At 37.0% G+C, this 144,179-nt stretch overlaps 4 protein-coding genes across 11 annotated transcripts in view; all 4 read right to left on the reverse strand.

Moving 5' to 3' along the window:
• LOC309391852 (cilia- and flagella-associated protein 298-like) overlaps positions 1-2,499 on the reverse strand; it is an 11,889-nt gene extending 9,390 nt beyond the window's left edge. For both annotated transcript variants that reach the window (XM_081952651.1, XM_081952650.1), the window contains exon 1: positions 2,349-2,499. The gene's annotated coding sequence lies outside the window, so the exon portion shown is untranslated. The remainder of the gene's footprint in view (positions 1-2,348) is intronic.
• Positions 2,500-10,109: 7,610 nt separating this feature from the next.
• On the reverse strand, positions 10,110-68,159 carry SYNJ1 (synaptojanin 1). 6 transcript variants are annotated; one of them, XM_081951284.1, is made up of 31 exons: positions 68,003-68,159; positions 65,304-65,449; positions 60,898-60,984; positions 59,294-59,561; positions 58,313-58,538; positions 57,366-57,449; positions 56,596-56,657; positions 56,055-56,151; positions 55,286-55,455; positions 54,971-55,052; positions 53,422-53,574; positions 49,661-49,826; positions 48,830-48,853; positions 47,457-47,648; positions 47,265-47,349; positions 43,336-43,476; positions 41,535-41,727; positions 39,102-39,260; positions 35,003-35,159; positions 34,472-34,589; positions 34,152-34,367; positions 32,345-32,423; positions 31,174-31,336; positions 28,764-28,976; positions 25,586-25,714; positions 22,909-22,953; positions 20,685-20,755; positions 17,307-17,424; positions 15,870-16,078; positions 14,610-14,630; positions 12,728-12,856 (listed from the first exon to the last, which is right to left on the reverse strand). In XM_081951284.1, exons 2-30 carry the CDS (start codon positions 65,425-65,427, stop codon positions 14,613-14,615), a joined length of 3,849 nt encoding a protein of 1,282 aa, XP_081807410.1. In that variant the 5' UTR covers positions 65,428-65,449; positions 68,003-68,159; the 3' UTR covers positions 12,728-12,856; positions 14,610-14,612. The 6 variants fall into 6 exon arrangements, with proteins under 6 accessions (XP_081807408.1, XP_081807407.1, XP_081807405.1 ...); XM_081951282.1 differs by lacking the exon at positions 14,610-14,630 and having other exon boundaries at positions 10,110-12,856; positions 49,661-49,817; XM_081951281.1 differs by lacking the exon at positions 14,610-14,630 and having other exon boundaries at positions 10,110-12,856; positions 25,586-25,711.
• Positions 68,160-71,669: 3,510 nt separating this feature from the next.
• On the reverse strand, positions 71,670-103,591 carry PAXBP1 (PAX3 and PAX7 binding protein 1). Its single transcript, XM_081950387.1, has 18 exons — positions 102,738-103,591; positions 97,906-98,031; positions 94,718-94,894; positions 93,595-93,816; positions 91,916-92,019; positions 90,558-90,775; positions 89,000-89,189; positions 84,092-84,215; positions 82,963-83,062; positions 82,098-82,213; positions 80,964-81,163; positions 80,329-80,473; positions 80,110-80,231; positions 78,064-78,140; positions 77,886-77,952; positions 76,848-76,994; positions 74,841-74,995; positions 71,670-72,674 (listed from the first exon to the last, which is right to left on the reverse strand). Exons 1-18 carry the CDS (start codon positions 103,231-103,233, stop codon positions 72,557-72,559), a joined length of 2,904 nt encoding a protein of 967 aa, XP_081806513.1. The 5' UTR covers positions 103,234-103,591; the 3' UTR covers positions 71,670-72,556.
• A 454-nt stretch (positions 103,592-104,045) lies between these two features.
• EPCIP (exosomal polycystin 1 interacting protein) lies at positions 104,046-112,525 on the reverse strand. 2 transcript variants are annotated; one of them, XM_081952843.1, is made up of 2 exons: positions 112,401-112,525; positions 104,046-107,929 (listed from the first exon to the last, which is right to left on the reverse strand). In XM_081952843.1, exon 2 carries the CDS (start codon positions 107,329-107,331, stop codon positions 106,687-106,689), a length of 645 nt encoding a protein of 214 aa, XP_081808969.1. In that variant the 5' UTR covers positions 107,332-107,929; positions 112,401-112,525; the 3' UTR covers positions 104,046-106,686. The 2 variants fall into 2 exon arrangements, 1 of the variants encoding a protein (XP_081808969.1); XR_014175360.1 differs by lacking the exon at positions 104,046-107,929 and adding an exon at positions 108,312-108,433 and having other exon boundaries at positions 112,401-112,520.
• Positions 112,526-144,179: the final 31,654 nt, after the last annotated feature.

Raw genomic sequence — 144,179 nt, forward strand, 5'->3', positions numbered from 1 at the left:
CACTGATGCCATATTCCCTGAGAAAGGCAACCCCACATTCCTGCCATATCTCCCTTTCCCATCACCACCAAGATGTCATTTCCTGTCCACAGCACGATCCCCGCCTCCCAGAATACAGCATTGATAGTCCTGAACCTTGCAACAGCTTTTGATATTGGTGCAATGTTTGGGATCAAAGTTAGAAGGTGTAGCACAACAATCCTTCTTGGCATTGTCTTTGAACAGTGATGGCGAACCTATGGCACGCGTGCCGCAAGTGGCATGCGGAGCCATTTGTCAGGGCACGCGAGGCGCTGCCCTGGCCAGCTGAATTCACCTTTTTAAAAGCTTTTTTTCGCCTTCCCCAGGCTCCAGAGGCTTTATAGGAGCCTGGGGAGGGCAAAAAGAGCCTCCCCCCCCGGAGGCCCTCCGCAGGCTTCAGGGACCGTCCAGAGGCTTCCCTGAAGCCTTCGGAACGCTTAAAACCACCCTCCGAGCAAACCGGAAGTGACTTCCGGGTTGCTCGGAGGGTCGTTTTAAGCGTTCCGAAGGCTTCAGGGACCGTCCGGAGGCTTCCCTGATGCCTTCGGAGCACTTAAAACGACCCTCCAAGCAAATCGGAAGTCACTTCCGGTTTGCTCGGAGGGTGGTTTTAAGCGTTCCGAAGGCTTCAGGGAAGCCTCCGGACGGTCCCTGAAGTCTCCGGAGGGCCTCCGGGGGGTGGGGGAGGCTCTTTCCACCCTCCCTAGGCTCCTATAAAGCCTCTGGAGCCTGGGGAGGGCGAAAAAAGCATGTAAAATGGGGGGGGGGGTCACGCATTGTGCGCGCATGCGCACTGGGGGGGTCGCACGTTGCATTATGGGTGCGGCACGCCTGCACACGGCCCCCTGCACTCCCCCCACTTGTGGCACGCGAGCCAAAAATGGTTCGCCATCGCTGTCTTAGAAGGTTAACTATTTTCCATTCCATGGCAAGTTCTATGTGTGGTACTATAAAGTTCCGCATTATTTCCCACAGTTGCCAAGATCTACATAAAAGTACAGAATAAATTGTCTAGAACTTGAATCAAGACATATCAATTTACAGATTATAATCAATAAAGAATATTTGTAGCACAGGGTTAAAATGTGGGGTCCTTGGTGCTCTCTGAGTTTGGTTATTTTCTTGCAGAGGTTTGATTATCCAAACTAGGTAACATTATCAGTACTGATAATGTTACCTAGTTTGGGTAATGAAACCTCTAAGAAAACAATCCAGTTCAGAGAGCAACAAGGACCCCTCAAATCAATTCTCCCTCTAATTACCATTGCCTGATCTCAGACAGGCCATTGAACACTTTGTAATTGAACATAATTTTGATTGAGTTCAGAATCAACAGGGGCTATTACAGTTAAAGTGATGAACCTCAGGTTAGATCAAGTGATAATAGCAAAAGTTCTTTCTAAATAAGTGCAGTTGCTGAAATAGGTAAAAATTGAACTTGCTTTCAGTTTTCGGTACTGATACTGAGGACTGTATATGATGCTACTTTTAAAGACAGTTTAGAAATTCAAGAGGTGTAGAATGTGGACATAAAGTACTTTCACCATTAGCCCATAGCTCATGGGATTTGGTGCATTTTAAGCCATTTTAAAAATATTGATTTTAAGTTTTAAAGTTTTAAGCAGTTTAGGATTGACAAATCAACTTTATAATGCAATAAAGAGCTTATTTTTATTCCCAAAAAACTTCACTTGAAGAAAGCTCATAAAATGTAATTATCTTTGATGACCTCATACTGAGATTTTTATAAACCTGACATTTGTGATCTACAAGTCATCACGAGACATCTACAGCCTAAAACTATATTAAACAAACAATACCAAAAAAATAATTATATAACTAGAAACTGCACAAATGATTATTTTAAAAAATAAAGCGAAAATAGATCTGTTGCCATTGATGTCTAGCTCACAGATGTATGAATCCTTTCCTCCCCAGCACCTAGTGCTTTCCACACAATAGCACTGAAAATTTAGCATATGAATATTGTTACAGAATTCCTTGATAGTACAAAGTTGCAAAATCTATTTCCGATTCTGCAACATAGGGCATTCAATGCCTTGTTCATCACCCTGGAATTTCAAGCTTCTCTAACAACCATGGCCTCAAACCCACTACCAGCTTCTGATTCATAAATAATCGACTGCATTTATCAAACTCATCTGCCACAACCGTTGAGGAAATAAGTAAAAGCGAAAGAAAAAGAGTCTGAGAAAGGGCGAAGAATGTGCTGTAGTCGGTATCCATGGCAACCAACAGACGCAGTGGCTTTCTGAACCTCTGAACCTTCTCGATCACCCCAACAGCCAAGATGAAACATGTCTCACCTGGATCGGTCAACCTATAGCCAAGCCTGGAGACCGAATTTCCTCTCTAGTCCGGCAGAAGCTCGGCAATAGCGGGACTCGCAGATCCCTGCCCGGTGCACCAAAGGCTACTCTTGACCCAGGAAGCTTTCGTTCTGAAAGCCAATCCTAGAGAGGAGCTCGGCGATGACCTCGTCGAAGGACCGCAACTTCCCCGTCACTCAAAGACACCCACACCGCCTCTAAAAGAGACGGAGCACTTTTCATTGGCCGTTTAGGGTTGCTATAGAAACACGCTTTGCTGAAGAGAGAGGAAAAGCGCGAGCCCCCGGAAGCTCTTTGATCTGCGGATTGGAGCCGTTGGCGGCGGCCTCTCAGTTTATATATTACTATCTTCTGGGCAACCTTTTGCCTGAGGCTGAAGGCGGGTTCACTGAACTGTATAGCCTCAAAGCGGACTGCAGCTACTGTCTGCTTTCTTATTCCCTACTATCCTTGTGGGAGTTTTATATTATTACCTCGTGGTAAAATGGGCGGCCAATAAATGTAATAAATAAATATTAAATGTATTGGCCACGTATCTCGTCTCAGGCTGATCTAGGCGGCTCACAACCATTAAAAACCAAAGAAATAAAACGTTTAAACAAAGCGAAAGTAAAATAATAGAATTAAAAAATAAACAAGGAAAAGGAAAACATCTCAATCAGGGGGTCCCTCATTTCCTCAACCCCTCATTTCAGTCCTGAGCTACAGATATTCTCCATTATAGGTGCATCTCAATCAATCAATCAATCAATCAGAATAGAGCTGGAAGGGACCTTGGAGGTGGTCTAGTCCTACCCCCTGCTCAAGCAGGAGATTCTATACCAGTGATTGCGAACCTTTTAGGCACCGTGCCCAAAGTGTCCGTGTGCAGCCAAATTGCATGCGCGCGCACCCCACACATTTGCCCATCCCCTCTCAAACTGCAAGGTGTGGGCACATGCACAACAGCATGCCCATACATGCATGGCAAACACGAAGACCAGCTGGTCGGTGGGAAGTGCGCTGCACGGCAGAGATCTGAAATAGCAGAGAGACAGAGACAGGAGCTTGAACAAAAGAACGCTTTAAAGATCACGTTAGAAACGATTCTTTGTCTCTGATTGGGTAAACTTTGTTTCTATCTGCCTAAAATGTATATAATACTCTGAGCCACTCTTGCAGGGGGTGGCTATTCCTTACATGCATTTGTTTGTATGTTTTGGATATAGTTTTGCCATCTAGCTTTTGCTATGGCTATAAATAAAAGCTGATATTTTTGCAAGACTGGTCTCGAGTCTCATTCTCTTTGGCATTTCAGTGGCTTGGGGAAACTGCTGGAACCTTACACTACATAGAGGAGTCCACTCCTAAAGGAGCTCCTTCTCTTTCCCTCTCCATCCCCACCATGTACTCAACGTGCTGCTCCACTTTGTGGAGTTCAATTTCAATAATAATTTTTGTCTTCCTTGGATCCTCCAATGTGGAGTTTGAATGACTTGCTGGCCTGGTGTTCCTTTGTCCCCAAACAGCATTGGAAAACTTTCCTACATTGAGAATCAAGATCACGTGAAGTGTTAATACCACTTTATAATGCCTTGGTAAGGCCACACTTGGAATACTGCATTCAGTTTTGGTCGCCACGATGTAGAAAAGATGTGGAGACTCTAGTCTAGAAAGAGTGCAGAGAAGAGCAACAAAGATGATTAGGGGACTGGAGACTAAAACATGAAGAACGGTTGCAGGAACTGGGTATGTCTAGTTTAATGAAAAGAAGGACTAGGGGAGACATGATAGCAGTGTTCCAATATCTCAGGGGTTGCCACAAAGAAGTGGGAGTCAAACTATTCTCCAGGGCACCTGAGGGTAGAACAAGAAGCAATGGGTGGAAACTAATCAAGGAGAGAAGCAACTTAGAACTGAGGAGAAATTTCCTGACAGTTAGAACAATGAATCAGTGGAACAGCCTGCCTCCAGAAGTTGTGAATGCCCCAACACTGGAAGTCTTTAAGAAGATGCTGAATAGCCATCTGTCTGGAATGGTATAGGGTTTCCTGCCTAGGCACGGGGTTGGACTAGAAGACCTCCAAGGTCCCTTCCAACTCTGCTATTGTATTGTATAGTACAACACTCTCAAAATCTTAGGAACCTAAGAAAAGGAATGGAATGAAATAAATCCTCTTTTCCAGAATCTACCTGCTCTGCCTGCTCTATGTCCAGGACAGGGAGAGCATTTGGGCAAAGAGAGAAGCTCCTTCTGTGTAAATCTCTGTGAAGGAGCCAAGTCCTAAAGGCATCCCTTCCCTACCTTACCCCTCTCAGTTTCCCCATCCCAGGGCAAAGCATCATAGAGAAACCTTCCACCCCCCAGATAAGAAAAACCATTGAAAAGCTCTTTAGAGCATCCCTTCTGAAGACTGACTTACGTCTTCGAAAACATTTTCACTCTGCTCAGTGAACAGTGGCAGTTGGTGACCTTTGACTCTTCACCTCTGGATGGATGAAGCCATACCGCCAATAGAATTTCCACAGAGGTGAAGGCCTCCTTTGGGATCTACCAAAGGTGACCTGCTCCAACTTTTCTGCATACACTGTTGGCAGCCAAAGATCCCTAGGAACCTGCTAACAAATCTGTCAAGCTGCCTCTTTCTCATCTTTTGGTACAGAAGCTAAAGCTCTTTGTATATAGCCTGACTTTTTATATACAAGCTCCATTAAGCTCTCCGACGAAGCAAAACTCACCAATTCAGCCCTTCCAGTCAAAATTAGTTATGTTGCAAGGTGTGTGTGTGTGTGTGTGTGTGTGTGTGTGTGTGTGAGAGAGAGAGAGAGAGAGAGAGAGAGAGAGAGAGAGAGGGAGGGAGGGAGGGAGGGAGGGAGGGAGGGAGAGAGAGGGAGGGGGAGAGAGAGAGAGAGGGAGGGAGGGAGGGAGAGAAAGAGAGAGAGAGAGAGAGAGAGAAAGAGAGAGAACTCTGCTGGGTCTAGAGTCAGTTCCCTCTGTTTTTTTCTGCTTAGGTGCAGATACCTTTTTGTGCATGCCAAACTACTGTTAGTTAGCCTGAGTTTAAGGACAAAGAAAGAGAGCAGAGAAATTCTCTCCTGAGCTTTTGAACTTCAGACATCATTTCTCATACAGCAATTCAGGCCAGAAATAAAATGTATTGATGAAAAAGATTCTACCAAAAGCATAATGATCCTGAGCCCTAAATCACATGACTCTCTTTTAGACTCGTTCCAACACTGAGGGATCAGGGTCTTAAGAAAGCTGTTATCATAGACTGCCCCTTAGTATGGAAGTTCTATTAAACCATTATGATAGCTCTGTGTCAGTAGTTTTTGTACTTTGGTGCACATCACAGCTCTGCCCTCTCTCAATTCTTTCTGTTTGCATAAAGGCACCCTCATTTTTCTTCTGCACAACAAAGTTCAAGTGCAAGAGAGGAAGAGAAAGAGAATATCCTTCTCCAACCAATTCCCTCCCTCAAGCTAGGCTGAAGCCTGAGAATTGTATGTAGGAACTAGGATTAGAGGCCTTTGCTATGCTAGACACCAGCCATAACCAGAATTTACTGATATAATAGTTACTCTAGAGATAACCCCTAGGAACTAGGGTCATAAAAGGAAATCCGTAAATAAGGGCCGCGTGGGATAGAATTATAATGGGAGATGTAATCGAGGGTGGAGATAATGTATTCGTTTTAGACACTTTGGATAGGTTGTGACATCATTATTACTAAGCCAATGAAGAAGAGGTGGGAGGTAAATTTATAACGGTACTAGGAAATACATGGCAAATATATTAATGATTAAGGGCAGGGGTGTCCAAACTTGGGAACTTTAAGACTTGTGGACTTCAACTCCCAGAATTCCCCAGCCAGCCATGCTGGCTGGGGAATTCTGGGAGTTGAAGTCCACAAGTCTTAAAGTTCCCAAGTTTGGACACCCCTAATTTAGGGTGTGTCCACTGTACCTAAGTATGCGTGATCCACCCGCTTTGAAAGTGAAGAATAAAATTTACTATTGTTTTCTCTTGGAAGTTTTGGCTGGTGATTGTTTATTTCCAAACTAGACAATGAATCCCACAACTTGGGGACTTCCCGGGATTTTCCAGACAGCGACAGGAGTCACTAAACAGGCACCAACTGGGAAGACAATCTCTGCTTTAGAGAGTTTTTTCATATTTGATAAAATATCCAGATTTGGGGTATAGGTAGCCTTCGAGGTATGACCACAATTCAGCCCAAAATGTCTGTGGCTAAGACAAACAATTGTTAAGTGAGTTTTGCCCCATTTTACTACCTTTCTTGCCATGGCTGTTATCATTGCATTTATTAAGTTGATAACATGGTTGTTAAGTGAATCTGGCTTTCCTATTGACTTTGCTTGTCGCAAGGTTGCTAAAGTTGATCACACAACTCAGGACATTGCAACTGTCGTAAATATGAGTCTGTTGCCAAGCCTCTTGATCACATGACTTTTGATCACATGACCATGGGATTGTCAGGGTTCCAAATAGCATCCAAAATTAAATCCGAGTCCAAGGCAAACCATTGCTCAAAGTTCTAATTTATTAAGAGAGTCATGTTGGCACATCTGGTCAAACCTGAAACTGAAAGCTTCCCCGTTTTCCCCATCCAGTTGAAAGTTCAAGATCTTGCCCCACACCCACAAACCCATCACATGGCCCAATCTTCTACTGCCATGCTGGCAGTTCCACCCATCCAGTACTGGTCAGGTGCAGAGGTACAGAGACAAAGGATGACCTTGGCTTTCTAGAAGGAATTTTGTTTTGGCTACATAGCATCTAACTCCGTACAACCCCCCCCTCCCATTTTCCCATAACAGAAAAGGCATAATAGAATAATAGAAAGTGTGGCAGGCCAAAGATCCAAAAGGAATATGGCTGCAGGCCTGACGGGAGATGCTGCAAAGGTCGTAAGTTTGAAAATATGTCTTAGGTTACTTTTTTCAGTGCCCTTTGTAACTTTGAATGGTCAATAAATGAATTGTTGTAAGTTGAGAACTACCTGTTGGTTTCTTATAGTTCAGCTAGCTTATTCCTCCTCGTCTCTTGATATTCTTTCCAGGTTTTCTGGCATTGTCATTCATCCCAACATAAAACAGCAGTAAGGTTCATTAATCAGGTATCTCTCTCCATTACACCCTTGTAAAAAATTTCTCTCAAACATGTGATGTATGAAGCAAACAAACCAAGAAACCTGTTAAATTTTAAGAATCATTCTTTATGTTTATTAAGATCTTAATTTTTGCAGGGATCATAACAATGATCTTCCTTTGTTATGGTGGAATACAACTTGAACGGGAGCCGATCTTCTTGAAAGATGTATCATACATAGCTTTTAAAACAAACAAATAAACAAATGTTTGAACTTTTGGGGCTTTTATACATTTTTATAAAACATTCCTTATTAAGACCTTACTTTTAAAAAATCATTTACCACCATCCCAGGTTGTCCCACAAATCCATAGATTTGTTTCTTCTGATTGCTTAAAACTTCAGTTCAGTTATACTCAAAATTTAGGGATAGAATCAAGATCATGTGAAGTGTTAATACCACTTTTATAAAGTCTTGGTAAGGCCACACTTGGAATACTGCATTGTTTTGGTTGCCACAATGTAAAAAAGATATTGAGATTCTAGAAAGAGTGCAGAGAAGAGCAACAAAGATGGTTAGGGGACTGGAGGCCAAAACATATGAAGAACGGTTGCAGAAACTGGGTATGTTTAGATCACCGATCCTCAAACTTTGGCCCACGGGCTGGATATGGCCCGTCAATGCAAAGTATCTGGCCCATGGAGTGGTGGGATTCAGCCCTGCCCATCACTGTCAGCCTTACCTTCCAAGGAGCATCCATTCCAGCTGCACTTCTGGTTAGTTTTATCATTGGTTGAGCTGCACTTCTGATCACACCACTGCTGCTGGATGTAAGGCTGGAGGATGCTGGGGAGGACCAGGTGACTTGAGGGGTGATCTCACCAGTGCAGCCACATGATCTAGGGCAGGTGGGTGAGTAGGGGAGGGACTGCTGATGATTAGGGGACTGGAGACTAAAACATATGAAGAACGGTTGCTGGAACTGGGTATGTCTAGTTTAATGAAAAGAAGGACTAGGGGAGACATGATAGCAGTGTTCCAATATCTCAGGGGTTTCCACAAAGAAGTGGGAGTCAAACTATTCTCCAGGGCACCTGAGTGTAGAACAAGAAGCAATGGGTGGAAACTAATCAAGGAGAGAAGCAACTTAGAACTGAAGAGAAACTTCCTGACAGTTAGAACAATTAATCAGTGGAACAGAAGTTGCCTCCAGAAGTTGTGAATGCCCCAACACTGGAAGTCTTTAAGATGTTGGATAGCCATTTGTCTGAAATGGTATAGGGTTTCTTGCCTAGGCAGGGGGTTGGACTAGAAGACCTCCAAGGTCCCTTCCAACTCTGCTATTGTATTGTATTGTATTGCTGCTGGCTTGAAAAGCAGCTCTGCTGCCAGCTTGTAAAGTAGTGCTTTAAAAACAGCTTTTCAGGATGTTCACAGCCATATGATCCAGGGCCGGTGATTGAGTAAGGGAGTGGCAAGTACAGCAAGGACAAAGACAAAATGGACTGCTAAATTGGCCATGCCCACCTAGACATGCCCACCCAGCCGGTCCGGCCTCCCAACGGTCTGAGGGACCGTGAATCGGCCCCGTTTAAAAAGTTTTGAGGACTCCTGCCATAAATGAATGGTCACTTTAGTGGGGACAGTAAAGGCATCATTTCATCCTATGCAGGGAAAGGTGATGGTAAACTATTTCTGTTTTACCAAGAAAACCGCATGGAAAGATGTGCTGTAAAGTGATTAGCAATGTAGTGCCAGATGATGGACTCCTCAGATCACATGGACGCAACACCTTGTTGAGGAAGAGCTGAGGATCTCATGTTGTTTATAATATGGGTATATTAAAATCTTTGAAAAGACTAGTTGCTGATGTTACCATGCAGGACCAAAAAACTGGAAGCTACAAACACAATCTGGAGCCATTATGCAAAGGCCTAATTCTTTGGAGAAGTCCATAATGCTAGGAAAGGTATTAGGATGGTGAGAGAGGACAATTGATAGCAGGCTATATGGGCTAAATTACAGTAGCAATGTATACACTATTGTGAGATTTGAAGGATCATGAAGGATTGTCTTGGAAAACCCATGTGGTGGTTAAGAATTGACACCACAATATATTTTCAATTATTTTAAATCAAACCTATACAGCTGCATTTCAATCTAAGGCTCTAGGTCAGGGCTGTCAAACTCACGACCCGTGGCCCGAGGCGTCATGTGCTGGCCATGCCCAGTTTAGCTAAGGGGAAAAAAGTTGCGACACGTTTCATGATGATGTGAGTTTGACACCATTGCTCTAGGTGGCTCAAAAACCAACCGTGGAATGAGAATTATCATAAAAAAAATTATTGAGCCATTCCACCATGTCTTTCACTTTTTTCCAGGTCTGTTTTTACAGGTTACAACTGTTAGGGCATAGAAACTGAGGCAGAATTGAGATGGAAGTAAGAACCAAGCAGAACGTTCAAACCAGATATTTTGCTAAAGTTTTCATCAATCTTATTGGCTTCAAGAAGTTTGTTGGCTCCCGATATCCTGGGCCTTTACATAAAGATTACCTCGATGATCTTAGATCAGAAAGATATCTGAAAATTTTAAGTCCACAAGGGTAAAGCCAAATTCTGACAGCATCAATAATGGAGATATATTCCTAACAATGGGAAAATTTATTTCATAAAGTAACATGTTTCACAGTATATGTATATGCAGTATTGTAAACCATCAATATTAATATTGTAATGGAGATAGTCAATTATTGTGTACCACAAGCAATAACTTGTTATACATTAACAAAGCAATTTGCACAGGAAAACACTTAAAGAAAATAGGATTTTAGACTGTTGTAACTTTGACTCTCTAATATTGATTTCCTTTAGCAGCACACATAAACTACTCATCCTATGCTCATACATGCTTTGTTGCAATTTTGTGGTACTCTGCTGCCAGATTTTATAATCCATTGAAGATGCTGAGGCCTGTATTTGAAATTTAATAGAACTATAGTAACTGAAATTAAATATTCAAACAAGGACCACATAAAAGAACTCTAATTGCACTACCGAGAATACAGTTGTGTTAATATTATAATACCAATGCATAACACAGATGTTAACATTATGGAACCAGAAAATTTATAGTTCTACTGCTGTTCCAAAATGTACAATTTTAAAAGCACAATATAGAAGTCACTGTATTTAATGACTGTACTTTAATGAGTAGAAGTGTTATATGATATGATTTATATAAATACATTGGAACAGTATTAGAGAAATTGAAATGATGGTTTATTTTTACTGCTCCATGGAATGAGGTGCTTCACTCAGATACCACAAAAGGAAAATATTTTGTAAACAGAGCATACTATAACAGTCTGCAAATACAGCAAAAGGAACAGACGTATTTAGCATGGCCCTTCTCAAAAAAGGTTTCCATTAATTTAAAAAAGCAAGCAATATAAATAGGTGTGACAATATGATTAAGAAAAGACTATCTTGCTTAACAGTAGTATGGAACAGACATATATTTCCTTCATAACATGAAAATACTACATTTAAGTGCCATCTGTTGCAAAATTTTTGAAAGCAGACTATTGCAAGTTTACAAAGCATTATGTAGGGGATTATAGAATCTGCCTCAAGAAGCATCACTTATAACACTGATGTTTGTCTGTGGAAAGTGATATATTTAACTTGTCAGAATAGTACATAAAACATTGTTTTGTTCGTTGATACCATATTTGAGACACATTACTTCTATACATTTGTAAAGGAAAAAGCTAGAAGAGTTGAAATATATGGACCATCTATCCAATTACTTTAGACAGATCTTCCTATCAAAATGAATATAAAATTTCCTTCAACTTAGAAAGCAACATTGATATTAGAATAGGAAGCTATATAATGAGAATAAGGTCAGGAGGAGAATAACAATAAAGCTGCAACAAATTTTCTCGTGTCTGCAAAACAAAGCATGTGCAATGATAGGAAAAATATATTACTATATATTGTTTAAAATTATTTCAATTGTTGGGGGAATTCACTTCTACAAATCTTCATAAACCTCTATTATAATTTATTTCCCAACATTAATATTAAACAATTGGCATCTTAATTAAACTTTGACAGTTCTTTGGTGAATACTTACGTATAAATATACCAGTTATCAGATACTGGAAGTGGTTCTACGTTCTAACAGAAGGGCATTTAAAATGGTATTTAAATTCTTATATAAGAATGTTCAAGAAACAATTGCTTAAAACTCTTATGTGCGTTATTCAGAGAAACTAATACATGCTTATTGGCCTTGAAAGACAAACTTAATGTTATACTTTCCTATGAACTAAAGTGGAATTGAAACAAGCATAACTTTTCCTTGCATTGTGTCCATTAAAGAAACAGAATGAGATCACTACTTATTCTGTGCATGATTCCCCACCCTGTCACCTTTGTGTAAGAATTATGTTCAGTGCATCTGATTAAAGTATTGCACATACAGAATTAAATCAATGCCCAGTTCTATTAGTTATTTTTTAACTAATATTTTCTACCAAGTTTAAATAATTATATCTTAAATAATTTATCTTTCCATAAAATCTTGTGTCGGTAATGTTTTAGGTGCTAAACAAATTAAAGGATCTGTGGTCGAATTGCTGTTGGTAGATCTGGATGGTATAGGAGGTGCCGGAGGGGGTCTTGCTGGCAATAGATGAAAAGATCCAGAACTTTTGTTATGACCACTGTAAACAGTAATGTTTGAGTCAGTGATATTTTGTTCAGTGCCCAGTGAAAAATAAGTTGCTTGCAGGGAAGAAGCTCTTTTTAAATCAGTGGGATTGGCCAATGGTTTCAGGGTTAATACTAAATCGTCCTCTTCAAATGTTACCCAATCTTTTTGTTTTCCATTGTTAGATATAGAAGATGTACTCTGCAAACTAAAATCATCTTCAAATGTATCAACATAAAATGTAGCTTTGCCTTTCTGATGAATAGGCGGCTTTAGAAATGGAAAAGATTTAGAAGTGGGTCCTTCTGCTAAACAATGTGAAGTTGCTCCAAATTCTTCAGATTCAGTTCTAAATGGATTTCCAGTGATAATATTTTTTTCAGTAAAAGGGTTTGTGCTATTTAATCTGGTAGCAAATGGATTCAGAGAACTGGACGTGTATACCTCAGATTTACTGTGTGCTAGTGTATGTGGCGTACTTATGTTACTGAAATTAAAATTGTCTGTTGCAGAAGGCAGGTTTGTCAGCTTCTTTTGACTTAAAGATACAATCGGTGACATTTGAACTGACTGAATTTTAGATTCAGAAAACAGCTGAAAGGACAGATCTTCAAAAGGATCATTGTTTAATTGTGTTTCAAGCTGAACAGCATGGACTCCATTTGTTCTAATCTGAAAAATAAATATAACATTCAAATACGTAACTTGTCTGATAAAAGATCCATTGTTTGTGAAAGAAACAGTGGATTTGAACATCTGCCTCATTATTTTCATTGCATTATCCTTGTCAGAATATATACACAAATGGATCTACTATATACACAGACATACTATATACTTACAGTATGAAAGCAAAATTACAGGAAGTTTTAAGATCACAACAGAATGTTTGGGTTAAAAGCACTGCATGGTATAAAGAATTGAAGCATTAAACTGATAAAAATTCACGTGCAGAAAAAAGTTAATATAAAATATTTTTCATAATGAAATCTTAGTAATTAAGTCTTGAGCCTTCTCATTTTTAAGTACAGGTTATGTTAATTTGAAAAGAATAATGAGAAAGTTCCACTCATACAGGCCAAAATAGAAAATATTTTCTCTGTCATTTATCTATTAGAAATATCTCCCATGAATTTCAACAGAATTAAAGCACAGTGGAAATGGAAATCATACACAAGCTCCCAGCCCTACCCAACATTCTCACCCATCCAATGCCTTTCTCTAGAGCTCAGGTAATTGCCCCTAAGGTGACTCAATGGCCTGGCTCACCCTCCCAGCACAGGAACTAAGATGCCCTGCCCAAGTACAGGAAATGAGTTTAAACTTAAAGACAAGTTGTTTTTAATCATTTAGACACATTCTACATTTTTTTAATATTAAAATATCTATTATGTAAAACTAAACTCCAATAAATATAATTGGACACAATGTAAAACCATCAAAGGTTATGACTTGAAATATTATGCTTTAATATTGACATTACATTTAGCAAAGCGTGACTTGAAAATTCACTATACTTAAAAATCAATGATCAATATATAACACTGAAGCTTAATTGCAGAATAAATAGAAACAAAACAGTTTAGCAGTAATTAATGTATTTTGTTTATGGACTAGGTTATTACCAAAACCGAAAAGAGCAGATTACTACATTTTAAAATATGTTTATTGCATTGATCTCAGATGCAAAGAAGTTTTTTTTAAATATCTAAAATTAACTTCATTTTAAAATTAAACTAGATAGATTATATGATAAACGTAACTTTTTAAAAAATATGACGGAGAAAGTTGACTTAACCAAAAAAAAAAAAAAATGGAAAAAAATTGAAACCAATATTTTTCCTGATTCTGTAATATTGTCTCAGGCTACTTGTGTTGATCAGTGTTAAATACTTTCAGATAGTGAGAGAATCAAGCACCCTCAGTTGCAAGAGTTCTCAAAATATGAGTAAGGTTCACTTAAAGAATTATAAAGACGACTTCATTTTATTTTATTAAATAAGGTGCTAAACTGTTCTGCTCCCTTTTACCATGGCAATAGCAAGAAGCTGTGCATCTCCATCTATCATCAATTAATGTGCCAGGGACAAAAATAAGGCAATTTTTGATAAATGTTAAGTCTCTCTAGTATGCTGTCATACTACTTCCATTCTTTCCACTTCCAAAGAATGTTTAGTACAAATAGGTATATTGAAACATATATAACACAATTTGAAAACTCTTGCCCTATAGGGCATAGCATGTCAAGTTAAGTAAGTTGCCTTACATGTCAATAACATGATGCATATTTGCCTATTCATACAGGCAGGTGATTTCAGTGCAAGCACAGATGTATGAACATAATTGTTCATACATCTTTTATGCTAGAATTTATGGAGAACATAGAATGGATGAAAAAATGTAAGACCAGTAAAGAATCAGGTACCTTTTACCCTGAAGGTTGATCCTGCTTGTGAGAAGGAGACAGATATCAAAAGAAAACATTAGGGAGAAATCCAAGGTAACATGCTTCCAAAAGACTCAGTATTACATTGGCCACATTAAGGGGAACTATAATTCAGGTACAATGTACATGCAGACATCTTTTTTCCTGCACTAACCTGAGAACCTCAGAACAAACAGTGTATCTCTGTGGGCCTGGTTACAAAGAAGGCTGCTAAGTGGATTTTGATAATGGGTACATTATTCCTGTCCTTACTCAAACTTTTTTATATTCCTATGAAAAGTTGGGCAAGGTTTGGATGAGGGATGAATTCTCTTGAGATATAATTGGATATAGGGCCAAAGTTACTTAGATCAAATACCAATTATATTGTACATTATGGAATTGCTAAATTATGGAAATTCTAAAGGTTGACAATTTTTCTCTTGGTGTTCTATTTTCTGAAGACAAGTTAATAAAGGTATTAATTTCCTCATTTGCTTCATAGTTCACAATAGTATGCTATGTATGTGCAATTGCTAATATACATCAACATTAGGACAGGTTAAAACCTACCCAATTAAGTGTTTCTTAAAAATGGATTTTAAATTATAAGCTACATTTTTGAAAGTTATTTTACTTTTAAAACAACAAAAGTAAATGGGCACATACAATTTACAGTTTTGCGATTATTTTCTTACAGCCAATGAAAAACTGTATTTTTTCATCTGGCTGATCTTTCACTGTAATAAATTGAAATTGAATTTATTTGTCCACGTTTTAAAGACTTAATTAATTTTCCCCCTCTTTATTTTGGTATTCTGTTGTTGCAAATTTTATTTTGTATTAAATTCAATATTTTCATATTTTTTTTGCCTTTTGCAAGTTTAAATATTTTTCTGCAAACTGTTCAGGAAACAATTTGCAGAAACAGAACCTCTCCAGGAAATAAAATTCTGACACAGATTTTGACTCTGATGAAGATAAACCTAACTAAGGTCCAATGTACTGAATCCAAGATAATTCTAAACATAATTTGTTAATCCCCTCACTTGCCTATGCTTCCTTGTGACAGAGATTGGGAAGCAATGGAACAGTTCAGCCTTAATTTGCACTTGAATAGTTTAAGCCTATATTAGCAATTTCTAAGTTGTTCAGCTTTCTCTACTGATACAGCAGTATTTTTGAGTGGAGCAGTATACAGGAGTAGCAGTACACAAATTGCACCCAAAACAAAATGTTCAAAAAATATTCTGTACGTACTTGCTTTTGTGATGGAATGTTGTCAGAAGGCAAACTTTGGGATGATTTGCTGCGGGGGGGAGGTTGTGGTGCCGCTTCCAGGTTTGATGGAGAAGCTGCTTGGGACGTTGCTGTCATAGGTATAAGTGGCTCCTGCATCTTTACAACAGAGGTGGGTTGAATAGGAACTGCTCCTTGTGGTTTAAGTGGTTCAGGAAGTATAGGTGACCCTATAAATACATTCAATTATTTTCTTAGTTCCAATACCATAAGTGTTTTTAATAATGATAGAGATAATAGTTGAAATGCCAAATCTAGTCTGAACAACAGGTTGACTGTGCAACAGACCATAATGTTTTTTTTAATCTATTTGTTAGTGGGTTAGTGGGACAGAGATACACTTGATCAATCTAACAACAAGAAATTGCTATTCCTTGAGCACTATTTGAGAAGAAAACGGAGGATGTAAACCTTAAAAATAAATAAATAAATAAATACACACTTTTCTTAACTCTTCAATTCAGTTGCACACTCACTAGAGTGTGCAACTTATATCTAGGCTGCATTTTAACTAACAGACAATTTCTTTGCAATACAGCAGAAAAATACTAATTTCTGAGCAGTTGTATGCCACTCTGTCTCAAAATTTAATTTAAATAGTGTGAAGCTCTACTGAAGAGAAGTTGAAATCTTGCTTAACACTGTACATATGCATTATAAATAGCTCCAATTGTTTTATAATTTGCATTACTACTGTAATTAATTTGGATCAGCAACAGTGCATTTTCCTTGAAACCCCCCAAGTACAAAAAAGCCGAATGTTAATAATAGGTACTGGTATTATACACAATATTTTGTTACATTCATATTAGAATGATGGACTTTGTATTCATGAAAAAGTAATTTTTAAATTGCTTTTTAAATATTTTGAAATTTTGAAAAAATACTATTTAAAGGAGAAAGAGTTGGAAATACAATGACCAACCAATTTTCCCTATTGTTTCGATGTTATATGGATATATCACTACTCAAGAAAAGCTACACCACAAATCCTGGATTCTAGAATTGTTTCACATAATGCAGTAGTTATTTTAGATTTGAATGTCTTAAAAAATAATTGGGAATTTCCTTTTCCAAATCACTGTCAAGACATTTCATTTATTTAAAAAACTGAAAAAAACCAGTAGCAATTCTTTCTTATAGACAAAAAAAGCAAAACATGCTTTGCAATTTTTTATTTATTTATTAATAAAATTTATATGGTGGCCCAACTCAACTCACAGTGAATCTTGCCTTATAGTTGACCTAAGTACTAACTCACTTTAAAAATAAGAAGTGGGTTTTTTGGAATTAGATTTCATCCAAGGGATAGCATCTGTATTCCCTTGAATGCACTTATAACACTCTTTTATGTAGAAGAATTACATTAAAAAAAGAAAAAATGCATAATATACTCACCAATTTTACCTGTTGTTAATTCTGGTGGCTTAGGATGGAATTCAGGCACATGCTTCCCTATAGAAGGACGCACATGACTTTGTGGTGCACTAATAACTCCAGCTCGGGGAGGAACAATCTGAAACAGAAGTATAGACTTTTAAGCATGACTATAATTGGAATTGGTTTGTTTCAAAATAGGCTGGCAACTTAAGCCAGTTGTCCCTAGCCTAGTGTCCTGCAGATTCATTGGGCTTCGGTTCTGTTGTCTTCCAGACTGTTAGTCTCTAGATGCCCCATTTATGTGGAGGTTCTCAAGTTAGGGAAGGCTGCTTCACTTATTTCTTGATATCCTAGTAATTAATAAACGCTTTACATTCTTCAGTGTAAAAATAAGTACATATATGGATCTTGGGCATCTACAAAGAAATATCTACTGGATCTGCACAACCCTTACAAATTATAAAGTCAAGGAGAAAGAGGCCAACCTGTGGTAACTTGCAAGGTGTGGTATGTTTGTATTCCTGCCTGAGGAGGACTCCAATTTATACCAGCATCAAATGCAAACTGATCAAATTACTGGAGGGGAAAATAGAAGCTAGAAAATAATCACTTTGAGACTTATCTGTGGAAATGAGAACTTCTGGAAAGGAGATAAGCCTGTCTACAAACTGAACCCACCAAGGAAGAAACAACTACCAAGAAAAATGGAGCCTTAGAAGAAAAAGGAGGCAACAGGTCACTCAGAAGGCAAAACGCCTGAGAGGACTTTGCTTGCCACCGGAGCTTAACATTCACTTTCTTACCCTCCCCCTGGAAAGAACACATGCAGATATCTGGAGAAGAATCCTCATCGACTGTTACAGTAACAGGAAGAAAAGTAGCTCAGACTGTCACAGAGGAGAAGAGTCTGCTGGGTATCCAGAAGAGGAAAAGGCATGTGTTCATGACTTCTCAGAGAAATAGAATCAGCAATCTGCAGACCAGACAACCTATCAAGCTGCCTCCCAGATACAAAGTTCAAAGATGTGATAGAGAGGCTTACCCAACTAACTGAATTCATTGGCTATTATTCCTTTCTCCTCGTTCATGTTGGTATGAATGATACAACAAAAAAGAGCCTGGAAAAAAAATCAAGGGAGACGGAAAGGCAAAAGAGGAGCACAGGGGATGTCAACATCCAATGAGAGAATGGAGAATTTCTGAGGTAAACCACTGGCTCAAGGGATAGTGCTGCCTGGACAATGTTATATGTAGGGCTCCTGGCAAGAGACAGGGTGCAGCTCACAAAGACTGGGAAGTATGGGCTTGAAATACATCTTGTTTGAGTCATCTGAAAGGCTTTAGACTGAATCTGGAGGCCAATTTCTAGGACCAAACCCGAAGTATAAATACCAAGACAACGAATCTGACAATAAGGAAGGAAGTGGTGATGAGGAAATGACACTCGGGTACAAAACAGGAGATGCAGCTAGCAAATGCCAAGTCAGCCATAAAGGGCTCAGATACCTGTACACTAATAATAAAAATATGGGGAACAAACAGGGAGGACCTGAAGGTGTAGTGCACGAGGGCAGATACAATATTGTTGCTATTATTGAAAATTGGTGTGATGGAAGCCTTAATTGAAACATACTGATAAAAAGAAATAATTTGTTCAAAAGAAACAGACGCAACAAAAGGGGAGCTGCGCTGTATGTAAAGAATACTAGTCATTTACAGAAATACACAACACTAAGTATGAAGATTTTCTTGAAAGTATTTGGGTGAATACTAAGAGGAAAAAAGAAATAACACAAGTATAGGTGTATATCCAACCAAGGTCACCCAACCAACAGAGGAAATAGAGGCACCTTTTGGAAGTCAGTAAGCTGAAGTGTGCAGGAAACACACCACTGTAGTAATGGGGGACTCTACCCTGACATCAACTGGGAAACAAACTTTGCAGTAAGTGGAAGATGAAACAGGTACCTAACACACATTGTTGACAACTTTATCATGCAAAAGATGGGGGAAAGAACTACAGGATAAGCTACACTGGATTGCATATTTACTAATAGGGATAAAATGATTGAGGGAATGGAGAGTGACCATGTCATGTTAGGATTCACCATAATGCAGGCAAGGATAACTGAACAAAGTTATCATGTTCTAGATTTTAAGAGAGCTAACTTCAACAAACTAGGAGGATGAACAGGGAGGATTCCATGGATAGAAATTCTGGAGGGAAAAACAGTTCAGGATGCTTGAGAAATTCTGAAAAATGAAATAAAAAAGACCCAAACAGAAGCAATACCACAGAGAAGAAAAACAAGACATCTAAGGAGCTTGGCATGGTTGTACAAAGAGCTCTCTGACAAACTGAGGGACAAAAAGGCAAATATAAAAATATAAAGAGGGGCTTAATAACAGCAACAGAATATCAGCAAATTAGCAAATTCTTGCTGAAAGAGTTCATATATTTTGATTGTTAGCTGCTCAGACCCTTTGTCAAAACTTCCAGGAATTGCCCCAATAACCATCCCTCACACACCTTAATTTCCCCATTTTAAGAACCTCTGTCCCACACACCCCAATTATATTTCCCCCCTAATATTTCCAACTTTTGGTATTCCAGTCTCTAATCACAAGCAGCACATCCTGCTTGCATTGTCAACTGAACTCCTCAACATCTTCTTCAGTATCAGAGGTTAAAACATAAAGTTAGAGAATCAATGGGTTATTAATGAAGTCTAATTGATGCCATTCAGTCATGGACTGCATGGTAGTCTAGTAATGTTCTTGCTATATCCTGCCTAACCATGAAAGCAATGTCATTTCTTCTATGTTTACCATGTAGAAACAATTTGGGGAGTAAACAATATGATTGTCTGACTGAAGGTGTCCAGTTCCAGTGAAGTTAGTTTGCTGCGATATAAGCTTAAATGTATCCAGTTAATTCACTAATTAGGAACTAACTCATGTCAGAAATACAACCATGTTTGTTGCTGACATATCCTTTGGTTAATGTTTTTGTTTATAAAATGGTGAAATGAACGATGAGAGAGAGCTAGATCTTCACCCTTCTATATACTTTCACTGCATGAATTTTTCAACCCCAGCCCATATCTGAGGATGGAAATGAGCCATGCAACAAGAAAAGTGATTGAGATAATAGACTCAGAATTTCTTTTGGTAATATTAAAATTAATCACACTCTTTTATAGATGGTAATTATTATAGAGATATCCTGAGATTTAGTTATATGGATTTAAACTGAAAACTTACAATATTTGAGTTCTTCGTTAAAAATACACACCTGGGACCTTCTAACTAGTATCACTAAAAATATTTTTTTTAAATGTTACATAACTAAATGTTATTCTATTCTCAGTTTTACCAGAACATATATATCCTTACCGGTCTACATGTACTGGGTCCAGATGTTCCTGTGTTTATTTGTCCAGTGGGAGGCAGAGACTGATTATAAGCTAAAGAAATGGGATGCTTAATTAGAATATATTTCTAAATTCAGATTCTCTATAATTAGTAAATATTTAATATTGATATATAGCATCTATTATCTTTGTGGAGTAGGGGTTTTCTGAACTTTCAGGTATAAAAGGATGCCCCCCGCCCTTCCAAATTTGTCATGCATATTGGTCACTGAAACTACACACTGAATACTAATGATTCTTGCAGTACTAGAAAATTACAATTGTAATTTAAAAATCCCTTTTAAAATTTTTTGATAGAACTATGGAATAAATGGAGATACCGGTTAATGCCAGGAATTTCTCCTTAACACTGGTGGTGGAAATGGAGAAATTCCCTAAGATTGAATTGAAAGAATGGATTAGTAAATTAAAAGAAAATAAGATATATACAGTAAATAGGAAGACTGGAAGAACAAGCTAAAGAATATAACACAACTAAAGAATGTTTTATCAGATATTAAATTAAGCTGGTTGAATTTAATACAATTAGAGAAATGGATAAAAATGGAAGAAATATTCAAAGAGAAAGATAGACAACAAAATTTGAAATGATTGTAAGAAATGTGAAGTGAATGAAGAATATATAGGTAAAGCAGAGATGGTATTCAGCAGGTTCTGACCAGTTCTGGAGAACCGGTAGTGGAAATTTTGAGTAGTTCGGAGAACCGGTAAATACCACCTCTGACTGGCCCTGCTCCCATCTATTCTCTGCCTCCCGAGTCCCAGTTGATCGGGAGGAAATGGGGATTCTGCAGTAACCTTCTCCTGGAATGGAGATTTTACAGTATCCTTCCCCTGCCATACCCACCAAGCCTTGCCCACAAAACCGATAGTAATTTTTTTTAATCCCACCACTGAGGTAAATGAAGAACTGGAAAATATATAGAATATTAACTGAATTAGAAGATCAGGCAAAAGATTTAAAATTAATTTAGGAATCTGATTTAGGAGAAATAAATGATAATGATTGGAAAAGTATTTGGAACTGAAGAGTATATAAGAATATGTCAGTTAGAGTTAAGGAAAATGGATATAAAGTGATATGGAGGTGGTACCTAACACCAAGTAAATTAAATCAAATAGATGTTAAATATACAAATATTTGTTGGAGGTGCAAGAAAGAAGTTGGAACATACAAACATATGTGGTGGGATTGTGATAATGCACAAAAAATATGGGACACGGTGTTTAGGGAAATTAGAGCACTTTTGAATGTAAATTTAGATATGTCACAGATGATTGCATTACTATTGCGGGTGGAAAAACAGGATATAAATGAAACAAAAAAAGGAATTGATTGTAAATTTGATAATGGCAGCTAGATTAGTGATGGCTAAATATTGGGGACGAAATTGGGATATTCAAAGATATGAGTGGTATAATGGAATTTGGAGTATGGCAACAAATGATAAATTGACAACAGAAATTAAATTTAAGAAAGGGATGATTAAAGTAAATAATTATAATGAAATACGGGAGGATTTTATAAAAACAGTGTTGGTGGAAGGCAAAGGGAATAAACCTACTCAAGAATATATGTTGTTTTGGAGACGATAAGAGCACAATTGAAATATATTGTATATCTTTAGTTGTTATAAGAAAAAAAAGGTCCCCAAGTGTGTGTGTGTGTGTGTGTACTGTAATATTTGTATTTTCCCCTTTTTTGTATTTAGAATTATATGTATGTTTGTATTTGCATTCAAAATAAAAAAATATATTATAAAATAAACACCTAGTATGACTACTCTGATAGGAAAAAAAAAAGGGGGGGGAAGAAAAAGAAAATTACAATTGTATACTGTAATCTTTATAACTTTGTTCTAATGATCAGTTATTGAATAGCACCTATATTCTTTATTAATATTTGAAACTGGTTCAGCATACCCATCAATATATGGTCCTATTTGGGAATCTGGGAGATTAAGCATTAACAATAAATTATTATTGAAATGAATAAGTTGCTCAGTTCCAAATGTCTCTAAATGGCTAGCAACATGATTCCATTTGGTAAGAAATTTCCAACATTAACATTAGATTTATGAAATATAAAGAGAAGTCTAAATGTTCACTACATATGAGATTTAGAGATTAAATATTTACATATTCAGTTTAAAAATATTCAGGGTGACATTAAGAATAAAAGTTACCTTCTTCTCTCCTAACTACAACAGGGCTGGGAGGAGCACCAAAACCTTATCAGAGGAAAGCAGAAAAGTACTATATAACATGTAAGCAACATACTAGATTAAGAAAATGCAAAAATAAAGAGAATTGCAAGGCTTTTTAATGAGACGATTAATGCATGTTTTTAATTACAATAGTTACATTGCATATTATTGTAATGCTTAGTAAAAAAATAAAAGCTGACGTATCACTCTTAGATAACACAAATAGCTGCAAATACCAATTTACCACTTCCATAGACCTTGGGAGGAAATGGTCACCCCCCCCCCCACAACTAGGGGAAACAAATGTGTGTTGTTTGCCCTAGAAGGGCTGAGCTGAGGCCACCAAGTGCTTGGATAAGTGTAGACAAGAGTAGTTGGGTCCCCTGAGAGGTGGGATAGGTTGTAGTGTTGATTATGCATGTGTGAATGTGAATGGCCTTGTGAAAGGAGGTGAGTGGGTAGGCAGGAACATCAGGATGGTGATGGGAATACAGGATCCAGAATTTGTAAGTGGTCTTGCTGTCTGACAGTGACACATTCAAACTTTAGTTCCTGGTTATCAGAACCCTGAGCTCTGCTGTTGTTTTTGAATGCCAGATTGATTTGTAATAAGGCTACCCTCATCTGTAATCTTACATGCCTAACCAAAATCTGGATGGGCCTGAAAGAGGGTGTCCCTCTATCACAGAGGTGTCAAACTCAAGACCGGGGGCCAGATCTGGCCTGCAGGGTGCTTAGATCTGGCCTGTGGGGCCACCCTGGAAACAGCGAAGGACTGGCCCACGGTGCCTCTGCCAGTGAAAATGGAGCTCGTAAGGGCCACGTCCAGCTCTTCTGAGCTCCATTTTTGCTGGCAGAGGGTTGCAGAATGCCATTGCAGCCTAAATGGAGCTCAGGAGTTTGTTTTCGCTGGCGCCAGCCTGACACGAGTGATGTCAAGCTGGTCACACCCATCCTGATCACGCCCCCCCTCCCAAAGTCAAACACAACTCTGATGCGATTCTCAATGAAATAGAGTTTGACATCCCTCCTCTATCAGAATTATGCTAGCTGGGTTTCGGTTTATGATTATACATCAGCTGAGATTCTAGTGGAGGTGAATGGAGAGGCAGTTGCCATCTTTGATTTGCAGATTTCGGTTCTGTTGATTAAAATTGGGCACTAGGGAACAGTTGGGATTGTTTCGGGTATTGTCCTACATGGTACCCAACATCATCCTTGTCTGAGTTACTGGATTCCATTGCCTAACTGGCAATAAAATCTCTTGAGGTTGTTGGTACTTGGATATTTCAATTAGCCAGAACAGATAAAGCAGGCATATTCCAGCTCCTTCCCTTTAATGTTGCTATCTAGTGGGATCTAGCAAGCATGTCCTTTTTATGATGGCTCCTGTTCTGTAGAACACCCTTGTTCTTTAGTCTTTGTTTTAACCTTCTGGAAAGCTGTAAACAGCTGTAAAAAGTTGACTCTTTTGCAAATATTTTATGTTATTCTTTACTTTGTGAGCTATTCAACCAACTAAAATCAGCACGGAAATACCAAATAAATAAATAAATAAACAAAACATCTGCATCTGTTAAGCCACAGTTAAATAATCATTACCTCCAAGTTCTTTTCTAGTAAGTGCAGGACTCTTACTCCCTTAGGAGTAAGAGATAAAGGCAGCAGTAAAAAAAGTATTAATTGAAAAAAAGGATTAGAAAGAAATTAAGAATTGTAGTAAACAAATTTATTATTGTACATTATATGGGAGCTTCAGGCTCATAATGTGTAATGACAATAATTATAATAGAGCACTCCTGTATATACATAATCCAAAGCAGCTATCCTACAGAAAGCTAAAAAGTCTTGCTAAATTATGTTAAAATAATAATGTGGTTACAAAGAGAATTTAGGATAGAACAAAATGTGGAGATCCAATCTGAGTCGGTTACTGGGAAATGTGAAGAATATTAATTATAATTGGGTTTGAATCAGGGGTGGGATTCAGCAGGTTCTGAGCAGTTCTGGAGAACCAGTAGTGGAAAGTTTGAGTAGTTCGGAGAACCGGTAAATACCACCTCTGACTGGCCCCGCCCCATCTATTCTTTGTCTCCCGAGTCCCAGCTGATCGGGAAGGAATGGGGATTTTGCAGTAACCTTCCCCTGCCATGCCCCCCATGTCATGCCACGCCCACCAAGCCACGCCCACAGAACTGGTAGTAAAAATTTTTGAATCCCACCATTGGTTTGAATCAATAGAAACCATGGTTGTAACTGTTTCAAACAAAGCATAGTTAATCCTATATCATCCGAATTGATAGGATATGGGTAAACCATTAAGTAATAACAGAAGCAATTCCGAAGTATTTCTAAAACTGAATCAAAAGGGTAAGAGGGTAAATATACAAGCCTGAGAGTCATCTGTTTTTCCCATGTCAAACCAAAGTCAAAAAACCTGTAGTCTTCTAGCTGTTAATGAGTATCATGACCCCAAACCAGCATATCCAATAATCGGTTATGAATGGAACACCAACAGCTGGAAAACTACACATTTCCAAGCACTATGCTGAATTATGATTCAGCGTATCTAAATGTGATGGATAATAAACTTATGTTATCTAAAAATAACAGAAAACGTTTATGATTATACTGTTTACATGTTTTATTCCGTTACCTGATGGAGGAGGGGGTCTTTGTGGTGGAGCAGGGCGAGCAGGAGGCACTCCTGGTCGAGGTGGAGGTGGGCGTTTTGGTTCCAAGCCTTGAGTAGACTCTTTTAGTTGAGTTATAGATTGAAAATCTGCTGGTGAATGTGAAAATAATATAAAGGGATAGTTCAAAGAGCAAATAATGCTATCACTATATTAGTGTGTGTATTATTGAAAGCAGTTGAAGGATTATATCTTAATTTCACATTTTCGAGATGTTTGGAGAGCAGAAACCAGAAGAGGCTAATATATGTATATCTGTGTGTGTGTGCGTGCATAGATACCCCCACACCCTAATCACAGAACTAAACTGGTGCCAATAAAGGTAAATATGTTAAGGTGCTTTGGAACAGTCCCTCAATAAAGATCAGGCTGGCTCCCTCCTTGCTGGCTTTCTGGAAAACTTAACTCCTTGGAGGGGAGGGTCTTTTCTTATGTTTATACCCGAGGCCATCTTGTTTTCTAGTTGCTTTGGGCATTTTTCTTTTCCTTTCATATTTTATTCTTTATGTTTTTGAATTGGACTTTATGTACGTTGAATATATTGTAAAAAGTCTATACACCTATGTTAAAATACAAGGTTTTTGAGATGTAAAAAAAAAATCAGACCAAGATAACTTCAGAATTTTTTCCACTTTTAACATAACATTTAAGCTATACAATTCAATTGAAAAACAAACTGAAATCTTTTAGAGAGGAAAACAAAAAAAAAAAAGTACAATAATATGATTGTATAAATGTGCACATTCAAACTAATATTTGTTGAAACACTTTTGATTTTATGACAGCATTCAGTCTTTTGGGGCCGGAGCCTAACAGCATGGTACAGTACATACAATCTTAGGAATCTTTGCCCACTCTTCCTTGCACAAACACTCCAAATCTGTCAGATTGTGAGGGCATTTCCTGTGCACAGCTCTCTTCAGGTAATCCCACAGATTTTCAATTGGATTCAGGTTTGGGCTCTGGCTGACTGATTGGGCTCCTTCCAAAACTTTGAGCCGTGGTGGAGCAGTGGTTAGAATGCAGTACTGCAGACTACTTCTGCTGACTGCACTTCAGCAGTTCAATTCTCAGCCTTCCATCCTTCCAAGGTTGGTAAAATGAGGACATAGATTGTTTGGGGTGATAACAGTGGTGGGTTGCAGGCGGTACGCCCCGGTACAGGTGTACCGGAGCCTGCCCGGAGCACTGGGTACCATTCCGGTATGGTGCTCCGGAGGGCCCCCCCACCCGCCCATCCTCCTTACCTGTCCTTTAAAGCCTTTGGCGCTTCCGTGCATGGTGTTAGGAATGTAAGCTAACAATTGGGTCAGCAATACCATGATGGTAGTACTGTTTCTTTAAGTATTGCTGTAATGGGATTGGTTGCTGTTACCTCAAGTAGCCATAAGAGGGAGCCAGAATGACTGTTAGCTCTCTGTTTGTTAGATGCTGATCGGTAGAGATGTATCGTGAGTTACTGTGAGTGACTTTTACTACTGTTAGTGACTTTGTGTGCTGATTATATGATACTGGACTGTGTTCGATGGATAACTGACTGACTAAACCGTGTGTAAATTGAACTCTGAATACCTCTATTTTCCACAAAAGTAAAAACCTTCTTAAACTGCAGTGTCTCTATATGCTGGTTTGTGTGTTCTCCAACACCACTCTCATTACGCTTCTCTGCGCACTCGCTCTTCTAAAGGGGAGCTTACCTAACACATGGCGCGTACAGCTGGAGCGTCGTGGAGGCGTCACTGGCAGTACAACACATGCGCATGCTGCGCATGTGTGCGCGCACCACGCATGTTCATGTGGAGGACGCCGGGCCCCGTTGCAACCATACCGGTTGCAACGGGATCTGGAACCCACCACTGAGTGATATGCTGACTCTGTAAATCACTTAGAGAGAGATGTAAAGCACTGTGAAGCAGTGTGTAAGTCTAAGTAATATTGTTATTGCTGTCTTCTTCTGGTGAAGTCATTATTTTGTTCATTTGGAAGTTTGCTTTGGATCATTATCATGTTGAAACGTGAAATTCCTTATCTTCAGAATTTTAGTAGAGACCTGAAGATTTTGTGCCAAATTTAACTGATATTTGGAACTGTTCATAATTTCTCTTACCCTTGAATATAGCCCTAGTTATCGCTGAAGAAAAGCAGCCCCAAAGAATAATGCTACCACCACTTTTCACAGTGGTTATGGTGTACTTTTGATGATGCACAGTGTTGTTTTTGTGCCAAAGGTAGTTTTCAGAATTATGGCCAAAAAATTCAACCTTAGTCTTATCAGACAGGTTTTCCCACATGCTTTTGTCGGTCTTGATGTAGGTTTTGCAGAATGTAGCTGGGCTTACATGTTTTCTTGGTAAGAAAATGCTTCTGTCTTGCCATTCGAGCCCACAGCCGAGACAAATGAAGGATATGGGAGATTATTGTCACTTGTAGTATACCACCAGTTCTTGCTCAGGAATTCCTGCACCTCCTTTAATGCTGTAGGCCTCTTGGACTAGTTTTCATCTTGTTTTTTCAGCAGTTTGGAGGAACATCCAGCGCTTGTTAATGTCATTGCCATGCCATATTTTCTCCACTTGATGACAGTCTTCACTGTATTCCATGCTATATCCAATACTTTGGAATTTTTTTGTACCCTTCTCCTGACTGATGCCTTCCAACAATGAGATCCCTTTAATACTTTGTAAGCTGTTTGAAGACCATGACTTTTGCTGTAAGAGGCAGCTGTGTAAATGTCGGAAAAATCCTACTAGAACTTTATATGGACTTGATCAAAGTCATTTTAATTGATGACAGGTACGTACTGATTACTATTTAACACTAGTTTGTATGTGATATGTTAATTCTGAACACAGCCACATCCTTACTTATAAGAGGGTGTGCACACTTATGCAACCGTGCTGTTATACATTTTTATTTTATTTCCCCCCTAAAAGAACTTAGTTTGTTTTTCAATTGAATTGTATAGCTTCTATATTATACTGGAAATTCGTTTGAAGTTATTTATCTTGATCTGATTTTTTCTTACACCTCAAAAAACTGGCATTTTAACTGTGGTGTATAGACTTTCTATATCCACTATAGTTAATGATGGTGCCTTTGATTGTGACAGTATAGAGGTTTGATTAATAAATAAATATCTACCTTGAGAAGACACTGGAGGTCCAGGAGTCTTATTAGGTGTCCTGCTCGGCCTTGATGGAAGAGTTGGAGGCACACCCTCAGATGGAGTAGGGGACTGGCAAGGGCTTGAATGAGGGGAAGAGGCAGGTGAGGCTCCAAGACTAGAGCCTGAAGCTAGCTGTAGATGTTGTGGGAGAATTTCTTCTACTTCAGTACTATAATCATCAACATCACCTTGAAATGAAGAAAAATATTGCTATAAATTGTACCACCGTTAACATAAAATGAAAACTATTATGCAGAAATATTATACTTTAATATGTAGTCTCAATCAAAGTTTAAAATGTAGATACATTCAGATTTCATTTATTTTAATGTCATTGTTGTGGTTCGTCAGTGGCCTGTGGAGCTGGCAGCAGAGTCAGACAGCGACGAGGTTATGGAGGAACATGGGCTAGTCCTGGTGTCTGGAGAAGGCTCGGACGAGGGCTCTGCGTCAGAGGCAGAGAGGGGGCCAGGGCCATCTGGGAGTTATGTGCTGCCTCTGGAGCCTGCAGAATTGGACAGCAGTGAGGCAGAGGAACAGGCTCCCCCTGTTCCCAGTGCGCTCATGCACAGAGCTTCCAGAAGGCAAGGACAATTAAAACAGAAGTAAGGTTCTACATTTAGGCAACAAAAACGAAATGCACAGGTACAGTATAGGTGGTACCTTGCTCAAGAGTAGTAACTATGAAAGGGATCTTGGAGTCCTAGTGGACAACCATTTAAATATGAGCCAGCAGTGTGCAGCAGCTGCCAAAAAAGCCAACACAGTTCTAGGCTGCATCAACAGAGGGATAGAATCAAGATCACATGAAGTGTTAATGCCACTTTATAATGCTTTGGTAAGGCCACACTTTGAATACTGCATTCAGTTTTGGTCGCCACGATGTAGAAAAGATGTGGAGACTCTAGAAAGAGTGCAGAGAAGAGCAACAAAGATGATTAGGGGACTGGAGACTAAAACATATGAAGAACGGTTGCAGGAACTGGGTATGTTTAGCTTAAGAGAAAGAAGGACTAGGAGAGACATGATAGCAGTGTTCCAACATCTCAGGGGTTGCCACAAAGAAGAGGGAATCAAATTATTTTCCAAGGCACCTGAGGGAAGAACAAGAAGCAATGGGTGGAAACTAATCAAGGAGAGAAGCAACTTAGAACTGAGGAGAAACTTCCTGACAGTTAGAACAATCAATCAGTGGAACAGCTTGCCTCCAGAAGTTGTGAATGCCCAACACTGGAAGTCTTTAAGAAGATGTTGGATAGCAATTTGTCTGAAATGGTATAGGGTTTCCTGCCTAGGCCGGGGGTTAGAAGACCTCCAAGGTCCCTTCCAACTCTGCTATTGTATGGTATTGTAAGAAGAGACGACTCAGGAGTAAGGTTTGGAGGTAACTGGCCCCTCCCTTAGAACATAGAGGAGGAGTAAAGGCACATGAGCCTTTGCTGGAAGCAATTTGGTTCATGCTGGTCAGTTTACCTTCTGAAACTCTATTTGGACTTTGCTCCGTGTGGCCTTGCCAAGCTAATTGCTAATTAAGTCTTTGGCAGCATTTTCAAAGAAGATAAAGGTGGGTGCCTATCAGCCTTATTCTGAAAGACTTTGGCAGCCTCCTGTAGAACTCTTTCCAACTATTTGGGACTCATTATCGGCTGTGAATGAATATAATTCACAGCCTTTGAAATAAAAAGAGGGTTTTGGACCTAACCGTGTGCTTTTTGTTGTATCAGGAAATCTAGGTCAGAAGAGTCATATGGTGCAATGTAATTTATTTTTAATTTATTTATTTAGGCACCTCTCAACTCCAAACTGATAAAATAAACATTAACAGTTATCTAAAAATAAACAAACAAGAACTGGTGGTGGATCAAGTTAAGCTAAGCCTCATACAATCTGACAGGGACCCCAGCCAGCCAAATCCAAAACGTGGGACAACAGTCAGGTCTTTCAACTTTTCGGGAACGTTAGCACAGTGGAAACCATGTAGATATTAGCAAACTTATTGCTAATTAAATTATTGGAACCCTGACATCTTGACGATAAACAGGAGCTTAACTATTATATATTCCTCAGTATTCTATTTGAAATTTAGGTACACTTTAACATCTCATTCTGGTAAATATGTGCCAAATAAAAGGTAATAATTTCATATAAATTGTGGTTGCTAACGTGGTCCCTTACAGAATCAATAAGGTAAATTTAGAAAAGATTTGGTTGATAGACAAGTTTATGAACTAAGTAAGGGAATGTGGTATTAACAGATGAGAAAAATAGTTTTTATTCTTATCCTAAAATTCAATAAATTAATAGATTCAACTGTGATGTGTTGTATATTAGTAACATGAGCTGTATAGCACCCACTGAACAGAATCAATCTTGAATCTGGCAAACCTTCCATATCGTAGTCTGCAGTAACTTCTGCATCTTCACAAAGCAAAGTAGAACTTGTTGATGAAGGCAGCCCAATATTAACTCTCTCCAAACTAATTTCATCTTCTAAACTCTTAATCCAATCAGGGTTTTTCAAAGAAATGTTAGCGGTTTTCCCAAGAACCTGAATTTCAACCAGAAAGAATAGTTCACACCATTTCTTTTTTAAAAATCAAATCAACCCCTCCCCTCCACAAACCAAAACTTCTTTATATGGTATATGGTAATTAGAGAGAATGTTAATTAGAGAGAATGGTAACTAGAGAGAAAAGAATAAACATGATCATTTGAAAAATTAATCTAGAAATAGGAATATCTGCAGAACTGTGCCAAATGATATCATGACCCACATGATATTCTGTCCCTTTTTGTTTGTCACGACTTCCCTCACAAGGAGTAGAATTTTGTATGACACAATACAGGTAGTCCTTGACTTACAACTGCAATTGAGACTAAAATTTCTGTTTCTAAGTGAGACAGTTGTTAAGTGAGTTTTGCCCCATTTTACGACCTTTCTTACCACAGTCGTTAAGTGAATCACTGCAGTTAAATTAGCAACAGTTGTAAAGTGAATTTGGCTTCTCCATTGACTTTGCTTGTCAGATGGTCACAAAAAGGTGATCACATGACTCCTGGACACTGCAACTGTCATAAATATGAGCCGTTGCCAAGCGTCCAAATTTTGATCATGTGCCTGTTGGAAAGATCCTAAATGTGAAAAATGTCATATTACATTTTTCAGTGCCGTTGTAACTTCAAAGAGTCAGTAAGCAAAAGGTTGTAAGTTGAGGACTACCGCTCTAGGTTTTGCTGAGGTTGACATCATTGTGCTAGCTGCAAAATAAAATGGTTATACATGCAAACATATGTGGAAACAAATAGAATCTTAGAAACAACCACTTCCTATTGCTTCATCATTCCCATGCGTCCTAATATACCACTGACTCAGGAAGAAATATGTACATTGAAGCAGACTGCACCTCAAACTTAAGTCCCAAATTTCACAAGAATGGCTTATCAAATATCTATACCTAATGATTAGAGAATACTAAAATCAATCACAATATCAACATACTCTGCTTACACCAGTATTATTTACAGAGGTATAAATAAGAATAGAAATGATTGTTACCTCAATACCATCGAGATCCAGAACATTTAAAGCAGAGCTGCCTTCCAAAAATGTCACCCACATTTTATCTTCTACAAATCTGTAAAGTATAACAAATTTTAAACATAATGACACAACAAACTGAAGATTACTACTCATCTATATGTTGTCTCCGTAGTTTATTTTTTCAATATTTCTACTTTGTCCCAAATGACTAGCATGATATTGGCTACCTGAAACAAAATGTAGATGCAATAATAGCTACAAAACTTATTCCAAAGTAATAAAAAAAATACTATATAAAAAGAATAAAGAGAACCCTTTTGCCATTCCGATTTGGTTTTTCTAAGACTAGAACACCGAATACATAGCCATAATTCTTAAGACAGTGTTTTATATTTAACATGCAGTGGTAGCCCAGCTGTCATACAACACTAAGCCATAAAAATGTTTTGGCATAGGAAATGTTGTCCAAATATCTTAAAAATTATTATTTACAAATTTTCACAAGCTAAAGTAAAACACTGCCAACCAAAAGTGCCAACATTGTTCAGTCTATTATTCCCATACCATTTGCATTGTTTCAATGCTTATCATACAATATTATACTACATCACTTCTGATAAATATCCAAACGCAGGTATGCTCCTATTTACAAACAATGCATTTTTATAGAAATACAAAGGTGTTTTCTGTTGTAAGCAAAGGCCAGTGATGGCTAACCTTTTTCGGATTGCGTGCTAAAAGCGGGGGGAACAGGGTGATGGTCGTGCGTGGGCGTGCCCACACCCATAATGCTATGCGTGCAACCCCTGCTATCCCCCTACCCACTTTTAGCCTGCGATGGACTCATTTTTCACCCTCCCCAGGTTCCAGAGGCTTTCTAGGAGCCTGGAGAGGGCCTCCCCCCCCCAGCCTTTAGGAGGCTTCCCTGAAGGCTCCAGAGCGCGAAAAATGGCTCTACGGGCAACCCAGAAGTCACTTCTGGTTCATCCGTAGGTCCATTTTTCGCCCTCTGGAGCCTTTAGGAGGCTTCCCTGAAGGCTCCGGAGCACGAAAAGCGGCCCAACACGCAAACCATTCCCCAATTTCCGGTTAGCCCGTTGGGTGTTTTTTTTGCCTTCCAGAGGCTTCAGGGAAGCCTCCGGAGGGCGAAAACGCCGAAAAAAGAAGGCTGAAGTCAGCTGGTGCGTGCTGGACCTGACAGAGCAACGCCGCATGTGCCCTAACAAATGGCTCCGCATGCCACCTGTGGCACACATGCCATAGGTTCACCATCACGGGCATAGGCAGTATAAAAAGACCTGAAACGAATACATATAAGAAACTCTAAAACGCATACCTATCATTTATATTTTATTCTACTGCTGAAAATATATAAGTAGTCCTTGACTTTCAATTGAGCCCAAAATGTATGTTGCTAAGTGAGACATTTGTTATGTGAATTCTGTCCCATTTTACAATCTTCCTTGCCACAGTTATTAAGCGAATCACTGCAAATGTTGTAAGTCTCATGGCTGTTTGGCATTCCCATTGACTTAGTTTGTCAGAAAGTCGTAAAAAGGTCATAAGTAACTTTTGTTGTAACTTCGAATGGACACTAAATGAACTCTTGTAGGTTGAGGACTAATTGTATTATCATTAGTCTTATAGAAAAGACTACGCTGGGAAGCCGCTCTGAAAATTGGAATAATTTTGCCTTACGTCCTACAATAATTTCCCCAAAATATTGTAAACATAAAGATTTATTATTTTTGCTTACTCTAAATAAAAGAATTTGAACATTTTAAGAAAAAGATGCAGTATTTACAATTGAATTTGTTCTAACCTTATAAGTATAACTTCACCATAAGTTGCAAATTTTTGAAGAAGTTCATCAATCAAATTATCATCAAAATAGTTATCTTCTAATGATGATCCTTTAATGGAAATCATTATAGTGCCATCAGGAGGTCCCTGAACTGCAATTACTTCCTTGTAAACTTTGTGTCGCTCTTCTGCATCAACTTCAAAAATATCTATATCAATTAGCGCAACAACAGGCCTGAAAATATATCAATAAAAGTCATAAATTAATCCAAAGCCATGGATCATATTGGAATAGTTTTTCAAAGGATGAGAAGCTATTATGAAAGGATAAGTTCAAACCTATGATCAGATGTTTTTAATTCTGCCCGTCCATAATATAGAAGACTTCCTGGATTCCATGTGTAAAGAAGTTTATTTTCATCGTCAAAATTGGAGTTCAAAAGGTCCATGTCTTCCGCTAAAATAATTAAAAAAAAGTGATACGTTCTAGAGACCTCAGGTTATAGGACTACAAAGGGAAAAGGAAATCAGTGTGAAATTGTCACTTCAGTTTTGTACTGAAACATACATTTTAAATAGAATCTAAAAGCACATAAATTAAAATACTTGAAGCAGTAAATCGGAATTTTACTTCAGAGCTTTTTTCACAATACCCTATTTATTAGAAAGAAACTTTTAGCATATATTTAATGAATTTCTAGTATTAAAATGCTTGTGTCTTCCCACATGAAAGTAAAACCAAACATATCCATGAATCAGATATAATTATTTCTTATAAGTCTAATACTTTCCATTTTTGTACAGAATGTTTACAGAACTAATCCTTATCAGACTACTTTGTATTGGCAATATTACATTTCATTATCTCACCTGATCGGTCAAAAGGCCATTTTCGTCTTCTCCACAGTATCCGATCTGTCCAAGCTGGTGTACGACATTTTTCACTGGTATCATAGTCATCCGAAAATAAATCATATTTGTAGGTAGGAGCAAAAGCTACTTTTCCCTCAACAAAGCCTCTAAATATCTGTAGGAAGGAAACTAGAGCATTAGGAAAACTTTAATATTATACCAATATCATACAAAGCTACAAAGCAAAACTTAACCTTGCTGTATAAAATTTATTTATGAGATTCTGAATATTATAAGTGACATTAATACCATAGCTGACACTGCTAGTAGATTAGGTAGAGAATTTAGGGAGTGGGGGGGGTGAGGGGAAATTTGCCTACAACAGCAAAGAAAAAAATATAAAAATAAGCGCTGCAGACTGTATAAATGACACATATATTTGAAAAAGTGACCAAATATAATTATTAAAAATAGTCAAGATATATTTTATGAATGTTGATGTTGGGGATATTTTTTCCCCTTATGATCTCCATAGGTCTTCAAAGATGGAAAAAATGTGGCATTTTACAATACTCAATTGTACTCTATAATAACCCAGATTCCACATTATCAGACGCCAGTATACTGAAATGCATTTACTGTAACTAGTCTTACTAAGTTAAAATACTAGTCTCTCTCAGTGTTAAGGTTGGCAAGATCTTAAAATAGGCTGTCCTTACCAAAGCATATGTATTCAGGACCAGCTGAAGTTTCCAACCAAATAGGCTGAAGAAGATATACATATAATTCATGTGCATAGTCTAGTATTGAGGTCATATGTATGATGAGTGATCCCATAGCAACTTTTTTTTTTACATCATAAAGACTAGTCTGACTGAATTTATACAATGCTTTCCTCTACTATACTACTTCAAAGAAAGTCAGTATATCAAAAGGAGGTGTGTCTTGTTTTTTGTGTGCAAAGAATTTGAAAACTGAAAACTAAAGGGAAATTACAAAATGTAACTTATTTATCTGATTGTTACCTATAAAGGGCTACACAGCATAGGACCTGGTTACTTGAGGGTCCACCTGTCTCCCATAGTATCTACCTGCCTGATTCAATCTTCCAGAGTTGGTACACTTGGGGTTCCTTCAATTAAACAACAATCTATTGGGACCCTTGGAAAAATACATTCTCTGTAGCACTGTCTACCCATTGGAAATGAAGTTCCGCCTGCGATCTGGATTTCTTTCTGCTATTGCTTAGAATAACCAAGAAGACCCTTGGTGTGACTTCACCAAGGCCTTTGAGAATGAAGAGTGAGACCCCTTGCTAAATTTCATCTACTTTCTTGTGCTTATTAGTTTTATTGATTTTATTGTATTTTTATTGTTATGAACTACCCAGAGTTATTGGAAATCTTATCAGATAGCATACAATTTTAATAAATTATTATTACCGAAGATATCCTACTTGTAGATTTAGCAGAATGGCGACTGTGGAGAATACAAGCAATGGAAATGATATTTTTTATTTCTTTTTTTATTATTTCTTTATGTAGACACTTTATTTCCTTCATTGTATTATTCCTATTAATTATATCTGACTTGACCACTAAAAATGAAATGGAACTAAAACTAAAGAGAAAATTATTTCATGGTATATATTAGAGAGCATGGTTTCAATTTTTTACTTGCATGCTTTTATTCTTGTCAGCCAAAAGAGAAATCCACAAGTGTTCCAAGTCCATGAACTATTCTCTTTCTCTCAGTGGCTTCTGAAACACTTTTATGCTTTATTATGTGAGGTATATCTCCATTTGTACTGCACATTTGGGCTGCACAATCATAATCAAACTATAACCTGCCATTTTTGACCATCTTATTTGGATTCAGCTTCCATTGGCTGAGGTAAAGCAATACACTAAGCATCAAGAAAGCAAGATCTTCCCCCCCTCCCTTGGACAAGCGGCTTGAGAAGATTTTGCTTTCGCCCTCAGGGGAAGGAGGAGGGGGGAGAGCCAACTAATGATGCCTCACCCTTATAAAAGTGACTTTCATTGGACTTAGCTCCAGAACTTATGGGTGAACTGAGAACTTTCTGAACTTTTAAAACTTTATTATGCCTCTGAGCCCAAAGCTGGCAGGGCAAGATGGCACACTTCCGTTGTCTCCATGAACTGTGAAACCTGACTCCACCTTTAAAATTCAGGCTTCCGGTCTTTGTCTCCGAGTCACCCAGAGGAATCTCTTGTGGATTGTTCTTTTCTGAACTCTTTGGGGAAAAAATTTTCATCTATTGCTAGACTGACTAAAGAAATCCCCATCTGTTTGGATCCTCTGCCTTCTGGATTCGCCTGCCTGCTCTACTTCTCCAGCTGCCCAGTCTCTATTTTGACTGATTTCCTTGCTTTAAAAACCATGTCTCCAAAAAGACCACCTCCTGGAAAGCCTGGATTTGCTACTTCTGCCCCAACGTCTGCAACGTCTAGCCCAGCTACACAGTCAAAGATAACAGAACTGATGCAACCCAAGACTACAGAGATAGACTTTCAACAAATGCTTCAACAAATTCTACAGGGCCAGGAGGAAATTAAGAAACAGTTAAGGGAAATGAAAGATGAAATTAAACAGAACCAAGCCCAAATCTTTAAGAACTCACAGAGACTGGACCTTGTGGAGGGTGGGGTGGCGGAGGCGAGGGGGGGGGGTAGAGGCTTTACAGAAGGGGAACAAAGAACTTGACATCCAACAAATGAAAATAGAGTTTGAGAGAATGTCCTTTTATCTTAGATTTCAAAATGTAATAGAAGCAGATGGGGAAAACATAAGGGACATTATGACTAATATTTTAGCTGAATACATACACAAAGATAAACAGCAGATGGAATGGGAGATAGACCTAGCTTATAGAGTGAATTCAGCATATGCCAGAACACATAATGTACCCAGGGAGGTTCACATTAAATTCCTTAGGAAAACCACAAGAGATGAAATTCTGGGTGTACAAAGGGGGCAAACATTGACATACTGTGACAGGGAGATAACCATTCTAAAGCAGATTCCCAAAAAAATTAAGGAAAAAAGGAAAAATTATTCGCAATTGGCGAATAAATTATACCAGAAGGGGGTGTGGTTTAGATGGTTGATGCCTGAAGGTATGCTGATATTCTGGGAGGAGACAAGAATCAGAATTAATACACCCATAGAGGCACAGGCCTTTATGGAAAAAAATAAAGCCAACCTAGAAAAAACAGAAGACACCACAACGGTCATACAGGACACGGGAGGGGCCGGAGCTCTGCCAGCGGGGGGTGAAGGGTCAACACCAAGAAAGCTCAGATCACAAAAATAAATAAGAAAATCACAATGTTATAAACAGACCGAAAGTAAAAATGAATTTATAACTAGACTATATATTATAATTATATAAATTGATTGAAAATTATTCTTTCTAGAATTAAGATGCTGACTTTTTATGATTATGTATTAAGATTTGATATTTTGATGTAACCTAGGAGTTTGGAGGGAGGGGGCGTCTGCCACACTTGCAACTGCCAAAATTTGTAATTCCACCTACCCTTTTCCACATAAATGTTTAAAAAAAAAAAAAAAAAAAGAAAGCAAGATCTGAGCAGAACAAATGTATTCAAATGATACTTAATTTACCAACACCACATGTACAATATATGCAAATTGGTTATGACTGGATCTCATAGGATCTCTGGCAGATAAAATATAAAAAGGTTCATTTATATCAAGAACTAAAGGCTCCTAATGGCCCAATAGCAATTAAAAAATAAAAGCTTTTATGAAAAATAAAAACTTTTTCTTTTTTTTAACCCAATCTTTTCAAATTGTGCAAAATCAAAGGAGGCAGTGCTAAGGTTTTCTTTGCTTAAGTGCAATTAAAAGAGATTCTAGAGCCTCAAATATGAACTGAAAACCTCCTATTTGGAAACAGAAACATATTACTATGGGACACAAAATAACTGATACGACCCATCGGACTAGTAATACTTCTAAAAAGCCAGATAACTAACTAGCCTTTGATGCTGAATATGTTAACATTTAACAGCAACAGTTAACAGCAAAGAGGAAACCATATATCTTTAAAGGAAATATGCAATGTTACCTGCCCTGCATTTTTCTGATTAACAAGTTGATCTCCTGCAATAAGAGCATCCCAATTCTGCTGCCGAATTAGTTCTTTTACTTCCTCATTAGGAAGATCTATACGATAATTAAAATCACCACACCAAAATACATAGTCATGTGAAAACAGCATTCTGCCCTGAAATACAAGAAGAAATCAGTGCGGCCATTTTGAATCTGGGTACAACACATATTTGTTATTAAATTACAGTACAGGTTGTCATTGACATACAACTGTTAATTTAGTGACCTTTTGAAAAAAGTGACATGATTGATTTTCACTCTTACGATCATTGTAGCATCCCCATGGTCATTGATCAAAATTCAGACACTTGCAACTGACATATTTATGATGGTCGCAGTGTCCTGAGGTCATGTGATCACCTTTTTGACCTCCTCAAAGACCAATTCAACGTGGAAGCCAGATTCACAAAAGAACCATGTTGCTAACTGAACAACTGCTGTGATTCATTTAACAAGTGTGACAAGAATGGTTATAAAATGGGACAAAATTCTCTTAACAACTGTCTCACTTAGCAACAGAAATTTTAGGCTCAATTGGATTGTAAGTCGAGGACCAAATCTCAGCAGGCTCAAGGTTGACTCAGCCTTGCTTCTTTCCGAGATGGGTAAAATGAGGACCCAGATTGTTAGGGGCAATAAGATTGTAAACCACTTAGAGAGGGCTATAAAAGAGCAGTGTATAAGTCTAAGTGCTAAGATGTTTATTCTATTTTTTACTTAGCCTGGCCCTGAAGTCCAATTACAAGGCTAATTTATATTCACTTCCTGTTGGACTGGCACATGTGTACCACAACTATTCTTCTAAATGGTGAAGAGGTCAAAAATGGATATTTTTTCTCATTTGTAGTAGTAGTCACATGATAAATGTATAGCTTTTTTCACATGAAGTGTTTGGGGAGAAAAGTACCATCACTAATCAAAGAATTGAATGTTCCCCAGAAACAGATTTACTGCATTTATTTGCGAGACCAAATCACAAGGTTAAAAATATAAAAAACTCAGTGCAACATTGGAAAACTCTAGGTAACCTAACCATAGAGTTGCAGGTTAGTAAAACCTATTATATTGGGGAAAGAACCACATATAAAGTTAATTAATGAGACATCAAAGACAGGAACCACAATTTTATGATAGTAGGATGGGTTTTATGATTTATCTCAATAGTAAAAAAGACCAAACACTGGTTCTGCCAGTTGGGTTTGGGGCCCTGAGCGGGTTGCTGACTGCTGGAGGTAGTTGACAGGGTGAGACAATCTCATCCTCGTACCGACCGTTTCCTTGATTTCAGTTATACACTATATTGCCAAAAGTATTCGCTCACCTGCCTTTACTTGCATATGAACTTACTGTAAGTGACATCCCATTCCTAATCCATAGGGTTCAATATGACGTCGGTCCACCCTTTACAGCTATAACAGCTTCAACTCTTCTGGGAAGGCTGTTCACAAGGTTCAGGAGTGTGTTTATGGGAATTTTTGACCATTCTTCCAGAAGTGCATTTGGGAGATCACACACTGATGTTGGATGAGTTTACGTGGCCTACCACTTCGTGGCTGAGTTGCTGTTGTTCCCAAACATTTCCACGTTCTTATAATACAGCTGACAGTTGACTGTGGAATATTTAGGAGCGAGGAAATTTCATGACTGGATTTGTTGCACAGGTGGCAGCCTATCACAGTTCCACGCTGGAATTCACTGAGCTCCTGAGAGCGATCCATTCTTTCACAAATGTTTGTAAAAACAGTGTGCATTCCTATTTACTTGATTTTATACACCTGTCGCCAAGTGATTGGAACACCTCATTCTGATTATTTGGATGGGTGAGCGAATACTTTTGGCAATATAGTGTATATGTAACTTTTGAAATATATCTATCTATCCATCCATCCATATGTGACAGGGCCAGCATATAAATTAATAAACAAAATAGTAATAAATAATCTGGTATACTTCATTTATATGGCAATTTTTAAATGCACAGTACCTGCTCCTTTATCCTCACTGCAGCAGACAGCTTTTATTTTTTCCATATTTCCCCCCTTTTCTTTGCATAGATTTATGTTAATGTCACTTGATATTGTTCATTAAAAACTAATAAAATTAAATTTTATTTTTACTTTCAAAATATTTGATATATCACGGAAAGTAAGGGCAGATTATTAGAAAAACATTTTTTATAATAATTATTAAATAAATACCTAATTGGTCATGGAATACCAATTCTTCTATTGAAATATACATAAAAGTACAGATGAAAATCAAATCTTAGCCTCTGATTATAGCTTTTTTGCACCAATCTGTTCATGTAATATTTATTGGGGGTCTCTTAAAATTCGGTATTAGAATCTTTTCAGACAATATCTGATTAGGAGATTTAATTTCATCTTACCATTGGGAAGCTCAGCTTGCGACATATTTCCACAAAATCTTCATTTCTCTCCTTGACTTGTGATTGCCCTGCAGCAAAGTGACTGCATACAAAGCAAAGACTGGATGTATGAAACAACATTCGAATAGCTACTGCACCCTTATTACCAGTAGCTCCTCCCATACCAGTCTTCACAGTGTCTACTGCAACGTCCCTACAATGAAAATGAAAATTAGATAGTCAAAAGATGTAATTTCCATTTTTGTTCAAGTTTTCAAAGCATTTAAGCCTTACCACTTACAAATAATTTTAACTGTCTTAGGTGATCAGATTCTATCATCACTGAGTATGTTCAATGGTCCTGCACAATGATATTCATACAATAGTATAGTATTTTACCAAGAATATTTATTCTTATATCAGTTTCAACCTGAATTTTGGGGTTCATGCTGGTTGGGAACATTTTGATACTGTTCGAATAGAAAATACTGTGGGAAATATTTTTTCCCAATTTTGAAGTGAGCATTTTCTCCCCTCAGAATTGTATATGTATTTGTTGTAATATACTAAGGACAGCCCCTTAGAACAATCATAACTATAGTCAACTTGAATAAAATATGTTTTCCTTTAAAAAAAGGAGCTTACAAGATTATTTTGTTATTATAGCATTAAAAAAAATTTAAGAATTAATTCAGTTATAGTATTTAAACCAAAACAGAGTATGTTAGAGAGCTTTCCCTTCAATTATGAAGGTTTTGAGTCTTCTGTATCAAATTGCCAGAAGGCCCCCTGCCTGGGCTTTTGATGCTAAAAACCCACCTTTGCACTCTACAGATATTCCAATCTTCCTGCTTTCCATGAATAAATGTTTGCTTAGTTTAACTCTATTATTTACTAACTTGTTATTCCCATTTCTTTCATTTGGTAAATGTTTTGTCTTCTCATTCATTTTTGGGGTTGTGAGAGCATGCTGAAGGCTATCTAAGCAGGCATGACCAGTCACAAACACTGTTTTGTCAGAATGGTGGCCAATGAAATTCTTCACTGCCACCCTGGACATTCTCTGCCACCTCAATTCAGTATTGTGAATTGAGACAGATCTACAGGGTATATTTTCTAGGGATTACTAAACAGCTAAAAGAGAGTAGAAGGTGATGCAAAATGCTATGACTTTACGGGTGATGCTGTGACTTTACTTGCCGTACACCAGCTTCTTTTAAATGAAAAATTAAACAAATCTAAAAAAAAGGTAATTAATGAACTTAATCAGGAAACCCAAAACATCAAAATGCAATTAATATTGTGTTTGTGTGGGGAAGGGATGGGTGGTGAGGGAAGGCCCAGATTTATTCAATTTATGCATATTAAAAGCAACAAGGATGAGGTAATCAAGTTATATCAAATCCAACTTGATGTCACAGCAAGGATTCTATGAGGGACATATAATCTGTTTGGTACTAGCAGATCCCTAACTTCTCAGACACACTCTAAAATGCCCTATCGAGTGTCTCCTTCCTCTCTGTTTCTCTCTTTCTCTGGAGAGCTTTCTATAGTGCATTTTATAGCAGGAAAAATATTCCCAAGCACATACTAAATAAAATGTGTATCAAAACTTTTTTCTTTTTATCAGATACTTTTGTAAGTATAATCACATAAAAGTTGGTTATTGTCACCAAATGTGAAAATAGGACAGGAATATTCGTTATCTATGATTATATCTGTAAGCTTGTTTCATGAAGGTTTTTAATACGTAGCTGAAATACATTCATCAGAGTGATAAAATGACCTTAAATGATCAGTTTTAACATATCAGAACATTTACCTGATAAAAGGGGCATGCTGAGGTCTGATGAATACAAAGAGGCACACACCCACCAATTGTTCTGAAGCCAAGAGAACATATTTGTAATCTCTTGAGATCGTCTTCTGAAGCTCAGCAGCCCATAACTTCTGATTAGTTGTACTGCCAATATAGACAAAATAATATTTTAGTTTTTATAGGACCTGTACATTATTTTTTTCTGAAAATAGTTACGGTAAGTTCTCTTTAAAAAAAAACCTAAAATTGAAAAGTAGGAACTTGTAGCAATACAGGTAATCTGCGAATTACAACAGTTTTTTAGTGACCGTTCAAAGTTACAATGACACTTAAAAGTGATTTACAATATTTTTTTTCACATTTAAGATCACTGCAGCATCTCCATGTCACGTGATCAAAATTCAAATGCCAGGCAACTGATTCATATTTATGATGGTTGCAATGTCCCGAAGTCATGTGATCATCTTTTGCATCATGTGATCATCTCTTATGACCTTCTGACAAGCCAGATCTGGGGAAGCCAGTTTCACTTAACAACCGTGCTACTAATTTAACAATTGCAGTGATTCAGTTAACAACTGTGGCAAGAAAGATTGTAAACTGGCGCAAAATTCACATAACTGTTTCACTTAGCAACAGAAATTTTGGGCTAATTGTGGTTGGTAATTGAGGATTACCTGTATTTACCCAAAAAGTCATATGGAACAGACAAAAATGCCTGTAGTAATTGTCTACAAAATACATAGACTTAATTGTTTCCATAATTGGGATGTGCTGTTGAAACTGATGCAAACAGCCATTTAACATATTTTAATACTAGTCCACACTAATACATACACTTTGAAGGAGTGCAGTCATCCTTGCTCTTCTTGACCTCTCACGGCTTGCATTATCATTGACCATGGTATCCTTCTAGACCAGTGATGGCGAACCTATGGCACGTGTGCCACAAGTGGCACGCGGAGCCATTTGTCAGGGCACGCGAGGCGCTGCCCTGTCAGCTGGCCAGCGTGCATGCGTGTGCTGGCCAGCTGAGTTCACCTTTTTAAAAGCAATTTTTCGCCTTTCCCAGGCTCCAGAGGCTTTATAGGAGCCTGGGGAGGGCGAAAAGAGCCTTCCCCGCTCCCCGGAGGCTTCAGGGACCATCCGGAGGCTTCCCTGAAGCTTTCGGAGTGCTTAAAACCACCCTCCGAGCAAACCGGAAGTGACTTCCGGGTTGCTCGGAGGGTCGTTTTAAGCGTTCCAAAGGCTTCAGGGACCGTCCGGAGGCTTCCCTGACGCCTTCGGAGCGCTTAAAACCACCCTCCGAGCAAACCGGAAGTGACTTCTGGGTTGCTCGGAGGGTTGTTTTAAGCGTTCCAAAGGCTTCAGGGATCGTCCGGAGGCTTCCCTGACGCCTTCGGAGCGCTTAAAACAACCCTCCGAGCAAACAGGAAGTCACTTCTGGTTTGCTCGGAGGATCCTTTTGAGCGCTCCGAAGGCTTCAGGGAAGCCTCCAGACGGTCCCTGAAGCCTCCGGAGGGCCTCCCGGGGGGCAGGGGAGGCTCTTTTCACCCTTCCCAGGCTCCTATAAAGCCTCTGGAGCCTGGGGAGGGCGAAAAAAGCATGTAAAAATGGGGGGGGGGTGTCGCGCGTTGCGCACGCATGCGCACTGGGGGGGTCGCACATTGCATTATGGGTGCGGCATGCCCGCACATGACCCTCCTGCGCTCCCCCCACTTGTGGCACGCAAGACAAAAAAGGTTCACCATCGCTGTTCTAGACCAACAATGGGGTTGGCAGTACAGGGCTGTGCTGGTTCTTCCTCTGAGGTAGATTTCAATTGGTGTTAATAGTGGAGAAGAAATCCAGCCCACAACTTCTGCCCTGGGAAGTACTGCAGGACTTAGTGTATTTTTGGACTATAAGATGCACCATGATTTTGAAGAGGTGAATTTTTTTAAAAAAAATGTTTGCACTCTGCAGGCCTCCCAAACCATCTGCAGCCTCGTTTTTTGGCCATTTTTTGCTCGTTTTTGCGCTCCCCAGTCCCCAGGAGCACTTTGCAAACCTCCCAAACCCTCTGCACTTCCATCTTTGCAAAGGAGATTGGGTTTCAGTAGGCCAAAAATGCTGTATTTAGTGTATAAATCGCACCCAGATTTTCACCCTCTTTTTTGGGGAAAAAGATGCGTCTTATACTCCAAAAATACGGTAGTTGTCTTTCCCATGTTGAACATTTACATGAGGCCACTGAGTGAGATCATCTGATAGTTTGAGGTGAAGTGTCACCAGAATGCTGAGGATATCCAGCTATATATCTCCACCCTAGACTACTTGAATGATGCCATGGACATTCTGTCCCAGTGCCCGAAAGGTCTAGGTGTCTGGAAGAGATGCAATAGGCTTCAGCTCAATCCAAGCAAATCAAAGTAGCTTTGGGTGTTTGGATCTTTTATTGCTAGGAATTTTCTATTTTTGGTTGGATGGGGTGGCAGTACCTCAGACAGACTTGGTACAAAATCTGGGGGTACTCTTGAAATCACAGGTCTTGCTGAAGGAGCAGGTTGCAGCCATTGTTAGGAGGGCCTTTGCATAACTTTTGAGTTTTGCAGCAGTTACACCCTTTCTTACCTCCTGATTGGACTACTACAATGTGTTGTAGTGAAACTGCCCTTGAAGTGCATTTGGAAACTTTAACTTGTGCAGAATGCAGGAACATGAGTACTTAATGGCACCAGTTTTTTGGTACATATAATACCATTACTTCATGCACTGCATTGGTTGTCAGCATGCTTCTTGGTGCAACTCAAGCTGCTAGTTGCCACCATTAAAGATCTTGGGACCAGGTTTCTTGAGGGACTGCCTCTCCTCCATTGTTTGTTCCTGTCCTATCTGGTCCATCAGGATAGGCATGCTTTAGGTCTTGTTAGCTGAAGAATGGTTGTTGGTAGGGTCAAAGATTTTTTCCCTTTTTTCTTCCATAGTGATCACCCGATGGAACATTCTCTCTCCAGAGGCCAGGATGGTCTCAACACTGCTGAGGCGCTAAAGATCTTATTCTGTTCTTGGATCTGAGCGTATAAAAGGTGTGTAATCTGTTGGCTACACTATCTCTGTTGACTATATGTTGTTTTCTCTGCTGCTATATATTTTAATCTTTGTATTTATTTTTTGCATTTGAGGGGTCTTTGGTGCTCTTTGAGCTTGCTTGTTTTCTTGCAGACATATCACTACCCTAACTAGGTAAGTCATCATCAATACTACTGTAGGAAGGAATGCTGTTTGCTATATTCTGGTGACTTGCTTGTCTTTATGGGTGTATTTTTATATTTATTATGTCATTGCTTTTATTCTACTTGTTATCATTCACTGCCCAGAGTAATTTATTGAAATAGGCAGCTTTACAAATTGATTAAATAAGCAAATAAATACATAAATAAGAAGAAAGTGGAGTGCTATCTCTCAGTCAGTTTTGACAAGTTTTCTTGGCAAGATTTCAGAAGTGTTTTGCTACTGTTTTCTTCTCAGGACTGAGACAGAGTGACTGACCTAAGGTTACTCAGCAAGCTTTGTGCCTGAGGTAGGACCAGATCTCTCAATCTCCCAGTTTCTAGCCTGGAGGCTTAACCATTACCCCAAACTGGCTCTCAATAAGAAAGCTTAGTGAATTCATATTTGCTCCTTGTGCACTAGCTGTGTATACTCCATTTGTTTAAAAAATAAGTTGTGATAGTTTTTAGGTAAGCATTCATAGCAACTGTCTAGACTTTTTATAGGAAAAAGCTTCAGAATATTGACAGCAAGGATTCAGAATAGGCAAATTGTGTATCAGGGACAAGGATAAGCATTTGATTTTAGGTTCTGAATTACTCAAAATTATTTCATTTTTGAAAGTATCTTCCAGATTGGCAGGCTGTTTAATTTAATATTTATAAAGCAGTGGCACCTACCTTGCACTCACAATGTTTCCTGCATTTAGCTCTACCATTTCTTCAAATCCTATAGCGAAGATGTCAATAGGCTTGCTCTTTCGATCTGAAATTCAAGAGTGAAAATTGCTTTAAAGAATAAAGATGCAAAGTGAATAAAAATCAAAATAAACCCAACAACAACAACAACAACAACAATACAGCAAGGCTTACCTTGGAATTCACTGATGCAAGCTATCTTTGGTGCATCCAAAAGCCAGTCAGTCAGAGTCTGGTTTCTAAAAGCAATGCTTCGAAATTGTTTCCCTCCATTGACATTCCATGTTCCAACACAAATTCGAATTTTTTTGGGCTTTGAATATTTGTAAAAATTCTCACACATGCTCTTCAGTATTTTTGCTGATGCTACAAAATGTAGTTTACACAAAAGTATTTTATTTTGTAAGTACATTTTCAAATCTCCAAGTCAACAAGCTAGAAGCATTAAGCTTCAAAAATAAATCCACAAAAAAGCATTCAAATGAGCAAGTATCTTCTCAGTTTATCAATTTTTCAAATGATAGTTCTACATAAATAGCTCAGAGAACTGAATTCTGAAGTATGTTTTAGTTACATTTAGCCATGTTTAAAAATCTCCATGATATTAAATATCTGTGGCGTATCTGAGCTACTTTTTTGAAACTCGTAGACTCACCATTTATTCTATATGAATATAGAACAAGTTTGTTACAGATTATGATTTATTGATTGTATCTGTGTGTTTGATTTCTCCTCACGGTGCTTTCTATGAGCCACCAGATGGTTTAGTATTTGTTTTTTGAATTGTCTGCCTGCTGCTAAGAAGAGAAATTAAATTCACATTTGCTTCTCTTCTTAATAGCAGACAGAATCTTAAAATAAATTCTAAATAAAACAGTGATGGCCATTTGAAATGTAAACCTCGACAGGTATTTTTTATCTTGCTTTCAGCAAGTGGCACAAGGTCAGCTACTTTCAGCACCTAATGCTTCAACAGTATTTCTCCCATGTCTTGCATTTTCTTAGTCTTAATGATGAACAATAGGATGCTTTCACCACTTCAGTTCATAAGATGATTCTACCATTTTGATTGGATAAACATGATGAAAGAGCCATAGAATCCAAATTTATGTATTTTAAAATCTGAAGTTTAGCACCAAAAATTTCTATAACTTGTCTTTCAAAGTGTTAATTGCAAAATATTTCCCAAGACAAACAAGTCTCCTGACATTATTGCTAAGAATCAAGAGTCATTCTTTAAACTGAGGATTGTCAATTCCATTTTTCTTATAACAGTAAAGCCAAAGTTTATACTCTATCCACTCTACTTGCCTTTTACTAGTGACAATGTTATTTTATGTTTAAGAATAAAAATAAGATGGCCTTAAGACCGAGTATATCTGAAACTAACAGACAGGAAATACTTCCTGGAATAATAGATGAAATTGTTTACAGTATAAGAGTGCATAAAATACTCTGTATGCATTTCAAGGAAACAAAAATATCTGAAAATAATTTAACATTGATTATCATTCCATATATTGATAATTATGGGTGCTATACTCTACCTGATTGCAAAGTTTGCTCTGAAACTATGGATGCAGTGAGAAAGGAAAAAATTAAATGAACAGTTAGATGTTACCAAGTTATATTGGAAGATTTCCAGGATACCTTACACTGAATGTTAAAAATTTAGAAAAAATAACTATACAAAAACATTTTCCTAATCTTCTGCAGAGTATTGCATATAATATATCTGTCTATATAATGTTATGTAACTTGGAAATAGCTGCAAATTTAATTAACTAAACTTTGAAATAATTATTCAGACTACCAGAACCAGAATCTAGACATTTAAAGTACAAGTATAAATAGTTGTCATGCACAGGGAGTTGCAAACAGTAGTTAGATTTGTTGAAAATATGGGATTTTTCTTGTTTTAATATAGTCTATTCAAACATACATTTGATATATAATAAACATGAGATTCCTTTATTTTCTGAGGTTCTCAAAAATAATCTAAAGCACACACAAGTATTTAAAGGAGACTGTTGTTATAGAATAAATATTTTGAATTTTTCTTAGAGCACATAGAATACAATAGCTCAAAAATTATGAACAGAAAAAATGCTAGTTTTTCTACAGTAGCATGAATTTGTGTACTGAAACAATACAGTGCATGGATTATAAAGCAATTCTCATACTTCTACAAAATGTTTGCAAGAAGAATGTACTTTGGTTTTGCCTTTTGCAAAATGACAGATTATTTCTTTAGATTTTGGTACCACCCAGCTCTAAATTGACTTTAGGCAGCTAATCTTCCACATGCAGAAGTGAAACCTTAAGATGCAACCAGTTTTATTAGCAGCCATACATATTAAGAATCTAGAAACACATACCACGTAAACTGCCAGTGGTCAAGAGAGCCCGTGCTTTGTCCGCTAAATCACTATTTAGGGTATTGCCCAACAACAAAACATCAATAGCTTCCTGCTTTGAGCTATCAAAAAAGTTATTTTGAATTGTTCTAGTCACGGAACGTGCACCATCCTTCAGCTTTCCAGTCTGGTAGGGAGGAAAACGTATAAATATTTTATAAGCTATTTATACAGTTTGGCAAGCACACATAATGTGGTTCTAAATCAATTAACAGTCTTCTATTAAATAATTTAGTTTTCATGGAGGATTAAACTGAATTTTTACACATTTGCAAATCAATACATTTTATGCTGGGATAGGATCAAAGACAAGCATAAAATCCTTGGACATACAACCTCAAAAATATTTAAATGTGTGTGACAAAAAATTACATAGTGGTCATGCACATCTTGCATTTATGAAAAGTAAAATACCCTTCTATTACAAAGCTATTTATTTAGCATATGCTGTAGAAACTATTCTTAAGTGTTTCAGTTGCAATTGGTTGATTTCAGACTTTTTCTTAGTAGAATTCTGCTTGCATTGGAGAAGGCAGTGGTATTCCTAAAACTTTTTCCTGTCACGGTGATGTTATATTTTTATGTATTTCATCTCTGTTTTTACATCTACTTCACTTGTGTGAATTTGCTCTCCTCGCTGAGAGAATGCTGCCTATTTTCTCTCAAACTGTCTTTCATTCTTGCCCTTTTGCTGAGCTGAAGAAAGATGGTTTATTTCAGGTTGCCTAAAGCTAAAGTGTGATACATGCTACATGTGTTACAAGTAGTGTTGTCTGAAGATATGGGCTCTCTGCAGAAGAAATGAATATGTTCCATCAAAATGGACACCTTTAGTTCCACAATGGTACTGTTGTTACAAAGTAATACTGCAGGAAATTAGAAGAAGTAGGAGACTGATTGTTACATTGCATAAAAGAAAATCCATCTGTACTGTGGTTTTCTTGGGAGAGGAGGTGGATAAAGTCCCACAGTTAAAGGAAGTCCTGAAGTGATTCCGCATCCCATTTTTGAACAGTAGCTGAAGAGTACATAGGTAAATAATACGTTTCAGTTTGAGGCTCTTAAATTTTCACTGAACTATGGTTGAAAGCGACAATTGTGAATTTTGAACTATCATAGACACCTTATTAGGATTACAGATAAATTTACAGGACAGAGAATTTATTTTTTTAAAAAATGAACATCTGTAGGACTGCTTTGGTTATGGCCCTGACAGTAGTGCTTTGTTATGATGTAAGATGATATGAAAATGAGAATTTACATGGAAAAGAGTGGAGAACTGAAATGTTTAGCATAAAGTCCCCCAAAAAAAGGAAGCCACCATGGGCTATTTCCTCCTTAGATCTAACACACATTTGAAAAACAACTGCAATAAATAAAGAATACTCTGTGGGGGGCATGCACAATTCATATTTTTACAAGTAGCACAGAACATGGACATTGTAAACTGCATCAGTTAAATGTGAATAGTTTATTCATCGATGTGTCTTAATTCTGTCCTTAAAATGTGATGGCATGGTTTAGTGTGTGTTGATAATCGGATCTCAATTAGACACAAGCACAAACATTAACACATTACCTTTAGACACAAGCACAAACATTAACACATTACCTTTAGACACAAGCACAAACATTAACACATTACCTTTAGACACAAGCACAAACATTAACACATTACCTGAAGAAATATTCTGACAATTATTGTGTGAAAAGGTATTGTTAGGAACTCAAACAAATTTAATGGTGTTTGGGGAAATCTGCATAGTATCATTAGTAGTTAATTTATAATGTGTTAAACTATTGAGAAAGTAAAGATCAGTGTTCCACATACTACATATTTTTGAAATTGCAATATAAGATAGAACAACATGTGAGGAAAAGGGAATGGCTTATTTAATGGATATCTCAGGAAATACTGTTTTTTTAAAGATTAAATTCATATAAAGATGTTTTGAAAGATTGGGTAAATTTTAGAAGACATCATATAGCACTCCTAACCCTATTTTGAGCAAAGAAAAAGGAGGGCACAGAACAATAGAAAACAAATAGCAAAATCACAAAAGTTACTGACAATACACTATTGATGCATTCAAATGTTTACAACTCAAAAACAAATATGTATTTACAGCACATTTATAATGCATAGGCATCTACATGTCTGTATATATGTGTGTTTAAATCATAATTTTAAATTTAGAAAGACGGTAGATAGAAGAAAAATCATTTCTTTAACAATTGATTTACTCCACAGGCAGCATAACGCGCTGCAGTTTTTAAATTTCATTTTTCATTGTTCCTAAGCTATCATAGCTAATGGAAAAAGATTGCAACAATTGTGATCCAACAAAAACATATTTATTTTAGAAATGGATGGCATGAGGTTGCCTACCCTGTAAACAGGATAAAAGAATATCTTCCAATTCCCAACATTTATTTTTCAAAATATTCTATACTTCACAACTGAACACTTCCTGAAATGGATGAAAAAATATCATCTACACATTTTGGCATGTTTCAGGGTCACTGTTAAATAAAGTGTAACTTACAAAAGTATAGTCATTGTAATATTCCAACCTAATTTATTGCTGAGAGGAATCTCAATTGTGAGATTTGCTCATACATAGTTCTGCCAATATAAAATATCCTACAGAGCATTGTATCGTTTCATTTATCTCAACTTTTTTTCCCAAATAAGTTTTTAATTGCTTTATTTTTATGTTTTTTAATATGGTATAATACCATTTGTAACCAACCCTTGGGGTGGGAGCAGAAATTGTTGGAAGCAAAAGTTTCTTAAACTAAAAATATTTAAATAGCATTAATTCTGTACTAACTTTTGAGGTTTGAAATAACTATATTTAAGGATGCTGGCCTTTAAACAAAAAAAAAAAGTATCCTAAAGGGAAAGCTACCCTTTAAAAAAAATAAACAAGAGTTATATCAAATTTTACCACTTTGCTTCCTTATATTTGGTCTATGTACCGGTAAGCATTTTTAAACACAATACAGAACATTTGATAATATTCAAGAATTACACTCACCAATTACATATCAGGCAATAGAAATGACCCGAAAGAAAAGGAAAAGAAAGATTAGTTAAGATGTTAAAGACTACAGTAGAAAAAAAAAGAAAGAATATGTCAAGTTTTAATTTGAAAAAGTTAATCTTCATGGTATTATTACAGAAATGCATGCAATGAAAATGTAACAGGATATGTTATTTTCCTCAATTTAGTGATTATGTAAGCTTCTGAAAAGTCATAGACAAAATATATAGAAATCCATAAGTAAAAATATATTTAGTAATTTAGTTTTCATATACAACATACAGGCAATTCAGGCAAAGATAAGCTATATGAAACTTTTAGCTTGACTATTCTAATTATATAGTACCACTTACAGCTCGCTGACAGCTACTTAATAAAACATATATCTAGTGTGATTAGTCATGCACATTGCTGAGCTAAATCTTCAAGATTATCTGCAAAATGTAGTAAAAAATGGGAAAACAAGACAAATATTAGTTTTTATAACAGTCATTGTATGATTTTTAAATGATAAAGAACTATAGAAAAATGACTAAAAGAGGTTGCAATTGTCAAACATCCTAACTCAAGGATAAATGCAACACTTCACTGGGATTACAATATATAGTAGTCCAAAATACAGGAAAGATCCATAAAGTTAAGATACCAATAGTGAATTTACTATTAAAATATTACCTTTGCTTTTCCTTCAAGAGCTCCAGTTCCAGCATATATTTTACTGACCGAGTCACCATTAACAGACCACATTGACCGGAAAACTTCCTGGAATCGAGTAACCAGCTGAGGTTTTTCAGCTAAGCCTAAAACTTCTAATTGTTTTGTTAGCATCTATAATGAAGTAATGAAAAAGTTAATTTAAACAATATCAACCAATTTTTTTTAAAAAAAAGCCCTTTTGGGCAATCTTATAATACTGTTATTTAATCAGTTTCTAAATTTATAGAATATATTCTGAAGATAGATTATTTCATTATTATAATTAAAATTAGCAATGACAGGAAGATCTACACGGTAAGAGGAGCAAAAACTGTCTTACGAAAAATTATGTTTTTCTTCTTTCCCGCCTTATTTATTTAGACGGAATGAACACGGGCCAATTTAGTATAGTGGTTAAGGCTCCAAACTTATCGGTCAGTATTGGCCAACCTTTTCAGCACCAAGTGGGAGCGCATGCGCGCATGCTGGAAACCAGGAAACCAACATCCCCCCGGTGTGCATGCCTCCCTTGTGCATCCATACGCATATTATCAAACACATCTACGGGCATGATGATCGTTGCCATGCAATCTTAGCTGTTTTTTAAATTATACTGTACCCAGTTTTCTATTTGCAGATGATCCCTGTTAAGACTGCATGACAAGGATGAAGATGCCAGTAAATGTGTTTGATAGTATGCATATGGATGCAGAAGAGAGGCAAATAAATAACTGGAGAAGTTAACCTCAATGTATATTTTGATTAAAATATGTTCTGTTACATCTAGTTGTCCATTGAAAGCCTAATCCTATCTTGTACTATTCAAACGTAGCAGGACTATCCATGTGCCTCCCCATGATATAGCAAACAATACGTTCATACTCCACAAGTTTTAAAGTTTTAATTAACATTTTAATATTGTGGTATATGCACTGGCAAGAACTTCTCTACTGAAACTTTCACAGGACGCTTTTTTAAAAGCATGTTCAAAATAAATTTTTTCATGGACATAGTTCTTTCTCTAATCACAATTCCTTCACTCTTCAAGATACTTTAATAGATGGCTGCTACAAGAAGTTAACAAAAAAAAATGCTTGTGAAAAATACATTCATGGAGATTTTAATATTGTGCATTATTTATTGATATTTTCAGCCTCTGACTGTAAGCGTTTTGATTCCTAAAATGTCAGTATTAGGAAGGTTTGTAGCATGAACTTTTTTTAGTTAACTTTTGCTCCAATAAAGTAATTGTATAAATTTGTATAAATCTATTAACTCTCTGAAATGGAAACTTAACTCTACAAGGAAAAATAAAGGACTGGAAACCTGTATTGTTATGATTTGCTCAATAATAAGACTAACTTATTAAACTTGTACATGATTTATTCCTTTACAAAAATGAAAAATAGAATGGAAAAAATAATTCACCCTCTTACGTCTATTTAATATTTAAGATATATCATTCAATGAATATTAATTTCAATGGTTCCCCCCAAACTATGATTGTGCAATACAATTAAGTTCTTACCTCTAAGCCAATAAATGCCTGCACACTATTTGTTCTATCTAGACAATCCAAGCAGTTTGTTCTTATAGTACCACTCTGTGATCTGCACCAAACACAAGAAGAGTATTAAATAATCTGCATATAAACCACAAAACTCTTTCACAAAATGTTAGTCAGGACATCAAAGTTAAAGTGTTACTTCACACACATTTGTGCAAAACTTTCACCATTTACACCTGTAGTGGAAGAAGACAAACACAGGATAAACTGCATTATTAGGGCAAAAGCAAAATATAATTTTCTATTTGCAAATCAACAGAAATGAAATAACCAAACCTTTTAACTTCTTTTCCATCAAAATAAAAAAATCCACATTCAAAGAATTTCTGGATCTGTGGCTTAAGAACACCATGCAGCTTTTCTGCTTTTCCACCTTTCACCATTTGATGATAGTCAAAGTTTACCATTTTGATGTCATTAGCATGTTCAGATGCCTTTAAGTGGCTCTGTTAAGATAGCAGAAGACAAGATAGACAAGTCAGTATCTGTCATCTGACAAGTAGACAGATGACAATGACATCTGGTATGATTTCAATAGTCGTAAAGAAACGATGCTGCCAACAACTGTTATTTTAACTGTTAGCTTTATTACAAATAGTTGTAAATGAACATTTTAATACATTCTAGATAAAATACCATGCTTCTATTAAAATTAGTGTAAGATACTTTCTGAAAATCAAGATGCTTTAGTGGGATTACTAACATATTACTACTGATACTTCACCTGTCATTTAATAAGATCTGATCCTTGTTTATAAAATCAGTGTTAATTCATTGTCATGATCTTTAAAATAATTTTGAGTTATTAATATCATGTTTTAATTAATACTGAACTAATTTTAATTGGTTTATACTTTCAAGATTCACTTATTTTTTTAAAATTCAAAAGACAATCTTATTGATGTTAGAGAATTTTTTTTTCAAGTGTTACATAGAAGTAAGTTGCAAAGAAATCCAATTGTTCTATCTTTATGAATGCAAGCTTGATAACCCTTGTTCAATATTGCCAGAATGGTGAATTTAGTAATGATTACAATATTCTTACCTGAAAAGCTTTGCTAAGCATATGCTCCCCTTCTTTTGAACCAAGAAGATTCACAATTATCTGCTTACCATATATATTTTTAAGAGTATGAAAATGCCTGAAAAGTGAAAAAGGTCTGTTATCTCTCAGAATGATAAAAATCTAGCAATTTAAACATTTGAGTGGAAGATGCTCTTATTCTTTGTCTATTACCAAACAGACAGATGAAGCTTTTGCCATTTCCAACTCTTACCCTGTGCATGAAATTATATGGAAACTGTACAAAAGAATTTTAATCTTTAAGGCAAAGGCAAGTTAAGCTTATAACAAAGTTTACTTTTGACATGCATTCATTACTCAGAAAACAAAATATGATTGTTTTTAGATAATTAAGATACTAACATAAATTATATGTTACAAATTGTTAAATCAGAATTCAACAATGTACATGTTAATCTTTAGGTTTGTTTTAGTTCCACTGAGATTAATCACATATTAATTGTGAAGATATAAGATATTAGAATTAGAAATAAATCCATTCTTCTTGAAAAAAGAATTTTACCTGTCAAAGGCTGGTGCATTCGCTTCAAATCCTCTTGACATTCTGACACGATGAGATCCAACCTGAAACAGAAAAGTGATTTAATTACTATGTCCTTGGATTCATTTCTTGTTTCACAAAAACATTTGGATTCAGCAAATTTTATTTCTAAACTACTCCTATCCATTTTCACTGGATCAAGTCCATCCATCATACTGCAGTTGATCTGCATGAACTGTCCAAAATATGATAACTTGAAGCTAGATAATTTGTGTCTTCAGTGAGAATTCTGCACTTCAATCTTGACTTTCTATTGAATTCTTAGCAATCTTCTCCAACACCAAAGTTGTACACTAATCTCAAATGGAGAAATGGTAGCTCACCCAAGTCCAAAGGTGAAAAACCTTCAAACTGGGAGTGGGGCGGGGTGAGCAAACATAGCCACTCAGTTTTGTCAGGACTGAGACTTCTAATCTCCTTGATTTCCCAATATTTGAGATTCTTGTAAGAAGTTCCCCAACTCGGTGCTCTTTAAATCCTGCTGTGTATTTATAGGAGTTAAAATACAAAATATTCAAAGAGGAAAGCTCTTTTAAAATCGCTTGAGCTACAAATAAGTGGGATAGAAACAACTCTGATGTCTTCATAAACAATAACTTTGACAATTTAAACAATTGTGTTTTTCACAGTCTCCAGAGATTAATTACTCTAGAATGTATTGGCTACCTGCCCTCTAAACAATTTATTCAATTATTACAGAAAACACAATGGAAAAGTGATACCCCTCATACCTGCAAGCCAGGTTGCTCCCAAAATAATGGAACAGATCCACGAATTTGTATAAAAGATGACACACATTCATCTAGAAATATCACCTGTTGGACATATATTTATTGTATTAATTTGTCTTAAAACAAATAATAAGTCAGGGTTTATCTTTTGTTTTTTACATATTCTTCCGCATTTCTCCACATTTAAATTTTAACACTGAGAAAGTGCATTCTATGGATTAAAATGAAATTAACATTGAACTGTTACTTAAAATGCAAATAATCATTATCCTTCAGGCTCCTCTGTTAGTTTATGACAATTTATTCCATGTGCAGTCCTTGGTGCTCTATGGGATTGGTTATTTTCAAAGTTTCATTACCCAAAACTAAAAACAAAAATACCAGAATACCACCTTGCCTCTAATCAACACCCAGATAAGCAGGGATTAACACCAAGATTCACACTAGACAAATAGTAGACAAGTAACTACTAACAAAAACTACCAAGGAGAAAACAACACCCCCACCAACAATGACAGGGCAAGCTGCTATGTATTAAACAGAGAGCAAATTCCACTCCCTTCTAGCAATGAAGACGTTACCTAGTTGGACAATAAAATGTCTGCAAAAAAACAACCAAGCTCAGAGAGAACCAAGTACCACAATTCAAAAAGTTTCTTTGCTTATTTATTAGAAAAATTGTTATAGTGCCAAATTCTGTGCGACATGCTCAATAAATTTTACTTCCTAATATATGCATTGAGAATTTTTGCTTCAAAGGGCAAATTTATACAGAAATGTAAAAATAAAACTGATTTTGTTTCTATGCCCTATAATGACAAATCCATAATGTCAAAATCCATGTAATGTGTCTCTTGCAGGTGTAGTTTGGCTGCTATCACCTACAGGAAAAAAACCCAATTTACATTCTCTAATTAGATTAATGAACAGTTAAATCCTTACCATACCTGCTCTGTTTCAACAAAATTGGCTACATGGCCATCATCATTTGTTCCTCGAACATTAAATCTGGTCCCAGCTCGTTCACAGCTCAGTCGAGAAATAATGCAAGCCTTTGCTTGTTTGTGAGCTGCATAAATAGTTCTAATCTCCACTCCACCGCACATGAGTCGTAATAGCCAGTCATCACACTTTACTCCATAATGTTTCAGATGCAAATGCAATGATTGATTCCTATCAGAAAATTAAGGATCATAATTTAATTCCAAAATTAAATTTAAATCAATATGTATTATATATAAAAATAATTCTAATATGTGAATTTAGGAAAATAGGAGGAAAGTATAAACATTATTCAGACTTTAAAATGTACATTTGAAATTCACATTTCAAATATTTCTACATCAAGCAATATTTTATAAATTAGACTTAATAAATTACATTCAACAAATTTCAGTTTACTTTCATTGGGAATTTCAAATGACAACTTACAGAGTTGTCTAAATGAAGCCTAAATGAAAATAGCAGATGGGATTTCTCATTTAACATATTACTTGAGAATATTTTTCCCAACCATTTATAGTCCACTACTATGCTTGTTTCTCCAGATTGACACTAACCATATTGAATAAAGTTTATTTTTAGAAGAATAGACAAAGAATTAAAGAATGTTTAAACAATAACATGATAAAACACTACACATTTAAAACAGAGAAGTTTTAAAGCACTTCTGTGGAGTGCTTTAAACTATTTCTGTAATTTTGGAGAGAACAACCCACTTCTAAACTCAGATTTTTGTTTTCCCCCATACATGGAAACTTCAAGAAAATTTCTTCAACACACTGCAAGATCTGATTCATTAAAATAATATACTGCTTTAAGGGAAAAAAAATGCAACTTTTAAAAAGTAGATACGCAAAAATCATGAGACATTTCATAACAGTTACATAAACTAGCATAATGGATAGAACTTTTAAAACAAAACTCACCAGAAAAACCTATTATCAGTGCTTTCTTCTTGCGTGTTACGATCAGCATTTAGACTAAGATCTAAACTGACTCCAGTAGAAGACCAAGCAAAATAAAAGTTTCCTGAATTCAATACTTTGCGCACTTCAGAGACACGTTCCTCATCTGAAGGATCAGTTCTTAGTGATATCAAATCAGTGGAAGTAACACGAAAAACTTCAGACTCTTGAATTTTTCCAACAGACATGCATCCTGTGACAAGTACTAAATAATGCAGTAATGTATCTCCTGTAATAAATAGTAACAGATTACTATTGTTTAAGAAAAAAATTGTCAATTGTTTTACAACACAGAACTAAATTATTTTAAAATATTTACCGTATTTTTCAGAGTATAAGACGCACTTTTTTTCCTCAAAAAAGAGGCTGAAAATCTGGGTGTCTCTTATACACCAAATGTAGCATTTTTACCTCCAGAAGCCCTGCCCCCTTCACCAAAATGGCTGTGCATATCCTTATGGAGGCTTTCAGAGAGTTTCTGGGGGCTGGGGAGGGCAGAAACGAGCAAAAAACGGGCTTTTTTGCCCCCACCCCACCCCAGCCGCACTCTATAAGCCTCCATAAGGCTATGCATGCAATTTTTTTGATGAAAACTTTTTTTTGCTTGTTTTTGCCCCCCACTCCCAGCACTCTGCAAGCCCCCCTCAAGGCTATTCATGTTTTTTTTAAAAAACAGGCCCATTTTTGCGAAAAACGGGCCAGTTTTGGGAGGTTTGCAGAGTGCAAAAACTTTTTTTTCCTTTTGGAAAGCTCTTTAACTGATTGATGAGAATTACATTGATCAAGTGCTGTGCCAGCAGAAACAAAGTCTTAGGTGCTGCAGATTGTCAGCGATTTCCTTCTCCAGCACATGGATAAATACACCTGGAAACATCTACCTACCTACCTACTCTCTCTCTCTCCCTACCTACCTACTGTATTTCTCTCTCTCGCTCCCTCTACCTACCAACCTACCTACTCTGTCCCTCCCTCCCTCCCTATCTACTGTATTTATATATATATAACATACCAGGGATTGTAACACAAATATATATATAATCCCTCTACTTACCAACCTACCTACTCTCTCTCCCTACCTATCTACTGTATTTCTCTCTATCTCTATCTTTCTATTTCTCTCTCTATCGCTCCCCCTACCTACCTACACTCTCTCCCCTCCCCCTACCTACTGTAGTTCTCTCTCTCTCTCTTTCTCTACCTACCTACCTAACTACTCTTTCTCTCCCTACCTACCTACTGTATTTCTCTCTCTTTCTCTCCCTCTCTATCTCTCTATTTACCTACCTACTTTTTTAAAAAAATTGTCTCTTAAAAACCTTGGTGTGTCTTATATTCTGGTGAATCTTATACTCTGAAAAATACGGTACTCAGTACATAAAATTATCAGTAATTGATTTTCAATAACATCTTGGTGTATAAACAAAATTACTTTACTTTGAAAAGTGAACATACTACAGAAGCTATAGAAAAACATCACAATGTGAAAGAAATTCTAACGACTATTATTTTTCTGAAGTGAAAACATAGGCAAACAATTTCCTAAATAAAAAATAGAAGGTACTTACCAAGGTTTAACCTTAATACACCTAGGAGTCCATATGCATCCATTACCTTGGAGTACATATTCTTGATTGCCTCTTTCTCAGCACATGCTGTTTAAATAAATGTTCAAAATGTACAGATCTGCTAAAAAATTTGTTTACAAATTCATTCTAAAGTTCTTCATTTACTTCAAAGTATTTACAATTCCAAATAAGCAACTAGGTTTGTATAATTGTCATATGATTGAATACTTAAGAAAATAGATGAATGTATATGGTTTAGAACGGAGCTATCAAAACTGTTTTGCAGAACTCTCAAGATTTTGCAAGAATCTGACAGGTTCCATGAGAAACTACAGGTAGTCTTCAATTTACGATCATTAGCTCAATAACTGTTATGACAGTGCTGAACCAGCCCTAAAAGCTACCGCCATTGTAGAATCCTCGCTGTCACAAGTTCAAAATTCAGGCACTTGCCAATTTATGACTGAAAAAGCATTTCAACTTTCCCCACCCATCTCCCCTATCTATGTTCTTTTGGTCCCTGCAATTCTAGCTGACCTTCATTGCCTTCTTCCTGCTATGACCAGGTCTGGTCCTTTGAGACTACTGTGGGCTGCACAAGCCAGGAGGACTTTGAATGTTGTAACTGTTGTATTCCCAAGTTAGTGTGTATGTATATATGCAAGTGATTGGCACATTAAAACATGCAAGTGATTGGCACATTAAAAGTGATTTGAATTGCTTAAAATATTATATATATTTGTTTTCATACTGCATGAGGATTCAGTAACTTTTTACAAGTAATGATAAAAATTACACAATTTAATGTATTTTCCCTCATTTTAAATGGCTGAAATCTCATGAGATCTCATGTAATAATTAGTAGATATCATGGCATTCATGTATGACACTACATTGCTTGATCTTGCATTATTTATTATTTATTTATTTTATTAGACTTGTTAGCCGCTCCCTCTCCACGAAGGGACTCGGGGCGGCGTACAATAAATAACTGATTGATTTATAAACTCTAGTATTCATTTCTGAATAGGTTCAAGTACAATATAATCCTTAGCAGCTTTCTTTTTCACTCAACTACATCCTTTACTTTAAACATAATGATCTTATCTGTTCAATTGTGTCCAATTCTCAGCAATTCTCTGGACTAGTTTTTTTCACATTTTGCAGTCTTGTATGGCTTCAGTTATTTATGTTCTTGTTGATGTCAGTTTGATGGTGTTTAGCCCCATGTTTTTTTTGTGTGTGTTTGTGTGTGTGTGTGTTTGTGTGTGTCACATTTTTGCCATTCAAGGCAGGAGCTGTTTCTAACACCACAGTCTGAATTACTCAATATTCTTCCTAGATGTCTAATTTTTTCAATTTTCATAACTGCAGATAGCTATGGGAAACAGTGCATACTAATATGCATTTAATTGCTAGGGTGGTGTCCTGCCTTTTCTGTATTTCATTCATGCTTGCTGTGTGACCTTGGGGGATTTGATGCTTCATTTCTGGACTGTATTCATTGCTTTGATCAATCTGTGATCAAAGGAAAGGGAATTGATGCATGCGTTTAATCTCTTCACTGTCATTTGTTACTTTGACATTTCCATTCTTTGCAGTGGTCATGTCAGACTTAAATCCAGAGACAATATGATGAGAGCCACTCAAGTCCAGTTCTTTATTTGCTTACAATCAATAGACAGAATCTTGCCAAATTATAGCTGTAACTTTCTAAGCTATTAGATATACACTGAGAAGGTTCTAGAGTGGTTACCCAAACCTCTTCCACCCTCCCAGCTTGGGACTACACTGTCTCTTGATACAGGTCTCTTTCCAAGGAAGTTCTGATTTGGCAAAAACCTTCCCTTCTGCTTCTGCAAGTGCCAATTCCATCACAGATCATGAGTTTGGTCTTTTTGACATTTAGGGAAAGGCCAAATTTCTTATCTTCTTCTTTAGTCTTTTTCACCAGAAGTTTCAGGCCTCTTTAGTTTCTGACAGTTGTGTCATCCGCATATTGAATATTGTTGATGAACCTTCCTTCAATCTTGACACTGATTTTCGATTCTTCAAGTTCCAACTTCCTCATGATCACTTCAGCATATAGGTAGAACAATAAAGTTTAAAAAAATGCAACCTTGCCACACTCCTTTTTTGAAGAGTTATCTTGTGGTGAGATGGGCAGCTAATATATTTTACGTTCATTTTAAGTAACATTTCAAACTAATTAGTCTCTGTCTTGTATTTGTACACTGACCTCTTGATTCGTCTATAGTGACTGTACCTTGCTGCTCCTTAGAAATACACATTTAATCTCCTTGCTTCTTGTTTGTCCGCTGCTTTGGCTGTTTTTCTTCACTTGGCCATTCTGTTTTTATCTGCACCTACACTACACTTTTTATCTGGCTTCTTGTATGGTATATGTATATTGGCTGTTTTAATGATGACCAATTATTATTATTATTATTATTATTATTATTATTATTATTATTATTATTATTATTATTATTATTATTATTATTATTATTATTATTTTGTTACAGTTTGTTTGACATCTTCTCAGCAACATCCAGCAGCTCAAACATTGTTGTTGTTTTTTGCCTCAATTGCACACATAGAAGAAATTTTGGTGATGTTAAACTTCTTCGGTGATGCTGTATTTTTGATGTCACATAATATGACTCTGATCTTAGCCACCAATAATTCATGATCTGAACCGCAATCAGCACCTGGGTACATTTTGACAGGGAGGACTGAACTAAACCAGTGATGACTGCAGAGGACACAGCTGATCTGATCACAGTGCAATTTATTTCATGAGGTCCAAATGTATAAGCACACTTGTGCTGTTTGAACCAGGTACTCATAATTCAAAATTGATTTCCAAGGAAAAATTGAACTAATGAATTCCACCAGTTTTTTCAATGCTGGCACAGAAACCCTCTATTTCAAGCTCCACTGCATCAATTGCTGGGGCACAGACTGGACAACTATGATTTTGAGAGGTTTGGCACAAATTTGTATGCTCAAAAAGTGATGATTAACTGTTGGAAATTTTCCATTGCTTGGGTAAGTTTTTTGCTTGTGATAATGCCACTTCGTTCATTTTTCTGGTGTTATATCCCAGTAATATACTGTATAGTGAATTCTCCAGACTGTAAAATAGCCATTGTCTATCCAATGTAGCTTTCTGATTCTTAGGAGGTCAAAGTCATCTCCTGTTTGATGATTTACCCTGACTCATTCCTCAGACATTCCAAGTTGCTATTGGATGTGCCGTTGTAAAGCACATATCCTTGCTTTTATCAATGCCTGCATCAATAGCTGGGATTCCTGCTGGAATTACTTCAGGCACATTATTAATGCTTTGACTACTCACTGTAGATCCTTGCTATTCCCTCTTAGCTTATTGCATATCTTCTGGTCTTGGGATCCTTCCATTCAGCACCATTTCTAATTAATTTAAAGGCCTTTCCATAAAATTTTCTTGGGGAGGTTTTTACAAAGTAGGTCACCAGGTTTTATCTCAACCAGGGTTTATCCAGGGTTAAGACTGGAGTGCAAATGTTAGAGAAGTTTATCTAGTAAGTTTAAAACAAACATTCAAATTCAGAGTTGCTACCTACTTTATAGCAGTTATTGCAAAAGCAAAAGTTGATGTTGCAACGTCTAACAATGCAACAACATCATATCCCAGACAAGTTAAAATCACATCAAATAGATAGGAGTAAAACTTTTTATCTTTCTTGTCATAAATTAAAAATGGCTTTTATTAAAGGGAGATTCATTAATGTAGCTTATTTATAAAAATCAAGAGAAAGTAATTTATCTCAAATCTCAATCTCAATTTGAATTGGGCCAGTGTAACTGCCAAGTATAGAAATTAGAATCCAAGAAATATTTGTATTTGTTTGATGATTCAGGCCTTTCAGAAATTCATTAGCACAACTGGTAAGACAGGATGAGACAGACCAGTGGAGAGGATAGTTTGAAGTTTACCCCTCTAGCATTCTCAATGGCATTAATTTTGTTTCTTGTGAGGAGAGTAGTCGTAGATGGAGTATGGTGGACGTGTGCTCATGTTTAATCGCTAATTGCAAGCCATTTGAACAAGCTATAAGCTAGTCAAAAAAAAATCCATGGCATCATTATTAGGCATACTGGCTGGTCTATCGAGAATTATATTTCAGTAATATTTGGTAGACTACATTTGGCACAATATCCAAAAATTAATTATTTTATCTATCCTAATAAAATATACTAATTTGAAAACTGCAATGTAAAAGACTGAAAAGAAAAAGATTAGAAATCATTGGACAGATGAAGTTACTAGCCAAACTCAACACCATTTGTTCTGTTTCAATCTTTCATTTTTGCACATATTGTCAGCAACCTGCTTATATCTGCAGTGATCGTCAACTTACAGAGAACAGCCACAGCTCCAGATTCAAACATGAGACATTCTTCCTTGTTTCTAGCTTCCACAATTACACTGAATGGTGGTGGGTCCAGCTTATGATAGATACGATAGCCTTTACTGAATGCCATTTTTCCTTTGTAACAGACAGAACTGTACAGCAAAATCAAAAAAGAAAACACAAGATTTTTCTAAATATTTAGAGATATCCATAATCAAAGTATCTTAAATTAATATAATTTCAACTGACATAACATATTCTGATTTTATATGCACTTAATTATCATTATACTCACCCGATTAATGCAAGATATCACATCACAACAAGAAGATTCAATTCAGAAACTGATTATCTAAAGTTATTAATACATATAACCATTGTCATTTAATATTATGTTAATCAAGCATTTATCTATTCTAATTACTACTTCCAGCTCAAATTACTATTACATGTTTTTATGCCTTCTTTAAAAACCACACAGGAACTCTGAACTGACTGTTCCAACACAACGGACATTTTTCTGAAGATAGGCTGTTTACTTCCACTACTACTCATCCAAAACACACTTTTAATAAGCTCCTACAGATGTTCCTTTTTAAACATCTTAAAGGATTGTTTTCATATTATTAGTCTTATATATTTTTATAGTTAGAATTTTAAAAGCTATCAGCACTTGATAAAAATGTGATATTTTTCATAATATTGTTTCATAAGAATCACATTTAATATATGCACATTAAAGTACCAAAACATTTTAAAGCAAATTGTTTCAGTATGGGTAAAAATGCATATCTGTCAAAGCACATTTTATATAAAATACATCCTGATGCATCTAAACAAAACAGGGAGAAAATAAATGCATTCCAGGTTAAAGAATGCATTTATTCCAGGTTAAGGATCACATCCAAATTTGTAGGGAACTGAAAGATCACAAGATGCAAAAGAAACATTCCTTTTTGTATAAAATTAAAACATCTGTATAGATAAAGAAAATCATTGTAATATACAAGCTAAATAAATGAAAAGCTGTTTATAGTTTGGTCTACTAATGATAGACATTTCAATTCTCACTGGCATATTTGTATTACAAATGCTAGAACCTGTTAATGCAGTTAGCAAGTTGGCTAACTTATTTATATGTTTTACTTCCATAATATCCCAAATAGGGAAGCCAGAGAAAGCATGTTAGTAAATGTACCAGCAAGTTTCTCTATTCTTTTATTCATATTTTAAATATATAATAGATCCCTCTAAACCACTTCAGTTTACTGACTCTAAGCAGCTTGCAAGCAACAACATATAACTGCAAATGTGTTAAAAGCATTTCCATTCCATTCCAATTAGAAACAGAACAGTAATTATCATTTGTGGCCTAGTAACTAAAATTGAAAAAAGTGACATTTACTTTAACTTACACCCTATCATACCCAAAAGTAAAGATGAGAGTTGGCTATTTTTAAAGGTGATGCATTTACAAATAATCATTCTAATTACCACTGAGCATTCCACATTCATTTAGGACTTAGCTTGAGCTGGGATAATCTGACTCAGCTTCACAACACAGAAATTAATTTGCTTTTACTGTCATCTGCTAAAGGAGAGTAATCAAATTCCAAGAAGCAAATATGTAGAGTAGAATATAAGTCATATCAGTAGCAGCAACATAATAGGTAATTTGTATGGAGTGATAAATCACTGTTACAGACGACTAGAAATAAATTGAATATTGTATATAAAAGAGACAAAGTAATTCTCTGGTTTATGTATATTCCTCTTCCTGCTTATATATACAAAAATGTATATAATGCTTTTAAATACATAAAAAACATTCCATGGAATGTTCTAGGAAAAGATATAGCAGAATATAAAGCAATGGTTCTGTTAGGAAGTAGGATTTCAGTATTCCATTTATCCCCTCTTATTGGGATGTGCAGTATTTTTCCAAAAGAAAATTGATTTCTTAAGGGAAGCATGAACAAGAGAAAACTGACTACTAATGGTAGCGGTAAGGGATGTACAAGATTTTTTTTAAAAAAACGCAATAGTTCCAGGAAGAAAAACTGCACCTTATAAAATTAATAGAGGCAGCACAAAAATATGTTTTTCTCAAGCAATATGCACTGTCAAGTTCCCTTGCCGTCTCTACTACCCACCCCTTCCAGGTTCTCTATGTTGGCTAACCGCACTGAAGATGACTTAGCTCACTTAAGTATCAGCCCCCGGCACCGCTATCTTTGCATTTCCGCATCAGAGGCGTAGGAAAGCAGCAGAAAAGCTATTTGGTCAGTTGGGTTAAAGCAAAGCAAAGCAACTGCAAGAGGTCTCCGCTGTCCATATTAGAACAGGCTATATACTGCGACCACCAGACTTCCCTCGTTGGACTGTTAGGTTGGTGGTCAACCTTACAAAAGCAATACCAATTAAAAAGACCCAGGCAGAAGAAAATAATAATAAAAACAAAGAAGCCGCCGAGTCAAACCCCCAACCCCCACCCCCCTTTGACAGGCTGACACAGAAATGGGGGGTGTCACCGCGGTTCATAAAGCCTCCATCTTGTGCGAGGACATCGCTTCCCTTTACACCTCTAGATATCCGTCACTCCGGAAAAGATGGAGCTGGCTCTTTAGGACAGTTAAGGCTCGCCAGAGGGCGAGATCGAGGACTCCAAACAGGTCGAATCAATCTCTTCGTTTAATGTTCCTTACCTCCTCCAACGGAGCTCCTCGGTGCCGCTGTCTGAGGCACCTGCCTCACTTCCTCTGTGACTGACCCATCACTTCCGCATTATACCGCCTCTCGCCGGAAGTGGTGGGAGGGAGTCTTGGGAGAGCGGGACAACAAAACGCTGGCTTCCGCGAGGGGGGGGGGCGCTCTTCTGTGTCTGGCTTGTCTTGCCTCTGATTCAGAGACGTCTCCCCCCGCCCCTCTTTCGGCTCTTAGTACTTCAGAATGCGGTAATAGACGCCAATAGTGGACGAGAAGTTCCCCTGAAGTCTGTGAGCTTTTTTCTCCGACTCATAAGCGATAAATAAACCATGCAAATAACTAAAGTGGCCATTTCATTTGTCAAACCAGCCCCCCCCCTCCCATTTCTGAGTGCAGGTTCACGCATGTTGCTCACCGCCCGTCTTATATGTGAAGTGACCGATCTCTTTGCTCTGGCAACCAAAACCTTTTTTTTTAAAAAAAAAAGACAGAGCTGAGCAGAGCTGGCTGGGGAATTCTGGGAGTTGAAGTCCACAAGTCTTAAAAGTTGCCAAGTTTGGACACCCGACATAAGGGGTCCTTGGTCCTCTCCGAGCTTGTTTTCTTGCAGACGGTTCATTACCCAAAATATTGAGTTTAAGGCGCTTGCTTTGCATTTTGGTTTTCCTTTTCCCAGCATGTCTCTGGTATGTACCGTATTCATGATGGTTGTGGCCAGTCTCTCCATGTACTCTGATGTGTTAGGTCTGTTCCAACTGTTCTTGAGGTTGGTGTGCTGATATTTTTTCAAGCTGAGGTGTGCGTCTGTGATCATGAGCTGTATCATTTTTTGCCCACTTTCTTGGGCTCTTTTCCTAGCTAGCACTATTACCTAGGTAATGAAACGTCTGCAAGAAAACAAGCAAGCTCATAGAGCACCAAGGATCCCTCTGATCAGTTACTTTTCCTATCGCAAATAAATCCAAGTTTGGTTTTCAAATGTGCCTTCATTGTAGGTATGGTCTCATTTGTAATTTTGAATGGTAAAGTAAAAACGTTTACCATTTGTGTTTTTTAAAAAGGCCATTGAAATACTTGAAAAGATTTTAAGCATATCTGATCTCCAGCCAAGTTATATTATTAACGAATTTGCGCTTTAAGACATTGACAGGTTTATAGTATTGACTTCAGCAGACTAAATCCACGGTCAATGAGATGATAGTTTACACAGGTCTTAGAAATTTCAGTAGGACAAGGGATTGTATCATAATGTAATTTTTAGCATTCCAGGCAATCCAAAACTTTAAAAAATGCTTGACTTCTTGTATGTAACATATTTGGAATTGTAAATACTTCTATCCAAAACATGCTTGTTATTTTAAAATTTGTTTTGGCTTTTACTTTAAAATCTTTGGTAACTGACAAGATATTTTAACAAAAATATTTTTTCCCTGAATGTTCAACTCTTTGGAAGTTCTGTGACAGTCAGGCATAATGTTATTTTTTTTTAAATCAGTATTTTATTGTAGTAGTATTTTTTGTATTTTGCATAATGATAATTAGTATTGCCATCATTGCTTTGTTTTTTTATATTTCTTAATGCATTCTTTCTTTAAAAGTTTATTAATTTGTACAACTGCCTCAGAATGTGAGCTTCTATATACTTATACATATTTAAAAACTGAAATATGAGAAAAATGATGGCAAGAAGTATGCAGACTCTGAAGAGTATATAACGACTGATTTATCGACATGCTGTCACTGAATTATCTGTCCTACAATTTTTGTCCAACTACATTAATTAGAACCGTAAGAATAATTATTTGAGGTAAAAAGCCAAGTAACAACCTTTAAAAGCAGACTTTAAAGTTGTATAAACTTGTTTTTCCTAGCACCCTGCACTATGTATTCACAAAGTTATGTGCCTTAAAAAATTTAGTAGTGCATGTAATTTGGATACGTGGAATATTTTCTCATAAGTTATTAAAAACTCCTTTCCCTCTTAAAATATTTTTATCAGGGTGAGACTAGGGCATTTACTTCAGTAGAGTTTTTAACTGTATAATTATATTGCTATTGTCACAATCTATAAGAAACAGTTAATTGATAACCTGATAAACTACTGCATTTTACAGAATTAAAGTAGAAGCTACATTGAATGAAACAGAAATTGTGCTAATTTCATATTAGTAAAGAGGCTCAAATATATATGTTGCTACATTTTAAAGAATTTAAAAATGCACGTACTGCATTGAGAAAGCAGTTACATTTGAAAAGTTTCAATTATTGTTTCTTTTAGTGACTTTGAATTATTTATACATCTACTTTTTTCAGCTAGGTGAACATTCATATATATGCACATTTGAGCAAATAAATTGTTGGAATTTTAGATTAATAACTTGTTTTGAAGAATTAGTTTTGTTAATCTTTCAGCTGAAGAATTTCATTACACATTAGACAAACTTTTAGCACAATTACTCTCAAACTGTATTTCAAAATGAAAGTATTTTGAAATTTATAAAGGCCCTAGATAATGCTAACATTATTTTTCAGAAAAAGCTATCCATGTTACTCAAACAAATGTGAAAAATTGATTTTTTTACATAAAGTTACATGAAAATTTATCGTAGAGCAAGCTCTATAAAAGGATGGCCAAATGTAAATAGTTGTAATTTATCTTAAGGAATACATAGAATAATTTAATTTTGGATTTTATCAAAAAAAAAAAATAACCCTAACATTTCTAAAATAAATTTTAGAAAAGGTTTCCTTATATACAGTATAATTTCCACAAATCTGGTCTGGGGAATACACCTTTCTCTTGAGTTTGGATATGTGTGTAAAATATGGGATAATATGTGAATGAATGATATATTTTTTTAACACTGTCTGCAAGCAGGCACAAGATGAATCAGCATTATTCTTAATTGCTGTTTCCCTCACGACAAAATCTCTCTGTAGCTTCATAGATGTCTAAGCCTTTGATTGGATTACATCTTTTCACACCTAGCTTAATAAACTCTTTGTATCATTTACCTCCAAAATTTCAATGTTGGTCTTAGCTTGTAAGCTATTAAAAGAAATTTTAGTAAAATATCTATTACTGTAATCAGTTTTATATAAGAATGTATCCTAATTCTTCCTTTTTTAGCATAACAGAATTTGGTTATATAACTGCATAAGATAGAATTGTACTCAGATGACTTCTGATAGCACTGTACAATGAAAATGGGACAGAACTATTGTATATCAGCCCTTATGTTTTCCTGCCAGTGGCAAAACTCTGCTGCTGAATAACATTGGAGAAAATGTGGGGTTTGGAAAGAAAATTGCTAAAATTTGTCCTTCCCATTCAAAGTTCTACGCTTAATAAAGAGATATTGCTAATATGTACGACAACCCACCATAAATAATGCCAATAATTTATCAATATAGATAGTATTTTCATACTCCTGGGTATATTAATTCTATTTAGTCACATAAAAATATGGAAATATACTTCTTTCTTACCTTTCCTCTCTGAAAAAGAGAAGAAAATCATTGCAAATTGCCCACATTGAATTCTACTGATGTCTGCTGCCAATATGGTGATATGAACTGCGATTTCTTGGTGTTACTATGTAAGTCTAAAGGCTTTACACTATTTGAGGATACGATTGAAAATAATCATGGCAAGGAATTCAGAAATTATTTAGTGTCCAAAAGGCAAACTGTACATTTAATATTTTCTTTCCATCACACGACAAGACCATGATAAAGTACGATGGTTTGATAGTCCATTTCTTTTTTCAGGTACAAAGGACTACATATCAAGATAAGATCAAGAAGGATATCTACACTGACAACATTCTTTTCAATTCAAACTAAATTTAGGAGCAAGCCATGACAACCGAAAGGTTAATCTTAAACAATCTAAGTAACTTTGGAAGTGAATGATCACAGAATATAAAATCCTATGGACATTGTGGGATTTAAAATTATGGTATGTTATGAGAAAATGCATTCCAGAGAATTAGAAAAAAAAATGCAATTTAGGAGTGTTGCTCCTAAAATAAGAATCTAGCTTACATGGCACAAAAAATTCACCTGAAATATAATTTATTGGGCAACTGAAACTATGTGCAGGTTCCCCCCCCCTAAAATTTAAGAATATTACTTTATAATCAATATGTGTATTTTTAACAACGAAGTATTATTTGGGAAGCTTGTTTACTCTCACAAGGCCATACATATTATGTAGTGACCAATTTCAGCCAACAAAAAGTTACTTCAAAAGGTATCATTTCAAACACGTAACTATGGAGGTATACATATCTGAAATCATCTATTCATTTTATCATTTTCCTACTCTGAAATTAATTGAATAGATGGCCATCATGGGATATAAAAGTTTTTGTAAACAAAATGCATGTGAAAAATCTTGGCTTTCACTTTTCATCAACACTATTACATATGATGTATTTAAGAATGCACTTTGTCTTAAAAACAATCTTTTACAATTTAAGAAAACTTTACATATGTACAAAATTACAATTCAGGAATAATTTTATATTATAGAATTAATTGACACAATTTTATTTCCCGTCACTTAAGTTCTTTAACTCTTTCACATTATGATCATTTGCGACTGTAAAAGCATGGTCCAGTGCTCGAATACTTGATAGAAGTTTTATTACCTGTTTTATATGTTCCCTACAAAGAGAAAGGACAAAAAAGTCAGATTGTTTTAAAAAAACATGCAAAGTACAGATATATCTACAGTATTTGGCAAAGATGGAATACAAGTATATCACATAAATCATGTAGCAGTACTTAAGATGCTCACAAAGCCTCATCCCTACAATGACCATGGAGTGTGCAGTTCAGAACAGATTCAGCATTATCCCTCCAACAACAATTTGTTCCAAATGGTTTAGAATTTTAAACATGCTTAATTTTTTGCTCTAGAAAAAGGACATGGCTCTGCTAACAGGTGATGCACCAGTAATATCACAGCCCATCAAACAAATGTCAATCAAACAAAGAATACTTTTGATATTGTCTGTCTTTTTCATGCTCTACATGAAATTGGTTTGAAGACCACTCAGAAATCATACTTGGTCGAAAATAAGCATTCAGCTTGTTGACCGCTTCATGGCACTATGATTACATTATATCCATCTTGCAGGGCTCTATATTATCAATAGTTTTTCAGGTGCAATTCAAAGTAAAAGTGGTTGTCTCATAAATTCCTATATCGCTTGGTGTTCATATACCTGCAGGCCATCTACTGTATCCTGAGTTAACTGTCAGGATAGCCCTCCCACCAAAACTTTTAGTGGTTCCACAATTCTATCAGCTGACAGGGCTGAAGCTAGAAAGCATTGCCCCTTTTTCGTGGCATCAATACTCTGGAACAATCTTCACATGTAAACTACATGGGTTTCCTTGGTAACAGTTTCAGAAGTTGGTGAAAATCAAACCTTTCTGAAGGGCTTTGGGGCAAGGATTGTTGCCAAGAGTTAAAAGTATAATAATATATAAAAACAACAAAGTAGTTATTTATTGATATTGGTATTTTGATATTGCTGAATTCTTTATGATGTTCTTAGAATGTTTTGTACTTTGATTTTCCTACATGATGTTATATTGCATATAAATTTACTGAGTCTAATAAGAATTGGTGATCCAAGAATAAATAATAAATATAAATACGGTTCTTGGGGATTTTATTTATTTTATTTGCCCATTTTGAACCATATGACAATGAAATAGGAGAAGTGCATCCCCACTGCCTATGTTGCTGGTAGCTGCAAGATTCAGTAACATTGATTATGCCAAGGTAGTATTTTCTAGGAAGTAAGACTTGGATGTTCCTTGAAAGAAGAATATTTTTCAATCCTTTGGCTATAATACTCTATTTAAATACCTATATGAAATCCTAAGAAGTAAGTACTGGAGTTTTAAGTTTGAATATTTTTTAAATGATGCCCAGCTTCCTCTCCACTGACACCAAGATGTTCTTAAAAATTCTGCACCATTGTCTGGATGGAATGAGAGCCTGGAACTATGTCTATTTGGCCAAAGTAGTTGGTGCCTTAATTACCTTATATTGAGTTAGATATATGCAAATTATAGAACTTCCAACCATTATTGAAATAGCTTCATTTGCTTCAACATAATTAAACATTTTTAATGTTTAATTAAACATGTATATACCTGCCCTTTGTGCCCCAACCACTGTACACTTGAGAACTTCATGGCAGCGTTACAGAACACAATTATTGTTGCTACCGTGTTTCCCCGAAAATACAACCTGTCCTGAAACTAAGACCTTGCCACATTTTTCGGGTGGGCAAAAATATAAGCCCCCCTCCGGCCAGGCAGAGCACCGCTCATCGACCTAGCAGTATCCTGAACGCGCCAAATCGCGGGAACAGGGGGAAAGGCGTTTATGTTGCTTGGTGCCTTCGGGATACTGCTAGGTTGGGGAGTGGCGTTCTGCCTGGCCAGAGGGGGAGTTGCCGGGCGGCTGCTCCCTTGCGAGCTATGCCTGGCTCTTCGGGAGCCAGTTCGCAAGGGAGCAGCTGCCCGGCAACTCCAAAACAATAAGCCCTCCCCTGATAATAAGGCCCAAGCCATATTTTGTGGGTCAAAAGAAAATAAGACCCTGTCTTATTTCCAGGCAAACACGGTAGTTTCTAGGCAACTTGTTTAATTTGTGCATATTTTAATCTTGTATTTTATATTTTAAATTTTATGTCATATAGTATGCCTTATTTTAAATGAGATGCTTCTGATACAAATAAACATTTTAAAAACTCTCGTTCCTTATATTGAATGACTACAATCAACAAAACATTATTTAAAGTAGAGTACCTTGAATTTCTTTTCTCTACATCAGAGCTTCCAATGCTATTTCTGTATATTGTATCAGCAAGGTGAACAAGATATCTACAGAGATTTTCAAGATGAGATACTGTCTTATTTCCTTTAAGATTAGTGAACCATTGTTTAGGGAAGCAGTTAATTACCTAGAAAAAGATTATTTTAAAAATAAAATTAAAAATACAGAACTATCCTGTATAGAAAATAATATTATAAAGTCAAAATATCTAGTTGTTTGTACAGTATACAAGGCAAGATTTTAAAATATATGACCAACTACAATGTGTGATATTTGTCTGTAGCAGTATCTGCCATCTTATTTTAAACTGAGATTGTTCGTCAACTTCAGTGTTCACCTCTCATTATTTAATTAAATATTTCATATATAGGGAACAGGAAGAAAAACACTAATTGTAAGCTGATTTCCATGTTATTCGCAGTATAATAAACCATTACATTAGAGCAGTGTTTCTCAAACTTGGCGACTTTAAGTCCTGTGGACTTCAACTCCCAGAATTCCCCAGCCAGCTATGCTGGCTGTGGGATTCTGGGAGTTGAAGTCCACAGGACTTAAAGTCGCCAAGTTTGAGAAACACTGCATTAGAGGATCAGAGAAGAAAAGCTGACCATTTTACTGCAGGCCATATGGAATTGCACCACCGAAATTTTTGCAGCATAGTGCCATTTTCAGCTATAAAATTGTTTATTCTTTCTCTAGTAGAAACTAAAGCAAAATATTCACTTTCCACTCTTCCCTGCTTCCCACTCAGCATTTCTAAAATCATGGAGCTGAAATTTAACTATTTTGATACTGAACTTCGTCAATATCATCTTGAGTCATTTGGGGAGGTTTTTCAAAGAATACAATACTTTTTTTTTGCCTCCTAGATGCTTTCTTCTTCTATTCATTATATCCCTCCAAACCACGCAAAAGATAATTGAGGGGGGAAGAGGAGGAGAAGAGCAGAGACTTTTTTTTTCTGGTATCATATGTGACCTTCCAGTTGCTTTTGAGAACAAACTACTGCTCAGAACATCGTCCATCCATGGCCCAGAATTTAGCAAAAGCTGGTTCATGTTACATGCAAGTGTTAAGAATTCCATAAATTGTTTTTACTAGGGAAATACAACCTAGCTTATCAATTGCCAAAGATCAGACATCTGCCACAGATATTTATATTTATTGCTAATGTATTGAAACTTTAAGTGGATCTTATTGTAAGCCATTTGGGAACTAAACTTAAATAAACAGCGGAGTATAGCTGTGAAGTCACAATATGCTAATTTTAGTTTTTGTACTATTAACATAGTTAAAAAAAAACAGAAAAGGAGTCCCTGCGGATTTTACTCCGTTACTCACTGCCGACTATAGAGGGCAGTGTTCATCGCCTTTTCAAGGCTTTTGAGTCTGTACTGTCCAAAGACATTTCTGCAATCATGTGACCAGCAGGATGTCACCGAGTGCTATTACCTTCCCATTGAAATGGTACCTATTTATCTACCAGCATTTGCATGCTTTCAAACTTTTTAACAATTTGAAAGCATGCAAATGCCAATAGATAAATAGGTACCATTTCCTGTTGGCAGGAGCTGGGGAAAGTAATGGGAGCTCATCCTATCACATGGCACTTGGGTCTCAAACTTTGGCTGCCAGTTTTCCACCAAGGCCAGCATCTTAACTGCCATCACACAGCCCCATTAATAGTAGTGCTAGAATAGAAATGGAAATTCAAACAACAATGTTGTTGTTGTAAAACAGAAGCTTACACCTTTTTGGTTTTGTTTTGCTCCTCTTCCAGTGATAGAAAATAGGATTTACTGGGCTCACGGTTGTATTTTAATCTGAACATCAAGACCTGGGCTATTTGATGGTTACATGTGTATTTGAACATATTGAGATTATAGCTATTGTAACACATTCACACTCTGAATATATGGGCAATAGACTAAAAAAGGAATTTTAAAAAATGAACTACAATTTAAAACATATTTACTTACACTTTGAGCTTTTTTAATGCTATCATCTCCATACTCAGAGTTCTGGAAAGCCATAAGAATGTATCTATTTAGCAAACTATCTATTGATAACTCTTGTAATGTTTTGTTGGAGAATATTCCATACCACTGCAGAAAGTTTCCTAATAGCTATAGAAATAGAAAAAATTAACATAATTAGTAAAGCAATAGAGCTGTATCAATATTTGCTGCTATTATTTGTAGTTAACACAAACAAACTAGCACAAACATTTAAATGAAATATTTCTGAAAGCAAACAGCCACAATTAGAATGTTCTCAGAGCTGCTTACTATCTAAAAAGAGAGCAATGTGCTACAATTTAATTGACTATGTCCCATTTTAAAAAAATTCTTCCAGTAACAATGCATTTGTGTGAAATGATAAGCTATAAAACATGAAATATTATCAATATTTGCTAGCAAAATATAGTAATAAATTTGATCAATCATAAAATTATGTAGGCTCGTTAAATCAGTAAATTATTCCTATTAGGAAATACCAACCTAATCGCTAACTGATTTCCACAATTAAAAGGTTAAAAAATTATATAAAGTTCTACAACTGATAAATAGGAAATTCATTATCTACCAGTAGTTACAAATACCATATCTTCTACTTTGTAAAAGTGACTGTCGTTTTTTGGTTATATTTGGTATATTTTGAATGTGAATACTTTTATATCTAGTTTTTGATGTTTCAGGTATAGAATGCTTGAAATAGAATGCATTTCCCCATCTTCTTTGCCTATACAATATTCTCAAACTGTATGCCACATTGATTCATTGCTCTTTTCACTATATGATGGGAAAATGCAATTCAGAGAGCTTTGGTCACATGCATAGCTTTAGAGAATCACATCCTTTTGGTACAATTCACACTAAAGATTAGCTAAATTTCATAGCAATTCAAGATCTCAAAGGTAATGGGATTCCAATCCACTGCACTCCAAAACTAAGCAAATCAACTCATCCATTTGGGGAAAAATCAGTTGGATTAGTTTCATTTCTTTGTTAGTTTACCTTAACTGAAGACCAAAACTGGCGCTGGAAAAACAAGTAAGGTCCAGAGTTCTTGTTCTCTAAAACACTGAAAGACAACAGATATTTCAATAAGCATAGAAGTGTTGCCAACATGTTACATTATTACAAAGGTAAATGATTCTGAAATAAAATAAATAAACTAGCCTAGAAAGCTTACCTTTTGGGATAAAGTGGCATGAACACATCATCATCTAGTGTTCGCCTCATTCTAAGTAAGAGGCCTTGGAGTAATGTCTGAAAGTTAATATAAATTATGTTAAGACAGTATTTTTATAATGCATTTTAGTCCAAACTAGACTAAGTATTCTTCTTTACATTAGCTGTACATCACTCTAATTAAGAACCTATTTTGTTTTAACAGTATTTTCCAGTAAGATTGTTCATGGAAATTTTTTCAGCAACAAGTTACTATAAACAAGTATTTAGTAAAGTTCACATCTAAGATTGGCACTAGTTCTCACTACAAATAATCCTCAGCATATGACCAATGTTCCCTCTGAGGTGCGCGGCTGCGCGGCCGCGCACGTGGCAAGAAAACACCACACAGCAGTTTTCAACTGCCACGCAGTGATTTCTATTGCCACAGGCTCCGGAAGCTGGGGAGGTCCTTTGCAGGCAGCTAGAACGGGCCGCCCACAAAGGACTTCCCCAGACTTGCTTTGAAGAGCACGGGGCGACTGAGGGTAGTTGTGAAGCCCCAAAGCCCCCGCCGCCAGCGGAATAACTGCTGCCACCTCCTCCTCCTCCTCTAACAGCACTGCCGGATTTGCTGCCCGGCGCTGCAGCTGAGATGAAGCCGCCAAAGCTCCAGCCGGCATCCCCTCGCATGGCAGCGGCGCCTCCCCTTCGATCGGAGCACCTGAGCTCAGCACCGCATTACCCCTGCCCCCTCCTCCTCAGCCGTGCTTTTGAGGAGCCATGAGGCTGCGGGAGCCAGTAGGAAGGCGGGGGGGGGAGCAGGGGGGGAAAAAAGCCTCATGGCTCCTCAAAAGCACGGCGGAGGAGGAGGGGCGGGGGTAATGCGGCGCTGAGCTCAGGTGCAAATGTGGTGGTGCTGTTGGAGGAGGAAGAGGTAGCAGCAATTATTCTGGTGGCAGCTCGTCGGCATCTTCAGTAGCAGCCCTGCCCACGATGAAGAAACCAAAGATGGAGCAGATCCACGCAGATGACATCGCTGCAACATGACTGGAGGAGGAATTCTGGGAGTTGAAGTCCACAAGTCTTAAAGCTGTCAGGTTTGAAGGCCCCTGCGGTTTTTTTCTAAAGGGTTAGGGGTGCAAGGATCTTGTAACTTGACAGCTTTAAGACTTGCATGCTTCAAATGCCAGAGTTTCTGAGCCAACATTTTGGTTGCTAAGCAGGAGCATTGTTAAGTGATACTGATATTATTTGAATTAAGCGGGTACCTTGAAGAAACATAACTTTGAGTTTCAAATAATACTGATTTCGTTGACCATTTGTTTAACAACTCTTCCAAGTTACAACAGTGCTGAAAAGTGACTTAAAGTCCTCACACATGCAACTGTCTCATTGCTCCCACGATTAAAGTTTGGTTTGGTTGACAACTGGCATATATTTACAACAGTTCCAGTGTTCCAGGGTTATGCGATCACCATTCTGGATCTTGACAGGAGGCTTCCAAGAAGCAGTCAAGAAGCCAGATTTACTTAATGACTATGTCAGTCCCTTAACGACTACAGCAAAAAGGTTGCACATTTGGATGCAACTCACTCAAATCTGGAAAAAAAAATTATATCCCACTTTTCATAGCACTTCCTCTTTCTAATTTCCCAACAAACACCCTGTGCAGGTTTTATTAAGAGGGACTGGCCCAAATCACCCTGTGAGTTTTCATGTGTGCAATAGAACCTGTGTTTTCCCACTCCTAATTCAGTATCTTAAGCATTACACCACACGTATCCCACTTTTTTGTTCTGGATTTCAAAACAGCATATGTAGAAATCGCAATCTATTTGCGATTCGCGAATCTAACGTCTATTTGCATGGATGTTAGATTCAAATCACTAAGTTACTCTGTTCTAATTTTTTTGACAAATTACTCATATGTGAAGCAAGAACATAACCTATCTGAATTTAGGTCTTTGAAGATACAGAAGCATCATGAAAATTATAATTCAATACTAGTAATTGAAGCAATATATAGAAAGTCATGTATCCAAAAAAGTTAAGCAATTTTTGTCACCTGTGTATTTTTGTTTTCTGCATGTACTACTGTAGGATATCCATTAATTAGCTTCTGGGTAATAGCAATCATCCTGGATGTTTGGGTTGTAGAAAAGGGGTCCCATACATTTTCAGCCAGCACTAACAAAGAAGAAAAAATAGTACTTCTCAAAATTCAATTGAATTTTACTTTGAAAAATAAAAATAAAATATTTTAATTAAATACTATACAAAGTACCTGTCAATTTTGGTAAAACCACTCTTTCAACAATAGTAGGCAACAGTGAAACATCAGCATCATCTTTCTCCTGATCATATTCTTCACATCCATAAAATAGCAAGGATTCAAACCACAGCATACTTTCAAAATCTTGACATTTGTCCTATTAAAAAATAAATGCTGTATGTATCAGCTTGAGATACATAAATTGAGACCCCCATAAATTCACCAATGTAAATCTTTTGGCTGTGGGCTTCACTCTCAGGATGTCTTGAATGTCACCACATCAAAATCTATTAGTGGACTCTATTACTTGTTCATAGAAATAAGACCCCTGTGTTTTTTATGACACCAGAATCTTATATTCCTCATCACTGCCCTTCCTGTCTGAGCTACTGATACCATAAATATTTTCTAAATACACTGATGAAGCTGTTAAGATGTTACACCTCATACCATTTTGACATTTATCAAGTAATTAAAATACCAAAATACTTTAAAAATGGCACATCAGCATTAAAGTGGAAAAGTACACTATAGGCCCAATCTAATGCTCAAGAGAAACAACTTTCAATTAAGAATCATTTCATATGATTATATTAATTTATACTTAATATTCTACCTTGTTAAACAGACTTTTAACTTGCTCTTACCTCCAAAGGATTCCAGGTAAGTAACTGAAGTCTTATTAAGGGATTTAACAGCTTGGGTAAGCAAAGGCCAATATAAGCATCTTTATATGAAGACAAATACTTAGAACGCCAGGCTTCAAATTGTGCCTTAATATAGTCAATGGAGGAAAAGTTTTCTAATACATCCTCAAAAACTTTGCTGGACTCCTTCAAAATGCGATCTAGGATTTAAAAAAAATTTTTTTTTAAAGTTCATCTCCTGTTTTTCTAGTTTATTGTAGGATATGTTTCTGTAATCTAATATACTAACTATATTAAATTCATGAAGCATTCCATATTTTTGTTTTGCATTGTTTGCATGATTGCTTCTGTTTTGGCATTATCTATGTTTTAATTGGAAGTTGTCCACACAGTCAGCTCTATAAATTGAACGAATCCTCATTACCAATCAAACAAGTAAGGAAAATGTAACAAAAGATTCATAATAATTTAAATGCTTTATTTTGGCTTCTCTATATATTTAATTATATTTTGGGGTTTTTTTCCCACCTGGTTTTAAACAAATATTTAACCTGCCTGCTTAAATTTGTGAATAGATCTTGTGATTTATTTTGTATGGATGATTACTTGTCAAACAATTATGATATGATAATGATCTGAAAGATTATCTCATGGAAGCAAGGTTCTAAGTTCCCTCTCTAAGCAAATATATTTTTAACAAACTATGTATCCTATTTTTAATATGTAACAAATTCCAAAGAAGCCTAAGGATATCCTGTCATTATTTTTCTTATAGTCACTCAGAACAATTTGAACTTAATTAAGAGCATGAAGAGAAGAAAGGTACTTTTCAGTAAGTCTGTTTTTTGCTACTGCCAAGAGGAATGGGTACTTTTAGCGCTAAACTCTTTCATAAGTAACCTCCCTGTAATGGTCACTTATGAAAGAGAATAAAAGCATATCCTACACTATCATATATTTCAGCAAGTCAAGGACACTATTACCTCAACCCAAAGCTAAAATAATAATAAACTAGAATTTAATTTTTCCCTTCATACCTTATATTAAACCATGCTAATAATCTCCTCAAATGTTTTCTACAAAACACTGTGTTTTAAAAATTACTATTTCTATCATTAAGATGAATCGTCTAACCTCGTTCCATGTTGAAGTTTGTTGTGTCTGTTGATGTTTCTTCATCATCACTAGAAAGACCCTCAAGGTGATCAGCCATTTTCCCAGACTGCTCTCTGGCAAGTCTACGACGAGCTCTGTTACAAAGAATAAATGAGAGGTTGCTGAATTGAAGTAACTTCCTAGTAACAAAGGATGCATAATATTGTATGGGCAAATATGCCTTACCTTTTTCATTTAAAGCAGAAATATATTTAACCCGCCCACCACGAAGTGTAATGGAATATACAACCTTCAGCCAAAACCTTCGTAGCCACCACATCAGATTTTTAAAGCTATTCCCAAGGAAAATTCAATTAAAAATAATTTTTGACATTATTCTGTCTAATTCTTTATTCTAATATTCTGAAGTGTGGCTCTTGGATATCAATCAAAGGCTCACAAAAATATTATATGTTCTTGTTATGCAATGATAAACCTTGAATATTTTATTATTTCCCCCTTTTCTTTTAGTCTGAGACTGTTCATATACTAGCCTATAATTTTCCATCCCTAGCAACTGCTTCACTACTATACTGTGCATGATCCAAACATTACAACTAAAAGGCTACTGACATATACTTTTGCTTGTGCAATTATCTCCCATTTTGCAAATTCAAAAGGAAAAAAAACTCTTTTAAAAGAAAGTTACCATTTGGAATAGTTACACACCAAAATGTATTGTATGCTATAATGGAGAAGAATCTGCAGCCCTTCCTATCTTTTCAAACTTCTATGTTGTCTACAGTTGATGGGAGTTGATCAATGATCAAGGACAATGTATCATTCTCCAAATATTAGTAGACCGTAAGAATCATCCTTTAAAATTCTCATAATGCTTTAGTACCTTCTAGCTTCCCTTTCTGCAGTCCGTCTTTTTACATGTTCTTGGTAGAGGGTTCTATCTCGCCCGAAAGAATCAAGGTTTGGTGCCATCAGTGCTTTATCTGTAAGAGTACAAACACTGAAATTAGGACTGCATCTTTTGTAATGAAAAGTAATATTTTGTGTGTGCGCGTGTATAGCAGTTTCAAAGATGTTTAACAAATGTCAACATACGTGCATACATCTATTAAGTTTGATTATACTACTTCTTACCCGTTCTTGTATAGGAAAAAATGGTGTCAAATGAATTTTATTTTTTGATGGATATTTAAAAATATTGGATTTTAAATGTTTTATCACACCATTTAGAACTTCTAAATGGTAAACAAAATATTTAACAATACTTTTTAAGCCTATGTTTGTATTTTTTAAATAGTGTTCGGCGTTTTCATAAAGAATATTTTTTCCATATCCTGCTGAATAACATTAATGAGCAACAGGAATTAATACATTTTCAGCTGAAGTTAAGACAATTAGTATTGAAACAGAATACAACTTGATATCTGATGTTTGCCATGTGTGAAAGCAATAAAATGTTTGAAATGTGGGAGGATTCTTGGATGAATCTACCAATGAAAGCATGAGATTTCATAGAAGGGGTTACATTCATTTTTAATGGAAATTTTGCAGCATTTATTTTATAAATTAGTCCAAGCAAAATTGTGTAATATGAATTTATTTAAAACAAAACAGGTTAGCACTAATGTTTAAAAATAGGAAGATATGACAAACTGTACCTGTTGTGTTTGTTTTAAAGCATCAGAAACCAGTATTACTGAAACGAAAACTGCTAGCAGAATAGCCTTAATCATTTTCAGGTTCAGATAATTTTCTGTGAAATACTTTTGGTGAGTGAGTAAGATGGTATATTGTCACATAAGTTACTAACTTGTAAATATTTTTTCCTATTTTTAGCCATGGCAAAAAAATCTGGGAAAATTATTTTAAAAGTATGAGCTAGATTTCTCTAATCTGATTTTCTTTTATCAGATTTAAACCAAGACATACTTTGAAATTTCACTTTATATTATAACTGAACTATGTAAACAAGGTTGTTTAATGAATAATAAAAACCTTCAAGATGGACTGACTTGAATGGCTTGAAAACTCCGAAGATTCATCTTTAATATCATCTTGTCGTCTTTGGACAAGGCGGGAGGCGCGCTGTTTGTACAGCTGGTGCATTGCTGTTTCAAGTTCGTTAATCAGGAGCACCTGTAAAAATATAATACTTCGTAATAAAAATATTTTCAAGTGTTTAATTGTATGGGATGCCACACTATTCCAAAGTGTACTGCTGCACTTTCAGTTTACTATTAACTTTTAATTACTGAATATTTAATAGTAAAGAACAAAGCTAAACCTCTCTAACTAGAAGCAAACTATCAAGCCTGTACAAAAAAAATACAGAAAAGTTATAAAGCTACCACACATTTTCATTAGCTTGCCCTCAATATCTGCCACATTGGAAAAATGGTTAATTTGGAATAGTTTGAAAGAAAGAAAAAACACTGTTTCCAAGGCTTCTTTATATAAAAATGGACAGATTATTTTTAGATGACTTAATATAGTGCAAACCACAATAAAATGTAAGTCTCTTAGAAGCTTTTTCATGATTTTAAAACAAAAAACCATTATAGAAGCCTGTTGGGATTTCCAAATACTCTGAAATGTCTCCTATCAGGTTTCAGTGCCTCAAATTGAGCAATGCAATCTGTCAATTCTGTCACTTCCCTGCTCTCGCAAAACACCATCCCTGGAAACATATCTGCTCATAGCTGATCTTCAAAAGGCTAATCAGGGGTGGGTATAGTTAGTACTTGAATAGGAGACCAACATGATATCCTAAAGATTGTAGAGGACACTAGGAAATTAAAAAAAAAGAATTCCCAGGAGAAAGAAAAGGCAAATCACATCTCTAATGTTTCAAAAAAAATGCATGGATCTTTATCAGCAGTTTTCAGGCACAACTGAAGGAAGAGTTTACTTAAAGTTGACATGACTATAATCTAATAATTGGATTTGTACATATTTATTTGAAAGATATTTCTTTTAGTTGAATTTATTTAGAAACAGATATTCCTATGTACGTTACTACTGCTATGAAAAAAAGTTTCTAATATTGAAGTTTCAATAATAGAAGTTAAAAATAAAAGGAGAGATGGGGAGAATGTGAAATTCTTAGTTTTTTGAAAATTGCCAGTGATGCTAAGAAAATTAGAATTTATTTCTGTAAGTTTTTATAGGGAAAAAATACTCTTCAATTTTCAGATAGCTACATTTAAAATTTTTAAGCCCATTTGTTGTTATTTGAATCTGTCCTCTATTTCTCCTCTTCTACCAATTTAACCCAACCAATATTTTCAAATGGTTACAACAATGTTAACTGATACATTAATACCACTGTTTATACTATAATATGGAGTTTGATACTAAGATTCAGAAAACTAGTTAAGCTATTAACACACAAGGATTTTTTATAAGAGGAAGTAGCAAAGACAAGAAAATGGGTAAAATATGAATTTGAAAACAAGAAAATTTCTTACTCCGACAGGAACTTTTTTTCATTAGTGAACTTTTTTTTAAAAAAAGGAAATATATGTTGTGAACCAGTGAAAATATTTTTAAGAAACCAAAAACCTGAGTAAGTGCAAAATGCCAAAAGAGCACTTACAATCAATCAAAAAGTTTCTACCAAATCTAGTGTTCACACTAGATCCCAGGATTTCACTGTTGCTGTAATACTATTTTAGTACTAGTAGTCTATTCTTATCTATGTTGTCAGTAGGAACCAAAATATGAACTGCTAAAACAGGTTATCAAATAATCCAAATCACATGGGTATACTTTATATTTTCACAAATATTACCCTTGCTGATTTGGTGTGAATAAGACTTAAAATTCAAAAATAATTTCAGCTTCCCCCCCCTTGCCTCTCAATTTGATTTTTGCCAATCCAAGCAAGAAGAAAATGAAAGAAACATGTGAAAACACAAAAAAGAGAGCAGCACAATTGATGCATAACCCGCTATTGTTTCACCTACAAATTCTTTTTGTGAGAAAACTCTATCCCACATGCACCTCACAATCCATAATACACAACAGTGTTGTGATGTATAAAGAACTTATCTAGAATGGTATTACTGAAATAGTCTGAATCATACATATTTTTCAAGATCAGTGTAAATTCTGCTGATAACTATAATAAGTTTGTTTAGCAGATGCTCCAATAGAAGGTAGTTTCTGATTTTCTGGAAAGATTTAAAACTTAAATTACAGCAAAATAATTCTTTGAAAATCCATAATCTACACTCTAATAATTGTAAAATTAATATAAATCTGGATGTGGATAGCTATGAGGGCAAAATTAGATAATCCTACTGATTCTAAGTGTTTATAATATACCATAATAATATACATGTTCAAATAGAACATCAATGTATACTGAGTATCTGGTAAGAATAAAAAACCCTGCCTGTTCAAATTTTCTTTGCTTTGTTTTTATTTTGGCTCCTGCTGTATGAATGATTTTACTTTCTAAACCAATCTTATAAATTACATGACATATGCATTTATTTTTCATTAACAGAGTATTTGTCTCCTTTGTTTCTTTCTCAATCTCCCAAAAGTCTTCTCCAAAGGTTTTCAAGATGTTTTCTAACAGCAAGACATGTGAGGTTCAGAATGGAAGTAAGAAAAGAGAAATCATGGAAATTTGGGGGAGGGGGGACACACGACCTCATCTCCCATTTTTGGACTAAAGAGAAATAATTTGCAAGTTGTATGCTTAATAAGCACTGCTTAGGTCAAAGCCATGGTATCTAAGAAATGTTTTTATTTTGTTATAATGGATTTTACTCTCTAATGTTATTGTTAAGCCTGTTGTGATTTAAATATTTCATTGATATATATCCCCCCTAAGTACAAACATTAGACTGAATTGTCCAGGCACATAACCAAGATATTAAATTTCAACTGGAAAAATAGATTTAATACACAGAGATAAAAGTTAGAAATTCTTATTCATTTTGATTGTGTATTATTGAAATAAAAAATGTTTATATTTAGCAGTATAAACAGTATGCTGCCGTAACACATAATCAAATTACAGTAAATAGTACTCAATTTAAAACTAAGTATAAAGAAATCTTCCAGTAGCAGTTACATGTTCAGCTAGCAATTGCACAAGAATTTAGTAGTGCAAGCATTCCCAGTAGGGAATTGTGAAAATATCTGTGAAGTAATTTACACAAAGAAAATCAGAGTATTAGATTTGACACACCAGATTAGATTTTTCATTTTGTACTAGCAGAAAAGAATAATATATATTATACTTTTTGTATAATAAAAAAGATGAGATTATTAGTAGCTAGTCCTTGATTCATGACTGCAATGGAACCTGCCCATTACAAACTGATGTCATGACAACTGTTAAATGAATGTGATTGCCTCATTTACGACCCCATCCCTGCTCTCCCTAATGCAATTGTTAAAACAAATGTGTGGATCATTAAGCAGACCATGGGGTGCCTCAGAGGCCCAAACAGGCCTTGGGACACCTAGTACAAGCCCTGTCTCGGGCCTCTAAGGCTTCCCCCATCCCTAGGAACCCAGTGTTTTGCTTCCTGTCCCTGGGGTCCCCTTAGGCCTTGGACTTGCTTCCCACCCCCCTAGGCCTCCACACACTCCTCCTCCCTATGTTACCCATCACATATTTACCTTTAGAAGATCTCTGGATTTCAGGATAGAGAAGAAGGGCAAGCCATTCCATTGCTAGTCCATAAAACGCAATCCCAGAAGCGGTCATTTGCTGAGCAGCCATGATTCAATGCAACTACTCAGAAAATGATGTCTGCTTCCAGGATTGCACTGCATGGCTCAGCAACAAAGCTGCTTGCTATGCTTTCCAACCTGAGCTCTGCAGTGTTCCAACAACAGAGCAGCCTGTCGTCCTTCCCTAAATCAGGCTCTGGAATCATTTGAAAGGTGAACAAGAGAGTGTGAGGCTCCGTTGGATGGGAAGCAGGTCCAATGTCTGTGGCACCCAGTGTGAGAAATGGAGGGGAGATAAGCACTACAGCATCTCTGCGATCGGTTATGAAGGCGAACAACTGTGGGGATACTTCAGTGGCCATAACTTTGAGACCTAGTCAAAACTAGCTTTGGGAGGGTGCTGTTCCCCATAACTTTGACTATTTTTAAATCAAGGACTACCTATATAATTACTTACTCCATTACATGAACGTGTGTGTGTAATATATATTATATATTATACATTTTATAGTGCACGTGGTATTAGGTAGGGCTCTGCATAGACAGCTTAAATTTTTAATCAGGCTCCAATTATCTCCAGAGCAAGACTTCTTTAAAAATAAATTTAATGTAATAGGACTTACAGAGTGTGCAAATAGTTGTAAACTTCAACAAATAGGCATCCTTCAACAACCACAATGTCAATTAAACATTATAGATATATACTAAACTGGGTGCAATCAAGTTTTTGTGTCAAATGGTATTTGACACAAAGGGTCAGGCTTCAGAACAAGAGGCACAGAATAATGATTTATTTTACAATCTATAACTCTCCAAACCAACATGTGAAATTGGAATGAAACTGAAGTTGGGCTGGTTTTAATGTTCTTAGCTAATTCTAATTGTAAATAATTGGTATAGACACCATTTATTTGGATCCAATGTTTTCCTGTAATTACCTTGTAATGCCTCAAAAACTGCCAAATGTAATTTAAAAAGTATTGGAGCATAATTGTGAATCACAATGGTTTTCTGGAAGAAGATATCTTCTAAGAATTATAAAGCTGGTATCAAAAGCTTATCTTCTGTTTCAAGAACTATTCCAAAAGTTAACTTACTATGCTTTTTTACCACCTTTAAAGGCAAATCTTCAAACATGTGCTTTCACTGGCATGTATGAGACAACATGTTTGAGCAGAGAGTAAACTTCGTTACTGAAAAAGATGGGATATATTTTGCATTCTTACCTTTTCACTGAAACACTCAAGCAAGTCTTGGACATACCCTCGCATTTCTTGCAGAAATTTATACCGTTCACCAATACCCCCAGAAGACCCTTCTAATCTTTCAATTGTCTTGGTAGAATCATCACGGTTTTGCTGATGCCTCTCGTGGTGTTGTTGATTCGCTTTGTGAAATTCCTTCATTGACTCCAACCTAAAGGTCAAGAACACATGTTTATATCAAAAAGCACAGGATAAGTTACAGTATATACAAATGGGGGTGGGGTTGTACAGCAAGAAACAATCCTAACAATGGCGAGGTTGTTTTCAGGAGACAAAGCACATTCCTTATTTCTATTCCAAATTTGCTTTTTTACTTGTCATGTAAGTTGCTACAATCACAACTTTTTATATGAAGAATCTTGTAGGATCTTCAAGATTTTTAAAAATAATTTATCTTTCTGTAATTGCATTTTTCTTTTTAATTAAGTTTTATGATTTCTTCTGTTTTATTAAAAAAAATAAAACAAGATTAATTAATTGTGGGAAGAGTTTTCTGACACAGGAAAACTATAGTTTCATAGTACAATACAACATATCTGCTATTTTAAGGCTATTGTGCTTTTTCAAAAGGCAACAGCTTCTTGGATGAGAGGCAAAATATCTTCAAGAAAAAGAAAGAAAAAAGTCCAGGTGCCTTTTGAAAAAGCACCTTTGGAACAACCATGACCTGGATGACTGAGAACCTTCATAGACCTTCAAGACATTTGTGTTCCTTTAAAACAGCAACTAACCTGCAAAGCTACATACTCAATACATGATTTTGTTATTTTTATCTCCATTCAGCAAATCTCCTTCATATTTACTACTTTACTATCACCAATTCTCAGTTATGAGAGATACAACCCAGTGATTTTTGACATACAGTGATTTATGGTTTAACCGCTTAGATAAAGTACATGATTTAAATAAAGACAGAAATAATTTTGGCTACTTCTGCTATTATTTTCTTATATGGTGTCTTACCTACAGAAGTATCACTTTGGCATAGTACTCAGGACCCTTAATTCCTGATGGTCTCAGTAGAAATCAGAGAAGCACACAAAAATCATGAAAGGCAATTTCTTGGAGGTTAACATCAAGTTTGCAAATAGCTAACCTTTCATTTATCATTTTTTTTTACTAATTTTGTTTACTTTTCATAAACATGAGTCAATATTTAGTGGACTATACATATTTTGAATTTCCAATTAAAATATAGAATTTAAAACTTTTACCTTCTTAGTTTGAATTAGTTAAATTTTTATACAATCATTATATAGCAAGTTGAAAACATCAGGTTTTTTTTTCCATTTTTCTTAGTTACAAAATTATTTTACCAAGAACAGAACATGTACCAGTCTTCAACATGATTCAAGCTTCATTTCCAGAAAAATAATGCAAATAGCCTATTGAACAGTTTTTCTTACGTTTTACAACGCAGGATCCAGTCTGTGGGCTTCCGTTGATGAAATTCTGATCTGCCCCCCAGACTGAAACCTAGAGGACAGGTCTTACATTTTAATAAGTTGATCTGCCCTACCTGTCTTTAAGCTGTTTCTTTACCAAATCAATAGTAACAGGAGCCATCTCATTACTGGGGGTTTTGAAAGGTATTATGTTATCTGTTTTTTGAGACTTTGTCTCTGATCCATATGCAGCATATGTGTAAGGCATGCCGTAAGATGAACCATAAGGCATTGTCTGGTAAGCATTCTGGTAGTAGAGGTTATTCACTTCAGCAGGGTGACTTGCTTGAACCTACAGGAATGAAACATATTGTTATGTACAGACATATAAAAACTGGGATTCTGTAAACTCTATTACAAACCAAGATTATTTGTAAAAAACAACTTTAGTAGTTACTGTGAGAAATTACCCATCTAACTATGTTCCTTGGGCAAAACAGTACGTATCAAAGAAAGCAACACCTGAAAACTATCACTAGGAAGCAGAAAGCATAAAAATAGCAGCAACAACAAACTTCAAAATTCCAATTGTATGTGTATTCTTTGTGAATGATTACGGTAGCTTACAGGGGTATCACTTTGATGAGGGTAAAGAATGCTGTACTACCTAAGTTTCTTGACGTGAACTGCTATCACATGCACCATTTATGCTTCTTGCTGGTGTACTGGTACATGAGCAGCAGATGGCATTCACTAGTAGACTAGTCTAGGGATCACCAATTGCTGATTCTTATGCTAAAGAATTCGTACTGGACAGTAAACCATTAGCACAAAATATTAGAGTAAAAACCCATTAAATCTAATGATCAACTAAAGCAACTTATTAGTGTGGCATTTAGTAGATTATATCGGCTTGTTATGAAAAAAATGAATTTTTCTATTTCAAAATTCCATTCTAACAAGATTAGCAGGAACATCTTCGGATAGTGATTTTTTTGCATCATCAAGCAACACATTATTTCAGCATACACAATATTGAATACACGCACCCACACAATATTGAATGGATGGAAAGATGGATGGATAGATAGCAATTAAACTAGATGATAAGTTACACACATTGTACTGTACTACCTTCATTTATTGCTTTATGTGATCTTAATATATTGTGACTGGTTGAGCCTATAGCATTCATATTAACTGTACTGTATGGAAATCTGACATGGTGCAATTTAAAAATCCAAGTTAATTTCATTTAGTGAATTACACATCACTGAATTTTTTGATTTCAATAACATCTATGTTAAGGTAAGCCTAACTCTAACCAGAGGAGACAGGATGAAATGGTCTAGCCTAAAGTTTTCATGGGCAAAATCCCTCTGCTACATGTGTTCATTCACAACTTTCTCTTTTGCTTTGGCAAATAGCTTGGATCAGCTATTGCTAAAACCACCATCTGTTGCTCCAAATCCTAAGATATTTGAATACGTGCCTGAGGTATATTAATGCCTTTCCGTATCTGTTCTTGCTCCCACCGGCTTAGTTCTTCATCCTGTTCTCCAGCAATCAGAGCTTCATCATCACTTCCCTCAATACCTAAACATAAAGGTAAACATGATAATACAGACCTGTACAACTATCAGAATTAAATATTGAAAGCTTTATTGTCTCTGTGATTCTTTTTCAGGGAGAAATATAAAGAATGGCCTGGTGTCTACAGATGCCTTGAGACATCTACTCAGGGCATCTCTGGCTTCCTGCTTCATCTGAATTATTATTTTTAAATACCTCACGTAAACTTTCTTTGAAATAAAAATGGCAGGGAGATGCAATTCTTTTGTTGAAAGTATGCATATCTAAGAAGAAGAAGGGTAACAGGGATTGGAAAAGAACATCAGGGGAAAGTGATAGGTTGCATTTTGGTAAATCTCTCTCATCTAGCAATTGTTATGTAAAAAGTTCCCACAAGTAGCCATGCTCTAAAAAGTCCAAAGATACTTATCAAAAGCTTAAGGATTCCTGTTCTAGAACTTCTACTCATATTCTACACTGTGCAGTAGTCTACACTGACTTAAATATCTTTCTGAATTCTATATGAACTAACCTGATGAAATGGAATTCAGCAAGCCACTAGAATTCTAATTTTTCCAATGCCACAATGCGGGTTTTTAACATTTAAATAAATAAAAAACAAGCCATTTTATAGGAGTTTTAAATCACAATTTAATGCACAAGTGTAAAGAAATTACAGCTGTTTTTAAAATTAGTCATAGAAATCAGGAAGACTGTTCACCCTTGACAACATATGTTTCACTATTAGCCTACATCGTCATTAATATGCACCCTACTTTAATTCAATTGTTGATTTTCTGACCTATCTTGCTCAGAATGCCCTCGTAGTCACTGCAGGTTATAATAGAGTCATATTTTACAACCAGTATAGCATGTTATTGAAATTAGGTTGTTAATTGTAGTGTCCTGACATAAATTCATTGATGACAGAATCAAAAAAGAAGTGTGTGTATGTATATAGGTGTATGTGTGTGTATAATCACTAAAATAATTCTGCAAATTGATATGATGCTTCTCTGGGATTCCATATAATAAACCATTACCTGGGATTCCATATAATAAACCATTACCACTAGTATCTTCTAAGATCTACCATACAAATTCATGGAGGAGTAACTGTGCAAGGGAAAAGTTTAAAACTTCCCTAATTGGCCAGTTCTTGGAGAGAGGTCTACAATCCCATCCTAGTTACTGATTATTTGCATATTTGGATCTAACTTCATCGTGAACAGTGCAGGTGAACAGTGCAGGAGGAAGCCATATAACAAACCATGATTAGAAAACAGAAGACCAAAATCTAGATCTCCTTGAATTTTTTGATTCAGATGTACTGTCAAATATGATCTGCTGCTAAGTCAGATTGGAAATTTCAATCAATTTTTGGTGACCCAGCCTGATCAAACCGCCAGGTATGAAATAACCCATTCAGAAATAAATTAAGGCTTTTGCAAAGTAGCTGAGAAAGGTAAGAATGTAGAATGTTTCCTCTGTCTACCTGTATGAGTTAGCATATTTGATTTTTTACAACGTTTTACTTAGTCATAGCAAATATTTGAAATGTAATGTTATTTATCTTTTTTTCTCTTCTTAAAAACTTACCTATTTCTTCTGCAATCTTTTGCCTTTGGGACTTCTCCTTCACTGAAAAAACGATTCTTCGTTTCTCATCATCATCCTCATCATCACTGGCATCATTTTCATCTTCTCTCACAAGACGCCCTTTACCAGGATCAGTGTCAAGGGGAAGAAAGTCACCATGTTCACGAGCCATTTGGCGCTTTTTCCTAGCAGCATGAATAAAAGCAGCATCTGGAATTTCTCCTGAGGGGGAAAAAGAGTTAGGTTTTTAAAGTTGGTAGTTACATTTGATAAAGGGTCTACTTGTTACACTGCAACTCTAACTGAAAATCTGCATCAGAAAAATAGGCAAGACACTATAACTTTTCTATCAACATGACTGGCATCAAATGCCAGTCAGCTTGTCCTCTTCCATTGCTTTCTGCCTCAGCAGCCATTCCCTCATTCTCTTTCAATAGAGAACTAATCCACTACTTGCAACTCTGTGGATATATAAAGATCTAAAGTTATTTGAATATTGCAGATTAAACAGTCATAAAAAAGATAACATATTATCAGACCATAAAATAGAAAATTTAATATCAAACAAAAGATTTAAGAAAATAATTTTGAACACCTTGAATAGAAACAAAAATGTACAAAATTATACACAACATAAAAGATGAATTTGTCCAGAAAAGGTGACTTTTGATAGGATATGAAAGTAGAAATAAGAGACAAGCAGTCAAATAAATGTACAGTGGTACTTTGGTACTCAACAGCTTCAAAACTGATCAGTTGGTATTTAACAGATTTTGACATGAACATTTTGTCCTGGTATGCAGCACACAAGCTAGAACTTGACAATGTTGGCTGCCTTGTGACTCACCACATTGTGCCTTTTGGGAATAATTTGTTTGGTACAGAATTACAACTAAATATATTCAAAATAAGAAATAAAATATTTAGCTTTTTAAATTATTAAAAAATGGACAAAACTACAGAAAAACATACCAACAGAACTAGAAACACTTCTTTTCTGAAAACAAGTATCTCTTCTAACAATACACTATTACCGTAGTCTGTATTGATTTACATTATTTTTACCAATCAAGCAAGGAAGAATTATTCAACTCCTGAAAAATATGAAGGAAAATGTGCTAACCTGGACGAAGAACATTTAGAGATGACAAAGCACTGGAAAATGCTCCTGCAGCTTTGTTTTTTTCGTCTTCCTTCTCACTTTCAACTTCCATTTCTTCTTCTCCTTGTTCACTATTTGTAGCCCCATCTTCCTGAACTGGATCTTTAAACAGTACTAGTTTGTCTGCAGTTTGTTCATCTATGAAACAAATCTATTCAGTACTTCAAATCTCCTTATGGAAAAGTTATTTACACATAATGTATTTAGATATTTCACTTCATTACAGTGAAGCATTAAATTGAATTCATTAAAACATCATACATTGCATATACATGTTCACCTAGAATATATTTTCCCAGAAGTGAAATAATTGTCAAACATGAAGTATTTCAATTCTTCTGCAAATTTGTTTGGGCCTGCATGCGCCAAGATAACCAAAGATTTCACCTATTCTCTATTGTAGAATCAGGACCTCTGCCCTATTGTCTGCTACAGAAAAGTTTGGTCAAGAGATCCAGTTGATTTCGGCAGAATGTGATGCAACAGGAATTAATTAGTAGAAATATCTTTGACTGAGGGAAATGCCTGTGCACAATTATGAGGCAATACAGTCTGCTTTATAATTTATTCAAAGTGTTCTCTCTTTTATAATTTATTTATTTGCCAACCATCTAAGTTGAGGACAGCAAATGGGAGATTTCCAATGCGCAACAGAACATGGATCCAATCCATAAGCAATTTTATTTTGTGAATGGGTATGCCTGCTATTTTCAAATTATATACATTAAAAATAGGGGGGAAACGCTAGAATCACTGCAAATAATGATACTGCAGTTGATGGTATGATATTGTTTACCTTTTCTATTGCTATCCCTTCATAATAGTATATTATTATTTAAAATAATGCTATATTATCAGGATTACAAAAAATATAGTTTATCGTATTTAGCCTCAAATCTATTCCAATGGTGAAAAATACTGTATAGTTGCTGTTTACACAGATATTTGAAGGCATGTTGCCACATATAAATTAGGCATATCTTCTTGGATGATACTTCCTTAGTATTCTTAATAAGGATTTATCAAAGGAACTAATATTTCAAGATGTCATTAAATTGAATGAAACTCCTAAAATTTGAAATGTATCAAATGGTGAACAATGGCTCTATTGTGATTGGATCACAACAGGGGTGTCCAAACTTGGGAACTTTAAGACTTGTGGACTTCAACTCCCATCGCTGGCTGGGGAATTCTGGGAGTTGAAGTCCACAAGTCTTAAAAGTTCCCAAGTTTGGACACCCCTGGATTACAACAAAAATACATGTTCTCAGAAAGGCACCAAATTTCAAAGATTGGTTTAAAGAAATGTGTGCATTTAGCACTTGAATTGGCTCTTTACTGATGCAATGGGAAAAAAAAACACCAGACACTATGATCCCATGTGGTCAATGCCTATTTTGTTAAAACAATTTAAACATCGAACTGTAATAGTTTTAAAAATTGTAAAACTTTATTTTAAATGTTTAAAATATGTTTTTTCTGTATTTGGGTATTTTAAATTTTATTTGTTGTCTTTTTAAAGCAGTAATATCATTCTTAAAAAAATACTGCCAGTACACTGTGAACATATTCCTGTCTTTCCTGTCTTGTAAAGATCAAAGTCCCATGAGACAACGAATACCTATATATGGCATCCTAAGGTGAATAGAGAACAAGAACACAAGAGAACAAACTCAGGGTGGGGAAAATCGAAATAATAACTTGAAGAGACGAGCAGTTCTCCCAATTGCTACTTTTCGCCTCTAAAATTTACAAAATCAAGGAGTTTCTGATTTTCTCCTATTAAAGAGAACTCCTATTAAATCTCCATAAAAACAGCAAAAAAAAAAAAAGAATGTTAAATGTTCTGTCCTCAATGCAGAACCTACCGTATTTTTTGGAGTATAAGACTCACCTTTTTCCCTCAAAAAAGAGGCTGAAAATCTGGGTGCGTCTTATACACTGAATACAGCATTTTTTGCCTCCTGGAACTCCGCCCCTTCACCAAAATGGCCGTGCATAGCCTCTAGGAAGCTTTCAGGAAGCTCCTGGGAGCTGGGGAGGGCAGAAATGAGCAAAAAACACCACTTGTACTCCTCCCCCACGCACAGGAGCACTCTATAAGCTTCCTAAAGGCTATCCCTGTCCTTTTTTTGACAAAATTTTTTGCTCGTTTTTGGGGGGCCCACCCCCCAGGAGCACTCTACAAGCCTCCTAAAGGGTATTCATGCCCTTTTTTGGGGGGAAAACGGGCCATTTTCACAAAAACGGCCTGTTTTTGGGAGGTTTGCAGAGTGCAAAAACTTTTTTAAAAAATTTGTCTCTCCAAAACCTTGGTGAGTCTTATAGTCTAGTGCATCTTAGACTCCAAAAATACGGTACTTCATGATTTAGAAAGCTAGAAAAAGAAACAAGTTCAGGTAACAAAAATGCAAAAATATTTTTTTTCAGATTTGTATGCTGTCAGAGAACTATGGTTATTTGCCAAACTAAAAATACAATAAATAAATAAGACTGCATTTCAATCTGTTACAATTCTATCTTGGGAGTAATTTTTAAAAATGATGTGATTAGCTTTTCTGCAAGCTCATTGGCTCTTATCACTGAATATCGATTATCAGCCCAGTTATTCTTGCAGCATTGAAGTCAAGAAGGAAAGGAGCAAAAAATTAATACTAAATTACTATTGTTTCCAATGGTAAGAATACCAGAACATTGCAGTTTTGCGGAATTGCTGAGAACAGTCAATTAAGAAAGTTCTAAGCAGAAAGCAAAATATATATTTTTTGCCTCATGCAACTTTCTAATATGGACAGTTAAAAAGTGAATTTTTGTACACTAATTTTGTGCATCTTTGAGAAAATATACTCAAAATATTTAGCAGGGGTGTGTGTACACTCCCCCACCCCATATATAGAGAGAGACAGACAGAGGGGGGGGGAGCGAGCGTAATGTTTTGCAAAATGGGTCTATATAAATCAAATGAAAAGCGACTGTTTCTAAAATGCTGCTTATTTTCTATTCAGAACAGTCCAAATGTTACATTTTTAAAGTATGCTTAAATGTGCATTGAAAGTGTTTGTATTAGGCTCTTAAATCCAATAGATTGAAATAGATATAATCTTTAATGGAGAAATATAACTATTTTTAAAATATATAAATTAGATTACCATCTGCTGAAGAATTTGTTTCTGGTTTTGTCTTTGATTTTTCAAGATCTTCTTTGTATTCTTTCTTAAGCAGCTTTACTATCTTTTTGCTGTAACTTGATTTCTTCACTTTAAAAACTTCAGTTTCTTTGAGAAAAAAACACATTAAAATTGTTAAAATTTAATTCTGAAGTTTGAAGCAGAATAACTACTAATAATTTTAACAAACAGAAATTCTGAAGCCACAACAACTAATGCAAGAATGAAGAAATCCTGACTCGGGCCGAATGCAGACTGTCAGATTTCTCCAGACAGGGTTTCAAGTGAATTGCCAAACCTTTCACTAGGGATATGGAAAATTCATTGATTTAGGTACAGAACATTCAAGAGAGTTCTAAAACAGACTGGCATTTTTCAGAAGAAATACGCTAAACCACTGAGGTGTTTCAGACATATTCTATGCAAAACATTCTGTTTCAGGGCCAGACTATCCTTAGGACACAATAGACCACTTTCAATTTGAAAGCTTTATTTCAAAACATCAAATTATCCCAAAACAATATGGTCTGGTTAGAGATTGGGCATGATTAAGTAGGAAACGAAACTCTCAATGCTTTTCCAAGCTGTTCCATTTCCAGAAGAACAAATATCACATATATGCACTATTTATTCTCACTCGGCTGTGTGCAGAATGCAACTATTCCCTATCCATCTCATGTGCAGCAAAAAGGCAGTGCCTTTATTCTAATGTAGAAAGATGTTAGGAAAAATCACATTTTTATTCTTTCAGCCCAGAAAAGATAACCTCCTATTTTACTTGGAAAACAAGGAGCCCTTCTAGCCATCGTATGAGAGATACACTGGATACACTTTTCTTCCTTAACAAATTCAGAGATGTGTGAAGCCAAAGAAATTTCTAAACTAATTAATCCATTTTATGGAAAGAATAAACTTGCTTATTTATATTTGTGTAATTCTTAAAAACATGGATTCATTAGCTACTCTCATTTGCTAAACTCAAGGTACTTCCTTGCCTTAAATCATTTTATCTTAAACTGCTTTAGGTTATAAATTACTAGAGACTTTAAGCTGCTCTTGGTAGTCTCTCACCCAGTATAGCTACTGAGATGAGATATAAATACGGCAAAGCATAAGAGGTAGAGGTAAGGAGAAATAAGGTGTTGAGGAAAAAGAATTCTCCCGAGATTGCTAGTCAATAGGTGAATAATAAAATTAGACAGTACTTATACAGCTATAAAATAATATCTGGAAAATCATCTTCACAACTCTAACAATTGCTTTGACTCTTGTTGCTTAGTACAACCCACCCAAAATTATATAGTTTTTAAAATGTAGTACTTAAATGATTATTTTGGATATTCTTTACAATACAGAAATAGGATTCTTAAAATGGATCCCACATCAGTGAGGTATCAAAAAAGGTTAGTTGTTCAGCTCCTACTTGCCTAACCAAAAGAGATTAAGGAATGTAGAGAACACACTTTTCAGGATATATCAGTTCACTGACAGGTAACACGGAAACATCAGATCTAACAGAACTTTATTGAGCAAAGCCAAGAAACATGAGAAGTACATAAGCCAAGACAATAAATCCATTGAGGATTACCAGAAATAACAACATATCTACTTTAAGCTGATCAAATAAGCCAACTTTATATTCCTTTTAAAAATCTTGATCCGTAGTCCCTTCAAATAATGGCTTAGAACTTGATTTCTTTTCCTTTTTTTATTTATCTCTTCACACAAAATTCTTTGAAGCTTAATAAGCCTCTTTTGTGAATCCAATATAGGAAAATGACCAAGGTCTCTCTCTTGGTTTATTTTTGTTTATTTTTTTAATTATTAAGACATAAGGGGGTTTCTTTTGTATGTCCAATGTAACATCTTTTTTCGGTAGCATTCTTGCAGCCTGTTATTTTTAAATCCACTTTCAGACAAGTCTCAATCTTGTCAGCTACAACTTGTTACTCCTTCACTACATCTTAAAACATTCTGTCTATTAAAGGTAGGTAACTTCTGGATCTGCTGTTCAAAAATATCCTTCAATATGTCCAATGTTAAAATATTTTGCTTCATTTTGTATTCATCAGCCCTGAGACAATACAGCAAAATCCGATCAAGTGCAATCCTTTATTTGCATACACCTAATACAATTTGCCAAACTAAACTGCCTTGTCAAACTACAACCATCTAACCCAAAATATATATTCTGAGAGATTCTAGGGTGTGGTTACCCCGAACCTCTTTCCCTCTCCTCCATCCAATTCAGGATTGCAGGACTCATATTTTAGGCTTCTCTCCGAGAAAGCTCTGTGTTGCCAAAACTTTCCCTCACTGTTCCTATAGGTCAGTGATAGTGAACCTTTTTGGGCTCGCATGCCAAAAGTGGGGGGAGCGCGGGGGTGGTCATGCACAGGCGTGCCACACCTATAATGCTATGTGTACGACCCAGTGCGCATGTGCGTGCTTCCCCCCTGTGCGCAACCAGTGCTCCCCTCGCTTTTACCGTGCTTTTTTCACCCTCCCCAGGCCCCAGAGGTTTTTTAGGAGCCTGGGGAGGATGAAAACAGCCTTTCCCACCTCCCCCCAACAGGCCCTCTGGGGACTTCAGGACTTCCCTGAAGCCTCCAGAGCACAAAAGATGAGCCCTCTGGGCAAACTAGAACTTCAGGAATAGACTTCCAGTTTGCTCGTAGGGCTGTTTTTCGCCCTCCGAAGCTTTCAGGAGGCTTCCCTGAAGGCTCTGGAGGATGAAAAACAGCCTGTGGCCAAACTGGAAATCACTTGGAAGCTATCGGAAGCCTCCTGAAGGCAAAAACGGCACTACGGTCAAGCCAGAAGCCTCCTGAAGGCTCCAGAGGGTGAAAACCGCCCCTATGAGCATACCAGAAGTCCGTTCCCGAACTTCCAGTTTGCTCGTAGGGCCGGTTTTTTGTGCTCCGGAGGCTTCAGGGAACTGGAGCTGACAGGGCAACGCCTCGCGTGCCCTAACAATTGGCTCCGCGTGCCACCTGTGGTACACATGCCATAGGTTCGCCATCCAACTATATGTGAACATTCTATCATTGTGTCAGTAAATCAAATGTAAACATTTTTCTGCTTTAATTGTAATATTTTGTTCCTTCTGGTTGCCTCTACTATCCCACCTTTAAAGTCTCGTTCTATCATGTTTTTTTAAAGAATTCAAAATAAAAGCACTTTTCCACAGGAAGGATTTTTGTGATCCCAAAAACTTATTTAAAATCTATCTGTAACTTACCTTTTAATTTTCTAAAATCAAAGCTTTAATCACTCTTTGGCTGTTTATTCCAAATATATATATATTTAAGTCCTTAAACCTGTATGTAAAAGTTCTTTTGCTAAGGATTGAAGGAAACACACTATTTTCCAACTTGTGGACCCAATAGTTCCTAATAGCTAAAAAACAATTTCTGAAAACAAATAGAAAAGGAAGCCAATGTCCTTTTGAGGGCATCAAGTGTGAATTGAGAAAGATGGCCATTCCTTCATTTCCCAGACTTTTAAATCCACCTGAGAATGCTGTCTTGTGGTTTCCTCACAAGAAGCAACTATATGTAGCACTGGTGGGCAATCTCAAGTTTTCTCCTTGTCTTAAAAAAAATTACAAAGAGCTGGTCTACTGGCCAGTTCTTTATTTTGCTGTAGTTGTCACAGTGAAGCTCTTTTCAATTTCCCCGGAAATCCAAAACATCTCAAACATTTGTGATAACTTTCAGTCTCTTCTTTGAGAACATAATGTATGATTCTTATCCTCCTTCCAGTCCCACAGCTGACCTTTCATTTATAACAGCAATATTTAACCAGGATATATTGGGAACTCAAGCACCTCTTTTCCACACACCTATAAAACAATTCTCATACATTTGAGGGGTAATAAATCCCAAATTTTGCTAAACATATACATAATGACAGAGTTCCCCCCCCCCCATGCCTTACAATTCTAAACACTTTGAACTGTGTCTCCCTATAGAGAACATATTATTTGGGAGCTATGTGAACTACAGCCAAATATGTTTTAGTAGGCACTTGCCTGAGGAAGGAAGATCCATATACTGTATGTAGATCAGTGTTTTTCAAATTTGACAAGTAAGATGTGTGAACCAACTCTCAGAATCCCGTTAACAGGCTGCCTAATTCCTAGTCCGGGAGAAAGTCTATAAAACAAACATTTCCAAGCTTGATACAAATTGCGCCGTTTTCTAAATGGGAATGCTTCCAAGTAGAAGAAACTTAGTTTGGGAAAAATACCAAGTTTCAAATAAGTATAAGGAAAAAGTCAGGCTTGATGTGGCGTGTTTGGAGAATCTAATACAGGTAGTCCTCGACCACAACTGAGACCAACATTTTTATTGTTCAGTGAGACATTTGTTAAGTGAGTTTTGCCCTATTTTACCACATTTCTTGCCACAGTTATTAAGTGAATCATTGCAGTCGTTAATTTAGTAACTTGGTTTAGTTGCTTTTCAGAAGGTCACAAAAGGTCCCTGGGATGCTGAGACCATCACAAATATGAGTCAACCGCCAAGTGTTTGAATTTGACCATATGCCCATCAGGACACTGTAATGGTCGTTAAATGTGAAAACGGTCATAAATCCCCCTTTTTTTTAGTGGCGTTGTAACTTTGAACAGTCGCTGAATGAAATGTTGTAAGTCGAGGGCTACCTGCATCTCTGAATAACGAGTTCGTCGAGCTTTAAATGTGACCAGCACAAGCGCTCGTATGCGGGGCGGAGGGCGAAGGAGAGAAAAACCGAAGCCCTAGGCCCCGGAGGAAAAAAAAGGAAAAGGAGCCGGGTCGATGCGTGCTTACCCTCTTCCTCGTCCTGGAAGCTGAGCAGGTTGCGGCCTCCGCGGGGCACCCCAGGCACGGCCCCCGGTTCTTTTCCCTTTTTCCGCTCCTTCGGCTTAGAAACAGCGGACACGTGCCCGTTGTTTCCCAATGGCAGCTGCTGCGAAGGCTGCGGCGGCGGCGGCGGCGGGAGAAGCGCCATTGGGGGCTGCGGCGGCTGCAATTCCGGGGCCGGCAAATTGGGGCCTCCCCGGGCCACCGCTTCAGGATTGCTGAAAGCGAAGCCTCCGCCGGAGGATGCGGCGGCGGCGGCGGCGGCGGCGGACACCAGAGGGACGCAACCGGTCGGGAGAGGCAGCAACGGCGGCTTAGGCGCTGGCAGCTCAGGCTCTGCCGCAGGCCCATCACCTCCTGGCGGCGGCGGCGGCTGCGACGGTAACGCTTCATCTCGCTCTTCTTCGTCGTCCTCGGACTCGTTCCGCTTCCGCACATTCACGCGCCGTATCTTGCGGAACATTCTTCTTCCACTAAACCGTCGCCGCTGCGGGAAAGCTTGAAGAAGAATCGGGGAGGAAAAGACAAGCGCGGAAAAAAAAACCCAACTACCGCAACGGCGCCGAGAGCGCGCACGCCGCGAGTCACTCCTCGCTCCCTCCCTGTTCCTGCAGCAAGAGCAGCGTCACAGCATAGAGGTCATCATAGCGCCCTCTACTGTACACCGCCGCTTTTGACTATTTTTCTCTTTGCTGCCATGGGCAGAGGAAGAAATATCAGACAGGGTTCTACCGTCGAGTTCGCCCTGTTGGCTAGAGCGCCTCGTTAGACCATAGATTGAGGCAAGAGTCACTGCCGGGATGGTAATTGAAGAAGTCGGCCATTTTGGGAGGGAGGGGGGGAAAATAACGTAGGTGGGGAAAGGGGAGGAAGGCCTGTGACGTGAATGGTCCCTTGGCAACGGATGTGGAAGGGCGGGAAAATGACCAGTGTATAGAAATGCCCGAAGGGTAGCGAAGTTGCCGTTGTGACCGATCGATTGTCTTACACTAATAGCGAAATGAAAAATAGAATATTCTTTATTGGCCAAATGTGATTGGACACACAAGAAATTTGTCTCCGGTGCATAAGCTTTCAGATACATACAAGCAACAAAGTGATAACTCATAAATCGTAAGATACAATCACAAATCGGAATAATAATAATAATAATGATAATGATAATGATAATAATAATAATAATTTATTAAATTTCTAGACCGCCCCCTCTCCCCGGAATATACAACCAACAAGTGATAGTCAAACGATACTAATAGGAGTAGGTAATAGGAAAGGTGAAGAAAAAAAACTCGACATAGATTTTCAAAATATCCTTTGGTTTAATATGCTAAATAACATACATTTCCGGTCAAGCAGCAAGGGATTTTACAAAGTGCTGGGAATAAAATATAGTAGGCTACATATTAATCACTCCTTATTAAAGTGTGCAACACTATAATCGTGGCTTAATGGACTTCTGTTAGAATGGATAAAATTTGGTTTTGACTTCATTCTCATTTAACTGAGTAATGTCCATTAAATCACAGGCATATCTGGTATATCAAGTTTTTGCTGCAACAGTTGCCATACATATCAATTTTGTAATACAGATGGTGTAATGTCAGATTTAATGACATCTCTCTGCAACAATATGTTATATTAAAATTTTATAACACACTTTATGTGTTTCAGGACTTTTGGTAGGGAGTTAGCTTTGAATCAATTGTCCCAACCAGGCATCTGAATTGGCTGTCTCAACGCTAGAGAGTGAGAAGATGAAAGAGTACAGGAAAAATGATTATGTTGTTTTGATACCCAAAAAGGAATGAGAATGGTAATTATTTGCTGAATCCCTAAGAAAAATATCCACTTGTTTCTAATTCATGGTTTATGCATACATCATGGCAAACTAATGATTATAAAAGAAGAATATGTATGATGACAATAAGGAGAAACAACATCAAGTGCATTGCTATTTCTAATTGCATGCTGGTAAGGCCATGAATCATTGTTTTAAGTTACACCTGGCATGCTAGCAAAAGAAAACAGAAAAAAAGAAGATAAAGAATAGTCCTATCTGATTAAAGATAAAGCTCTCATGTTGCAGAAAATCAGGAGATTCAGACTGTCAGATGAAGAAAATGTTTATTTGGCCAAATAGTTCAGATAGAGATAGCAATTTCTAACAGGGTTCTAATCCAAACACACATTCTTATAGTGTGTTCAAAGCATCAAAAACACGGAAATATTAAAGCATTTCAATTGGCTAAGTTCCTTATTTCTAGGCAGAGAAGCATGCAGGAAACACTAGTTTCATTCTGGCTTTTGTGGTTAAGCTCTATGTCTGACTCGCAAGCGAGACCTCCAACTGACTTGGCCTACTTACAACAAGTGTTGCGGTTCGACATTTGAATTTCCTAAGTTCAAGTTTCCTTCTTCAAGACTAGAAAATGTATAACGAGATAAAAGGGATAGATGGGGCCCCCAAGAAATCCTCTAGTCTGACCCCGTTTCATGTTAACTCTTATGTCCAAATCTTGCTTTATGTCCTGCCTTAGTCCCCCCTTCAAGACTCTATTTTAGCTACAATTGAGTCTTGCCTCTTATAGTGCCTTATTATAACATTTGGCATAGGAAAAGGCAAGATATTTCAGCAGTATTTATTAGCAATGCAAACATATAATACAATAAGTTCAGAATAATGATACATAGCAGTAAGAAGAAAAAGACTAAGTAAAACATATATCAAACTTAAATCTGTTAAGGCACCTTCTCTAATCCCCAGGGTGCATGTTCCAGTCCAATTGCTAGGTAAGCATAAATATACATTTTTCCTACATAAGAAGAAGACTCCATTTTCTCCTACACACACACACACACCTATGTTCATGGAGAAGGCATGGGCTTGGAGGTTCTTTTCATTAGTCCAGGCCTGTAAAGTTCCTGCCAGGAACATACCAGTAAGTGTTTTTAATGGAGCTTCTTGGTTAGGGTCCTTTCGCTTATCCCTGAGGGCTGGACCTTCAAAAAGATAGTGGGAACTAGTGTTTCCTGGGAGAAAATGAACACAAAATCCTGTGGTGGATTGAATCGAGAGCCAAATTGGAAATTGGGGTGGCTGAAATGGTCTTGGGCATCTTCCAGTAGTCAAATTCCCCTCCCAACGGTTACTAGTAATGGGAGGGCGGAAGTGAGAAGGTGACCTGTTGGAAGAGGTTGTGCGCAGATGGAGACATTCTGCAGGTTAATTTTACGTCCATGAGTGTCTTTCGAGGGCCAAGATATACTTCTGATGGACATTGCTCTTCTGCCAGGGACCCTACAGGAATGCCAGGTTCCTGATACTGCTTGACACACAAGGAAGGGGACCCTAGGATTTCCACACCAATAATGGGGAGGCAGCTCATTCCCAGCCTTTTGAGTGCATTATAAAAGTCACCTTGCAACTTGGCTTCTGCTGCTTTGGTTCTCCATCTACCACCTTTCTCAAGGACTATTGTAGCCCTGGTCTTTCCCCAAAGATCTGGCTCAACTGGAACTGCATTGTAAGATGAAGGGCCAGCAAACAAGCACAACCAACATTTTTGACCTAGGGCAGGATCAGACTGATTAATTGGGCTTTGAGCCAATTCCAGTATTCTTAACATGTAGTTCCCTTTTCTCAATTGTTGCAGGGGCCTGTTCTCCCTTTGTTCTATCCCACTTTTTAATGGGATTGTCAGGCGCTTGTCTACAGTACATGGGGTTGGCTTAGGTCCAGGATATCGATCCCACCGATCAATGTTCCTTGGGGTTCTCAACATCCCCGGATCCTCCCTCAAGGTCAAGGGGGGGGGGTCACTCGGGCATTCTCACAACATTGGGAACTACTGTTCAGGATGTTATCATTCAGCAGGCCTTTACCAATAACAGCCAAAGCCACAAGAAGATTTGTGTGTTAATAAATGAATGTTATGATACAACTTTTGTTACTTGGAGAAAAAAAATTGTCCAAATGTGGAAAGTTGTCTGAAATGTTAGAAATATTTTCTACACTGTATGCTTTCAATGGGCCACTTCCACTGAAAAGAGATGTGTCTAAAACAGCAACATGAGTAATCATGTTTTTGTCTTTGTATGACATCAACTTGCCTTGGGCTCCATTGTCACAGTTAGTAGAGATTGTTAAACTTTGTTGTTTTAATTGGCCATTATTCTCACTTCTTATCTGTAATTTTTGTAATCCCCAAATAGTCAAATATTTTGTTGTCAAAGGAATAGTGCCACAGAGTGAGAGTTTTAGGTTATGTACAGATGTAACATTTAACAGGATTCTCAACATATCAGTTTCAGTAAACCAAATTACCAAATTATTATAATAGGTTTTGTCTACAGTATAGGGCAAAACAGTCCTACAGTTACAAATTAGATTTGCCAAGCTATAATCACAGTCATTAATACTATCAGGACACATGCACTTACGAATTGTATTTTCTTTGGTAAAAATAAGTGTGTTGTTTTTTTCACTGCACACAGAACTGTCTACACAGAAGCTTAAGAGACCAATCCAAAAGAGGTTAATCCTGTGGGCTGAAAAAGACATAATTCTTGTGGAGCTGCTAGCTCTAGGAACTTCAGTTACTTAAATCACTGGAGGGGACATTTCATTCAGAAAACAGGTTTTGCCCCAAAGATTTCTACAACATCCATTTACATGTGGGGGCACAACAAAGTTTGAGAGTTGGGATCACTAGTTCTGGGAAAATATTCCACCCTCTTTACAGCACAGAAATGGATTAAACCCAGGCTGAAATCCTTATTTCTTTATTGGAATTTCCCCATTTTCTGGTTTTTGCTTCCAATGGGACTGTCTTCTAGTTTCGTTTCTTCTTTTGTAAATTTGAGGAAAGAGTGATCTAATTCATAAGGTCATTGGAAGGATAAAAAAAGCTGGATATGTCCAAGTATTAATGCAGACCTGTATTCCTTCCTCTTAGATTTCAGCATAACTCTCTTGCAGGCTTAAATGTAATAATCAGATGAAAGATGTGCCTGGAACCCATTTTCCAGAACTTTCCTTGAGGTTCAGCTTGATGCATATCTTTTTGCCTGGTAATGCTCAGAGATGTTCAGAGACTTTCTTTTATAGTGAAATGTGTCTTACATAAGCATCAGGGCTATATGCAGCCACTTCAGCGGATCTGAAAAACAAATAAGATTGATTGATTGATTGATTGATTTACTTATTTATTATCACTAAAATTTCTATGCTATTCCATTCCAGACTGGCAGGATGTAAGAAAAAATAATGCATTAAAAACAGTTGAAGAAAAAAATACAGTAATAAAGATATAATCTACAAGGGGTCTGCGTAATATAACTTCAGACCCAGAACAAGGGACAGTGAACACTACTGTAGGTCAAAGGTGGGTTTCTGTCAGTTTGCCAAGGATCAGGCGAACTGGTAGTAGCTGTGGCGGGAGGCTCCGCCCATCCGCCCAGACACTTCTGTGAATGCGCAGAAGCTTCACACGAGCGGGCGAGCATGCACGAGCAAACCAGTAGTAAAATAAATTGAAACCCATCACTGCTGTAGGCATCAGTTTTTCATCAATACAGTATGGTAGTTGCACTGATTTCCTCACAGGCTGGTGACTGGTAGAATTCTCCAGCCCATTTCAGTTGCATTAGAAAATACAGAAAGCCTTCCAGGAAAAAAAATAACCAATTATCTACACAGCATTTTTTTAAAAAAATAAAAAAGTAATACATCCAATCATTTTTTAAAGGAAAACAGTCGCAACATTCGGTTACCATAATTTTCATCTATTCTTGGAAAAGTTATGTGACTGAAAAATATGTGACTGAATTAAGACAGCAGTGATATCCCTGAACTATAGTTTTTGATTGAAATATTTGGAACTGTGTTTTTTCTCTGCAGGCAAATTTCTAGTAATTGGAACTTATTCCCATTACAATGATTTTTCAGAGAGAGTAGTCTTCCACTTATGGATGATGGCTTTCATGAGATAGTTTCTGCAGGCAGATTTTGCAGCTCTTTTGTACACTTTGAATAGATAATTTAAAAGGAAATTGAGACTTTCTGTCACCAGTTTCTGTCTCATTCCAAATAAGCAGCATCCCATGTATTTCCAATTTTATACTCAAGAAAGAATGTTCTGCTCTTCATGCTGATCAAGGTACCATACTTAGAGGAAACAATGCTCATTTACAAGCCGGCTTCTGTGAAAGGGGACTTATATTCTAAATCTGCAAGTATACAAACTGTCTGTTTACATTTGTAGTGTCCAAAAATATTACATTTTCTGTTCACACAGCAAATATTCTAAATTAAGGAACACAATTTGGTGACTATTTGCCCCAAAGTGTCCTCAGGAATCTTTACTGATGCCCTACTTCACCTGACATGGCCAAGTTACAGAATGCTGGCACTCATTATATCTGAGAGAATGAAATTTGAGCAAGTTGTAACAATTTCACTACTGCTTGGTTGCTGCTGCTTCAATGCTGTCAGGCTGTTGCTGTAGCGATGTGGTTTTCAACATTCTGTGACAATTTCTCAGCCACTCGTGCAATCCTTCACTTTTCCTCCCAGCCAGCAGCAGCCACTTATCTGCCTTCTGGCAATGAGAAGGGAGAAAAGGAAAGGAAAGGGTAGAATAGGAAGAAGGAAGGAAGGAACAGAGGAACAGGGGGTAAGGAACTCCCACACACTCTTCCTGATCCATGCTATCCTCCATGTGCCTTGTCCAAAATGTACAGAACATCATACCCATCCCATTCAGCCTCCCTTCCTTGCACTGCCCCTTGTGCTTTCCCCAGCCTGTGCAGCACCTCTTGCTCACCTCCTCAATCCACACCTTCCCTTCTGTGTACCTTTCATGATTTACATCAGAGGTGGGTTGCTCCCAGTTTGGCCCAGTTTGGCCAAACTGGTAGTGGCGGCGACTGGAGGCTCCGCCCACCCGCTTGGCCTCTTCTGCGCATGTGCAGAAGTGTTGCATGCACGTGCGAGCACAAGCAAACCAGTAGTAAATCTATTAGCAACCCACCACTGATCTACATGGCACCTTTCCCAACTTGCATTCTGTACATGTTGTTCCCAAGCCAGTCAGCACCTCTCATACATTCCTGCAACCCTCCCCACGCAGCCTTCTTAACTACACTGACCCCTAGTACTTCTCCCTGACCCATAGGGGCAGAATAAAATGTGCTTTTGATTAATTGAAAAGTATACTCTTCATTTCTGTACCCCATTGCCCACCTCTACATCATAGTGACAACGTTGTTTTTTTAAACATTATGCAATCATAGCTATGCTTTTCAATATACAGTATATGATTAAGTCATAATTTACTCACATAGTAGAGTTACTATGCTTAAAAACATTTTAAAATAACATTCTAAAATTAGATAAGGTATATAGGAAAAAAAACAGGCCTCATATTCAGTTCCTGGAATTCGTTTTCTTTTAAATAAACTTGCAAATGCCAATGGGTTTGTTGCAAACTTGCAAATTGCCAATGTTTGTTTTATCCAAGCATGTGGTATCATAGCAGCCTGTCACTCCCACGAAATATTTGTACTGATACTGGAAGATTTTTAAGCTGAGATTGAGCAAGTTAGGTATATTAAAAGATTTAATATAAAATGCGAGGAAACTGTAATCTCTGAAAGGCATATTGCAAAAGTGGCAACTAAAGTATTGCATATTGCTGTGCAATACATAACAAGGCTTCTTTCAATAGGCCTTAAAATATATTTTTATAGCACAAGTTTTTAAAAATCTTGGTGTAGGGTTGATTGCTGATGCCAACAAATATAAATCTTACATATTCATTTCAGTAGATTAGTGAAATAAAATTTTAAATTAGTAGGTACAGAGTTTCTGGGTGTTGAAAAAAAACTGCAATTGGACTGCCATTTTCACAATTTAGTTATATTAAATATTATTTATCCAAATGTAGCAGCATCTTTTATCCCCAATAATTTTATACATTCATCTAATATCCTAATTAAACAGCAACTGTATTCAAATTTAATCCTAAATTTTGGCATATTCCATGAATTGAACTCTGGCTAGCATAGCAGTTATTCTCATAGGAATTTCATCTAAGAAATCCTACATTTGGGTTCTATGTATGTTTGTAGCGTAGGCCAAATTAATCTGGGCAAGAAACAGAGCCTCCTTAGTAATTTGTCAAGACATTTATCTGCAGACAAACAAAACCTCCCTCCCTGTTTCCCCCCACCTCCCAAATCTGCCAGCTCTAAGTATTTGTAGTTGTGGCTTAAATGGGTATAATCCATTTTCATCAATATACCTTCACTGCGGCATATAGGAAAAAGTTTGAAAAGGTCAAAATCAGCACTCTGAATCTGGTTGGGAATTCCTTCTGTTCTGCAGTCGGGTGGAATATAGTTCAGTTTTACTTTGCTTTTTCTTTCATGTTGTTTGAATGATTTATTTATTCAGTTTGTAAGTAATTTAAGAGAGGCAACATTAAAAATGTTTTAAAACTGGAATATGGTATCAGTCATTCTTAAGAATTTAGTTTGTTTCGTTGTAATACTTGTGTTGATTCAATCACACCACAGAAAATGATCTATGTATTCATAATATATCTGCTTTTTATCATGTACTCAGGGCCCACTTAACAGGGTACCAACTTTATTTTGGTCATACACTTATTATCTTAATCCATCAAGTAGACAGAAAAAATAATAGCACAACCCTACTTAAAGGTTACGTTGTTGAAAGCAGTCCAAATTAGTCCATGATACGTCTTACTGAGTTCAAAGGGACTTTCTTCTAGATAAATACTTTAAAAACTCTAGTCTTTACAATCAATTCAGTAATTTTTCAAAAATGTTATAAAATATTCATTTTAATTACAGTAATTTCAGAGCCAAATAACTGCATAGAATAGCATCTTTGACTATATTACATAGTGCTGGAAGCTGTATAAGTGAAACAAACCACAATCCTACTATTTTATTAGGGCATCCTCTTTTACACCCGTGCTTCTACAAGCTGGGATTTTCTAAACAAGGTGAGGTAAGATATGGCAGATTCCTGGAGGATAAAACAAGACCCATCAAATCAGGCTTAGAACCTTAGATAATTGTAGTTTGGTACCCAGCAGCCTATGACTGATCTTAGCTGAATGGAGGAAAGTTCTCTTTGGCTAAATCTGTAGAAGACTGCTAAGGAAGTTAATGGAAAAAATGTTTCCTATTTACTCTTCCTCCAGCAGCCTTTCTCCATATCCCATAGCATTTCAAAAAGTTTTTCTGGGGTGGCAATTGTAGGAGAGAGGTGATGGGATTAATTTTTGTTCCTATAAATCATCTTAAGCAATCGTATATACAATACATCTTACAGCAGTAATTCTGGATTGCCACTTATTTTACAAGACTGCATATAGATGTGAAAGAAGCCTCTTCTCGTTCTGAAGACATCATAAATCTTTTCATAGTAAAACAGCACAAAGCTTAAGATTCAGAATTACATTTCCCTGACAACAGACGTTTCTGGTTGACTGTGATGCAATGCTACTGAGGTGGAGCTGCTTATTTCTGAACACAAGACGGTTTTCTTTTTCTGAAATAGCCAATGTCTACTTGCTTTTGAATATAAAGAGTACTTACATTTGCAGCTTGTGAGCAGTTTCGCAGTATGCTTCTTCTCTTTGTAGATCTTGTCTTCTAACTGTTGATTTCCCTTCCTTCCTTTTGACAGCCTGGCTAATCAGCAAGGCTAAATGGAATGTGCGCCTTTGCACTTGCTGTTCTTTTATGTTTTCTGGAAGCTAGCAGCAGCCCTAGTTGCCATGACAACCAGGACCAATGTCGGAAGCCTCCATTAATAATTAAATAAACCACATACCTGGTTTATTCATCCTTTTTGCATTCCTGGTTGGGTGCTTCATGCCATTAGATTTTGTCTTGGAAATAGGAGTACATTTCTAAAACAGCCATGCAGTTTTGAAATGAAATCCTTGCATTTTCTAGGATGCCTGTGTGGTAAGAGCAGCTTTTTCTTACCTGTTCTCTGTCAGACCTATGCTAACGGTATAAAATATGCATAATTTGCTGATACTGTCATGATGATTGAGTCTATTAGTGTTTACTTGAAAAAATATTCCTACGTACCGGGGTTGTGTAAACTTTCATAAACCCCTATAGAGGATTTTTTTTACTAGCAAAACTAGTACAATTCAGATTAGTAATGCACATACGTATGTTTGTGTCAAAAATTAACTTTTAAAGGTGATTATTTGTGTGTATGTGTGTAAAGGAAGATGTTACTGTTCTTGTGTTATAGCCATGACTATTCAATTCTCTGGATCTTGTTCATGGTTTTTAATATCAGTTGTTTTAAGTCTTATTTCCACTGAGAACTTAATGTCTGTGCATGCTTGGATTTTGCAGCATTTAAAATGGCTGGGGATGTTTTTCAATACTAGAGCTCCCCCTACTGGTAAAATTGCTGACGATTCGAGTCGCTTTAGGAACCTAAGATGGATGGGAAGCCACTTGCTACTATTACTTATGCCACCTAGTTCAAACTAGCCATGTTTTTCTTCTTGCAGAGAAGCATTGCTGTTTTCAGCAAAAAATCCCAGTTCTTTGCACTAGATTTTATGAGACTGGTGCAGATGAAGAGTGTGTACGTGCAAAAAGGGAAAGGGAAGGAAATGGCATTTTTCTTCACTTACCCTATTAAACAAAAGAAATTTCTCTAGTGGGGGATAAAACAAATGGAGCTAAAATCAATCAGGCATTCATGAAAAATAACAAAATACTATCTGAGTCTCAAATGAGTATTGTTTAATGATTGCGCCCACAGACACTTAATCAAACTATGCGGACCATGCAGTCATATTAAAGTAGAATAAAATATGAATTAAAATATAAGACTGAAGCCGTGGCATAAAAGGGACAGTTAGAAGCTTGCTTAAAGGGACCGGGAAATGTCATCAGCCTCTAACCACAAGATGTTCCAGCCAACGTCCCTATGTCAAAAGTCCAAAACCACAAGGTTCAATTAAAGTTTGCACAAAGACACGCAGTCAGTACCTATGGCTCAAGACAAAGGAGAAGTAAGACCCCCATCTCCTTATAAGGCTTTTTCCTCAAGATAACCAATAAGAAATGAGTTAAGTGTTTCCGTGTTACGCTGCCTTTGAGAATGTATAAGAATGCGTGCTTCAATGATGAAGGTTGTTCAGAACTTGCAATGCTAGCCATGGGCTAGCTTTCTGAACCTGGCTGCCAAATAAACTCTTCCTGTATCTTGAGCAGTGACGTGCAGTCAGGTGAGGCAGGTGAGGCACAGCCTCACCACTCTCATCATGAAAAAAAAAAGTAAAAGGAAAAAGCTGAGCTAGTTGCTGCCTCACCGTGGATGACTCTGCTTAACCTCACTGGTGCTCTCCCTCCCCAAGTGTAGTGACTTCCTTCCCAGGCCCCCATTCATTTCTCTCTCACACACACACAGCTGGATAAAACTATATAAAAATCTAGCCCAGCTTCACTGATTACAAGTTTGAAAAGGCAACGTGGCTCCACCTGCAATCAACTCTGCTTAACCTCACTGGTGCTCTCCCTCCCCAAGTGTAGTGACTTCCTCCCCAGGCCCCCATTCATTTCTCTCTCACACACACACAGCTGGATAAAACTATATAAAAATCTAGCCCAGCTTCACTGATTACAAGTTTGAAAAGGCAACGTGGCTCCACCTGCAATCAAACTACACTTGGGGAGGGAGAGCACAAGCGAGCACTGAGGAGACCACAGGAGGAGGCAGGAAGCCAGGCAAAGAGCCATGTTGTAGTACACACACTTCCCCCCCAGCCTCTTTCTTTTGGAAGGCTCCCCTCCGGCTTCTCTGCCTCTCCTCTCACCCCAGCCTGCCAGCAGGAGGTGGTGGGTGGGCTTTATTGTGTTCTAGGCATTTCCCACCCAGACAGCAGGCTGCATTTGCAATGGTGGAGGTGTTTGGGAAAGGCAGCAGGGGAATGGGGGGGGGGGATGGCAGAGGAGCTGCTTTCAAGCCACTGGAAAAGATATCCAATCCAACTTTTGTGTGTGTGGGGGTTTGTTTGAGAGTGAGTGAGAGAGGGAAGGGGTAGGAGAGATAGTCCAATCCAACTTCTGTCTCTGTGTGTGTGTGTGTGTGTGTGTGTGTGTGTGTTTGAGAGAGGGGGAGGAAGGGAGATAGGGAGGAAGGAGGGGAAGGAGAAGAAAAAGAAAAAGAAAAAGAAAGAAGGAGCAAAGGAGAAAAACAAATGCTGTCACTTTAAATTGGAACTGAGCATGCCTGGCTGTGGAATTCTGGAAGTTGAAGTCCACAAGTCTAAAAATATTTGAAACCCAGCACTGTGTCAGTGCCTCACCAGTCATAAACCTCACCGCACGTCACTGATCTTGAGAAATCTAAGTCTGTCATTTTCTGCAACAATTCGCCATGTTAAACAGGTTAATTATGATAAGAAGGGTATGCTTACTTACTTTACTTTACTTTATTTAGCTTTATAAACCACTCCCTCTCCCCGAGGGGACTCGGGGCGGTGTACAGTCAAGTTAAAACACATATACATACATATACATAGAGGAGGCAATATAAAACTGTACAATAATAATAAAATTAGAAACAACATTAAAATCTACCCCAAAATCTACCCCAAAATTAAAACAACTGCCAGGAGGATTAAGGAATAGGACTATGAATGGGCCAGGCCAGCTAATTGGAACAGGTGGGTCTTGAGTTTCTTGCGGAAGGAGCGGAGATCAGTGGTGGTTCTAATATCGGCGGGGAGGTCATTCCAGAGGGTTGGGCCCATCACAGAGAAGGCCCTACTCCTGGGCGCCGCCCGCTGGGATTGCTTGGTGGACGGCACCCGGAGGAGTCCCTCCCTGTGAGAGCGAATTGGTCGCAGGGATGTATGGGGTAGGATGCGATCCCGCAGGTAACTAGGTCCTGTGCCATGGAGCACTTTAAAGATGGTGATCAACACCTTGAAATGTATATTTGGCTTATTGTGTTGTTCAGATTCCAATTAATTAATACAAAATGAAGCCAGACAATGGATTATTTCAGTAATGCCAAACCCATTGACCTCAATCATCCTGCACAATGCAAACATATCACAATGGGTTCTTAAGAACCTTCAAATTAAAAACAAGTTGGAATGATAGCATTGAATATCCATGGCAGTCTACAGTATATTATTTCCCCTTTTAGTGGAAGTAGTCCACTAAAAAAAAGGCTGTCCTTCAAAAATCAGTGGAATTTACATTTAATTGTGTTATTTTTTTATCCTGTCTAATCTCTAGACAGGGAACAACTCTTTCAAAATCTCAGAATTTCATTTTTAAGGACATTAAAGCTGTTCTCATATCACTTGTACACATAAAAACTATCACAATGTAATATTCATTGTACTCATTAATGCATATGTTTTGCACAGAAAAATAGTGAAGCATAACTAAGATTAATGCAAAGTTTAATGAAAAAAAGACGAGGGATGACATGGTAGCAGAGTTCCAATATCTCAGGGGTTGCCACAAAGAAGAGGAACTAGTCTCCAAAGCACTTGAGGGCAAGATAAGAAGCAATAGATGGAAACTAATCAAGGAGAGAAGCAATCTAGAACTAAGGAGAAATTTCCTGACAGAACAATTAATCAATGGAAAAACTTGTCTCCCGAAGTTATGAATGCTCCAACACTGAAAGTTTTAAGGAAGAGATTGGACCACAATTTGTCTGAAATGGTATAGGATTTCCTGCCTGAGCAGGGATGTTGAACTAGAGGACCTCCAAGGTCCCTTTCTTCTCTTCTTTCTCTTCTACTCTAAATGTTTTTCTCCTATTTTGTAATGTAAACTTTATCAATTATGTAAAAGATTGCATCCTGGACCCTGTTACTTGGGAATATATTTTAAAAAGCCAAATTGTAATATATTACAAAAAGGAACAAGAGAATTTATGTTAAAAAATCAGCTAACAGAAAAATGAGGAACCAATTGGACAAAATTGGTAACTACAGAATCCATGAACGCTTATCTTACAGTGTTATCAAACAGAAGTAGATTATGGGAAGGAAGCAACTTTCTCCTTTCCTGCAAAATATCTACAAATTCCCTGCTCTACTCCCTCTCCCACTGAGTTTACTGTGATATTTCAATATTATTATTATGGCTAATTATATAATAATGCAGTAGAATAGAATAGAATAGAATTCTTTATTGGCCAAGTATGATTGGACACACAAGGAATTTGTCTTTGGTGCATATGCTCTCTGTATATAAAAAGTAGATTCATCAAGAATCGTAAGATACAACACTTAGTGATAGTTATAGGTTACTAATAAGCAATCAAATCATACTTGGAAATAAATAAAACTATAAATTGTGGCGATACAAGCAACATGGTCATAAGTGGGAAGAGATAGGTACTAGGAAGGATGAGAAGAATAATAGTAATACAGTCTTAGTAAATAATTCGAGAATGTTGTGGGAATTAGTTGTTTAACAGAGTGATAGCATTCAGGGGGAAAACTGTCCTTGCGTCTAGTTGTTCTGGTGTGCAGTGCCATATAGTATCATTTTGAGGGTGGAAGTTAAAACAATTTGTGGTAGTAATAATGCAGTAGTCTCTAAATTCCCACTTCAGAGTCTTTTGCAGCTTGTTGCTCATTATATGCATAGAAATAAATTCCTAGGACGATTGATTTATTGGTCCTAGAATAAATAATTCTTTCCTTATTCCTTTAATATTTTGGATTTACAGTTCCTTTGATTTATCTAGCATGGAGGTATTGATTAGCGAAGTATTTATATTTCTCTCTAGAAGTACAGCATGCAAAAAAATTAGAACAGTTCCAAAGTAGATCACAAGCTGCTCCACTCTGTACATAGATACGATATTGAATTGCCAGTATAATAAGTATAAAATTATTGTTCATTGGCAATAGGAAAACTGAAGGCATTATCAAAATAATATCATTAGAGGGCACTATATAGCTTACTTTGGTTCCTTCGAAGTTTGGTAAGGCTGTTAAAGTAGCCTTGTTTCTAACACTCATACTTTCAAAGGAAATATTGATAAAAATATGCATTATTTTTTATATTTCAGCATCATTTTCATCAGTATGTTTTTCATTCTTGGTTCAACAAGTAAATTTACATTTGAATATTTATTCAAATCAATATTATATTGATCTTTTTGTTAAATTAGTTTTTTCTCCCTTCTAGTTTGCTTATTTAATTACCATTTTGTATGTGTGTATTTTTATTTTTATAACCCCTATGGTATTTCTATTTTATTGATGTTGAAGTTATTTGTATTTCATTATACTTTATACCATGTTTCCCCGAAAATAAGACAGGGTCTTATTTTTCTTTGACCGCCGAAATAAGCACTTGTCCTTATTTTGGGGGAGGTCTTATTATTTTTGAGGTGGAGGAGACGGCGAGCGTGGTCACCTCATGGCTGCTGCTGTGTTGCAATATTTTTGGAGGGGGCTTATTTCTGGGGGAGGGCTTATTTTAGTGCATGCACTCAAAAGCCCGATTGGGAAACAGGGTAATAAAAAATAAAAATGATGTTTAGTTGATACATGTTAATGAATAGAATAAACAGATATGGATCCAGACATTTGTGTTAAGCAGATTAGGAACTTACAGTACATTTGTGGTGTATCTGCCACATAGAAAACAGTAAACATTTCTTAAAATAATATTAACATGATCTCTGAATGAATGTCATCGTTTTTATTAGGATGAAATACTTTTCCAAAAAAGCAATTCCAATTTTTAAAAACTCAAAATATTTCCGTAAAAAAAAATTAATGGTATACTGGACATTGGAGCAGTATTATTTTCATTGCTCTCCTTTGATAACTATAGCTTGACAGCAGATATCCTCGTAAGATTGATAAAAGAAGGGTGGATGTGTCAAATGGAATCAAGCTTAAAGAGGCTGAAGATTGTGGCTATTGTCTTCAGCTTCTGCCACTAAATATGGGATTAAAGAGGACGCCACCTCCTGTCTTGTTGGGTCCATTCTGATTGTACATGTTTCAAAAATTATTGACAAGCATGGTTCTGTTTAAAGTCACAGCTGACATCACCAGCTTCATAAGTGGCTTTATAGGGTCACTGCATTTTATTCATTCTTAGTTCATGCTCTGTCAAAGCAGTTTTGAAAATCAGACTTTCTTGATTTTCAGACCCTTCTATTAAGAAAAATACTTCATTATTTTCTTGGAATGTCATCTGAACATACATGTAATGCAGTTTTTTTTAAACATTATTAAGGTTTTATATTTAGAGGAATCACATGGTGTGCATTACTCTTTCTCAGCCTGGTACCTTTCCAAATGCACGTTAACAGTGTGGAATGGATTAGGTAGAATAAATGGCAGCGTTCCATTCTTTTTAAAAGCTTATTTTCAATTGTTGGTATACACAAATCAAATAGGTAGATATTATACATTTTAAAGTATAATTGGTTAATTGTTGTTAATTTTGAGCATTTTATCACATATGGTGAATGAATGAAGTGATCAAATAAAAAAATATATTTTTGCTTCAAATATTTTTCTTTTAAAAGCAATTATTTTCCTTGACCAAGGGATAAATTTGGCATTGGAAAATCCTACTGGAAAATAGGATGAAGGTTCTGAAGAAGCATTTAAGCACATTTTAAATCATTTTGTAGTAAAACACTTTTTATTATGAGTATGTTGTAAATACAATTCTGCTAGTATTGCTCACTCTCCAGTTTATAAGAGAATGGCATTACAATCTTTCTGTATGTACTCTCAAAAAAATCCCAGGGTTCAATTAGAGTTATGGGGGGGGAGGGGGTGTTTGCATAAAGTAATGTTTTATAGTGTCCTGCTTTGCCTGTTAAGTCACCAAAATAGATTTTTGTTATGGTGTATAACAGCACAACTGAGCTCATAAGGTATAATGCTGGAAATCTCAAAACTCATCTTCCAGAGGCCCTCTTGATCTACATATCATAGTTCACCTTTCTGCCTTGGTAATTACTGTTACTACTACTTATCTTCCAGGAGACCTCAAATGCTGTGTCCCTTTCCCTCATCCTCCAGTTCTGGTCTGTGAGAGACATAGGGTTAGCACTGATGATGTTACCAAGTTTGGTAATGAAACATCTGTTAGAAACAACCAAGCTACCAAAGAATTAAGATCCCCATAGTTCAATACTAAGCTATTAATAATCTCATCTAACAGTAGACATAGAGTTCTTAAAACCGACATTACTTTTCTGTGGATCAAAAGATGAAATAATGAATTTTTTATAGTTTTTAAAAAACACTATAGCAAGTATAACTTTCCTGGTCCCATATGTAGAGGTTCAGTCCATATTCCCATCAATTTTTGGATATAAATTAACCCCACAAAGGAACAATTCTTTTAAGGGAAATTAAACTATTATATGTGAAACTAGGGACATGGTGGCTCAGTGGCTAAGGCACTGAGCTTGTCGATTAGAAGGTCGGCAGTTCAGCAGTTCGAATCCCTCATGCCACACAATGGAGTGAGCGCCTATTACTTGTCCCAGCTTCTGCCAACCTAGCAGTTGGTAAGCATGTAAAAAAAATGCAAGTAGAAAAATAGGGACCACTTTGGTGGGAATGTAACAGCGCTCTGTGCACCTTTGGCGTTTAGTCATACCTGCCACATGACCAAGGAGACATCACGGGCTCTTTGGTTTAGACACAGAGATGAGCACTGCCCCCTAGAGCCACAAACAATTAGCATGCATGTGTGGGGTAACCTTTACCTATGTGAAACTAGATTATGAACTACAAGGAATGATTTTGGCAACCCACAAGATGGTGCTGGTCTACTGTAATTACTGTGCTAGATCTCTCTTTTTTTTCCAAATTAGATGTCTGCTCACAAACCAATTTATAAAAGAGAAATAAATAATGCAAAACAGTCTGCATTATATGGAGTAGCCTACTTGTGCAGCATAAAAAGAACAAGTTATAGGAAAGTTTAAACTGTATGTATGTATGTATGTATGTATGTATGTATGTATGTATGTATGTATGTATGATTTGCGGCTCAATCCCAAATATGTCAAGCTCAATGGGCAGCCAGATAGAAAATCAACCTTATCACAATGTTATGTCATTCCTAACTTTAAAAATGCTTCAGCCTCTTTTGCCTAGGCAACAGTTTCAGTATGTCTTCATCAAGGTAATCTTCCTTACTTTCTATAAGATGACTCTCAGTAGTTTCTACTTTAAAATTTAAATAAAGAAATAAAGAAAAACTCAGAACAAACAAAAACAATATACATCCCAAAAAGGTGAGGCTGAAGTTAATAAACCAGAGTCTTCGGGAAACTTCCAGGTATTCAGTGAGTTTCGGGACATCATCAGGACAGAAGCCCTATAAATCTCTGGAAGGACACTGTTCCAGAGAGCAATGGGTACTGCACAGTCACCCATCCTGTTTGCATTAGCCTGAGAAGAGCCCAAGTACCAATTTAGGAGGACATGAACACATAACGTCAACTAGCCCATCACAGAGTTACCTGTACCTATCATATTTTGTTGCTCTGCATCAAAAATAGTGTTTTTAACCTCTGCCACCACATGTGGTGCTGTGTCTCATTTCACTGTAGACCAGTGATGGCGAATCCTGGTGCCGAAAAGGTTGTGTGGAAACGTCGCGCGCACACGCTCATCAGGGCTGGGCTCCAGGAAAGACAAACGTCTGTGTTCTGGCACGCATACACACTCAACAATCAGCTGGCACATGCGCACACAGGTTTTCGGCACTGCCGCACACACAAAGGACCTCTGATCATCACATGTGCATGCTCACCAGAAACCTGGAAGACAAACAGGCAAGGCTACGCGTGCCGGGCAACATGGTTTCACGTGCCACTTTGGGCACACGTGCCATAGGTTCGCCAACATGGCTGTAGACAATCACTTTGCTACAATAGCCTAATGGATGCTATTGATGGGCATGCCCCAGACTTTCTGTTCATTTGCTAGGGCTGTCTATAACAATGTCATCAATCAGTTAAAAAGATGGCCCTTTCAGTATTTATTATTTTCTTTTGAAACTGGTTCCACAGAAATTAGCTAAAAGAAAACCAGGGGTAGGAGGCCAAGGACAGCTTGCAGCAGGGAAGGGAAACCTGCGAGAATGAGAGGGCTCTTCTGCAAGTGTGCATCTACGTATGTTTGCACTTGTCAAGGCAAGAACAGCTAGAAAGCAAGAATACAATACAATACAATACAATACAATACAATACAATACAATACAATACAATACAATACAATACAATACAATACAATACAATAGTAGAGTTGGAAGGGACCTTGGAGGCCTTCCAGTCCAACCCCCTGCCTAGGCAGGAAACCCTATACCGTTTCAGACAGATGGCTATCCAACATCTTCTTAAAGACTTCCAGTGTTGGGGCATTCACAACTTCTGGAGGCAAGTTGTTCCACTGATTAATTGTTCTAACTGTCAGGAAGTTTCTCCTCAGTTCTAAGTTGCTTCTCTCCTTGATTAGTTTCCACCCATTGCTTCTTGTTCTACCCTCAGGTGCCCTGGAGAATAGTTTGACTCCCTCTTCTTTGTGGCAACCCCTGAGATATTGGAACACTGCTATCATGTCTCCCCTAGTCCTTCTTTCTCTTAAGCTAAACATACCCAGTTCCTGCAACCGTTCTTCATATGTTTTAATCTCCAGTCCCCTAATCATCTTTATTACTCTTCTCTGCACTCTTTCTAGAGTCTCCACATCTTTTTTACATCGTGGCGACCAGAACTGAATGCAGTATTCCAAGTGTGGCTTGGAATAGTAGATGAAGGACTTCCTGCAGTTTTATTTAGATATTATTAAAACCTGAATATTCACTATACAAAAGCTTTAAAAGTTATACCTCTGATGATAGCACTCAAATGCTATTGACTCCCTTAAGTTTTCCTTCCTGCAAAGGTGGTAAGGTGGTATCAAGAATGCCCACATGTTGAATGTGATAGATATTTGATCCCAGAAAGGAGTTTGCCTCAAATGCCAAAACACTTCAGCTACATCTCAATCTACATCCCCTATGGTTTTGCTTAAAAGGAATTGGTTGCTCCTTCTCAAGCGGAAACTTTCTTGACACATCCAGTAAGCCAAACAGTTTCTCCTGAGCCTCCTAGCCTGCTCACTTCAAGTTCAGAAGATGCCACCTTCTGCTTCTTCTCAGGGCCAGTCCTGTCCTTAAACATTGCTAATCATCCCTTCCATTCCAATGATATGATGGGGATGAGAAAGAAGAAGAAGAAAGTATACTACTTTGCATACTAAGTTCTGGGGCCAGGTGGGGGAAAAAAAGACTGCTTGGTTTTAAAACTGAAAAAGCTGTGATATTTTATGCATTGCCACATACAGTATATCCCTTTGGCAGAACATGACTTGTCTCTTCTAATAGGGTTTTATACGAAACAGTTGCCTTCCTCTTGCAGCTTTGGAACATTTCCTCCTCCAGAGATGAAAGCCTTCTTCTTTCAGCAGGGGTTTAACAACTGTTTACAAAGCTTTATTTCTGTTTGGTTACAGAGATATAATTAACTCCCTGTTTGCTTTGCTGAGCTAAAAAGAAAAAAGAAGTACCAAGTGTCTCACTTCCAGTCCACAGGAAAAAAATATCCATTCATGTGGATATTTTCTCCAATGCTACCCAAGTCACTACGGTTGGAATATTTTTTCCTTTTTGACAGTAATTAAAATAGACTGCATCTTACTTAATTTGGAGGTGGGAGAATCGTAGATTCTTTTGATGTAGTTCCTAAATAAGGACGAGTTGATGTCCTCAATTTACCAGCTAACTACTTTTGAAGTAGATCCATATGGTTTCTTTAAATTCTTCTTTTAACTCTTAATTTGAGAAATCATGTGCCATTGTATTGGCAGGTCTCTTAAGTGAGGAACAGTGAATTACAAGGCCTAGCCTGATGTTAACAGTAATCTGTTTAATTACTTTTTTTTTGCAGTTGAATTACATACACAACAGGAAGTCCCAAGTATTCCGTGAGAATTACATCCAATAAACATGTTCCTTTCTGGGTTAAACAAATATTCAAATACAAATGGATCACATTTTATAGGGATATGTGAAGTAATCTCACCCACTGTATCAACGTTCACAGATTTTTCCAAATACTTCCTACATCTTTTTTCTATTATCATAAAGATCCTAAAATATTACAATATAGCTGAGTTGTGCCAAAGCATTGTAAATAATGGAGTTTTTGTACAAATGAATCTGTTTATATCTGACTTTGGTATATAGCAGGTGCTCTGTTGTTGTGTAGTACTGTCTGATTTGAGCTATTGTTGATCTTGGAGAAGAATATATTTTCCAGAGAACTGCCTACTGTTGATATAGATATACAAAAACAAAAGTGTGTAGTACACTATAGTAAGGGAAATTGGGCTCACTTGACTATTGTGGCCTTTTTCTCACTTCAATGATATATCTATGCATATCTTTATCTGTCTGTATATATTTGTTTATTTAAATGTATTGGCTGCCCAACTCCTGTGGATTTTCAATGATGTGTGATGTCTGTACAATATATAAAAGGAAGGAACTCCTGAGAGACAGCACTTTTCTTCAGGATGCTACTTTTCTGTAGTAAGAATATTTAGTATTCTTATTTGTAATCTAATATTGTTTGATCTTGCTACAGGACTGTTTCCTGGATAATTCTAACCTCTGAAAGTTGATGTCACAAAAGAGATCAGAAAGCATTTTAGTCCTTTTGCCACCCTCCACCATTAAATTAAATTATAAATTAATGTACATTGTAGAGAACCATCATGATGAAGTCACCTGAGTGCCTGCGTGGATGAATAGATATCATTGTCAGTTCTTCCACATGAGGAAAAGATACACTGACAACAGCAGTCAATGAATAGCATAAGTGTCTCAAGATTCTGGATTTCAAATCGCTCCAAAATTGGATTAAGGAACTTGGGAAGACAAGCAAAAGTCTAACAAATCTACAAACACCAGCTAGCTGCCAGACATGAAAATTCCTTAATCTCATAACACAAGGACGGAATGAACCACAGCTTCAGCCAGGAAACTAATAGCATTTTAGTCCAAAACAAATCAAGAAATGCTATGACATTCCTAGAAGCTTCACATTCAGACAAATCACCCATCGATGCACACGTAGAGATAAGCCACATTTACACACCACAAAAGAGACAATTAAAAAAACTTAGGAAGGAAACAAAAAGACTAGAACACATCCCCTCCTCAGCAGCCAAGTTTCCGAGGAGCAGGGATCAACACCAGACAAAAAGTCAGGCAGAATACAATGCTTACTCTAATCAAAAAACCACCAAACATCAATTGGCAGGACAAACTACTATATATAAACAGGGAGCAAACCCACACTGGTGACACTGATTATGTCACCTAGTCAGATAATGAAATGTCTACAAACAACGAATCTCAGATATACCAAGAACTCCACAATTAATTTTGCATTACAGAGATAACTGATTATGGCAAACAGAATAATTCATAATAAGGTGTCCATATGTATATCTTAACTTCCATTGAAAAAAAGAAGAGTAAATTCATTGCAAGAGTCTTAAGTCTTAAGTAAAGTTCCAATAGAAGAGAAAATATGTAGCAATTATACGTGGAATCATTGATTTTATTGGATTAACACCAAGCAAACAATAAGCAGTAAATGATACCTTAATTAAGGAACTTCTAAGGAAAAAAACCCGCACACCATCAAAAGTGGCAGGGCAAGCTACTGTATATAAACAGGGAACTAACCCCACTCTCAGTAGCACTGATGATGTTATATAGTTGGGCAATTAAACATCTGCATAAAAACAACCAAACATAGAGATCACCAAGGATTCCATTTAATCAAAGTGTTATGCTGGTACAATAACATTTAATAAGTAAAAGAATAATTATTCTGGTTTTGCTAGTGTTCATTATAATGCTGAAATGCATACACAACGTTACTTTCTTTGTATCTTTTATACATGGTTGAATTGATTATTTCTATCTTGGAAACATTCCGCTCTGGCATCATTGACCCCAAGTAGCTAATTGTGCAATTATTTTTCAACTTTGGGGCTAAAGTGTTGCTTGTCCTTTATGCTTGATTGTTGAAACCTATCATTGAACTTCTAGTCACTGTATCCGAATGAAAAAAAAACTTCGTATTGTTTATTCTCCCTCATTCTAATGAATGTTATGTGGCTCCATGCAACTGAACTGTAACTTCCATTTCAAATGCTAGTGGTTTTGCATCTTGAACACTTCTTGGGAAGCGCCTTGACAGTCCTTCCATGTAAGGTGATTTTTCTGTTCCTCAAAGTCAGGGTCAGCATATAGACATGATTGCTCTATAACAGCCAATTAGGGTGTCAAAAGAGTAGCAAGAGAGGAGGTGCTAGAGAGGTATAACTCACCCCTTTGCCAACCCCTTAGCCTGATTTGCTAAATGTTGCCTGCAAGAATTAGAGAGCTAAGGTAAATGCCTTGTTTAGTTATAGCAGAACTTTAGATTTTTAATACTGTCTTTCCTCTAAGATTCTCTTACCTAACAATCTATTAGACTCTATGAGTGGGATGGTTTGAACGACAATTTAAACTTGGATCAAAGTGTTCAAGTGTTCTATGCAATACAAATACAGATATTTTCTTCCTTGGAGAGAGTTGAGCTGCAATATCGGACATGACTGTAATTTATACATGTAACATGAACCACTACAACAGGGATGTCAAACTCAAGACCCAGGGCCCAGAGTAGGGCCATGACATGCTTAGATCTGGCCCATGGGGCCACCATGGAAACAGAAAAGGACCGGCCCACAGTGCCTCTGCCAGTGAAAATGGAGCTCGGGAGGGCTGTGAGCAGCCCTCCCGAGCTCCATTTTTGCTGGCAGAAGGTGGCAAGAGGCTGTTGCAGCCAAAAATGGAGCTTGAGAGCCCATTTTCGCTGGCAGAGCACTCAGGCCACCAGAGGTGCCCCCAACACTAGTGATGTTGAGCTGGCCATGCCCACCTGGCCATGCCCTATGTGCCCCCCCTGAGGTCAAACACAACCCTGATTGTGATCCTCAATGAAATCGAGTTTGACACCCCTGCACTACAACATTTCTTCCTATTTGTCATCTATATATTACTTGGTATTTTTATGATGACTCCCCCAATGCTTCCCCAGGCACCTCTTCAGATGTCAGTTCGGAGGAAGATGAACCAGTTCCAGCCAAATCAGGAGGGGAGTTGGTCAACGGCTCCAAGCAGCCATATGAGAGTTATTTGGCTGAAGCAAAGCTGCTGCAGGACAGCTCTGAAGCTTCAAGTGGGGAAAGCAACCAGCTGCAGCTGGTCAGCAATGAGGAAGAAGAAATGCATCCAAGAACACATAGGGCAGAGAAAAGGCAAGAGCAGTGAAGGTCAGCCAAATTCCCTGTGAGGAGGCAGTCTCACCCTTCTTTATGGGCTGCACCAGAAGGTTGCTATTTAGCACAGCAGAGAGATGGAGATGATGCTGGGAACAATGCAATGGTGGGTTCCGGATCCCGTTGCAACCGGTACGGGGGCTGGCGTCCTCCACATGAATGTGTGTGGTGTGTGCGCACACACGCGTGCCCGCACATGCATCTTACTGTCCAGCGATGCTCCAGCTGCTCAGTGGAGTGCCTCACAGGCGCTGTACGTGCTGTGCACCTGCGCAGAAGCGCAGAAGACTTTAAAGAAGGTAAGGAGCACAGGCGGGCGGGTGGGCCCTCCAGAGCACTGTACTGGAATGATACCCAGTGCTCCGGGCAGGCTCCAGTATGCTCATACCAGGGCGTACCGCCTGCAACCCACCACTGGAACAACGTGTTTGTTTTCTTGCTGTCTGTTCTTGCCTTGAACCTTGGGGTTGTGTCTTTTCACCTGTTTCTTTGCCTGTGGATTTGCCTTTGTCTTTGAACTTGCCTTTGCTTTGGGAATTTGCTTTGGGAACTTGCTTTGGCCTAGTGGACTAGACTTGCCTTTGCCTTGAGGACTAGTGTTGGCTTCATTTGAATAGCTGGTGGAACTCATTGGGACTGAGCTGATACTGGCATAAGGACTTGTTGGGGAATACCAACTCAGGCTCAGAAGCCTTAATAAAGACTTCTTACACCTGTGGTGTGTGCACAGGACTGGAACAGCACAATTTTGTAGTAATATCATATTTCCAGAAATATAATAACTTCCTATTAGAATAGGAATGTGCCACATCATTGAATTTAGTATTGTGCTCTCCAGAAGTGCAGTGGCATTCTACATTAATCATTGGAATTTTCCCAGCCTTGCCTAGACTAAATCTGAAACTCTGCATGCCAATTGCTACAGCCTTTCCTTTTATGCTAGAAACATTAGTGGGTATTCTATAGAGCAAAATTAGAAACAAGTGTGTGTTCCCCCCCCAGATCTCTCCAAAGCAGGTGTATATTGTATATTTTTCGGGAGATGCGGAGTGGAGGTTTAAGGAACTTGAGTTCTAAGTCTCACATTTAATGCAGTTATCACACTTCTGAAACTCATGACAGAAATAGTAACCCTGCGTTTTTCAGATATTTTAAACTTCAATGCCCATAGCTGCTAGTGAGCTGGATGAATTGGATGGGGATGTTTGAGCTGAACAAGTAGTACAAAATATCTGGAGAACAACAGGTTGCCAACCTTAAATCACTGAGAAGGATTCTTTCACTGGTATGTTCTAAGGAGAAAAAAATAATCCGCAATTGCATTTCAGCACAAATAAAATCACCTTATTTCTAAAGTCAGGAAGAATAAATTACCAGTAGGTGCAGATTTCTAAATGCTCCCGCAGTATTTCAATGATGCTTCAAATGAAGCCCAGAAGCACCAGTGGTGCAAGGTAACCAATTTGAAACAGCAAATAGTCACTGCACTATATGATCGTTCGAAGTGGAAGTTGTTCAATTTCTTCAGTATTTCTCAAAAAACATATTGTTTCTGTGTAAGACATTGCAGCTAAATCCCATAACTATTGACTTGGGAATCATTTCCATTGAATTTAGAGCTTACTTTCAAGATTGTGTTCTAAAACATATCAGTTAGGATTAGAGTTACTGAAATATGACTGCATATTTCAATACATATCAACATTTCATTACATGTTCATACAAAATATGCATAAATATACAGTATTTGTTGTGAATATTTTCAACAATTTTCAAAGCTGCTTCCATTTTGGGGATATGGGGTTCATTTAAAGGCATTTGAAAGTGTTCACTGATTTAGTTGTTAAACTCACTAATGCTTGGCCAAATGTGACCATTTCAAGATCACTGAATGAGTGACATTGATTTTGTGATTTATATAAAAAGTTGTTCATTCAAATAAGGCAGGAGTGATAGAAAACCTAGAGTTGATGAGAAAACCTGTGGCAGAAAAGAGGATACAAAAAAGCCAAACATTCTCAACATTATGCTAGTTTTGATCCTTAAATGAAAATGAGAACATTTATAAGGCATGAGCAAATGCATAACATATGCTGTAGTCCCATATTCACCTACTAGAAGTAGGCCCCATTTAATTCAAAGGGTTTTATTTTGGAAGTGGTAAACACAGGATTCTTGTATTCAGGGTTAAGTATTCCTCAGCAGGAAAGCATAACATTGTCTTTACTCTATGACATCTAATGATTGTCTCAGCCCCTCATATATCTTTGTGCCATAACTTACGGTAATCCTGTATATCCACCTATCGTGTTTTAAAATCTACCGTAAAGCAATTTAGTTTAGGTCCAGTCCATTTTTTCCCCCCTCAAATTGGCATTAGCGTTAAAACTTGTCCTTCATTGATTAATTTTATTAAAACTATGAGCCTTTGAAGGAAATAACTATTTCTTCAGATGAGTAAGGGCATATATGCTATTGTACCATTCAGATTTTACCGTAACTCAATTGGTGACATGTGGAAGGACTTGGCCTTAAGCAAACTCATTTTTGAGTCACTTTATTTTCTTTGTAAACAATTTGAAGGCTCGCCCATTTGTACTTACAAATCTTTGGCATTAAGAAATTGGGGTCTCTAAATCCACATGCACACAAGCAGTAACTGTTTTTATGCCAAGCTGTTTGTAAGCCTGATTTGACTGCCTAGGCTATTCATTCTTTGTGAGCCATCAGTCTAAAAATGTTAACCTGCATGAGTCTTGGGGTATGGGAGCGCTAAATCTTCCTTCTACAACCGCATAATGAACAGACTGTTTCATTAGGAAGACAATTCACCCTACAAATCCAGCCCAAACAACTTATTTCACAATTTGTGAGCAGAATTAAATTTCGAAGGGTTGTCTGGGAGGGAAGGAGGGACTAGACAGGAGTAGGTGAGTGGCACACAATGCACTGAAAGATCAGCGTATTAGGACAAGTATTTCAGTCAATTTCATCGTCAGCCCTGGGCCTGCATCTTGCAGGACTCGTAGCATGCAGATCAGCGGATTAGGGGGTCCACAGCATCAGGTCAAGTGTCCTGAGGGGAGCTGATAAACACCCCAAACCTGACAACAGATTTTTCTTTCTTCCTGCACCACTTGTTAAGTGTTAGAGCAAATCTTTTGAATGGTGCTGAGGTTTACTTAGGGGCCTTTTCTTCGAAGACACTCTATCCAGTTTTCAGACACTTTCTGGAATAAATTTACTCCACATCTTGCACAAATGCACACACCCACCCTCCACCCTCTGCAACCCATTTCATTCCTTCCCTCATCTTAAATATGCTCTTTGTCTCAAGGTGTGTGAACAGGGGGGAAAAGCCTTCTGCTGAGAATGGTTAAGTCCCGATGGATTACAACTTCATAGAATTGAGGCACTTTGAAAGTGGAAACAAAGCTATTTTGTTCACTACAACGATTTTTGTCTTTATTTCGAAAGAGTGCCTTAAAATAAATATTAATATATTTCTACCAGTCTAACAATGTGTTATGTAAAAACAAGTCTTTTTAGAAGATTAAAATAAATTACATTAATGATTTACAAGAATGAACATGACAGCAACCTATCTCATTTTTAAATTCTTACTTCTTTATAAAAACTGTGTACTGAGGGAAATCGGTTCTGTAATGTTGTTAAAATTCCTATAGATTCTACCAAAGCTTCAAACTCGCTGGTAAGTTCCCTGGAAGGCAAATTATATAGAAGCCCAAGTTTCTTTTTCACCTATCCATTTTCTGAGTACTCGGTTTTTTTTTTATTCTCCAGCTGAACATTTTATTTTTGAAAACTAAGTAAAAAAAAAAAAGAGTTACAACTTTACATTTTCATACTGAAAAAAATGTTTTTCTCAATTCAAAGGTTTATAAGAGGGGTCCTCAAACTACAGCCCTTTTTCTTAAGAAAAGAATACAATTTACGCCGCAAATGTTTTTACTGGGTATAACTAAGGACTTTGCTAAAGGGGAAACAAAACTGGTTTTGTATATGGTTACAGCAGCTAGGTTGTTGATTGCGCAACATTGGAAAAAAGAATTTTTACCGACTATTGATCAATGGATTCAGAAAGTGGCGGGGCTTGCCGAAATGGCAAAAATTTCACCTTTCCTAAAAGGTCAGAAGCAGGAGAATTATACACAGGAATGGGTAAAATGGATTGATTACATACAGAATAAATACCAGACTAGGAAGTACTATGTAGCCTTTAGGTAAGAATGTCTAGACTGATAGATGAACAGAGTAAATAATACATGGGATGCTTGGAATTGTTAGAGTGGTGTATAGCGGAAGTCAGGGGGGTGGGTTTGAGTGGGAGGTGGGGGAGGGTTAGGGTGGAAGGTGGGGTCATATATATGCATAATTAACCTATAAAATGGGATTAAGGAAATATTGTTACTTTAAGAGAAATTTATATCATGATTTATATATGTTCAATTAACTTAGAAGATGGGATTAATGGGCTATTGCTACTCTAAGAGAAACTTATATTATGATTGTTGGGAGGTGAGGAGGTACAATATGTGAATGAGTAATCTACCTTAGGGGGGAGGGGAGGGGGTACAGTATTTGGTACAATATTTGAATGAGAAATTTTTTTTAAGTTGGGGGGAGGGGAGGGGGTATAGTATTTGTATGTGATTTACATTATATGGTGGGGGGGTAAAAGGGGGAAAATGTGTTTGTATAAAACTTTTTCAATAAAAAAAAAACTACAGCCCACGGGCCAGATACAGCCCACCAAAGCCATTCATCTGGCCTGTGTGGGACCATGAGGCTGCCCCACCCACATTGCCCCACTGGCCCCCACCCTTTGGCTGAGTGCAGAACTTACTTTCATGAGCCCCACATGCTGGAATTGGAAGGTAAGGCCAATGTTTTTGGCTAGCAGAGTGCTTCTGGAGGTGGTGGAGACCAAAAACAGGGCACACAGAGGCCAAAAATGGGCCATATTTGGCCAGCAGAGTTCTTCTGGAGGTGAGGGAGGCCAAAAGCGGTGCGCACCAAGGCCTCCCAGGGCCTCAGCACAGCCAGCAGAGTGCTGCAGGAGCCACCCACTCACGCACCCACAGGCCAGAGTAGTTTTCAAGTTTCAAGCGAAAGAGATGTGTTACTTTTGGGGAGACCAGGGGTTTGTCCTGCCTCCACGCCAGCCAGCTGGTCTTCAGCGTGCTGCTCGTCAGCCTCCAGACATCAGATTCCCACCATCCAGCACCAGTTGAGGGGTTCTTTGTGACAAAGAGATGAGAGAAATGAATGATATCATATTATATTGAAAATGTATACTGAGAGGAAAATGAGCACAGACCTGTTGGCACTGATCTTGTCTCATTGTACTTTAGATATAATCCATGGAAGAAGCTAATCATGCATAAAGGATAGACACAAAAGCGCTATGCTAGATTTTGAACCTTCACTTTTGCAAGTTCTCCATCATACTTACATAGCATATATGTGTAGCCTTTCCTTTAACAGTTTTTACTAAATGAGAGGCACCAATCAGCACAAATGCTCTTCTCACACTTGATATGTAGACTGATATTTAATCAATTATTGAGGAAGCCGGGGTCCTCTTTTTCATTAAATACATTTAAGAAGCAATTAGAACACTAAAATTTCTTCATCTTGGATTCCTGAGTTTAGCAGGAGCTGTTGACCTAAATGACCTCTTTCATTTCTATGGGTTTTGTGATTTGTATACCTGCCATATATCCCTTTCTTGTAATGCTCTCGCACATAGTTTGCAGTGCATTGCTGTGACATAGTTATTGATATGTGGATTGGCTACGTGCCATCAACTCTTTGTGACCATATATTCAGCATATGATTATTCTGTTGTTTTTATACATTTTAAAACTGTCGAAACTTCTAGATGTTCCCAGAGAAATAAAGCAACATATTTAATCTGAAAGATTACTTTCAGACATGACAGCTATGATTTTATTATTAGTTCCTTCTTGCACTGCAAAGAAATACATTCAGTACCAAGAAGAATGATATCCAAAATAACTTGATGGCTGTCAAATTGTTTTCTCTTTTTTCCCCTTTCTTTTCTTTCTTTCTTTCTTTCTTTCTTTCTTTCTTTTTTCTTTCTTTCTTTCTTTCTTTCTTTCTTTCTTTCTTTCCATCCTTCCTTCTTTTCTTCTTCTTCTTCTTCTTCTTCTTCTTCTTCTTCTTCTTCTTCTTCTTCTTCTTCTTCTTCTTCTTCTTCTTCTTCTTCTTCTTCTTCTTCTTCTTCTTCTTCTTCTTCTTCTTGGTATAACTGTTTGGTTTGGAAACAGTGTCTCCATGGATTAGGAAAATACAGTATGTTCCCTCTAAAATGTACCTGTGTAGAGTATTTATCAGCTGAAATCTCATCATTAGGATTACCAGTTATTAAAAATAAAAGCTACAAAATTTACATGCTGGCTGACAGGAATGGTAACATGCAAAAAGGACTGAGGATGTGTGTCCAGAATTACTAAGTGTCAGATAAATAGGCTTAATTTATTTAAACAACTAGATTAAGCAGCATGTTTTCTATCATCTACATTTCTGAATACCTGTAGTATATTTGTAAACATGGCAATCTAACATTTCACGAAGTGGTATATTCAAATTCAAATTAACATAAATGAGGATTTAACAGTCAATTAACCAGTATGAATAACAGCAACTAATTTTTTAAGTAGTAAAGTTGTGCAAATTACAGTGCTAATGTCATCAGTGAGAAATAAGATGCTTCGCAGTACTGTGTGTGTTTTTTTCATTTTAAGATCATGGCTTGAATCTTGGATATAAACGATAGATACTTGATTACAGTGTGAGCAAAATGGGCAGTCAGAATGGAAAGGGAAAATCTGAGCTAGTTTAAGGGGTGGTGTAAAACCTTTTTTTCATGGACGCCTTCCCCTCTTTTATAAAGCTGATCAATGGGTCTTGGTGCCTATTGAATGCTGTTCCTCTTTCTGAAGGGATTGTTCAGAGGTGTGGCTTATTTCAGGCATTTAATCTCCATTGAATGGAGGCTGTGTTACCCATTTTGTTTTTGGTCCAGGGTTTGTAGGCAGCTGGTCAGTGGAAAGTAACAATGACCCTGAGTGTAAAATACTGTGTGTGTGTGCGTGCGTGTGTGTGCGTGAGAGAGAGAGAGAGGGAGAGAGAGGGAGGGAGAGAGAGAGAGAGAGAAAGAAAGAGAGAGAGAGAGAATGAGAATATGTGCTTGTGGGAGTGCTTGTCTGTAGATGCCTATGTCCCCACCATTGACCTTGGTTATTCCCCTTCACAGCGTGCCTTGTCCATCTCAGCAGGAGCCTAACTTTTCTAACCATTGTCATTGTGAAGTCAGGAAAGGCTACCTGAAGGTTTTTGTCCCAACCTAATAACATTTAGACCCCAAAAGCATAATAACAGGGGGAGGCTGGGGCCATTATGGACAAGGCTGCTAAAAGCAAAACACAACAACAAAACCTTCTAAATTCCTTACTTGGGTTTCAGCCATCATTAGCTTCTCAATACACGCAGGTTCAGGATGGATTCATTTATTGCAAGCCAGTATGCTTGCAGGCATATGGTGATATGAGTTGCCATTCTTTCAGCTGAGTGCCTGGCTTCTCACATCACTGCTGGGCAAGCGGAAAGTGGCATGTTGTTGACAGCCCTTCACATGAAAAAGTGGGTCAGAAGCATAAGAGGGTACAAGTCAAGCCATCAGATTGTAGATCACATCTTGGGCACTAAAAAGAGGGAACGGTATTAATTACAGTGAATAAGACCAGCTCACCAATCAAATTACTGCTCAACTGAAGTAAAAACATGTTGGCTACAGTTAGAAAAATAGTTGTTAAGGCAAGAGAAACAGTGCTATAGGATTAAATTAGGATTGGGACTTCTTGGTAAGATTTTGGATTAGAAACCCACTGCATATTTTTGAGTCTGTTCTCTCTCTCTCAGTCCGAAATGGAATTATTCTTATCAGGATAAAATGAAGCTCCCTTTTGCTCCTGGAGGTAATATGGGTAAAAAATAAATAATATATTTGTTTTTGTGTTAATAGCAATAGCACTTACACAGCACTTTACAGTGCTTTACAGCCCTCTCTAAGTGGTTTAAAAAATCAACATGTTGCCTCCAACAATCTGGGTTCTCATTTTACTGACTTTGTAAGGCTGGAAGGCTGAGTCAACCTTAAGCCAGTCAGGATTGAGGGAATCAAACTCTTGGCAATGTGAGCAGAGTTAGCCTGCAATACTACATTCTAACCATTATGCCGCCATGGCTTTTAATGCTGCCCTTTCACTACACATAACTTTTAACTTGTATATTAAGAGAAAAGTTTTCATATTACCCATATCCAAAAATCTTTCAAGAGAAAAAAAAATAACAATTTTTAAAAGAAGAACATTGGTTGAAAACCTTGGATTTCACCTTGTTGAATGAAAAATTCCCTTCAAACTAATTTCTGTAACTCATCAAAGTTTAATTATGACACTATGTCTTTGAATTGATGCTATCAACCTTCTTAAAAGGCCTTTTCCTAATCAGAAAATTTCAAGATTTTATGGGGGATACGGCAATCATATTGGTACTTATATGTCTGGACGTACTGCATAAAAACATTGCTAATTAATTCTACTGTGGCTTTATGTGCATCATTATAAAATGAGGCAGCATAGGAAATGAATTCAATTTTTGTTCGCTCCAGATTTATTTCAGCAACATTACAAATTCAATGTACCAATGTACTTATCTATATTCCTAAATTATGCAGGATTTTAAAACATGTGCTCTATCTTCTGTCTGAAATGCTGTATTAAGTATTTTGTTTTTGGGTATGGCAAGCCATCAATTGCTGAGGGAACAGGTAAGATTCCAGAGTAATGTACCCTGTTTTCCCCAAAATAAGACCTCCCCAGATAATAAGCCCAATCGGGCTTTTGAGTGCATGCGCTAAAATAAGCCCTCCCCGAAAATATTGCAACACATCAGTAGCCATGAGGTGACCATGCTCACCACCTCCTGCACCTCAAAAATAATAAGACCTCCCCCAAAATAAGGCCAAACGCTTATTTCGAGGGGGGGGCAAAAGAAAATAAGACCCTGTCTTATTTTCAGGGAAACACGGTAATAATCTCTAATCTGTTGCCACTGCACACTCATTGGAATGGAGAGAATTCAAATAGCCTGGGAGAAGGCAGCTTGGAAAAATCAAGCAGGTATGATGCTGCAGCTGCTGTCACTTTGCTTAATACCATGTGGCACATCAGTGGTGTTATCAGGGTGATGCAAACCATCCCATGGCTCTGCTGCTGAATTTTTATATGCTTAGTCGAGAAAGTGCAGCTGGAGGACTGCAATCCAATATAGTTATCAAATTGCTGGGCTGCTTCAAGTTTTAAAAAGTGAAAGAAACCTCAGGGTCTAATGAAGAAATCTGCCCCTTATGGGATATCTTTTTTTTATGCACCAGTTACTGTATCATGGGTTGCTATAAAAAATCTACAACTATGTGAGGTTGATGTGGAACCAAAGAAGTATAGCAACTGGAAGGAATGAGTTCTAATGCGTTATTTTGATTTGGGTTACAAGCAGGGGTGGGTTCCTGCCAGTTCTAACCTCTTCTATAGAAGAGGTTCCACAAATCTACCATGCCGTTTAGAACCGGTTCCAGCTCCCTCCCTCTGCCTGTCCGCACATCATCAAGATGAAGAGCGAGAGGAGGAATTCTGGGAGTTGAAGTCCACAAGTCTTAAAGCTGTCAAGTTTGAACACTCCTGGGTTTTTTTTCTAAAGGGTTAGGGGTGCAAGGGTCTTGTAACTTGACAGCTTTAAGACTTGCACACTTCAATGCCAGAGTTTCTGAGCCAACATTTTGGTTGCTAAGCAAGAGTGTTGTTAAGTGAGTTTCACCACATTTTACAAGTTGGCCATGCCCACCCAGTCACATGGCCAGCAAGCAACTCCCACCCGGTCACATGGCCGGAAAGCCCACCCAGTCACATGGCTGGAAAGCCACTCCCACAAAGCAGGCCACACCTACAGAAGAAGTTCTAAAAAAATTTGAAACCCACCACTGGTTTCAAGCCATGTTTGCTGAAAGGAATGCTTATTGCATTTGGCATGTTAGAATGTGTGCCTGAAAAATAAAAGAGGAAACAAAATTCAATTCACTGATATTCCATAAAGCACTGGTAGCTATCATGGAGGAAAGTCAGACTCAGACAAAAGAAAGTGAAGGCTGTCTTTATGGAAGTGGGTAAATTGGCTTTATAAGTCATTTTGTCCCTGGTTTTGTTCCTTATGTCTTATTTATAAATAAGAAAGTGAAATGAATAGATTTCATTCCCATTCTCAAGTTTCATCAAATCCTATTATCCTCCTATATCTTTTTTTGAAAATGTATTTTCATCATGGTTTCATTAAATATTTTGTATATAATTATTATATTTGTGTCTAGTTATAACAAACCATCAAATACCATGCAACAATTACACGCTCTTCACCTGCTAGATGAAATGCCTAATACTATTATGAAAAATGCTGAATTATAATACTACATCCCAGCTACTTACCAGGAAACACTGGAAAGTACTTTCATTATGCATTCATTTCCATTCCTCACGTTATGCATTTTAATCAGGAGGGACCATATGTTCCCATGGATCATTCCCTGATAAGCATTGTAACTTACTACAAAACCGGCTTTGAAATCTTGCACACAAGCCAACACCTCCTACTTGGTATGGTGCCATGTCAACTTGCAACAGGCATAAACTTGCAAAGACGGCCTTTAACAATCCGTCCTTTACACAGTGAAAAATGGAAAGGTGGCTAAAGAAAATTGACAGGAAGCTATCAGAATAAGAAGGAAATCTGTAAGTTCCTCACTTTAGGTAGGATTGTAAAGAGATATAATTGGTTATAGAATATACAGGATGTTACATCCAGTGGGAATAATTATTTACAATGGATCGATATGGGCTTCCTCACACATTTGCTAAGAAATCTGTGATTTAAAGATGATCATGTAGGCATGCCATCTTTTGCTTCAGTGAGAAGAAATGTACTAGTTGATTTCCTAGTCTCTCCAACACTTCTGTACAATCTTTTATTCTTATTATGTTGTTAATTTTCAAATAGGGAAGAGATTATTATAAGTGGGTAGCATTTATTGTTTTTATATTTGTCCTAAATCAGTTTTTCCCCCTCAGCCTGTTTTAAAACTCCATTTAGATAGTACAATGAAAGGTGAAAAATAAGCATCTTGTTTACATGAAAAAGGCATGAGGCAACTCTACTGAAAGAATTATGAGTTTAAAATATAAGAAATGTTCTGACTGGTCAAGCACCTGTAGCTCCCCAGATATTGCTATTTTCAAGTTCTCCATTACTTTCTTCCTCTAAGGACACATACCTGCCACTCACTATACAAGAAACTGACTCTCTATTTCAATAGGAAGCTTTGCAAGAGGAGAGATCATGGCTTTCCACAATTAATGGCTCTCAGCAATTTATTCTGAAATTCTGGGGTACTGAGAGCCTTTTTGGCCTGGAATAAATTTCCCTGGAATAAAAAAATTGCATTTCTGATTCCAATTTAGTAGAGCTAAACTACAGGTTTAGTAGAGCTAAATTACAAAACTGGAGTTAACAGCTTGTTAAAGTTCTACTTAGATGGTGCTACAAAGCTAAGATTGGCTTTTGTTGAAGTTACATTTGAAGCTTACTCCCCCTTATGGGATCCCCATGGAGCTGTCCAGGGTACTGCCTGAATTTCGGCCTTACTGTTAACTTCTTTTGCTTTATTGATTTACTTTGCCATTTGTTCCTGTTGTGCCTTTCTGGAAACAGTATTTTGCTTTGCCTGGCTCTCCTTTGCCACAGCTTAATCTCTGAAGTGAATCCCCTAGTTTTATTAATGCTCCCAATGGATTTTGAATTGATGAATTCTTAAAAAACATGCATGGAACTAACTCATTATGTATTGAAATTTGTCACCTTTACATATATGTATTTGTTAATGCCTTATTTAAACTTACATTTGTGTTTGTATATATGTGTTTTATTAATGTTGTGTAACAACGATTGCATGACCTACATAGATGGCATATGCTAAATAAATAAATAATTGAACTGAAAATGAAACAATATCTTCCAAATAGTTTAGAAAAGAACCTTATAAGGAACCCAAAGTTGCTTTCAAAAATAATATGCCTGCATTTCTTTGCCCTTCTTCCCCCAAAATGGAAAATAACAGAAAAATAAAAAAGCAAAGACAATGAATTTGCTTTAACTGCAAAAATGTCAGTGAAAGGATGCCAGAAATAAGTTAACTTAAAATTATTAGAGCAATTTCATTGTGTCACATAATGAAACATTATGAAGCAAGGAGGGAGAGGTAAAGAAGTCAAGGATATCTGTTTTTGGTGGGATTTGAAACATAACAACTAATTCCAGATTTCAATTTCACTTAAAATTTTAACTTGAATTTACTCGGCTATGTAAAAATGATGTTTTAGACTATTTAAAGTATGTGTATATTAAAATACTTTGTACTAAAATCTAATATGGTACTTCTTCTGTAGTTCCGATTTGACTCTGGTATGCTTTCTACTTTCTGTTAGGTTTTACTAGCTTATTGAAGTGTGCTGTCACTACCAAGTTCATTTCCTATAAATTTGGAGTGCCAGAATAATCTAGTTCTATAAATAAATTCAAAATAGTTTATTTTCAGTGCTTCTACACAAGCATAAAACTAACATATTTTTCCTTCTGTATATTATATCTAACATACACAACACACACACACACACGCACACACATACACACACGCCCAGCTGGCGTAGATGGGAATTTCAAAACTTGATGTCTATTTCTTCTGGATCAGGGGCAGAATCCACTGGTTTTCTATGATTTCTGATCTCTTTGAAGCCCATTGAAGATTAAAAAAATATCCTTCTGATTAACAAAATCTCTTAGTTGTGGTATCTGTTTGAGGGGGCAAGAAAGTAAGTTAGCAAAAGTTATCTCAGTGCCTTCACGCTTAAGAAAACCTCTGTACAAAGTAAGATCTTCTGTTAAGACTCTTATTTAAGGAAAAGAATACAAACCACATGTCTCCCTCTTTTTTTGTTTGTTTTTGTAAAGCAAATGTGTATGGTATGCCGTTATTGTAGCTTTGGACTTTAAGCCACCCCATCTGGTGGTGTTATCTGCCTATGACAGAAGGTCTACCCCTTGCTGTTAGGAAAAAACAAAAACAAAAAAACCCAAACAAGTATTTTGATTAAACTTGCATGCACTTAAACCATTCCTTTGAACCTTTATAATTTGGCAGCAGGCACACTGACTATGAATGTCTTCATCTGGATTCAACAAGTGGGACAATGCAATGCACTTAAATCCCTTAACTGGAAATTTCTTGCCTTTCATTTGTTTAGCCACAGTAGAGAAAAGACTAGTCACAAAACTTTCCCCTGTGCTTTAGAAGGTTTTCCCTTTGAAGTAGCAACCCACAATAATACTGTAATAGAAGCAAAGCCTGTTCTTCTTTCCTGGAACATATTTCTTTCTGGAGACATGCACAGAAACTGCAGGACTAATGCAGGACTTGCAAACCAGCACAGTTTCTCTGCTTGTCTCTGTTTTGTCCGGCAGCCATAATACAGAGATACCAAAGAGTTAATTTGTGTTTTTTAAACCTCCTTCCCAATATCCTCTCTCATTCCTGCATAAAAACCTCATGTCCAGACATCAAATCAGTAGACCCTGTTGCCTGTCAGAGAATACAATGTCAGGCCATTAGTATGTTAATAAGTCCGGAGGGTGACAGGTGGCCTACTAGACGGCTCAATTAAGCTGCTCATTAAACACACGCTAACGAACAGCCAAGGCAGGGCTTGAACACCACCATTCTGTAATGACATGATGTCAGAATGAACAAATGAGGAAAAATAACAAAAACATTACAGCAGTGACAGACGCCACTAATAAGGACCCCTTGCACTACATCAGCCTTCAAATCAATGAGCAACAGGGATCAAAAACCTCGACCCAATATTCTCAGGAGACTAAATGCAGCAAGATTTTGGGGTCATTTAAAAAAACTTAGAAATTATAACATATCATAAACTAATTGTTCAAGGGGGGAAAAGACTAGAGGAAGAGTTCATTTCCTCTTAAATCAATCACCCAAAAGGTGTTGTAGGCTGAGGGGAGACATCATTATTTAATAGGATTCTCAGTAAATTTGGCTAACATCATGTCTTTGGCATCCTTGAATCTTTAGGTAGAACCCATTTGCAATACCGGCTCACGCTATATTTTGCAGGTGTCTTACCAATGTAAAGACAAGTAGCTCACTTTAAACTACAGATTTCGACCTATTATTTTTTTAAAGAGTGGAGGGATGGCTTGTAGCTGAAAAGAGTTCATTGTTAAGTAAGGAGCATCCCATGTAATAAATTCAACAATAGAACTGATTCGCATGTCACAAACTAATAGGCTGATTGACCATTATAGGGTCATGACTTTACCTTTTATATATTGAATTCAGTATTATATTAAGGAAGTGGTTAACACCTCCATAGGTTTTCCTGGACACTAATAATGTGGTATATATATATCTGGTATGCCAAATATAGTTTATTATTTAAAGACTATACTAGTCTCCCTTTATTTATTTATCAGCACAAATACAACATATATATATATATATATATATATATATATATATATATATATATATATATATATATATGTGTGTGTGTGTGTGTGTGTGTGTGTGTGTGTGTGTGTGTGTGTGTGTGTAGGTGTATATGTGTTTATATATATGTGTGTGTGTGTGTGTATGTATGCACGCATCACAGAACACAAGAACGCAGTAAGAAAAAAAGAAAAAACTTCCTCCCTTTTCCAGCACCTTAAAGCTACAGGACATGAAATCAACTTTGAAGGAGCCAGGTTAATCTCCAAAACAGAACACCTCAACAAGAGAATAATTATGGAAGCCATCGAAATAGAGAAACACCCCCACAATATGAATAAACGTGATGATACCTCCCGCCTACCAAACATCTGGAAACCAGCCCTAGCCAACAAACGAACACCACCCACCACCCAAGCCGTTACAATACAAAACAACAATGCACATACAGCCAGCACCAATCAGCACCAATCTACCAATCATGATACAACCACACAACCAATCACTCCACTTACTGAAACAAAGCCAGCACCCCATCCCCTCGCACCAAGATTTACAGAAAGACGGCAGCTCCGTTCCCATTTTAAGCCCAAGCTTGAAGATGGCAGGTGAAATCCTGCCGAAACATTGCAAAGACAATCTCAATCTTACACGGGAAAAGACCCGAATACAACAAAACCAGCATACCTACACCCGTGAAAATCTACGAAAACAAATTATATATATATGTATTTGTGTTACAACAATACAATATATATGTATTTATCAGTACAAATACAACACACACACACACACACACACACACACACACACACACACACACACATATATATATATATATATATATATATATATATATATATATATATATATACACACACACATACACACACACACATATATACATACATACATACATACATACATACATACATACATACATACATACATATACCAGAATGTATATATGTATTCTAATTGTTTATGTATTTTAACCATTTACTTGGAATATTATTCTTGTACAAGGCACTACTGAAAAATGAAGTGATAAAGGCATTCTTTGATAAAGGCATTCAGATATGCAAAATGTACCAAAGCTCAAGAGATCATACTTCTTGTTCCAGAGCTAAGGCTTACCTTAGGAGGGAAGTACAGTATGTGTTTGTGTTGCAAGGCAGCCATACTGCTAGGCAGTTAATAGATCAGTCAATGTGCTAAAAATAGCTTAATGATAGTTTATCTAGAATTAGCTGGATTCTAGAATTGACACACTGCAAACTCAACACCCTAGACTGGGTGTTTTAGACAAGTTTTTAAATTGCAAGACTGATTATCCTAATCTACCTTCTCCCTTCACCTTGAATTTTCACAGAACTCTACTTCAGATATATAGTTCAGAACCTTGTCATGTACCAAAGGAAAAGGAGATTAGTATTTACACACATCAACTGTTTTAGTGAGGAGGGAGGAAAAAGAAGTAATTCTTCTGTTAGGTTACTACGGGCTTTTTCAATCCTAGCATTTTTAGGAGAGCACATTTTAGCATCTATGGCATTTTAGAAAGAGTACTTCCCTAATTAATCTTTTGCTTATCACTGCTTTCCACATATTCCATCTTACAAGCTGAAAGAAGAAAATTTTGTGGTTGTTTTCAATTCCTGATAGACAATTTTCTTGTATGAAAAAGATGAATGAATCAATCTCACCTACTTCCCCCTCTCCTTTGTTCCCAACAGAGAATTCCATTCCATTCATAAAGGATAATTATACCTTACTATCATTCCCTCCCTTTGCATAACCCCTGTTAGCTTATGTGTGTGATATGTGTGATTACACATATCATTCCTCCAAGCATCAATTTCTCTGCAATGTGGTACACTTCTTTCCTTAACAGTTGCCGGACTCTAAATTGCAGTTAGTTTTGATTAAACGCAAAAAACATGTGGGCAGTTAAAATTTTTTTAAAGGCATGTAATTCCCATGTTGAAAGTTATGCAGTTCAAAACTTCTATATTTGTTTCTATAAACTGTTTATCATTTTTGCTTATCATATACTAATATTGTGGCAACTGTTTTTAAAGTATGATTAATTGTAATTTTTCCCATGTTAGATAAAGGAATACAGACCTTCATTTTTCCTAATTCACATTTTAGAATCAGGAATGAGGCAGGATGAGGCAGGATTCAGACTTAGCACATTGATGG

The sequence above is a fragment of the Natrix helvetica genome, assembly GCF_964273705.1.
Source record: "Natrix helvetica genome assembly, chromosome: 4".
Taxonomy (NCBI): Eukaryota; Metazoa; Chordata; class Lepidosauria; order Squamata; family Natricidae; genus Natrix; species Natrix helvetica.

Excerpts from the sequence above, each read along its gene's own strand:
- SYNJ1 (XM_081951279.1), bottom strand. The coding sequence starts at position 65,427 with ATGGCATTCAGTAAAGGCTATCGTATCTATCATAAGCTGGACCCACCA. Across the intron at positions 53,575-54,970 it reads AGGCATTTATTGGCTTAGAG|ATGCTAACAAAACAATTAGA; the intron begins GTAAGAACTTAA and ends ACTTCATTATAG. Across the intron at positions 32,424-34,151 it reads GGTGAAGTTATACTTATAAG|ATTTGTAGAAGATAAAATGT; the intron begins GTTAGAACAAAT and ends TATACTTTACAG.
- PAXBP1 (XM_081950387.1), bottom strand. The coding sequence starts at position 103,233 with ATGTTCCGCAAGATACGGCGCGTGAATGTGCGGAAGCGGAACGAGTCC. Across the intron at positions 93,817-94,717 it reads TCTAAATGTTCTTCGTCCAG|GAGAAATTCCAGATGCTGCT; the intron begins GTTAGCACATTT and ends TTTCCCCCTCAG. Across the intron at positions 90,776-91,915 it reads AAGGCATTAATATACCTCAG|GTTCAAGCAAGTCACCCTGC; the intron begins GCACGTATTCAA and ends TCATTCCTGTAG.
- EPCIP (XM_081952843.1), bottom strand. The coding sequence starts at position 107,331 with ATGTCTTTTTCAGCCCACAGGATTAACCTCTTTTGGATTGGTCTCTTA.